This window comes from Monodelphis domestica, chromosome 3 (genome assembly GCF_027887165.1).
Source record: "Monodelphis domestica isolate mMonDom1 chromosome 3, mMonDom1.pri, whole genome shotgun sequence".
Lineage (NCBI taxonomy): Eukaryota > Metazoa > Chordata > Mammalia > Didelphimorphia > Didelphidae > Monodelphis > Monodelphis domestica.
Genome location: NC_077229.1, coordinates 6,602,088 through 6,746,266, shown reverse-complemented (window position 1 = coordinate 6,746,266; position 144,179 = coordinate 6,602,088). Strand labels below are relative to the sequence as shown.

Here is a 144,179-nt window from a genome sequence, read left to right as displayed (position 1 = left end):
CTCTCTTAGTTGTGTTTTGAGTTCTTCAACAGCCTGTATCCAATTCGCGGAGGAGGAGTCAAGATGGCAGCCTAGAAGGAGCAGAAATTCAGACCTCTGAAAACCCTTCCTTACCAATCACAAACTGAATGCTCCTAGGGGACTGAAAATCAAACTTAAAGACAAGACAGAGCCAAGGAACCCTCCTGCTGGCCTTAATTCAAAAGGTATGCCCCCCAAATAGCCGGAGTCCAAGAACACTCGGGTTTAAGGGGAAGAAAGAAAGAAGGAAGGTCCAAGGACCCCCCCCTCCCACCCAGAGTGCTGAGATTCCAGTGGCAGCAGGAACTTCTGGGCGGGCACAGGTGCTAGTATGAAGGGCAAAGCTTGCAAACAGGACTGTGCCAAGTTCAGAGCATCCAACACAGACAGCGGGGAAGGAGCTAGAGAGGGAGCATAGACCTGGCAGCCTGGCCAGAGCTGTGGAGATCCTCCATATTTGATTCAGCCTTCCAGGAAGTTTTGGACTCAGAGCACACCCAGGGCAACTAAGCTGAACTTAATCCCATCAAGTCTCCAGAACTCAGGGAAGCCCAGGCTCCACACCCATCCTCATTGACTGCTGGACTTTAATCCAATCAAAAGCCTCCAGAGGACAGGGAAATTCAAACGCCAACAACCCCCCACCAGAGACTACACTGAGAGATCTCCTTTTAAAGCTCAAAGAGGGGAGACTGACAGAAGCCCCCAAAACCAAATAAATGAGAGGAGCAAGTGCACAGACAAATACGGGGAGTAAAGAAGGGGTGAATTTGAGCAAACAACAGAAAAAAAGAAAGAAACTACAATAGACAGCTTCTATTCGGCAAACGGAACAGAGGGGGGGAGATCAGCAAACATAAGTTTATTTGACCAGATTCCCCTCTGCCACATAGAATGTCAACTTCCAGTCTGCCATTTGAATCCTTGGTTGTTCTTTCAGTTACTAAGACTTCCATTCCATTCTTCTTTTCAAATTCAACGTTCATGTCACCTCCATTACTTTGAATAGGATTATTATTTTCAAATGTAATGTCAGCTTCATTTTCAGTAAATTTTGTATTATCTAAATCAGTCATTGCTGGATGGAAAGTTTCAGCTTCAGGATTCAAAGTAGATGTTATTTCTAAGGGTATCTGTGCCATATAGCTCTTGGAAGAATCAACTGAGTTTGGTGGGATGTCATGCAATTCTGTGAAGGATTTCAAAGTATTTACTTCTTTAGTAACAATAACCTGTGGGGAATTGAAATTTTGTTTCTCTGTATCTTTCACTAACTCTTCCTGAGTTCTTGTGACTTTGTCTCTCTTTTCCTTTTGCACAATTCAATCCCAGTGCCCAATCTACATTGAAAGAAATTCTCCAATAATGTTTTGATTTGATTTGCTCTTTTCTCCTGTGTCGTTACTATACAACTTTTCTCTAAGTCTATTGTGTCAGTTCCTATTTGAGACATGATGTCTTTAACATCTACATCTAGTTGTTTTATTTGTCTCTGCCTGTCTCTTCATTTATTGCATGTGCTATCACTCACAGATTCAGTTTCCTGTACTAATTTTTCATTTTTTCTCATCTTTTTCATCCTAATTTTAACATCAGCCTCTTTTTTCACTATTTCTTCTATCTCCATGTACCAAACTACATACATTTGTTACAAGGGAATCACTTTAAAAGACTGATATATATTAATTTAAGGTCACCAAGGAATTCAGCTATGTAATTCCTAAATGAAAACTCAAGTTTGCAGTCAATCTTTTATGGAGTTTAATTACAATAGGAGGAAGAAAGGAATTAGAGATAGAGAGAGAGAAAAAGGGAGAGAAAGGAATAGGGCTTAAATACCCCTTCTGTTTAGGCTGGGCCAAAAGGCCCAAGCCCTTAGATAGCTGGGGCAAAGAAAGGAGATCAGTCCCTATTACTCACATGACCAAAATGGAGAAACAGTCTCAGAGGCCCCCACCTTCAGCTTCCTTCAGAGCAAGCTTCTCAGAGTACACTGCCACCACTCCGATCAACTCCTCAACCCCCCCTAACCCTCGACTCTTCAGACCCCCCTGATCTTTAAGGAAACCATCCAAGTTGCCTCCCCTCAGTTCTCACATCTACCAATCACTGTCCATCAATTTCCCTGTGCCAATGGTGGCTCTAGCTTAACCCAGGACCGCCCAGAGGCTTTGCACATGTCTGTTGAAGGTCATATTTTCAAATGATTAAATCTTTGCTCCTTTGCTACAGCCCTTTCTAAATCCTGTTAACCTCAGTAGGGTAGAGATTGGAATAATTAAATTTTGATCTAGGCTGCAGCCCTTACTCAATCCTGTTAGGACTGAATAGGGTGGAGATTGATTCCAAGTATCTCCATTGTATCAATTCTAAAATCAATCATGATTAAAAGAAATTCCTGTTCTATGCTTAAGCATAGGTCAAAGTCCTTTCCATTGTTCAGCAAAAGGTTTCTGTCCTAAAGTAATCTTAAGAAGGGAAGGAGAAGGAACCTCCCATGCCAATGGGATTCACATTCCAATAGTCAAGACCCACTATCAATAGGAAATTTTTCAAGTATGAAATTTCCCAATGGTGAAATTTCCAACATTTATAAGTCTAAGAAATTTTGAGGTTTACACATTATAGGCCTGGCTTCATAATTCTCTCCTAACCATGTCAGAATATTTAGGTTTGGCTCCTGATTTAATAGCCTGTTGCATCTCCTGTAAATCAGTTGCCTGTTGTGTGGATTTTAGCTTACAATGAGAACAGCAAGTGGAATTTTGCTTTCTGTATCTAGCATGTGTGGTTTTGTTGTTTACTTCATATCTCTTTTTCAGAAAACAGTCCTTAATCAAGTGCCCTTTCTTCTGGCAGAAAAAGCATTGCCTAGTCTCCCTCTGTACTGTTTTTGGTTTGTAAGTAGGTTTTGTGTAAGTCCTAACAGTGTTTATTTTCTTGATTTCCTCAATCTCCTTGACTCTTAAATTTTTCTCTGTCATCTCTAATTTTTCTTTTAAATCTTGCATTTGTTTATGTTGTTCTGAATGATTTTCATGGAGGTAATTAGAGGTTTCAAGTAATTCAATCAGACTTACAGCATCATATTTTGGGAAGTAATGTTTAAAAAAATTCTTCAAGTGATGAGTCCATCCCTTCAAAAACTGTCTTCTCACGTGATTAGTAGATTCCTCACTATTTGCCTCTAAATCCATAATTGATTCAGCCATTTCAGAGAGACGATCTATAAATGTGGCTGGATGTCACCCTTCATTTTGCATGAGTTTATCAAATCTTGCCCATGCATTAGGCTTCGAGAAACAGAGCTTAATAGCTTGGATCAAGTCTTCCCTACATTTCCTTAAGTAGGTCATGCTTGTGGGATTTGCAAAATCTAGGTCTTCCTTTTGCTCTTCTGTGTGCCAACTAGTCAGGTTGTCTTCTGACCTGGTCCTCTCAATGAATTGGTGATGCTCATGGGGACTGAACAGTTCAGACAAAAGAAATTCTACATCTTGGAAGTCTGGATCAAAAATCCTGAAAGCATGTTTCAGTCCTTTCTGTTTCTTAAAGGGCTGATTGATAAATTTTGGAAACCTTTTCTTCAGGGATTCAAGTTCTTGGGATGTAAACTGTCTATTGTGAATCTTATAACTGCTCAAACTGTACCTTAGAAGATTTGGTTAAGCAAATTCCCCTATTGTAACAATATGAGAACTTTTAAAATTACTCCACCCTGCTCAGACAGTGCCTTAGGGCAAGATAAAGTTGCAAATTCCTGATGGAACAATGAAAAGTCCCCAACTCATACTTATAGTGAAGCAAAAACCTTAAGCTAGGTTGTCTATTTCTAGATCTAATACAAAAAGGTACTAAGTACCAATAAAGGTTAAATTAATCACTAAAAGGTTACGCAACTTACAAAAAGCAAGCTTAACAAAAGAGGTGTGAAGTTTTATTCTACCCAGAGAAGGTGAGAACTAAAGAGTCGTGAGAACTAAGAATGGGAAGTCCTGGGGAAAAGCATCTATTATGATTGGTAGATGTGAAAATTTAGGGGAGGTGACACAAGAGAAAATTTCTTTAAAAGGAAGGGACTTGAAGGGAATTGAAATTGTGGTAGTTGGAGTTCACTGAGGAATGGGAGTTTGGACTTAGTTGGAGGAGCTGGGTCTCTGAACTCAGTTCAGGAGTAAAGGATTTCAATGAAGGACTAGAATTTTGCTTGGGACAATCTTGTGGTGAGTGATAAAAGACTGACTAGTCTCTCTTAAGGCTTCATACTATTTTCTCTTATTCTTTCTTAATATTTCTCTTATTCCCTTTCCTTAATTCCTTCATTTGTATTAATTAAAATCTACATAAAACCCAACTGACTTGGGTATTTTCCTATTTGGGAATTTTTCCCATGGCAACCACTTATTTTTTATTTAAATCAAGACACTAAAAATTATCTTTACAGTTTTGGCAATTCACAGTATTGAAACCCACATTTTCGAAGTTACACTATGCATTTTTGATTGTAATACACCAGCTGTACTTGATAACTTAGTGACCTCCTTTAGTGGAAAATTTTTTTCAGGTTCACTATTATACTTAGTGTCCTTGTGACTGTCCTTTCCCTGTTCATTGACCTTTTATTTCTTTGCCTTTCTCTCTTTTTCTTTGGATATACTATCTGCCTGGCCATTGTTCTTGTCCTTAATCTGGTATAGCCTTTTAGCCTTCATAAATTCCTCAAACAAGTTCTTAATAACATTTTCCAAGTTAGTATCCACCACCATTATCTGTGCTACCTTTTGGGGGATTACAAATGTATAGATATTCTTCAAATAGGTTAGAGTCTGTAAAGCTACCATAAAATGATGTAAACGTGAGTCAAAATAGCAACTGGAGTATGAACATGGTGGTGTTGCCAATGTAATCCAGAGAATCAAAAATCATGCTGGTCATTTTGCTATAGAGAATGTTATAGACCCAAAATCCAATAATGGCTGCCAGCCCAACATCTCCACAGAGAAGTTGTTTGAACATTTTTTTTCTTTTCTGCTGTTTCTTAAGGATTGTAGAGTTCAGTCTTTTAGGGTTGCCAATCTGTAATAGATGATATTTTGAGTGTATATGTGATGGTATACTAGATATAGATAGGTAAATCTTCTATTTGCCTAACCTCCTCCCTTTTGTACCTCCCTCTTCAGAAGCCTTTCAGCTTCCCCTCCTCCCTTCTTCAGTCTCCTTCAAAGTTACTCAGTGTGAGCTGTGAGGTTTCAGTGAAATAGTTCTTAATCTTCTTTGTCAAAGAAGGGGTTTATTTGGGGAAGACAGGACAAGGTTGAAGAAGGGAGGCAAGAGGGGTGGGATATCCCTATTCTCTACAATGAGTGTTCGGTTGGAGGATATTGAGAGAAATGGCAATTCAGTCACTAGCATGAAACAGAGGCAGTCAGAGAGAGAGATATAAGAACTATTGTCCTTCTTCTTCTGCCTTCAAATCAGTCAGGTCACCTCCAATTTGATTATACCAAGTCCCAGAGATAAAACCAGCTTCTCCTTCAGTCAGCCAACATCAGCACCTCGAATCCAGGTCCAGCAGTTGGCTCTTGCCTCCAACTGTTTCCCAGTCACATTCCAAATGGAATCTGCTTAAGAAATAGACTGGTGGATCAGTGGGATAGATTAGCTACATAATAGAAATTATCATTATAATTTACCATTTGATAAATCTAAGGTCCAAGTTTTCTAGGCAAGAAATCACTATTGAACAGAAACTATTGAGAAAAATATGGCAGAGGCTAGGTATAGTCTAACATCTTCTACCATATACGAAGATAAGGCCAAAATAAGAACATAATTTAGACATAAATGGTACTACCCTGAGCAGATTAGGGGAGCAAAGGAATGCTTTAGCTGCCAAATCTATGGATAAAGGAAGAATTTATAAGAAAAAAATAGAGTATTATAAGGTAATTTTGATTATTCTAAATTTAAAAAGTTTTGCACAAACAAAGCTAATACAATCAAGACTCAAAAAAGAGGGAGAAATTACAGCAAAAAATTCTGATAAAGGCCACTTTCTGAAATAGAGAACTGTGTCAAATTTATAAGAATCCAAATTGTTCTCAAATTGATAAGTGGTCAAAATCTATGGATAGGCAGTTTTCAGATGAAGATATCAAAACCATTACATTAATAAATGAAACTAAGTTGGTTATATAAGAAAAAAACACCCAAATAGATAAAAAATTGATTAATGTTTTTTTAAAAAAAGAAGTAAACCAAATCACTACCATCAAAAATGAAAAGGGTGAACTTAGCACTATTGAAGATGAAATCAAAGCAATTATTGGGATTTTTACCCAACCACATGCCAACAAATGTAATAATTGAAGAAATGGAATAATACTTACAAAAATTTAAATTGCCTACACTGAGGAGGAAATAGAATATCTAAATAAACATATTTAGAAAAAGAAATTGGGCAAACCATAAATGAACCATCTAAGAAAAAACATCAGGACTAGATGAATTGTGAATTTTATCAAACATTCCAAGATCATCTAATTGTAATATTAAATAAATTATTTAGAACAATGGGTTGTTAGCAGTCAATGGATTGCCCTCTGGTGGATTTAGGGGGAAACTGCAGTGAGTGTTTGGGGAGAGCCCTGCCCCCTGTAGTACCATCACCCTGCAGGTGGGTTTCAGCTCCTTCTGACCAGCAGAGAGAACTGAAATCTGTAATATGCAGAGGAGTGTGTAGCAGGCTGAGAGCTTAGAGAGCAGGGAGACAGAGATATGCAGAGCCTAACAGACATAACTGAGTCAAGGATTATGGAAACTAAGGGGGCTGTGAATGGGTCACAGATTCTGATTTATTGAGGTTGTAGATACAGTATTTATATAGTCTCATCACCCTAAGATCAAAGGAAAATGATATCTCAAGAAGAAGATAACAGGTCAGAAATACACATTCTTCAGTGCCAATTACAGTACACAGTATACAGGTGTCAGCTGCATAAAGGAGTACATACATTCATCAACAGCAATTTTCCAAGTCCTCTTTGGTCTGCTATCCCTGACATAAGGATTTCTTAGAAGTACTAAGTACCAGGTTAGAGCTGGTATGCAGAAGGCCATTTTGTCCCTGAGAGGAGGTCTGTGATTAGCTCATCAGGATGTTCTGAGGCAATTAAGGAGGCCAGGTGTTCTTAGGTATGATTTGTAGACCTACAGGGTCAAGACTGGTCCTTGCCAGGGTCTGAGGCAGATCTGCAAATGTGTCTTTTCTGGTCACTTTTGCTTCAATGGGCCTAGAATGTCCTTATGGACTTGTCAATTGGTTAAAAAGGCCAGATTCCTTTTATGAAACAAATAAAATGTTGATACCCAAATCAGGAAGAGAAAAACAGAGCAAGAAAACTATAGACCAATTTCACTAATGAACATAGATGCAAAATTCCTAAATAATATATTAGTCAGGGGACTGCAACAAAATTTCACAAAAAATATACATTATAACTGAACTGCATTTATATCAGGCATGCAGGGATTGTTTAATATAACTGAGACCATTACTATAATCAGTTTCCTTAATAACAAAAGTAAGAAAAATCATATGATTCTATCAAGAGATGAAGAAAAAGCTTTTCACAAAATACAACACCTATTTCTACTAAAAAAAATACACTTGAAAGCATTTCTCCTTAGAATGATGAGAAATGTTTACCTAAAGCCATCAGCAAAATTATCTATGATGGGGATAAATTAGAAGCCTTCTCGATACAATCAGGAGTTAAGACAGGATGCCCATTATTACCAAATATTATTTAATATTGCATAAGAAATAGTAGTAATATAACAAAAAGAAAAGAAAAAGAATGGAAGGAATCAGAATGGGCAAAGAGGTATAGAAACATCTTTTTTCATAGATAATATGAGCATATATGGGAAATATATGGATTCAATTAAAAATTAGTGAAAACAATCAATAATTTTAGCAAAGTAGCAGGACATAAAATAAACCCACATCAGTCATCAGCATTTATATATATATATATTATTTATATATATATGTATATATATATATATATATCACCAAGTCTTATAAGAAAAGATAGTAGGGATAACTCATTTTAAATAACTGAAGATAGAATAAAATATCTAGGAGTACAAAGAACTACATCAACCTAATTGTAAAACACTTTTAATACAAATGAAGTTAAATTTAAGTAATTGGAAAAATATTAATTGTTCATGGGTGGAAAAAGCCTACATAATTAAAATGACAATCCTACCTACTGTATTTATTTAATGGCATTCCAATTAAATCAACAAAAATTGTTTTATTGAACTAGAAAAAATAACAAAATTAAATTGGAAGAATACAAAGCAATGAAAACAGAAACAAGGAAGACACAATTGTGTGTGTGTGTGTGTATGCGTGAAATGATGCCTACTTTAGTGTGAGGAGGAGAGGAAGACATGGAGGAAATTATGAAGGAATTTTAATTTGAGAAACATAAATGAATTAAAAACAAAAAGGGAAAATAACTTTTTCCACAAAAATTTTGATAACTCTTCCTGTAGCAGGAATGAATTGGAAACTGCAGGGTTGTCCATCCATTAGGGAATGATTGAATGAGTTGTGGTCTCTGATTGTAATGGAATATGATTGTGCTCTGAGAAATGATAAAAACAAGTATTTCAGAAAAGCCTGGAAGGGCTTAGAAGAACCTTGTAAAATGGAGTAGAACCAGGAGAAGACTGTACACAGGAACAGCAGTGCTGTGTGAGGATCAACTGTGAATGACTGAGAATCTCAGCAAGTCAGTGATGGAAGTCAATCCCCGAGGACTCAGGAGGGAAAATGCCATCTGATTCCAGACAAGGAACTGATGGGGGCTGAAGACAGATGAAAAAGAACAGTGCTTCACTTTCTGCATTTCTTCTGGGTCAATTGCTCTTCCACACAATGACTAATATGGAAAAATGGTTTGCATTATTGGACATGTGAAATCTATGAGAAAATTCTTGTTGTCTCAGGGGAAGGGGAGGAAAGGAAGGAAGTCAGGGGAGAATTTGACTCAAAATTGTTTAAAATGGAGCTGAAAATTGTTTTGACTTCTAATTGAGAAAACAGATATTATTTTAAAAAATAATAAAATGTGATGGAAGATTTCTTTTAAAAGTCTGCACTGGGAACTCAGTTAAAAACAAAAACAAAACAAAACAGTAACAACAAATTACAAGGAGAAGATTCCTTGGCTTGGTTTTTTTCTACCTTGGTGCCTTCACCATTAAGGTCAGTACTTGATGGCCAGCAGGAGGCAGTGAGGAGCTGCTCTATGGGCTCACCAGTCCCCAGCAGCCACCCTCAGCGCTTTACTCACCCTTGAAAGCAGCCCCTGCACCAGCCTCTGGGTGATGTCTGACTGTGGGCCACCAGGGGGCAGTGTGGGGTGTGGTTTGGGGACTCCTGGGTTTTCTCTCCTTCTCCAAGGAGCCCCCAAGTCTCTGCCATTGGGTCACTGGGCTAGAATGGGGATCAGCAGCTGCTTCCTTCCCAGCCTTCCCAGGGGGACACAGTCAGAGTATCTGCCCTGTCATCCCCTCCTCCTCCCACACTCACCCCCTCATTCTGATATCAGAGCAGGTACAATGACTGGGTGGGAGACCAGAGCAGATTTGCAAAGATGGCTGGAGGGGGTATGAGAGAGATCAGAGACACTTGGCAGAGTCCAGCCCCATCTGAGAGGTCTCAGGGGGCAGAGCTCTGGGGAGTCTCCACCACGGCCTACTCTCCTCTTCCTCCTCTTCACTCTGTGCCAAGGTGTCCCCCTTCATGTGCTCTTCTTTTTCCTTCTAGTGACCTCCATTCTGCAGCCTACCAGACCACCCAGCCCTGCCCTGGTGTCCCTTTCTTCCCTCTCTACATTTAATCAATTCATCTCACAGTCTGTTCTTCTCTCAAAGCCCTCAGTACTTCTCCAGTCATCATGCCTCTCCTAACCTCAGTCCTAAATGATTCCCACCATCTCCCTTCTCTTCTGCTTCCACTGCTGGAGGAGGTCACACAGCTGAGGTTCATGTGGGGTTTTCTAATTGTTTGTGAGTTTATGTATGTTTTGTAATGTTTAGCTCCTGTAACATTGTCTGCAATAGTAACCTTACTCCGTGTTTTCCTATAGTCATTTTGTTGTAGGGAATTGAAATTTTGTTTCACTGTTTCTTTCAACAACTCCTGATCATGTTTATGAGAGTTTTTATGAATCCTTTTTGTCCTAAATTCAATCCCTGTATCCAGTTTGCAGGGATAAACATTTCTAAATATGTTTTTATTTCTTTTCTGCTTTTTCCATGACTGGTTACTACACCCCTGCTGTCTGAGTCTCCTATCTCAGCTGATATCTGTGCAATGAGATTTTTAATCTCTTTTATCTAACTCATGTACTTGTCTCTGCTTTGCACTCAATATTTCATTTGATTTGTCACTATCATTTCTCACAGACCCAATAAATTCAGTTGTCTATTTCACCTTGGTATTTCCTTTTTTTAGTATTTGCTTGTTTCACTCCAGCAAGTCCCTCATTGCTTGACACATACTGCAATACCTTTTTTCTATCCCCTTGTACAATACTAAGTGTCGTATGGTCCTGGCTTCATTAATTCTTTCTTCCATGAGATACATCTGCATCCTTATGTTTAGCCCCTGAATTTATAGCTAAATGCATGGCTTGAACGTCTGAAGTCTGTCTTTAGACTGCAATTTGATACATATATTTTTTCCTGTGTGCCTTTATTATTTGTCTCATACTTCTTTAAATAACAGTCCTTTATCAGGTGACCAACTTTGTGGCGCACGAAACACTTTCTGGTTTCTCTTTCTCACCTACTCTATTGATATGAGGGTCTAGAGTATGTCTTAATAGTATGCAAGTTCTTAATGTCTTCTATTTCATTTTGTTTCAATGATTCCTCTGTGCTTTTCAGTTTTTGTTTCAATTCTGTCATTTCTTTTTGTTGATCATTATGATTATCCAATAAGTAAGATGCAGCTTTGCAAAGTTCAGACAGATTCACCGTGTCATACTTAGGGAAATAGTTTTTAAAGAAGTTTTTTAGATGTGAGGTGCAGCTCCTAAGGAATTGTCTCCTCATGTGAGCCACAGACTCTTCTGAATCTTTCTTAATAACCAGGATGGACTCAGCTGTTTCTGAGAGATGATCAATAAAGCTAGCAGAATGTTCTGAACTCACTTGAAGTAGCTTACCAACTTTCCTCATACATTGGGCTTTGAACAGAACAACTTTATAGCCTGGAGAAGATCCTCCCTGCAGTTTCTTAGATATGTCATGCATGCAGAATTTGAAAAATCAAAATCTTCTCTCTGTTCCTCAGTAGGCTAGCTTGTTAGGGTGCTATCATTCCTCGTCCTCCCACTAAATTACCTGTACTTGTGGGGGCTAAATAATTCAGAGAGGAGAAATTCTGCCTCTTCAAAACTAGGCTCAAAGATTTAAAATGCCCTCTTCAATTCCTTTTGAGCACAGTGGGGCTCTCTGACAAATTTTGGGAATCTACGGCATATGGAATCGAGTTCCTGTGTTGAAAACTGTTCATGCACTTTGGAATGAAGCACTCTTGTATTGTCTGATATCTTAGCAATGTCTCTTAATGGAAAATTTTTTCAGCCTCATTGTTGCAATCCTTGCCCTTTTCTTGAGCTCCGGTCTTATTTTTTCCCTTTGCTTTCTTGTCTTTTCCTTTGTCATTTTTGTCCTTCAGCCCAGGAGCTTCCTGCCCACTTCCAACCTTAGCCTGGTCTAATCCCTGTTTTGTTTTGTTTTGTTTTGTTTTGTTTTGTTTTCAGAAATTCCTCACATATTTTTCACTAGTTGTTCCAGGTTTGTATCAATAACCATGATCTGAGCTGCCTTCTTTGGTGTTATGAACTTTAAGATATTTCTTAGATAAGTGAAGATCTGTATAGCAGCCATGGTGAAAACATACATCTGGGTGAGGATTTGCCATATCACCTTGTCAGTGGTGAAAAGAATGTTAATTATAAATAAAGTAGAATTGGATATTGTGACCGAGAAAATATGGGTTTCAAGACTATGAAGTGCCCAAACTCTAAAGATAATTTTTAGTGTCTTGATTGTGTATCAAAAATAAGTGGTCGCCATGGGGAAAATTTCCAAATATGAAATACCCAAGTCAGCTGGGTTTTATGGAGATTTTAATTAATAGAAATGAAGGAATTAAAGAAAGGGAGAGAGACAGAGTAAGAGGAAATAGTAGGAAACAGCTAGGGCCTAGGCCAAAATGGCCTAGGCCTTTCTCTTTAAGAGAGAAAAACTAAGTCAGTCTTTAATAACTCACAAGGTCATTCCAAGCAAAACTCCAGTGTTCAGAGAGACCCAGCAGCCTCCTCTGGCTCTTGACCTCCAATTCAGCTACCAAAGCTGAACTAATTTGAACTACTCTTGAACTGGTTCAGATAGCTCCTTTTAAAGAGAAATTTCTCTTGTGTCATGTTACATTTAAAAGAGTGGGAGCCATAAACTGTGATAATTAAAATGGTTGGGTGTCATAAACTGTAGTGATTAAAATAGTGGAAGACTTAAATTGTGATAGATATAAGAGTGGGTGAGTAAATTGTGACTGCAGAAAATATATTTTCACTACAGTGTCTTGTTTTTAAATCAAATATAAGGTGGTCACCAGGGAAATATACCCAATTATGAAATATACCCAAGTCAACTGGGTTTTATAGAGATTTTAATTAATTAATACAATGAGGAATTAAAGAAAGAGAGAAAAAGAGGGAATAATGAGAAAAGTATAAGCTGGCCCTGGTCAGTCCTGGCCAACCCAGGCCTAAGCCCTAAGAGAAAAGATCAGTCAGTCCTTAATCACTCACCACAAGATCTGTCCAAGCAAGGATTCTAGTGACACCAGGCCAGCTCCATCTCAGCTGACTTCACCAGCTCAATCCCTCAATCTGAAATGTCCCCAAGAGAGTCTTGAGAGAGACCCTTCAAGGCAGCCTTTCCCAGCTGACTGTCTTCTAGAGAGAGCTTTTCGTCTCCTTTTAAAGGGCATTTTCTCCTATGTCACCTCCTCTAAGTCCTTACATCTACCAATCACAGTAGACGTTTTTCAAAGGACAGATCATTCTTAGTCCACACTAAGAAGTTGTGGATTTTTGAGTAATTCATACCAGGAAAGCTCTGAGTAAGTTTCTCAGCTCTTTGTTCCTTGTAAATTCACAAGTTGTCTGACCTTTACAGGTACTTAGCTTAAGGGCTTTTGCCTCACAATAAGTATGAGGTAAGTACTTTTTCATTGTTCAGTAAGGAGTTTACAACTTTATCTTCCCCTAAAGTATGCTTAAGTATGTGTGGAATAAGGTCAGAGTTCTCACATTCCTGATCAAGTACCTTCATTGTTTAAAATGGGGAATGGTCTTAACCAAATGTTCTAAGGTAGAGTCTGAGAATCTTTTAACATTCACAAGTCTGAGAAATTTTAAGGTTTACAGTCACTTCCCCTAAATTTTTATGTCTACCAATCACAGTAGATGCTTTTCTTAGGACAGCCCATTCTTAGTTTTTAGATCTCACCTTCTCTGGGTATATTATATCTTCTGAGTACTTCTCACCTCTTTGCTAAGCTTGCCCCTTGTAAGTTGCCTGACCTTTTAGTGATTAGTTTGACCTTCATAGGTACTTATGACCCTTTTGTATTAGATCTAAAAATAGACCTAGCTTAAGGGCTTGGCCTCACTATAAGTATGGGTTGGGGACTTTTTCTCATTGTTACATCAGGAGTTTACAACTTTATCTTCCCCTAAAGTATGCCTAAGTATGGGTGGAGTAATGTGAAGTTCTCACATACATTCCTGACTAAGTACCTCCACTGTTTAAAATGGAGAATAGCCTTAACCAAATGTTCTAAGGTAGAGTCTGAGAAGTTTTAAGATTCACAATATGAGTCCTAGAGTATCCATCACGATGTTAGTCACTGAACTGTACATAATATTGCAAATCCAGTAGCAGGTAAAGACATAAAATATCACCATGCCACAAACTACTTGTAGAAACATCTTTTTCCTATTTAGTCTTCACTGTTTAGTGAGAGGGTAAGATCTTTTTCAGGTGCTAAATTGTATTAGGTGGTTCCTTAGCTAGGTTGTTTATGGTAATTGGTGGTGCTGGGCAAACACTGTGAGCAATAAGGTAATGAGAAGTCAGAATTCTTTCTCCCTTCTCCCTCCCCCACAAACTTCTATTATCCCTTCAGTTGGGAAATAAGCTGGGATTCAGAATGGGTAAGTTGAATAAAATTTTAACAGATAACTCACTCTCTAAATATTAGAAACAGGGGCTTATTTTAAAAGAAGGAGGAGTAAGGGAATTTGGATAGGAGAGAGGGAGTTTAGGATTTCCCTAATTTATTGCTAATATTAAAATGAATAAGTAAAATTAGATAGTCTTTAAGAGGGATATTCACGGGTCTTCAAAGCCAGGCTCCAAATAAATACAGGGAGAAACCAATAACCAGAAAAGACAGAGAAATCTCCTTTAGCTCTTTCTCCCCAAAGGTCCAAGGAAAAAGAAGCAGTAAGAAGCAGTTTTCCTGTTCAACTGCCTTCTCCAGGTCAAATTCTTCCCTGGAACTTTCCTTGATGGACAGATCTTCAAACTTCCAGCCATTGCATCTGCTTTGCAGGGTTTTCTGTAGCCTTAATCTCTTACAGCTGGGACTGTCAGTTTTACTCCTAAAGATGCAGCTCCATTCACTCATCTAAATTAAAACTTGGGGAATGCCAAGGAGAGAAGGAAGCAGAATTAACAAATATGGGATGGAGGAAAGTCCAAGCATTTAAAGGCTGACTACCCTCTGGTGACCAGTGGGAATACCACAGAATTTGGAGATGGCTAGCCCAAAGGAGCCCCAGGGCAGCTCTGAAGGAACCCACTTGCCTTGGGTTTGTAGCATCCCATTCCCTGAAGGACAGTTCAGCTATTGATCTCCCTCTGAGGAACACCGGTGGCATTCTGCTTACTTGGGAGCTGAGGAAAGCCATCCTCAAACCACAGTGACCTCCTGAGCCTACAGGGTCTCCAGAGGGACACAATAAGGGACTTGTATCTCATAAACATGCATCAGACTGATAGTTTTCTGTTATAAATTCTGCAGTCAAGCCAAAATGAACCCATCTATCTAGAACCCTCCCAACACACCCAGGTCCTGTTCTGCCTGAAATGTTCCTCATCTGAAAAAATGTACCTGACATCCCTATTCAGTCAGTCTGTTCCTTCCCCAACATCAATCATTCTATGAAAGAAGAATCCAGTTCTAGAAATGACAAGCACCAGAGACATGACACCAAAAACTAAAGTATGATTTTGACAGCAAAGTTGTCAAAGATGGTGAAGTCTAGCCCCAACCAGCTGTGTGTCCTGCTGCCATCTTGTTAGAGCAAACCTCTGAATGAGTACAGGCCTAGAGAAAAGGATGGAGTTCACATTTGTGCCCTAACCTAGAAACTGCAAGGGGAGGCTGAACTGGGGGTAACCAGGAATGCACCACTAAGTGTAATATTGGGATAATCTCAGAGGGATGCTCTATGTATTTTTATCACTGTTCCAAGCTCAGTCTGCCATCCCAAATGGGGAAGAGGAAGATCTTGAGCAGTGTCTCTCTCCACTCTAGATTCCTTATAATGAATTATTCCCAAAGGAACCAGAATTCAGATGGCTTCAGTGTGGGGAATGGGCATCTGAGAAGAGGAAGGGCAAACCAGACCTCCATTTACCTCTGGCTCCATTGCTGCCTCTCAATTCCCACTTCCTCACACAGGAATCTTCTACCCTGTCCAGCTCCCTCTGTAGACTTTTTCCTCCAGTAGAAGGTAAACTCCTGGATGGAAGAGATTGTTTCTTTTGGCTTGTATGTGTATTCTCAGGGCTTAGCATAGTGCCTGGCACGTAGCAAGCACTGAGTAGTGTGAACCTTAAAAATTTTCAGACCCTACTTAATAAGGTTGGATTGTGAACCTTAAAAATTCCCAGACCCTACTTCATAAGGTTGGGTTAAGACCATTCCCCATTTAAACAATGAAGGAACTTAGATCAGGAATATGAGACCTCTACTTAGATCAGGAATGTGAAGAACTCTACTCCACCATACTTAAGCATGCCTTAGGGGAAGATAAAGTTGTAAACTCCTTGCTGAACAATGAAAAGTACTTAAACCCATACTTATAGTAAGACAATAAGTTCTTAATCTGTGCCTATTTTTAGAACTAATACAAAAGGGTGCTAAGTACCTATAAAGGTCAGGCAACTTGTGACTTCACAAGGAGCAAAGAGGTGAGACCTTACTCAGAGATTCTAGGCTACTCAGGTGTGAATTACTCAAAAGATTATTCTACTCAGGTGTGAACTAAGAATGGTCTGTCCTTTGAAAAACGCCTACTGTGATTGGTAGATGTTAAGAACTTAGGGAGGAGACATAGGAGAAAGTTCCCTTTAAAAAGAGAAGAGAAACTGAGAACAGACAGTCTCTGGCTGGAACTCCCTCTGAGGAGACTCTGTCTCTCTTGGATCTCTCTCAGGACAGTCAGAAGAATCTCTTTCTGGAGATGGTTGGCTGGCTGAACTGGTGTCTATATTCTTGCTTGGAACAGATCTTGTGGTGAGTGAATAAAGGACTGACTGATCTTCCTCTTAGGGCTAAGGCCTGGTTTGGCCAGGGCTGGCTTATCCTTTTCTCATTATTCCCTTTTTTCTCTTTTTCTCTCTCCTTTTCTTTAATTCCTCATTTGTATTAATTAAAATCTCTATAAAACCCAGTTGACTTGGGTATATTTAATAATTGGGAATTTTTCCCTGGCAACCACCTTATATTTGATTTAAAAACAAGACACTGTCTTGAATCACAATTTCTGTGGTCACAAATTTAAGGCTCCAACTCTTTTATCTGCCACAATTTATGTCTTCCATTATTTTAATCACTACAGTAGGTGCTTGTTGACCTGAAGCTCAGAGAGTAGCGAAGGCAGAGTAGGGAGGAGACAGCTATGCACTTGGAACTCAATAAATCCTCTAGGTCAACCTAGAAGGGACGTTACAAATGGACTGAGGACAAACTTGCTCTGGGGAACCTTTGCCACCAGGAATGAGCCTCTCACATGAGCAGCCACTGCCACCACGAGGCCTCAGGAGTTCCCTGATCATGAGAATATACATGATTATGAGGGTATACAAACATCCGGGTCATTCACAAATGCAGTCAAAATCTCAAGCTCCAGGCAGGGGACTTTGGAGTGGAGGGACCACTGGCAACACTATGAAAAGAGGAAATGCCTGAGCTCCAATGAATTGAATAAACATGAACTAGGCATCTGGCATGTGCTATATATATGGCACTATGCCAGGCACAGGAGATAAAAACAAAGAGTAGATGGTTCCCTCCCTCCAAAGGCTTCCATTCTACTGGAGGAAACAAATACTTACCCAGGCAAATAAACAAATAAACAGTGATCATTGCTGGGAAACAAGAGAGGCTGTCACTTCACTGAGCTGACTGGGGCTGGAAGGACAACTCACCTGGACTAGGCCATAGTCTCTGTGAAGGCCAGGACAGGAGATGGGATGTGGTCCCCAAGGGGGCCAGATTACTCAGATGTGTTCTCAAAGGGGAGGGCAGCAAGGTCAAGGCTGCCTAGAAATGCCTGGTCCCTAATAGAGCAGGGCCACATCTCAGGAGAGGAGATCCCTGGCTATGGCCATGGAGGAGGAACCTGCACACAGACAATGAATGAGCCTGTGGGTATAACAGACGTCCAGCGGCTGTTATAAAAAAGAAATTTCCTTAGTGGGTTTGGGATCGAGAAGGAGCAAGGAGTCTGAGAAAATGGGTGATAAATAAAGAGACAGAGACAAATGAATTTTTAGTAAGGGATGGCGTTGGTCCCTGATAACATTCTCCTTAGAAAGAGTCTTAAAGGAAAATGAGAGAGGTAATGGAACACGTGGAACCAAGAGTTCCTATATAGAAAATAGGATAAAAGTATCAAGTGTGAGAATGAAAAATCCAAGAGAGAAAATCAGCGGACTGCCTCCCATATTTATTTCAGTGTGGATTGGGAGGTGCTCAATGAATACGTAACAAAGCATAGTTAATTCACATTAGATGGGATGAAAATGATGACACCTTCTGGGTGTGTTGACTTCAACCCAAGCTTTTGTAAGTGAATTTGACTCTGCTCCATATGTTAATGAGTTTGCCTTGACCAAAGGCAGCATGGCTAGGTCAAGAGTCCACCCACAAATATCAGAGTTTAACCCTGTGTCTGATGACACAATATCCATACATCATTTATATTTCTTAGATGTGAACATGCTTGGAATGCTACATATCCCCCTTTTTGTTTAAAAATTAAAATCAAGGGTATGTGATATAAAAATATAACAAAGAATTGTAACTAAAATTAAAAAACACAAATCATGGAGCATAATCAAATGCTAATTCAAATGATTCAAAATTGAAATCCAAATCATATTGTAAAAATTAAGTGTGATTGTCAATAGAAGTAAAAATGTCTTTCAACTTATTAATAATTTTGTAAAAATAAAAATGATCTTTATATCTAGTAATCAAAGATAAAAGTCTCATTTAAGATAAAAAATAATAGGAAAATAATCTTCACTCTAATGATCCTGAATTAATGTGATAGTAGTCCCATAGTTCATAGGACAGATGCATTAGCAGATTTTATTGCCCACGTACAGTCAGGATTATAAGAAGTTGCCAGATCTTTCATAGCGAAAGAAAAAGATGAGTATATCTGGAAATGAAGGGGAATTTCTTTTCTCTCCCTAGTACTGATCATGCATTTTAGGGATTTACAAACCAAGATGCCTGCCACATAGAAATATGGTTTGAAGTTTGATACCAGGGCGACCTGTGAATGAGGGTGTCAAAACACCGCGTCCTAGTACCTCCACCCTTAGCAGCCAACATATATCCATCTCGTATGGAATATATGTCTGTGTGTGGCTTTGGCTGTCTGGCCAAGTGTGAGGTATACATTGCATTCCCTTTTTACGCAATCAGACATAATCTCCCAAGATAGTCACCTTCAATTTAACAAATGCTGTCATGTTCTTATAATCTCATACTGTTGGGTGCATATAAAGACAAAAAGTGCACCTACATTGCTCAGGATCAGAGCATTAATAATACTTGCAATGTACTTCAAATACCACCGAAATGTATGAAAGGGAAAACAACATTGAATAATCAAAAATATTCAGTGAAAATAGAGTAAACGAGCATCAAATCAAAATTGCTCGATTAAAATAAGAATAGCATAATGATCTCCTTAAAAATACTTTCTCCCTCTCTTTTTTAATAGCATACCAAAAATATTAGCATCTTTTACATTTCTCAAACAGTAGTGCAAACATCAATTCAAGTCTTAAAAAGCATTATCACTCTTGTACATTACATTCTGATTGATTGTAGTTCAACATCATCATGTAATAAAAGTGTGAGAATGATGAGATAGGGCCACATCTGCCTGCATATTCTGATATAAGCCCTATTTATATAACCTTTTCTGCAAAGTATTATTAAACCAATAATCAAAACTATGAAGATTATGATAGAGCCAATGCTAGTTAAGTTAATTCTGCCAAACCAATTTCTAGAATACATGGAAGCTAAAGTTGCTTCCCATTTGGATGCAATTTTTACAGCTTCCTGTTCATATACAATTTGGTCTAATTTATTAATTTCTTGTTGTAGCAGTATACCTAACATGCTGTTGTGATGTCCCCAAGCTCCTTTAATATGCTCCACTACAGTTTGCCAACCATAGGAAACATCATCATATGGTAAGGATGTAATACAATAACTAGTTTGATTAAAATGACATGGATAAGTAATTCTAGTATGTAAAGCTTCCACTTCTTTTCCTAACCAAAATACAGCATCTTTCAAAGTTTCTAGTTCATCTTTAAATGCTAAGTCAATACTTTGCTGAGTATGCCATAATTCAGATGAATTAGATACAATTTCTTGTATAAACCCTTGCTCCTAAATAGAGGTAGTTAATGCAATAGTTGCTGTGGTCAGTGCCATTATCATAGCAATGATGGACACTACTGCACCTATGAGCGTTAATACCATCCACTTGGTGTGATGTGTAGTCAAGGCAGAGCCGTAATGGTTAAAGACTCCTCTTCTCCCTGCTTGGACTGCATAGTCAAGGTCGTGGGTTGAACTGTGTACGACCTGCTCAGCTGCATGCTCAAGGTTGGAGTAGTCAGCAGAGGGAGGATTGATAAGGTTTGTGAGAAATTGTGAGAGACTGTGGGAAACTTGTTTGTCTGCCTTTGTTTGGAATCCTCTCGGTTCTTCCTTGTGCCTGGCAGGTAACGTCATGAATTCCTATGAATCTGCCCAATTATTAGTTCCTGCTGTTGCTGGGCGGTAACATCATATCTTCCTGTGTGTCTTAACCTATATATGCTTTGTGTGAACCTAATAAAGCTTTGTCGTTATACATTTCATATAGTGTCCTTTCGTCACTCTTCATGTTCATTACTCCAGGCAAGGTCACACAAGGTTGGCCACCTTGGCGCTGAGCCTTGCAGCAATGCATAATGATATTAAATGCTTTCTGCACAATATATAGTAGGAGTAGATGCCCATGTCTCTGTAAGATTCACTGGTAACCACACCAATGGTGGTTGGTACATAACAGTTATATATGTATCATCATGTGTAGAATCTATACATTGATGTAGGTGACCGTTCATGCACCGAATCTCATATAGCCCTTCCTGATTTATGGAGATGTTAAGACTATTGCCCACTAACATTACATAAGGAGAAAATACACATGCAGTGACCTTGATGTGAGTGGCATCTTCAAAATCAATACCTGAATTTATTATATTGACCTTAAACTTATGACTTTAAATTTATGGCTGGGTGGCAGCCACTATCTTCCATTGTGTATTTTGAATGGGACCTGCCTCAATAGCAAGTCTAGGACCCGCTATATCAACTTGTATCAAGTCTTCAATCTTATGTGGTTTATTGCATGTCATGTGCCATTTCTCATATGCACTATTTCTATTCAAACGTTTCAATAGATTATAACATCCACATTGTAATCTGGGTCCCCAATTGTAGACCAGAAAGTTTACTTTTCCTGGCATCTTAACCTTTCTAGGAGATTGTACAGAACAATCTGCCCATGATAACTCCCTTTGTAATGTTCCTATCTGATTTGGACATAATTTCTTGTGAATTGGATATGGTAGCCAGTTAGAATCATTAACATATAAAAGTGGGGGCTCTTTTTCCACAGTAAAGGCAGGTTATTGATTTATCTATGGATTCCTGCAAAGGGGGTAGTCTCTCAATGACTTTTTAGTTTTCTTTTTAACATCTTAATTTCTTTCTCTAAGTCTTCCACTGACTTACTGTCCCCCCTCTCCTGCCCCCCCCATCTTTCTGTATGGCCCTTATGAACATAGACTGCTACTTTCCTCAATTCTTTGAGGTCTATAGAGTCCCAGTTTGGGCGTCTTGTTTTAGTCTTTTCCTACTAAACAACAATTCTTAACCAATTGTCTACATAGTTGTCTAATGTCCCTTTCTCTGGATAGTTCAAAGTCCATATATATGTTGCCCACAACAATAAGTCTGGCAATAAACTGGGAGGGAGTCTCATCTATTTCTTGTTTGGTGCTTTCAAATTTAGACCATGAATCTGGTCTTTTAGAGCAAGCTCTCGTGGCTGTCAATGCTTCTCTGGCCTGGAATATTTTTCCAGGATCTTATTTTGTTGTAATTTTTTTTTTCTTTTGGCTAGGCGTTTGGGTGCAATTCTATTCACAGCCTTAACCCAATCAATTCTTCTGGGTGAAAAGGGAGATGAAAACAAAGCCTTTTGCCTGAGGCTCTTCTTAAAGGCTAAGTTTGGGAGGGATCACAAACTTCTCCCTTTACCCCTGGGGCTAAAACTGCCAGGACCATGTGCTTTCCTTTTTAAGCAAAGCCCATTTAAAAGTTAAAAACTAGTGAGGCTGGAAAACAGGAAAGTACACTTTAATACAATCACTCTCTCTTGCAGGGCTTTCTCCAGGTTTTCCTCACCGATAGTTAAGAGCAATTCAGCCAGTTAGCATTGTAAGTGAGGATTGGACAATTGGGTTGTTTGTTCCCTAGGGCAAGAGAGAATTTGAAACACCTTCCCCAGCTAGGACCCAGTTGCTAAGATTAAAATGGCTGTGTTCTATCTAATTTAAGGAAAAAAGAAAAAATTGAATTTACCTCTATAGCTGATCAAAATAAGCTATTAAAATGTGACTTAGGTTGTCACAACAGTAAGGAAAAGTTTAGGAAAGCTAAGAATATTGAAGGTATTTTTTCACAACCGACAACGGATGAGTTGAATATTTAACTGGTCACCAGGGATTTAATTTCTAAATCCCCAAAATGAATTACTAATGTCAAATTGAATTTATGGTAGTTTATTTTACAATCAAGGGAAGATATCATGGAAGAGAGAAGGGAAGACACAGAGAGCGAGAGAGATCTTGCTTCCTCTGACCCTCGTAGCAATTCTAAGGCCCCAGCCAGGGGAAAGGAGTCTCAAGATGATGGGCCATGACTGGGGACTCATGCCTCCAGAAAGGGCAAGGAAAGAAGTCAGTATTTACACTCACTATGGTGTCAGTTCAAACAGCAGATTCTTTTATAAGCCTCAACTTTAGCAGGCCCCATTCCAAGTGTCTCATTCAAACTCCCAGACCAACCACTAAAAATTCCCAGAAAACCAACTTCCCTCAGGCCCCTGTCTTTCTTTTAAATATTTTTTTTGCTTCACTTCCCCTAATTCCACATCTACCAATCACACACACGTGGGTCACAGACATCCCACTTAATGATTAAGTGGGAGATTTACAACCTTGTTGATCAGATCTAATATGGGCACATCTTCACACTCAACTTCAATTACTGTATTTACATTCCTGGAGATTAAATCAACAGACAGGGGATTACAATTCAACATTCAAAATCAAGGAACCAATAAATAACTTCATTGTTACAACCAGTGGATAGCCAAATCCAATATTCACAAGTTCTGTGTTGGTATGATAAATAGATCTTGCATAGACCATAATGTGAAATAGGCATAAAACTTCATATGCAAGTGATCGGTTTAAAAATTGTAGAAATAAGTGATTGTATCAGTTGTTACATTAACCTGTGAGTGCAATCAGTATAGGGTATAAAGCTATTAGATGCATGGTGATTTTCTATATTAGACAATTCTGATAATGCAATCAACTGATGTTGGAATGCCAATAATTTCACATTTGAAATTGACATCATTTGTTATATTTTGATTACTGCTGCCCCAGAAAGGGAAAAAGGGGAATTTCCTTCACACAATAGCAAGACTGGATTTGCATTGTGAACATCTTTCCTCATTTCTTACATTCATACTTTCTCCCTAGTGTGAATAATCTGGTGTCGAGAAAGATGGGAGTTACGACTGAATGTCTCGTCACACTGCGTACATTCATAAGGTTTCTCCCCAGTGTGCCTTTTCTGATGTTGAGCAAGATTGCATCTAAGACTGAATGTCTTTCCACACTGCTTACATTCATAAGGTTTCTCCCCAGTGTGTACTCTGATGTTGAGCAATACAGGAGTTCTTAATGAAAGTCTTTCCACACTGCTTACATTCATAAGTTTTCTCCCCAGTGTGTATTCTCTGATGTTGTGCAAGACTGAATCTGTGACTGAATGCCTTTCCACACTGCTTACATTCATAAGGTTTCTCCCCAGTGTGCCTTTTCTGATGTTGAGCAAGATTGCATCTAAGACTGAATGTCTTACCACACTGCTTACATTCATAAGGTTTCTCCCCAGTGTGTACTCTGATGTTCAGCAAGACTGTGGACATGACTGAATGTCTTTCAACACTGCTTACACTCATAAGGTTTCTCCCCAGTGTGTATTCTCTGATGTTGTGCAAGACTGAATCTGTGACTGAATGCCTTTCCACACTGCTTACATTCATAAGGTTTCTCCCCAGTATGAGTTCTCTGATGCTTAACAAGATGGCATCTCTGACTGAATGTCTTTCCACACTGCTTACATTCATAAGGTTTCTCCCCAGTGTGTATTCTCTGATGTTGAGCAAGATGGCATCTCTGATTGAATGTCTTTCCACACTGCTTACATACATAAGGTTTCTCCCCAGTGTGTATTCTCTGATGTAAAGCAAGACTGTAACTACGACTGAATGTCTTTCCACAATGCTTACATTCATAAGGTTTCTCCCCAGTGTGAATTCTTTGATGTTGAGCAAGACTGTGGCCATGACTGAATGTCTTTCCACACTGCTTACATTCATAAGGTTTCTCCCCAGTGTGCCTTCTCTGATGTTGAGCAAGACAGTGGCCAGGACTACATGTCTTTTCACACTGCTTACATTCATAAGGTTTCTCCCTAGTGTGTATTCTCTGATGTTGAGCAAGACTGTGGCCACGACTGAATGTCTTTCCACACTGCTTACATTCATAAGGTTTCTCCCCAGTGTGTATTCTCTGATGTTGAGCAAGATTGCATCTAAGACTGAATGTCTTTCCACACTGCTTACATTCATAAGGTTTCTCCCCAGTGTGAATTCTCTGATGTTGAGCAAGACTGTGGCCATGACTGAATGCCTTTCCACACTGCTTACATTCATAAGGTTTCTCCCCAGTGTGAATTCTCTGATGTTCAGCAAGACTGTGGCCATGACTGAATGCCTTTCCACACTGCTTACATTCATAAGGTTTCTCCCCAGTGTGTATTCTCTGATGTTTAGCAAGATTGCATCTAAGACTGAATGTCTTTCCACACTGCTTACATTCATAAGGTTTCTCCCCAGTGTGAATTCTCTGATGTTCAGCAAGACTGTGGCCATGACTGAATGTCTTTCCACACTGCTTACATTCATAAGGTTTCTCCCCAGTGTGTATTCTCTGATGTTTAGCAAGATGGCATCTCTGATTGAATGTCTTTCCACACTGCTTGCATTCATAAGGTTTCTCCCCAGTGTGTATTCTCTGATGTTGAGCAAGATGGCCTCTCTGACTGAATGTCTTTCCACACTGCTTACATTCATAAGGTTTCTCCCTAGTGTGTATTCTCTGATGTAAAGCAAGACTGTCGCCACGACTGAATGTCTTTTCACAATGCTTACATTCATAAGGTTTCTTCCCAGTGTGTATTCTCTGATGTTGAGCAAGATGGCCTCTCTGACTGAATGTCTTTCCACACTGCTTACATTCATAAGGTTTTTCCCTAGTGTGTATTCTCTGATGTTGAGCAAGACTGTGGCCACGACTGAATGTCTTTCCACACTGCTTACATTCATAAGGTTTCTCCCCAGTGTGTATTTTCTGATGTTGAGCAAGATTGCATCTAAGACTGAATGTCTTTCCACACTGCTTACATTCATAAGGTTTCTTCCCAGTGTGTATTTTCTGATGTTGAGCAAGACCGGACCTCTGATTGAATGTCTTACCACACTGCTTACATTCATAAGTTTTCTCCCCAGTGTGCCTACTCTGATGTTCAGCAAGACTGTGGCCATGACTGAATGTCTTTCCACACTGCTTACATACATAAGGTTTCTCCCCAGTGTGAATACTGTGATGTCGAGCAAGACTGGCTCGTTGCATAAAATACTTTCCACACTGATTACTTTCACTAGATTGTTCTTCAGTGTGCATTCTTTGATATTCAATATAGGATGAATTTTGAGAAGCAACACAGACTTCTCTGGAATCAAAGTTATTGGGACTAACACTCGTGAATCTTTGTAGGTCCATTTCTTCCACAGGAGGGCTCATCTCTGTTGGATTCACCTCCATTTCAGGTATGATCTCTCCTAAAAGAAATCAACATGGTTGCAGTATAGAAGCAGGACTCTCTCTCTTCATGACCTATGTTAAATTTAATTGTGATTTGACTCTGAATATATAGGTAGTCACCAGGGATTTAATTTCTAAATCTCAAAATGAATTACTAAAGTAAATGGAATTTATGATAGTCTATTTATAATAGGGGGAAGATTCTAAGGAAGAGAGAAGAGGGGAGGGAAGGAAGCAGAGAGGGAGAGAGGAGGGAGGGAGGGAAGGAGGGAGAGAGAGGGGGGGCGGGGTCTGGCTTCCTCTGAGCTCTGATACCAGTTAGAAATTCTAAGCCCCAGCCAGGGGAAAAAAAAGTCTCAAGATAAGGGGCCTTTCCTGGAGGCTTTAGGCCTCCAGAAAGGCAGGGTCACTATGTCAACCTTTCACTCACCAATTGTGTCCCTGGGACCCCGGGTCCTCACTAATTTAAACCAGCAGTTTAAATTAACTTTTTCCTCTCTCTCTCTCTCCCCCTCATCCTTAATTTCTTTCTCCTATTGTAAATAAGTCACCATAAAATTCCATTCTGAGTTGAGTGCTTCATTGGGATTTAGAAATTAAATCCCTGGCCATCAACTACATTTATATTAAGTCTCAAGCCAAAAATTGACCCTTTACTTGGAGCCCCTTGCTCCATTTTCAACGGGGTAGGTAACTGGAGGGGCCTAGGAGGGCAAGCTGAGAGGGAGAGGTTGTGTGCCCCGAGTGCCAGAAGGATGAGAGGTAGGAGCAGTAAGGGAAATGAGTTGGGCAGGGTAGGAAGGAAAAAGGGGTGGGAACTGAGGGGGGGAGGAGGCAGAGAAGTTGGGGACAGGAGGAATGGGGAGGGGCTAGGGAAGAGGGGATAGAGCAGATAGCATGGAAAAGGAGGGGTTAGGTAAGAGGGGGAGGGGCAGTCAGCATGGGTGGGATGAATGGGTTGGATCGCTATGAGAGATGTGAATCTTGAAATTTCTCAGACTTGTGAATGTTAAAAATTTCCCCAATGGGGAATTCTCAATTGGAACAATTCCTTGCTGGGAACATTCCCCATTTGGAATGTGAGAACTCTACTTGGATCAGAAATGGGAGGACCTCTACTCCACCCGTACTAAGGACTGCTTTAGGGGAGAAAACTCCTTGCTGAACAATGAAAGTACTTAAACCCATACTTATAATGAGGCAAAAAGTTCTTTAAGTCATGCCTAGTCATTTTTAGAAGTAATACAAAGGGGTGCTAAGTACCTATTAAAGGTCAGGCAACTTGTAAACTTGCCAGGAGCAAAGAGGTGAAAACTTATTCAGAAGTTTTTTTCTGGTTCAAACTTATTAAAAGGGATTAATCTACTCAGCTGTGAATTCAGAATGGGCTGTCCTTTGGAAAACGTCTACTGTGATTGGTAGATGTAAGGACTTAGGAGAGGTGACATAGGAGAAATTGCCCTTTAAATAAGAGCTCAGATAAGAGCTCAAAGGACTCATAGTCAAGGGATTACAATTTAATCTTCACAATCAAGGAAGAGCTAATTCCCTTCAGTGTTACAGTCAGGGGAGAGCCATATCCAATGTTCACTGCACCTAGAAGCCTCTCGTTAGCCCGACTCTCCCACACCTCTTTTCCCCTCCCTCACCTGGGCAGAAGCACCTCAGGCCTTCTTGCTCCAGCATCCACGGGGCTTCCCTCTGCTCCAAATAAGATAGAATGTCTTCTGAGGGTACTGGAAGCCCTGAGCAAGGAAGATGGAGAAACTTGTCACTGAGTTCTCTTTAGGGAAAGTTTGGGGAGTCCAGTGACTCCACTCAGAAACTGTCCATGAGGTTCCCAAAGGAGTCTGACCTCACCCATCAGTGTCTATAATGCAGGATCCCAGGGTAGGATGTTCCTATTACCCTTCTGGGGAGACCTCAAATGAGCAACAGCCCTGTGCCCTCATCCTGTGCTGGTCCATACTGGCAAAAACTCCTAAACTCCCAAACTTGGTCTGAGGGTCATTATTTTGTGTCAGTCTAAAGCCCCAGACATGGGGACCTTTGTAAAAATAGAGATTTGAACCCTGGACTTCAATCCCCAGAAGGCCTTGGAACTTGCCAGATTGCCCTATGATCTCCCTGAGTTTCACTTGAGTGCGAGATCACAAATTATTATTTAAAGGGGCTTTCCACCTACTCTCCCTCTCCTTTTCCCCTTCCAAGCACACCCATCTCTCAAGATGTAGAGTAAGTGAAGTTAAATGGGCCTTTCAGCCCTCTAGGCATGTGCTTTCTTATTTTGTATTTTCTTCATTTCTTAATCTTTAATAAACCACATAAAATACACTTTTAGCAGAGAAACTAATTTTAATCTTAACAGTTATGGCGACCACTAGATTGGATGAGAACTTCTCAATGATTTCTAAGCTACGTTTCTCCAAGATGCTTTTTTAGAAAACCATCTTGATCAGCTCCTGCCTGCAGCCATCTACCTCGGTCTTTCTTGATTCAATACTGCTCACCTGGTCCCAGCCCTTCCCTACAGCCCGGCTTGGCCCGGCCCGGCTCGGCTTGGCTCCTGCTGCCTGCTTCTGCCTGCAATCCGGACCTGATTGATTCAGATCGCTCCTGCTCCGGCTCTTGCTCCTGGCCTCTCTCTCGCTCACCTGGCCCAGCTGATCCTGGCCCAGCAACTCTGGCCTCAGAGCAGATCGTTCATCTCCCCAGGCCCAAGACTCACTTCTATTTGGTAAAAAACGGGGGTGTTTTTTCTTTCCTTAGGCTACAATTAGCCTCCACATGGACTGGGGGCAGGGGATCACAGAGAGGGAGAAAGAAAGAAGAGACTTTCCCAATAAGGAACTTAAAGCATGGCTACTTTAAAAGAATATCTTTTCACTACACTGATCCTTTTATTTACTTCACCTGAGTGCAAGGGGAAAAATTCAGCTCCCTGCAACTCTTTAGCTAAATTTGAGATTCCTAAAATTCACCCTTACTATGGGAAGGCAGTTTAGTGGCTCAGTGAATTGAGAGCCAGGCCTAGAGACAGAAGGTTCTTAGTTCTGGCCTCAGACATGCAATATACTATTTCAGTTTTTTTATCTCCTTTTTATATACGAAACACATGTCAACCATCATTAAGATTTCCTTTAACCTTTTGATTTAACAGTAATATAAGTTTAAAATACATTTGCTAATGCATGCCCCAGAAGCTTGAGAGTGTAATAATGATGCCACTAATTGTTTAAAAAAATTATGGGATGTTCCTTGATGATTCTGTCTGATTCCAGTACAAGATATACAAAAGAACCATTACACAGGGCCAAAGATGCACTTCCAAGCCAATACAAAGGACTTGAACCTAGTGTGAAAGCTCAAGGTTGTGATGCTTAGCATATGTGAAGACATAGGCCTTCCTTGTATCCACACTCACTCTGAAAATGCTTACATATGAGTATCCCAAACTTGGCTCCTACTTGGGTTCTATAATCTAGTCCCTTTTCTGTCCTTCATAGTGTGGCAAACTTTCTGTTGTCCTGGCTACTGACTGGGTAAATGCATCGTTGCTTAGATCATTTTAATTGGGCCCTGATTCAAGGACCTGTTATAAATTTCCTTTTCCTTTTCTTGCAATTTTTTACACATAAGACTTTGATCGTCTATATTTTCATTCAGAAATTATCTATTTTTATTTGGATTTTTCTGATGTCTTTTTAATTTCTCTTGCCAATAGATTCATATACCTCATAATTCAGCCATGCATCCCTAAGTGATACTGTGTTTTTCAATCACTCTCTTCAGGGGAAAATGTAAAAATATTATTATTTTTTAAATTGCAAAGTTCAAAGTCTTTTTAAGAATAATTTTAGGTTAAGAAACATGATACCTCTCTGAATCCATGAACTGAACTGTATGGAGAAGACACCATGAAGATACCTCCAGACCACAAGCAGCAGAAGAAGATCAAGAATTAACTTTGGGGTGATTGATAGATCATTTATTTGTATGTATACTTTCATGCCAAAGGGGATTGCCCCCTAACTGGCTATTTGTCAATGCGTCTAGCAATTATTGGTTTTGTTCTTTTTTTCCTCTTATCCTCAAATTATTGTAATATTTAAGTAGATTATGTTTTCATGATCCTTTTGGGGAAAATCTTTCCCAACAAGGATCACACAGAGAAATGTAAGAATGGAGATGTGAATCCCGGATTTCAATCCCCAGAAGTCCTTGGAACTTCCCAGATTGCTCTATAATCTCCCTGAATCTCACCTGAGTGCGAGATCACAAATTATTATTTAAAGGGGCTCTCCGCCTACTCTCGGTCCCTGCTTCCGCTTTCAAGCACAGGCATCTCTCAAGATGGAGAGTAAGTGAAATTGAATGGGTCTTTCGGCCCGCCTAGGCACGTGCTTTCTTATTTTGTAATTTCTTTATTTCTTAATCTTTAATAAACCTCATAAAGTATAATACTTTTAGCAGAGAAGCTAATTTTAATCTTAACACCTTGAGGGATCAGCTTTTCTCCCATCACCCTGCCTGCTTCTCCCTCCCTGACACCTCTCTGAGCCTTGTGGACTCTTCTCTCAGGGAGTCTCTCCCTGCTCCCCTGGGGAATTCAACAATCCCTGTTAGGTCCAAGGCTGTCTCTCAGGCCATTTATCTTGACAATAATAGATGAGGGCAAGCAGGGCCTGCAGCTTACAGAGCCTCCTGGAGGAAGAATCTCCACAGCATAGAGGGTGGTAAGAGGAGTGGAAAGAAATTCAAGGAACTAATCTGGAACCTTAATGGTAGGTTCTGTGCATTTTTTTCAGAGAAGGCTGGCCTCAGTCCATAGTGTTCCATTATCTGGAAATAATAGTAAGTAAGAAGGGCAGAAGGCAAGGGCCTGGGATTAGAGGCAGGAAGGCCTCAAGTATGCATTTTGACAAATAGCTCTTATGTGGGTGACTCAGAACAAGCCACTTGATTTGAGTCTATTTTCTCGACTGTAAAATGGGGATAATTGTATCACTGAATTAGGAAGATGAAGGTGAGGAAAAAGTGCCATAACAGAAAAACACTCAGCAGAGCCCTGGGCCAGGAGCAGGTCTTTATAAATGCTTAATCCCTTTATTCCCTTCCTTACAGGCTCTGTTGGGAGGCTTACTGCAATAGTAAAGAAGACTAATGACAAACCATCACTCTTGGGGACATCTAGGAACTATGAGTTTATGCAGGTTAAAGAGAAAAAGATTCCCAATAATATATACACCCTAGAGGGGAGGGGGGTGGAAGGAAAACCCTCCTGAATAGTTTTCCTAAAGGGGTTTGGGAGAAACAATTCCGTGCCAGGGAGAGGTGAGACAGAATCAGCTCTGATATTACTTCAACGTCTTGAGATTCTCCAACACACATTTGATCTTAGACCAAAGCACCAAAGGGAGCCTCTAAGGTCCCATTACACAATGCAAAGGCCTTTTACAGGAGAACGAGGCAGAAGGAGGGCCCTGGCTCTGGGACTTGGCATACCAATCCTCCACCCTTCCTCCTGACTGAAAACTGCTCCCAACCCTGCCTGCTTCTGAGAGTCATACTCCCTTGGATGGCAGACTTAAGGGGCAGAGAGAGGGCTTCTTACCCATAGAGAGCAGATTCCGGGCATTCTCCAGCATTACTTCCTTGTACAGCTCCTTCTGGGGAGGGGACAAGAGGCGCCACTCCCCCCTCGTGAACTCCACAGCCACATCCTTGAACGTCACCACCTAGAGCAGGCCAAGGCAGAGCACAGAGTGTTGAGAGCCAAATGACAACAAAGAGCCCACCTCTGTTCAGTTAAAGGAGGAAACTGATCCACAGAGAAAGGAGGGGCCCAAAGGTACTGCCCATTGTCAGTCTCAGAACCAGCCCTAGAAGCTGAGTCTTTTAAGAGCCCAATGGAGCCTTGAGAAAAGCAGCTCATGGATGCTCTGGAAGGAAGCCAAGGAGTTTCTAGTGTGCGAAAGGAAATCTCTAGGGGACCTCCAGTGCAGCCTGGATCTCAAGGGCCCCTGTGGTGGAATGTAGGAATCAGTCATGTGTCTGTTGCCCTGTTGCTGTGTCTGAGAATCACCAAAGTACCAGAGCCCAAGCCACGGAGTGGGTAGCTGGGTGGAAGGTAAAATGCAGGAGAGGGATGGAGAGGGGGCTTTTATACCTTCCCCAGAACTAACTGGCTGTCTGGGCTGGGGGTTTCTCTCTGACCTTTTCTGATCTCTGGCAACCCCAGCCTGAGCAAGCTGAAATGAGGAGCTCTACAAAGGCTGAGACCTCTTTCTCTTTCTACTAATAAATGCTCATCATTCTGGTAACAACTGTGAATTTCAAAACTACTCCACCCTATTCAGACCATTCTTTAGAAGTTCTGATTTAGCTAATTTCCTGATCAATAACAATAGAGATACTTGGAATAACAGAATCAGGTCTTGTTTGAGGCTAGTGCTTGGAGCTGGAGGAGCGCCACGAACTATTTTTCCTTTAGATTGGTCACGTGAGTGATAAAGATTGATCTCTTTCCTTGCCTTGGCTATCCAGGGCCTTAAAGCACACTTTGGCTCAGCCTGAGCTGAGTGGGTATTTAAAACCTCTTTTCTTCTCTCTCTCTCTCTCTCTCTCTCTCTCTCTAATAATTTCTTCTTCCTATTTGTAATTAAAACACCATAAAAAAAGTTGGCAGCTGACTTGAGTGTTTCATTTAGGAATTACATAGCTGAATTCCTTGGCAACCTTAAATTAATATATATCAGTCTTTTAAAGTGATTTCAATATCACAGTCTGGCTGACCACAAAAGTCTAAGAGTTCCCTCGATAAATTTCCTGAATTTTCTTACCTATTACTCTACTTTCTTCTCACTCACTCGGTCCTTTTTAACAGATAACTCTGCTTAAAGACACAGCTGCTAGAAGAGGTGAGTATAAAACACTACTTCTCTCTTCTTTTTTCTCCTTAAGTTAAATTGAAACCAGAAGTTTGTTTTTTTTTTCTCTCTCCTTTTAATCTTAAAGGGCAGCTGGGTGGCTCAGTGGATTGAGAGCCAGGCCTAGAGACCAAAGGTCCTAGGTTCAAATCTGACCTCAGATACTTCCCAGCTGTGTGACTCATATCTAGCTAGATAGCTAAATATAGTTGGTTGACCCTTGTTGATTAGCAGCGGGAAACTCTGGAAAACAGAGCCCTTGATTCGATCTCTTGCAACAAAAGCAGCAGGACCACCAGAGTACAAAGCCCATTTTCCTGCTTTCGGGCTTCTCTCCTTAAATTAGACAGAACACAGCTGTTTAAAATCTTAGCAACAGGGCCCTGAGGTCTTGGCTGGGAGAGCTAAATCTAGATTAGGAGTTAAAAAAAAAACCTGTAGAAACTTTTGGCTTTGTCCTGCTCTCCACATGTTTTTTGAAGAACATTAGAAAAATAATTACAAAACATATATACATATATATATTTATGAATACTACATTCTTCGACATTTATATGCTGGTTGAAGAATTAGGGGCATTGAGGAATACAGCATACCTCCAATTTTTTATATTAATAGGTAATGTCATTTTTGTACTCCTCAGCACTGTGTTTAGAGATGCTAACATAAAAAAATGAATTGAAGCTGAAAAAAAAGATGCAAGAGAAAAAGATGCAAGCCCAGTTTGAAAACTGAAAATGTTTCTTACAGGATCAATTGGCAAACATCCATCCTACCAGAAACAGACCTGTTTCAGAACCTTTAAATGAGGAATTTTCCTTCTCTGAAATAGAGATGGAAAACACCTTCCCTATAGCTCAGTTAACAGACTGCTTCTCGTGTAGTGCAAATTTTGACTGAATTTAATCCCCAAAACCCTTCCCCTGCAATCCCAGTTTCTGATGTTCCCTCTCCTACAGAAAACCAAATTCCAGGCCAAAGGAGATCTCGTTCTCCTAGAGAAACTTGTCCTAGTCAAACTGACTCACAGGTACAAAATTCCACCAGAGGCCTCTTTCCTCTAAGAGTACCTGAAATAGGATGGAATGGGGATGTGGTGACTTTAACACACAGGATACCTTTACTCCCCAAGAAATAAATGAATTTACATGAAATATCCCTACATATGAACAAGATCCCTTTCTAGTATCAAAAAAGATGGGAGACATTTTCTCAGTATAATCTGTCTTACAAGGACATTGAGAACTTGCTACAGGCTTTTTTAACTGAACGTGAGAAAAATAAAATAATTGCTCATGTTAACAAAACCTGGGGGCATAATGCAGTACATTGGCCATCTCAGTATCCCGAACGGACTATAACAACCCTGAGGATTATTGTAGAGAGGCCATCCTTACAGCAATGAGGGAATGTGCAGACAGTACAGATAAGTGGATGGAACTTGAAAAAATTAAGCAAAAGGAGGACGAAACACCCTCCAGATTCATAGATAGAATAATCGAGTTTCGGAACAGATACCTGGATTGGGACCTAACTAAAGAGAATAGCTTAAGACAAGTTAGAAGGATCTTTGTCAATAACTCTTGCAAAGAGATTAAGAATTATTTTAGAACACAATGTCCAAGATGGTCAGATATAGACCTTGAAGAATTACGAAAAACAGCTATATATGTTTTAAAGGGAAACAAAGAAAAGGAGGAAGAAAAATAATGACATGGAGGAAATGAAGAAATGAGATGTGTAAAAGATAAGATAGCTAAATTAGAAAGTGGCCATGATAATGAACCAATGACACCTGCCCCACTCCAGAAATCTAATTATCAATCCATTACCTGCCACTTCTGTGGGGGAAAAGGGCCACAATATGGTAAGTGTAGAGCTTTTCTCAAGATTATAGGAAGGAATACTCAGTTTAATAAAACTACAGAAGTGATAATTGTAGAAATACACATAATTATTGTAAAAAATAGACTCGAATACAGGACTACAATCCCCATGAGCCTTTGCTCCACTTCCCCAGAATGCCTTGTAATCTCACCTGGGCCGAGATCGAGAAGGGATTTAAACTGAGGAAAAGGCTTTTGAGGGTCTTTTGGACGGCCATTTTGCAGCAGGAGCGTCTCTTGCGTGATGTGATTTTATTTTGCCTAGGCCTCTGGCCTAGGCACATGTTTCTTACTTGTATATTTTTAATCTTTAACCTTTAATAAACCTCTAAAAAATATAATACTCCTTGCAGAGAGAAACTAATTTCTACCTGCCTCAGTCTCCCCATCTCCCCTAAATTTTAATCTTTACAGATGGCGACCTAATGGGAAAAAAAACCTCAATCTTCTGATTTCTTTTCTGATCTTAAATTCAGTTTTAATAGCTAGTACCTAGAAATTTTTTTTTTGAGCCATATCTCTCTGGCCAAAGTTTTCTACCCTCGCAAAGCTGCTACAGGCTCCGGACCTGCTGCTCACCCCACCTGGTTTGGCCCCGCCGCTTCCTGCCTCAGCCTGCAGCCCTGATTGTCCTCACCTGGTACCTGGTCCCGGCCTTGCCCACCCCGCAGCCGCTCCAGCTCCAGCTCCTGGCCTCTCACTGGCCCGCTGCCTGCCTATTTCTGCACCCCAGACCCATGAGCGTGACACCAAACCGGCTCATCCCCCAGATCCTTGGAGCAGATCGCTCAGGACTCATTGCGACCATCTGGTAACAGTATTGGCCACGTGGGTGGAGGGGAGAGACCAGAGGGAAAGGAGACCGGGCAATTTTCCCTTAGGCTAAGCCTCCACGTGGCTGGGGGTACTGGCCACAGGGTGATCAGAGGGGAAAGAGAGAAAAGACTAGAGAGAAGAAACAGACTTTTCAAACAGAAACCTAAAAAGCAATGGGTTTAAAAGGATTTTTGACTCTTCTGGCAATTTCATTAATTTTGCCTGCCTGTCTGGGAGCAGACTCAGCCCAAAGATTCAACTTTAACTTTGGGGAGGAAAATGGGTGGCCCAGCGAACTGGAAGCCAGGCCCAGAGACGGGAGGTCTCTAGCTAAAATCTGGCCTCAGATGCTTCCCTTGAATCCCATAGCCTAGCCGTTACTACTCTACCTTCGGACAATAGACATTTAAATGGATAATTAAAAACAAACAAACAAAAATAAAACCCCAAGGAACTTTGAAGAGACTAAAGGCTACATTCTAAGGCATTTCAGACTCCAATGGTTTATAAACATCTCTGTATTCTATTGCATTTTTTGTTTAAGGTATAACTTTGTGATTTTAAGTTCATATATTACTGGATTGAATATTATTCTGTGAACTGAAGGTTGATTGAATTTATTTTGAATGTACTGAGTTTTGAAATTCTGTTGTTTTTCCCCTATAACTGTTGAACAAATATTGTTGTGAATAAGCCCATATATGAAAAAACAGCTTTTTTTTTATTTTGCTGAGGATAGATGGACTTCAGAACTGGTTATAATTGCATTAACAACCTTTGGAATTTTAATGTGCTAAATACCTCAAATGATTTGATTTTAAGGGATTTTTAAGTATGATTTTTGGAATTTTTTTTTTAACAATCTGGTTATTTTTGCCTGCCCCTACCACGAGGTAAGGCCAATAGTAGCTGAAGTGAAATACATTTTATAAACCCCCAACCTTCCCACATGTGAATGGAAGTTGGGCAGTTAATCTCTGGGCATTTGTATCCCTATAAGCCTCCAAGAAAAAGGAGCACCCCTTTATTTATGCTCTTCAGCTCACTATTTTACTTGCACCAGAATGATATCTAGATTTCTTGATTATGTTCTTAACCCAAGATGAGTTTTACTTTGTTTAAAAAATATGTTTAAATACCAAGGTTGAAAGCTTGCTACATTTGTAAAAATTGTGACAAATGTCCATCAATTCATAGGTTTTAAAAATGTCATACAGCAACTTATGTGAAATGTGAAAGTGTGTTTGTTTGCTATTGTAATTAATTGGGCTATTGAGAATTTTGGGGATATTGATACCTACATATTTGTACTACTGTATTTTTAAGGATGAAAAAATCGTTAACCTTGTTCAATTCATTTGCCTTCTACTCACAGTGATCATGGCCAGATACAAAGAGGAAATGGATCTCATTTTTTGGTGAGAAAGCCTTGCATTTTATATTTTCTTAACTGACACAGAGTGTCAATGGTTATAAGCTATATTTTTGAATTTTTTAAAGCTCTTTTATTATTATATTTTTCTTGCATGTGCAATACACTTTTTCAGTTTTTTTATTATTTTTTCTCTCCTTTTTATATTTGAAGCACATGTCACCAGTATTAAGATTTTCTTTAACCTTTTGATTTTTAAGTTTAAGATACATTTGCTAATACATGCCCTAAAAGGCTTGTGGCTATAAAAATGATGCCACTCATTATTTAAATAAATTATGGGACTTTGCTTAATGATTCTGTCTGATTCCAGGACAAGAGATACACACAAGAGCCATTTCATAGAGCCAAAGAAAGGCCAATCTAGGATGGACTGATGCACTTCTAGGCCAATACAAAGGTCTTGAACCTAGTGTGAAGACTCGAGGTTACTATGTTTAACATGTGTTAAGTCATAGGCTTTCCTTGTATCCACACTCACCCTAAAGATACTCACAGACGAGTATCCCTGAAACCTTGGCTCCTACTTGGCTTCTATAATCTGGTCCCTTTCTTTTCTGCCTCTCATACTGTGGTACCTTTCTGTAGTCCTGGCACTGACTGGGTAAATGCATCATTACTTAGATCATTTTGATTGGGCCCTGATTGAAGGACCTGTTATAGATTTATTTTTCTTCTACTTGGAATTTTTACATATAAGACTTTGATAGTCTATATTTCCATCCAGAAATTTTTCTTTTCTTTTGGATTTTCTGATGTCTTTTTAATATCTCTTGCCAATTGATTCATATACCTCATACCTCAGCCATGCATCCCTAACTGATTCTGAATCTTTCAATCACCCACAACACGGGGGAATGTAAAAAAAAAAATCATTATTTAAATTGCAAAGTTTAAATTCTTTTTGAGAAGAATTTTAGGTAAAGAAGATGCTACCTCTCTGAATCCAGAACTGAACTGTTGGAGAAGCCACCATGAAGAAGCCTCCAGACCACAAGTTGCACAAAATTGAACTTTGGGTGTGGTTGATTGAACATTTATTTGTATGTATACTTTTATGCCAAAGGGGACTGCCCCCTAATGGCTTTTTGTCAATGTGTTCAGCAATTATTGGTTTTATTCTTTTTTCTCTTATCCTCACACTATTGCAATCTTTTAAGTTTATTATGTTTTTATGATCCTTTTGGGGAAAAATTAATTTTTCCAAAATGATCACACGAGGGAATGTAAAAAATAGACTCGAATACAGGACTACAATCCCCATGAGCCTTTGCTCCACTTCCCCAGAATGCCTTGTAATCTCACCTGGGCCGAGATCGAGAAGGGATTTAAACTGAGGAAAAGGCTTTTGAGGGTCTTTTGGACGGCCGTTTTGCAGCAGGAGCGTCTCTTGCGTGATGTGATTTTATTTTGCCTAGGCCTCTGGCCTAGGCACATGTTTCTTACTTGTATATTTTTAATCTTTAACCTTTAATAAACCTCTAAAAAATATAATACTCCTTGCAGAGAGAAACTAATTTCTACCTGCCTCAGTCTCCCCATCTCCCCTAAATTTTAATCTTTACATTATGACAATGAAAGCTACAACTTTAGAAATTATGACTATTGGAATAGATACTGGGAAAATGATAACTCACAAATAATTCCACAATATATAAAAAATGGTGCTCGTCCAAAAATACTCGAGGTGCTAATGCCCCACAAGGGGGTGCCCAAGAAACTTCCCAAACATGAAGGTGTCCAGGGGTGGGGGTGGGGAGGCTGGGGCACAGGAATCAGAGGACACAACATTTGATTTTCCAGACCCTATTGTCCTACTACCCGTTGTCCCTATCCACTGCCCCCCCATACTAATGAACCCCATGTTACTTTAAAGGTGAGTAATACCTATTATGATTGTCTATTAGACACTGGAGTTTCCTGGTGTCTATGAAAGAGAACTCCTGATTTACAATGTTATTCTGTTGCCTCAGAGAATATAATGGGAGTATCAGGAATAAGCCAAAGAGTTAAAAGACTTCCCCCTAGAATGGTGTCTGTAGGACCCCTAGAAGTACAACATTCCTTCCTTTTGATGCCTGACTCCTCCTTAAATTTGCTGGGGAGGGACCTTCTATGCAAACTCAGAGCCACAATAACTTGTTCCCCAGATGGTTCCTTATCATTGAAAGTACCAGACTAATCTTTAAATTTACTCCCTGTAATTCTCTCAGAGAGTCAGGAGGAAAGAGCATTCCACCTTTGCAATACCTGAAGATATACCGGAGTCTCTTTGGGCCACATCTTCTTCCAATGTAGGCTTAAGTCGGCTGTTCCTGTGCTGATAAAAACTAAATCTAGCGCACCTCCTTCCATTCCTCAGTATCCCCTCTCAAAAGAAGCAATTGAGGGAATTACTCCAGTAATTAACTCATTAATTGCACAGGGAATAATAATCCCTTGTAAATCTGAATACAACATGCCCATCCTGCCCATTAAAAAACCAAAAAGAGTGCCCGATGGTAAACACCTCTATAGATTTGTGCAGGATTTGAGGGCAGTGAACAATCACGTTATAAAGAAACACTCCGTAGTTTCCAATATCAATACTATTATTTCTTTATTTCTTCTATTCCTAACACAGTTACATACTTTACAGTAGTAGACTTGCTCTCAGTCTTCTTTTCCATACCCATACATGAGAACTCCAGGCATATCTTTGCTTTCACCTGGAAGGGCCCTTAATACTCCTGGAGTTGTTTGCCACAAGGTTTCGTAGATAGCCCGAGCTTATTTGCGCAAATTTTGAGCCAAAATACAGACAATATAAAATTTAAAAACAGCAAATTAATCAAGTACGTAGATGATCTACTCTTGGCTTCAACAGATGCGAAAACATGTCAGGAAGATAGCAAACACTTTCTTTTGGAATTGCACAAAAGAGGGTATAAGATCTCGAAGGATAAAGTTCAGTGGTGCCTCCCTAAAGTAGAATATTTGGGATTCATCCTGACTGCAGGTGCTTGCTGTATTTCTCCAAAATGAATTGAGAATATTCAAAATTCAAGTGCTCTTACCACTAAGAAACAGTTGAGAGCAATTTTGGGGGCAACAGAGTTTTGTAGACAATGGATTCCTTGCTATGGGGAAATTACTAAACCCCTTATAGCACTAAGAAGGGATTCGGTCCGTGAACCCCTCAAATTAGAACCAGAACACCTATCACCTCTATCAGCTCTAAAAAAGGCTATACTGTCTGCCCCCGCTGTAGACATCCCAGATTACAACAAGCCATTTACTTTGTATGTACATGAGTGAAGAGGGGTAGCTTCAGGTGTTTTAACATAGACTTTGGGACCTTCTCAGCGCCCAATTGCTTATTATTCTGCCCAACTGGACCCAGTAGCATCAGGAGCACAACCATGTCTTAGAGTAGTAGCTGCTACAGCCTTACTAGTGACAAAAACTGTTGATCTAATATTGGGATTCCCATTAACAATTGTGTCCCCACATGAGGTAGAAACAGTGTTGCTAAGACACAGAATACAGGCATTTTCTGATCAGCGAATTACAAGGTATGAAATAACCTTGTTAAACAATGAAAACATTAACTCGAAGAGCTGTTCAACTCTTAATCCTGCCACCTTGCTTCCAGATTTACCAACTTCAGGAGAACAATTACACAGTTGTGAAACATTAGTGTCCATGGCAGAAAAGCCTCGAGATGATCTTTTGGACACTCCCTTAAACAACTCAGATCTGGTCTTATTTACTGATGGTTCTTCTTTTATGAGAGATGGCATACGCTACACTGGAGGTGCTGTAGTCACAGAATTTGCCACTGAGTGGTCAGCTTCGCTGCCCTCTAATATTAGCCCTCAAAGAGCAGAACTCATAGCTCTGAAACATGCCTGAATAATTGCCAATGGTAAAAAGACAACAATTTATACGGATTATAGATATGCTTTTGGCATTTGTCACTCAGTTGGGATGCCATGGCTCAGGCCAGGCTAGAGTAGATCTTTACTTCATTCTATTGTGAATAAACCACCATAAAATTTCATTCTCACTTGAGTATTTCATTGGGATTTAGAATTTAAATCCCTGGAGACCACTAAAAGTCTCAACCCAAAAATTGACCGTAACACCTCCCTAACCTTATTTCCAAAGAAAACTCCCAGGCTTTCCAGAAACTTGCCCCTTTCTCTCCAGCTTGTACAACAAGGAAAGAACTAGATCAGTGAGGAAGTCTACTGAACAAAGAAGGAATGTACCCACCTGCTTCTCAGGTACAAACACCTCTGTTCAGGAACACTTGCAGACTTGTACAAGAACATTCATAGCAAAGCAGTTTGAGATGTCAAAAATTTGGAAAGTGAAGGGATGCCTTTCAATTGGGAATGGCTGAACAAATTGTGGTATAAGCTGGTGAAGGAATTCTATTTTGCTCAAAATAATAATAAAGTGGAGGAATTCCATGTCATGAGGAATGACCTCTAGGAATTGATGCAGAGTGAAAGGAGCAGAACCAGGAGTACATTGTAAACAGAGAATGATACATTGTGGCATAATCAGATGTAATCGACTTGTCTACTAGTAGCAATGCAATGATCCAGAACTATTCGGAGGGACTTACAAGAAAGAACACTATCCACATCCAGAGGAAGAACTGTGGGAAAAGAAACACAGAAGAAAAACAACTGCTTGATGACATGGGTCAGTGGGGATATAGACTCTAAATTGATCACCCTAGTGCAAATATTAATAGGGAAATGGATCTTGACCGATGGCACATGTTTTGTTTTGTTTTTTAATTTATTTATTTAGTCAATTTAGAACATTATTCTTTGGTTACAAGAATCATTATTTCCATCTCTCCCCTCCCCCCTTCCCGTAACCAACACTCAATTTCACTGGGTATTACATGTGTCCTTGATCAGAACCCATTTCCATGTTGTTGGTGTTTGCATTAAGATGTTCATTTAGAGTCTACATTCCCAACCATATCCCCTCAACCCATGTATTCAAGCAGTTGTTTATCTTCTGTATTTCTACTCCCACAATTTTTCCTCTGAATGTGGATAGTGTTTTTTCTCATAGATCCCTCCAGGTTGTTCGGGATCACTTCACTGCCACTAATGTAGAAGTCCATTACATTCAATTGTGCCACTGTGTATTGGTCGCTGTGTACAATGTTCTCCTGGTTCTGCTCCTTTAGCTCTGCATCACTTCCTGGAAGTTCTTCCAGTTTACCTGGAATTCCTCCACTTCATTATTCCTTTGAGCACAATAGTATTCCATCACCAACATATACCACAATTTGTTCAGTCAGTCCCCAATTGAAGGCCATCCCCTCATTTTCCAGTTTTTTGCCACCACAAAGAGTACAGCTATGAATATTCTCGTACAAGTCTTTTCCCTTATTATCTCTTTGTAGTACAAACCCAGCAGTGCTATGGCTGGATCAAAGGGCAGACAGTCTTTTAGTGCCCTTTGGACATAGTTCCCAATTGCCCTCCAGAATGGTTGCATTAATTCACAAATCCATCAGCAGTGCGTTAATGTCTCGACTTTGCAACATTTCCCCCAACAGCAGAAGGCTGTCTGTTTCCCTACAAGGAATGTTCTCCCTCCTGACTCTGGCCTTGGAGCTTGTGAATTTCAAAACTACTCCACCCTATTCAGACCATTCTTTAGAAGATTGATTTAGCTAATTCCTGATCAATAACAATATAGATACTTTGAATAACAGAATCAGGTCTTGGAAACTACATTCTCCACCCTACTCAGTGTAACAAGATTAGGAAGGGCTGCAGCAAACTCAAGATTTAATTATTTGAGAATATGGCCTTCAACAGACATGTGCAAAAAAAGGACAGACTACTGGGCAGTCCTAGGTCAAGTTGGAGCCACCATTGGCACATGTGAGAAGCAGGAAGTGAGGTAGAGAACAGACTCTGCAGTTTTGGGGACTTCCTGTAAGGAGGGCCAGAGTTCAGTTCGAGCCTAGAGCTTGAGGTGGACGAGCCCCCCAGGCAGCTTTCCTTCAGATCGGTCATGTGAATAAAGGGCTGATTCCCTTCTCTGCCTTGGCCTTCCAAGGCCGAAACTCCCTCTGGCTCTGCCAGAAGGTTGAGTTAACCTCTTTCCTTGTCCCCTTCTTTCCTTCCCTCCCTCTCCTTCTTTCTTAGTCCCGTTGTAATTAAACTGCCATAAACCTCCATTCTCATATGAGGGTTTCATTTAGGAATTTCATAAGTGAATTCCTTGGTGACTTTAAATTAATATATATCAGTCTTTTCATGTGATTTCAATATCACAAGCTTCCTCTGAGTCCCAGCTGAATCTTCCACTTGGCAACCAATGATCTCCCCTTAAGAGTCTTCCCTCCCACAATGCCTCCCTCCATTGTACCCAACCAGAGTTTGTTTGGACATGGCTGCTGAGGGGTCTCCTTAGTCAGTCCCTACCTTTGTGCTGAGCAGTACCAGGCACAAACAGGGTCTTCCTCCACCCCAGCTGACTTGGGCTAAGAAATGGGAAAGAGGAAGACTCGAGGACTTGAGGCAGAAGCCAGTGAGCAGCACCAGGGAACAAAGTCGGAACCTGAGGATGGCATAGACCAGGGGACACCCTCAGGCTCTTCTCCAGAACAGACTCAAGAGGGAACAGGTGAAAAAAGGCAGAGGAAGAGGGTGTGAGTGTCGCCAGGTAAGCAGAGAGAGCAAGGATACAATCCCTAGACAGGGAAGAAGAAAGAATCAATGGTTATACTTGGCGCTCATTTGTGATGGGGAGAAATCTGATATGGGAGCCAGTGCCTAGGGTCAGCTCATGGGGTCTGAGCTACCCAAGGGCCAAGGAATCACTCCCAAAGCCAAGATGAGAGCCAAGAAATGCTGTTCCTCCTGCCTAAGATGTGAGGACCAAAATGGCCCAGTAGGTAGGAGGGAGCAGCTTCCCAGCCCATCTTCTGTCAGAGCCAGAGAAAGGCCTCATTGCCTGATGGGTGTAAAACTGGAGATTTGAACCCCAGACTTCAATCCCCAGAAGTCCTTGCTCTGGTTCCCAGGATGCCCTCTAATCTCACTGAGATCTCCTGGGCGAGATCTAAATTTCTATTTAAACTGGCTGTAAGCCTACCGGCTCTCTTCCTGCTTCTGCTTCCAAGCAGACGCAACTCTCATGATGTAAGTGAAATTGAATGGGCCTCGGCCCTCCTAGGCACATGCTTTCTTATTTTGTATTTTCTTTATTCCTAATCTTTAATAAACCTCAAAAATATAACACTTATAGCAGAGAAACTAATTTTAACTGCTACATGGGGCTCCCATCTGGGGCGGGAATGCACTGACCTGGGCTGGGAGTCTGTCCCTCTCAAAGGCCATCCATGAGACTCCAGGCTCTCTGTGGAAGCAGCAATGTAGCCCCAGTGAATCCATCAGGTGAAGAGCCTCCATCTTATCCCAGCCTTGACTCTAATGGTTAAATTAGGAGTTTTGACAAAATAAGAGAGCAGCTTTTAATCATTTAAGTTTTCTGAGAATCGAGTTGTAAATTAATATTATCCCTTTAAGTCACAGAAAAGAAAACTTCTAGCAGCTTTTAACAATTAACAATTAAATTAAAATACAGATAGAAAAAGAATATAGTAAAAATGAATATAGTAAAGGAGAAAAACATAAGAGGTAGACAAAGAAAATATCCCAATTTTTATACTAATTATCCAATAACTACCTATAACTACCTAAACTGACTATATCTACCTATAACTGCCTCAAACTACCACTAATACCAATCAGCTCACAAAATTCCAGCCCAATCAAAACCAACTCAATCAGTATTTAATCCAACCCCAATTAGGTCTGTCAATGAAGACCAGCCACCTTTCAAAAAGTTCACAAAAGAAAAAAAATCTAACAGCCCAAACCCAAACCCCAAAACCCTGTAAAGGCTAGAGTCAAAAAGCCCTCTCAGTAAGCTGAGACCTGTCTTTACATTTCAGCAACTAATCACTGTCAGAAAAAAAATCTAATAGCCCAAACCCAAACCCTGTAAAGGCTAAACACAAAAAGCCTTCTCAGTAAGCTAAGACCTGTCTTTACATTTCAGCAACTAATCGCTGACAGAATGACTAACTGATGCTGGTCCACTTTAATACCCCTTTCCTACCTCACTTCCTGTCTCTATGGTTTCTACTTCCTGTAACTGTGAGCTGGTTAATCCTATACATCTCTATGGTAAGAGGACCTCCAGGTTCCCAGTTAAATTAAAAAGGGAATGAAAAATTACTTTTTAGACCACCTCACTCAGGGTCTGGAGTCTCCCATTCTTCCCTGCCCCCCCCCCTCAACTTTCTGGCTCCCCAAATGGAGCTCCAGCCAAAGCTCTTCCCAACAGGCCTCCCTTAGCCTAGGCAACATCTGACTGCTCAACCATACTGAGCAGCTGGAGCTGACCTGGTACACCACTCCCAAGGCACTCCCTCTCCTCTTACACCCTGTGTATAAAAAAAGTCTATCTTCCTCACTGCCTTTGAGCTCACTCTGGGCCAATTGCTCTTGGTGGAATTTGAGAAGAAAGCTGCCCTGATCTCCATCCGAGCTTGGATCTGGCTCAGCCCCATCCCTCCTGGGGCCAGGCCCTGGGATTTTGCACACTGAGATGGGGAGAAGGGACCCTGAAGGGCAGAGGTTTTCCCTGCTTTTCCCAGATCCTAGGCTGCCCCACAGGGATCTACAGGGAGTGAGATGCTACAGGAATCACCAAGGGCCAGGCTTGGCTTCAGGGGAGAGCCTGCTACCAGCAGAGGGCAGCTTGGGAAGAGAAGACAATCTGAAGAAGCAGATGAACACTCTGTTCCTCCTCTGCTGCCCCCTCCTTTCTCTCATCCTGCCAAACCCCCAAGAGGCAGCAGGGCTTTGGGATCCCACATAGAATGGGCCCAGGCTATAGGGCCCAGAACCTCCAGGGCTAGGGATGGGAGCCCAAACCCCTTTTGCAGGGAAGGGGCTTAAGGGTTCTGCCAGATGGCAGAGGAGGGAAGCATGGGGAAGGAGAGCCAAGAGTGGAGCTGGTAAGTCACATGGTCCAACAGAGCTCCTACCAAGGAAGTGTAGGAATGAGACTGGAACAAAGAGGGACCATTTAGAATGTTGGAAGCAGGGATAGGAGTGACAGTTGGAAGCAACAAGGAGGCACGTGGGAAAGAGAACTAAGAAGGGGGTATTATGCTGTCTGGACACTGAGGGAGATGGGAAGGGAGCACCTGGGCTCAGTACTCAAAACTGAGATACCTGAGATTTGCCTCAATTTCCCCTTGCCCTGAATAAATAGAATGATTACTCAAATCATTGGAGCACCTACCAAAGGAGCAGAGATACCATCATCAGCTGCTGAGGGGCTTGACCTGAAACCTCGTGGAGTCACCCTGAAGACCTGTCCCAACCTATACTTACCCAAGGAGGACACTAGTGGCCTGGTGCAGTGTAGTCTAATAGATAGTTTAGGGAGAAGGAGGAAAAACCCACAGAAGCCCTAGCCGTTTGGCTCAGCTGAGCAGAGAAGTCACAAACTGCTGGGGTGTCTCTTAAGGTTTCCTCATCCCTCCTTCCTAACCCTCCCTTGTTCACTAACATAATAAAGCACCCCTTTCTGAGTAAATTACAGTTAGATCAAAGTTGTCTTCTAGAGGATAAGAAAGAAGGAGAAAAGGAGAGAGAGAACTGGGGAAGGCTGGTCAAGGAAATCCAGAGTAGAAGCCATTCAGCCTTTCCCTTCAGGATCATGTACAGAGAGGAGGTTTTCTTGGGTCCCAGGTTCCAGCAAAGGCCTGGGAAAAAGTTGGTTTCTCAAGTCACTGAAGACTCTTGTTTGGGCAATGGTCTCTGTCCATCCTTGCTCAAACATCACCTCAGGGATACCCGTCTTGAGTCCTTTAGTGAGAGGGAGGAGAACCAAATGGCGTCTAACTCATCTCTGATCATCTCTCACTCACACACACACACAGTCTCTCTGTCTCCATCCCTTTGTTCCCTTCTCCTTCATCTATTATAAGTGTAACGGAGGGCAGAGACCCTGGAAAGACTCAAGTGCTCCTGGGGGTGGCTGATCCTGGAGAAACAGGATGACAGGGTGCTGGGGTCTCCTTAAGAGATGCAATAAGCCCAAGGGCCAGGGGACCAAATGAAGGGGCCAGGAAAGGGCTTTGGCTCCTGGGCAGCCCCAGGGAAAGAAGGCAGAGTTCAGGGATCCTCACAGAGGGCTGGGTCTGAGGGCAATACAGAAGAATCTTTAAGTAGGAGCTGGGAAACAGGACACCTGGGTCAGGAATCCTTATACCCCTGGAATGGCTCTGCTCTCCTCCCAGACTCCACCCCAGGGTTGGGATTCCCCCTGGGCCACCACCACCAGGCTGGGCAGGAGAGAATTCCCTTCCCCCAGCATCCAGCCCCTCTTTCCCTCCCCCATCATTCATCAGAACGCACCCCATGCCCTCCCCTCCTCCACAACTGTCTGGATAAAACCAGAGGAATGTTGGGGCAGGAGAGAGCTCCTGGGTGAGAACAGGGCTCATGGGGTGTAGGGGGGGGGCTGAGGGAATGTGAGGCCCACAAAGAGGGGCCATCTGGGAGTTCTGAGGTGGTGGGGTTTGAGACATCTCAGGAGAATCAGGCAGGTGAAGGAGAGGAGTCAGTGGGGAGGAGGGGGAGGAAAAATGGGAGAATCAGAACCAGAACCAGGAACAGGGCCTGGATGTGGCCAAGAGACCAAGGGAGGCCCAATCTGACCAGAAACTGACCCAAAGCCCAAGCCCTGCTCTCAGGGAATGGGGGAGGGGCTGCAGGAGTAGAACCTGGTCTCTCCCATGCCAGAAGTCCTCAAGTGCCTGCTGAAGGCCCCTTTGGGCTGGGGGATGATCATGGGGGGGATAGGGCCTTCTAATGCTGGGGGAGAGGGGCTCAGTCAGCCTCCAGGGGGAGATCCTCCAGCCAGTTCAGGGTTCAAAGACAAAAGGGGGGAGCCCACAGGAGCATAGAAAGGATCTGAGGCCAGATTGGAACCCAGGCCCTATCCACTGGGCTCCCTTTGCCATTGAGCTGTCCTCCCTGTGAGGAAGACGCTCCTCCTTCCTCAGCCCCGACTGAAGGGCCTTCCTGAGGCTCTGCTGGCCTCCTGGGCTCTCTTCCCTCTTCCTGCCAGCCTCCATTCAGGGGGCCCTATCCCCCTCCTCCCTGCCACCCCCTCTGCCCAGGACACACCAGCCTCCAGAGGAGTCCATGAACAGCACCTCCAGCTCCTGGCCAGGAGTCCCTTCTCTCACTGTCCCCCAGGGGCGGCTCACAGGCTCTCTCTCCCCAGCTCGGACCACTGCCCTCCCTGGCTTCCCTACAGTCCAAACGATAATTTCGCCTCCTCCGGGAAGCCCTCCTGAGCTCCCCTTCACTCTCCGCCCTCTCTCTGTGCATTATTGCCTGTGTAGCCAAAATAGAGCCTGCTTGGGGTGACTGAAGCAGAAGCTGCCCAAGGGGGACAGGAGCAGGAGCTCGGGGGTCTGAGGCCCAGAGGCTGGGAGGCAGGACTCCTGGGTCCTTACAGGGTGCACTAAAACTGCATCTGGTACTTCCTCACCGCTCCCCGGACACCCCCTCCAGGAAGGACGTTTCCCCAGAAAAGAAGATCCTGAAGAGGAATCCAGAGGTCACAGCCGACCCCTGACAGACACCAGAACAGCCCCAGGATACATCGTACCCCGCAAGAAACTCACACCCAGGCGCTCGCTGCCACTCCCGCTCTGCCTCAGGGCCAGTCAGCCCTGCTCAGCTGCAGAGTCCCAGTACTGGGGTGGAGAGAGGGAAGGGGAGTGGTTCGCGGCTTAGGGGGGATCCAGGAATTGAGCTACAGGAGGCACAAGCGGGAGGTGTCTGCCCCAGAGAGACTAGTAAAAGGGAGGATTCGAACTCAATCCAGCTCTCCGCTTCCCGCCGTCCCCCAGGCCCCTCCCCCTCGGCCCCCGCCAGCACTTCATAATTACCGAGGCTGCAGGCGCCGGGCGGAGGAAGTTCCACTGCAGGTTAAGGAGCGAGGCGGGAAGAGCTCTGGGAGAGGAGGAGGAGGTGGAGGAGGAACTGGTACGACCTTCACTTCGGTGCAGTCTCGGGGCTTCCGGGAGGAAAGAAAAGCGTCCCGGGGCCTCAGGCGTGCGGAGTTCCAGGCTCTTCTGGGTCCTAAGACAGTGTGGGGGCCTCAGGGAGATTCTCCCCCCGCGCTGGCGGCTGAGAAATGGGAACGGGCTGGGCGATTCGGTCCTCGTGCACGGAAGGAGCTCCCCAGGGGGGCGGGGCTCTGGGCAGCCTCGGTCTCGGGCACCAATGAAGACCCCAAGAAGGGCGCGTTTCCGGCCACGGGAAGTTCCCAGCCAGATAGCAGAAGTTTAGTAACGGGAGAGCTCGCGTGCCTGGGAAGAGGAGGCGGCGACCCCCGGGGATGGAGGGAGGCTCCGGCGGCCTTGGTGCTGGGATCAAGCGCGTGGGGAGCGCCTGTAGGACGAAGAAGGCCAGCTGAGGGGATGTCCTGCGACTCTGCGGGCCTTCCTGACCGAGGGACGCATGCGCGGGTCGGCCTTGCAGCCCCTCACCATCCTGGAGAGGAGTATGCTCTTAGTGGCCTTGCAGAGCCCCGCAGTGGGACCGAGAGGGAGAGAAGTCTCCCTGCAGTTAGAGGAAGCCCGCGAGGCTGTCAAGGCACAGGAAGGGAGTCTGAGAGCTCCTCAAGACGGCGGACCTGGGGACAGTTTCACTATATTAACCGGGACCGGCAGCTGGGGAGCTCCCTGAGGGCAAGGAATGTCCGCCACAGCCCTGGATGTCCCCCATAGCTTATAGCCTATGACTGGGCACAGAGCGAGCCCTCATACATGCTTCTGGGTACTAAAGAGCTCCAAGGGGATAAGCTCAGCCCTTCTGGCACCTGCGTGAGACTTCTAGGCCCTTCAGTCCTAGGCAGGGACTTGGTACAGAGTCACAGAGCGATCCCCTGAAGGGAGCTGATAGGAAATGGAGTCCAGCAGCCTCAACTTACATCTGGGGAAACTGAGGCCCACAACAAGGGGCCATCAGGGGGGTTCTGGTTGGGCTTTGAACCATCTCCCAGTGCTAGGCCTGAGGGGAGGAGGGTATGTAATTAGAATCTTGTACCCTAAAAACTACATTTCCCAGAATCCCTTTCCTTTCGTCCGCACCTTAAGTCCTTAGGTTTTGTAGATAAAAGTCTGTGTAACCTCAACCCCTCTCTCTGTTCTGCCATTAAGGTCTGGGCAAGCTTCTCTTTACTGTTTGTTTTCATCTGTTTCCTCTACTTCAAGTGACTATTAATAAATCTTATACTTGGAGTTATTGGATATTAATTTTAATCTTACAAGGGGGAGGGGGTACAAGTAAGGCTGCTCTTTTCCATAAGGATAGAACAAAGACCAGAAGTTGGCCAGTGGAGGAAACAACAGCATTGGTGGAAGGGCTTGCTGTCAGCTTCCTGGCTTCTGCATGGCTGCCAGCTGGTGGCCAGCCTCTTTCCAGCAATGTTCACTTGGATCTCTCAGGAAGAGCCCCTGGGAGATGAGTCTGGTTGGCTTGCACCCACACCGCTAGAAACAAAACATGTCCAAGAGTGGCCTTATGTTAGCTCATAGAGATGAGGCTGGATGCTCACGACCAGAACTGTGTAACAATTAAAATAGTGTTTGGCATAAACTATGACCGCAGAAATATGGTTTCAAGACAGTGTCTTGAGTTAAATCAAATATATAGTGGTCACCAGGGGAAAATTCCCAAATATTAAATATACCCAAGTCAGCTGGGTTTTATAGAACTTTTAATTAATACAAATTAAGGAATTAATGAAAGGGAGTGAGAGAATAAGAGGAAATAATGAGAAAAGGGCTAGGCCAGTCTAGGCCAGCCTAGGCTTTAAGTCCTAAGAGAGAGATCAGTCAGTCTTTAATCACTCACCACAAGATAGTCAGCTGCCAAATTTTTTATGGTGTTTTAATTACAACAGGAGGAAGAAAGTATTAGAGGGAGAAAGAGAGAGACACAGAGAGAGAGAGAGAAAAGAAGTTTAACTCAGACCCACTCTGGCTCAGGCTGAGCCAAAGCCTTGGATAGCCAAGGCAGGGAAAGGGATCACTCCTTATTACTCGCATGACCAATCTGAAGGAAAGCAGTCTGCAGAGGTCCTCCAACCCCAAGTGACAGCCTCGAACAGACTCTATCTCTCCTCACAGAAAGTCCCAAGAACTCCAGAGGCTGTTCTCTCCCTCACTTCCTACATCTCTCATGTGCCAATGGTGGCTCTCTCTTGACCTAGGACTACCCAAAGGTCTGTCCTTTATTGCACGTGTCTGTTGAAATCCATATTCTCAAATAATTAAATCTTGAATTTGCTGCAGCCCTTCCTAATCTTGTTACACTGAGTAGGGTGGAAAATGTAGTTTCCAAGACCTGATTCTGTTATTCCAAGTATCTCTGTTGTTATTGATCAGAAAATAGCTAAATAAAATCTTCTAAAAAAATGGTCTGAATAGGGTGGAGTAGTTTTGAAATTCACAGAAAGTAGTATGTCAATTAGACTTTGCCATAAGTTTCATAGAATGAGCCCTTTCAGAGAGACAAAGAATTCTATATTTACAAGTTTGGTCATAGAGCTGATGAGCCAGCTGTTAAGTAAGTTGAAGACCAATGCTTGTACTGTAAAAAGAACAATGTATTTACTGAAAAGACAGTTGTTAACTAAGTTGTGGGCTGGCTGTAACCTCATATTTCTAAAGTAAACACGTGGGGAGCAGGACAAGGCCAAAAGCTATTCCCAGGTAATTCTTAATCCTAATTTAGACAGTTGTTCCCTAAAGGAAAGGATATTTAGAAACAGCTCTCCTAGCTAGGACCTTAGGACCCTGTTGCTAAGATTGAAAACAACTGTGTTCTATTTGAGAAGAAATCAAAATGTTTTTTACTCACCCACTCTTGCAGCTGTTTTTTGAAGCTGAATTAGCACATTTAAAAAGACAGACTGACAGAGCAAGTAATAAAGAGAGAAAGGAAAGATTTCACAGAAATTTTTTTTGAGGGTTTTCATCACAACCTTCCTGGTCTGCCATAAACAGTAACAGCGAAAATGTGGGTTTCAAGATTGTGAATTGCCAAAACTGTAAAGATAATTTTTAGTGTCTTGATTTAAATAAAAAATAAGTGGTCGCCATGGAAAAAATTCCCAAATATGAAAATACCCAAGTCAGCTGGGTTTTTTGGAGATTTTAATTAATACAAATGAAGGAATTAAGGAATGAAGAAAGAGAATAAGAGAAAATAGTATGAAGGGCCTTGGCCTAGGCCTGAGCCTTAAGAGAGACTAGTCAGTCTTTAATCACTCACCACAAAATCGTTCCAAGCAAGCTCTTAGTGTTTGAAGAGACCCTCCAATTCAGCCTCCAAACTCAACTAGCCTCAATTTCGAACTCCCCTTCTTTTAAAGAAATTTTCTCTTCTGTCACCTCCCCTAAATTTTCACATCTACCAATCATAGTACACGCTTTTTCCCAGGATAGCCCATTCTTAGTTCTCACCACTCTTTAGCTCTCACCTTCTCTGGGTAGACTAAAACTTCACACCTCTTTTGTTAAGCTTGCCTTTTGTAAGTTGCTTGACCTTTTAGTGATTAATTTAACCTTTATAGGTAGTTAACACCTTTTTGTTTTAGATCTAAAAATAGATATAGCTTAAGGTTCTAGCTTTACTACAAGGCATGAGTTAAGTACCTTCATTGTTCAATGAGGAGTTTACAACTTTATCTTCCCCTAAAGTATGCCTAAGTATGGGTGGAGTAATGTAAAGTTCCCAATACATTCCTGATCAAGTACCTTCATTTGTTCCAATAAGGGTAAATAGCCTTAACCAAATGTTCTAAGGTAGAGTCTGAACAGTTTTAAGATTCACACACCCCTCAATCTGTTTGAGGACCTAAGAATTTTCAAAACCTCCTTTGCAACCTATTTTTTAATCTTAATTACCTTGTCAATTCTACTATTACAACTCCCAGTCTTATTGGGAAGGCTTCTAACTTGTCCCCACTGCAGATGATACTTGCTGATGTTTTTAAATATATACTGTTTATTATTTTGAGGAAAGGCTCTTCTACTGCTATACTTTCTAGTGTTTTCAACAGGAATGAGGGTTGTATTTTTTCAAATGCTTTTTCTGCATCTGTTGAGATAATCATGAGATTTCTGTTGGTTTGATTATTGTTATGGTCAATTATGTGGATGGTTTTCTAATATTAAACCATCATTGCACTCCTGGCATAAATCCCACCTGATCATAGAGAATAATCCTCATGATCACTTGCTGGAGTCTTTTTGCCAGTGTTTTATTTAAGATTTTTGTATCTCTATTCATTAAGGAGATTGGTCTGTAGTTTTCTTTCTTCGTTTTTGGTCTGCCTGGCTTTGAAATCAGTACCATATTTGTGTCATGAAAGGAATTTTGTAAAACTCCTTCCTAAGAAAAAATCCCCGGGGTCAGATGGATTCACAAATGAATTCTATCAAACATTTAAAGAACAACTAATCCCAAATACTATACAAATTATTTCACAAAATAAAGAAAGAAGTTTTTTTCCTTTCTACTTTTCACTGTTTGTCTCTGGGTCTTACTAAAATGGTTGCTGCCACCTTCTGAATACCAATCTTGATCTTTCCTACGGAGGATCAAAAGAATGTGACAGGTCCAGCCCATTTCAGAAATTATGAATTCACAGTGGTCTGTGATGGAGGCAGTATCACCAAACCTCTAACCAAGGGCTGAGGGAAGGGATATGCCATTAAGCTGGTATAGGTGGTGTGAGAAGGGAAAGTGTGACTCAATGGTCAAATTGGGGTTGGTGCCCTGTGGGTTTGGGGATGTGAATGAGTGTTGATGGCCAGTAGCTAGTTCTAGGATAGAACCATGTTCTAGACTGCCTCAAAAGATGCTCAGCATGAGGTAAGAAGTGGAGAATGAGGCTCAAAGGAAAGGGGAGCCAGCTGAAATCTGAATGCTTCTGGGTTTCTGGCCCAGACTTACTTGAGACCTGCACCTGAAAAGTTGGTTTCCAAAAGGCAGAGTGATCTCAGCTCTTAAGGGTCTTGCTTACATCCATCCCACTCCAAGTGGGTCTTCCCACACCTAAGAGCCCCACTCTGCCCAGCCTCTGAAGTCCTTTCCTGTAAAGATACCCTGGGTCAGCACCTCAAGATTCTATCAGCCTCTACTTGCCAAGCCCTGCCCTTCATAAAGAATTCCCCAAACCCCTTTCCAGACATTTTATCCTTCACTCTGATATGGGCTCATAGCAGATATTGAGGGGTAGTGGGGAAAGGAACCCTCAGACTCTGAAATCTGGCATTTCTCAGTTAAAACTGGTTAAACATCAACTACAAAAACTGTCATTTCAGCATCAAACATGAATCGCAGATAGTTGTTACCAATTCTGTGTGCAGGATCTCTAATATTCTGTCCTGGGCATCAGTTTGGTGCCTAATTGGATTTATTAAGTGCTCTCATTGTTCTTAGAACTGTAACATCATCAACCCATGTTCTCATTCCAGAAGGACAGGGAGATCTCTCCCACAATGACCAAATGATGACAAGATGGACAATATAGAAAAAGGGACCTGCTCACTGGGGCTCTGGCATTCCACAGGAATGCCCCAAATTTGTACATGCTCTTTATACCCTATGACATTACACCCTAAAACACCCCTGGACCTGAATTTGGCCTTGCCCCTATTCTTAAGGGTTTTCAGGAAAGGTGAAGATTTCTCTGGAATGGGAGATGACATGCTCCCTGACTCTAATAAATATGACAACCCTAATTTACAGAGCTAGGAAGCTTCTATTCTACAGTTATGGCTCCTACTCCATACATGAAGCTGCCACTGTAAAACAGAGCTGCTACTCTATACAATCAGCAGCAAAGAGGCTACTCTACTAGCCCTTGGACTTGTCCATCAGTCCTGAAGTTACATGATTAGCCTCCACACTATTCCACCAGTTATACAACCATAAACTACTTCTTCAAATAAAATCATTTTCGTATAAATTGAATGGAATTAGAGTCTCCCATACTTGGACTGAGATTCTTCAGCAAACTTCAGTGTGTTTCTCCAACAAGAACTCCTCTCTACTCAGTCTCTGACCCAGTAACACTGACCTCCTGGACAATTCTTGGTTAAGATGCTCCATCTTCTAACTACCTTTCCCTTAGTTTTCTACATGGCTTGGAATATATCTAACCTGCTCACCTTGACCTCTCAGATTTAGTTTTCTCAAGTAGCATCTCAATTTCTTTTTTCTTAATTAAAAAAAAACACTTACCTTCTGTCTTAGAATCAATACTAGGTATTGGTTCCAAGGCAGAAGTATGGTAAGAGCTAGGCAATAGGGATTAAGTGACTTGCACATGGTTACACTGTAGTGTGATATTGAAATCACTTTAAAAGATTGATATATATTAATTTAAGGTCGCCAAGGAATCCAGCTATGTAATTCATAAATGAAACATGCAAGTCAGCTGCCAACCTTTTTATGGTGTTTTAATTACAAACAGGAGGAAGAAAGTATGAGAGAGAGAGAGAGGGAGAGAGAGAGAGAGAGAGAGAGAGAGAGAGAGAGAGAGAGAGAGAGAGAAGGAAAGAGGGTTTTTAAATATGCTCAGGCTGAGCCAAAGCGGGCTTAAGGCCCTGGATGGGCAAGACAAGGAAAGAGATCAGTCCTTATAACTCACGTGACCAAACTGGAGAAAAGCCGTCCTAGGGCTCCTCCAACTCCAAGCACCAGCCTCCAACTACCTCTAGCCCTCCTCACAGGAAATCACAAGAACTCCAGAGGCTGTCCTCTACCTCACTTCCTGCGTCTCACATGTGCCAATGGTGACTCTAGCTTGACCTAGGACAGCCCAGAGATCTGTCTTTTTTGCACATGTCTGTTGAAGGCCATATTCTCAAATAATTATCTTGAGTTATGCTGCAGCCCTTCCTAATCTTGTTACCCTGAGTAGGGTGGAGACTGAAGTTTCCAAGACCTGATTCTGTTATTCCAAGTATCTCTATTGTTATTGATCAGGAAATAGCTAAATCCCATCTTTTAAAGAATGGTCTGAATAGGGTTTAGTAGTTTTGAAATTCACAGTAGGGAGTGTCTGAGACTAGATTTGAACACAGGATCTCCTATCTCTGGGTCTGGCTCTCAATCCACTGAGCCACCCAGCTGCCCCCAGCATCTAAATTTTGGAGAAGTTTTTCTTGGTGTGAATCTTAAAAACTGAAAAACCAGAAGATTTGGTTGAGCTTTTCCCCTATTGTAACAATGGAGGTACTTAATCAGAAATGAATTGAGAACTTTTAAAATTGCTCCACCCTGCTCAGACAGTGCCTTAGGGGAAGATAAAGTTGCAAATTCCTGATTGAACAATGAAAAGTCCCCAACTCATACTTATAGTGAAGCAAAAACCCTAACCTAGGTGGCTATTTTTAGATCTAATGCAAAAGGGTGCTAAGTACCTATAAAAGTTAAATTAATCACTAAAATGTCAAGCAACTTACAAAAGGTAAGCTTAGCAAAAGAGATGTGAAATACTCAGAGGATATAATATACCCAGAGAAGGTGAGAACTAAAGAGTGATGAGAACTAAGAGTGGGCAGTCCTGGGGAAAAATGTCTACTATGATTGGTAGATGTGAAAATTTAGGGGATGTAACATAAGAGAAAATTCTCTTTAAAAGAACCTCTCTGAACTCAGCTCAGGATTTCAGAAATTCAGAGGAGGATCTCTGAACTCAGTTCAAGAGTTGAGGATTTCAGTGAAGGACTAGAGCATGCTTGGGACAATCTTGTGGTGAGTAATAAAGACTGACTCTCTCTCCCTTAAGGATCAGGCCTAGGCCCTTTCTACTATTTTCTCTTTCTCTCTCTCTCTCTTCCCTTAATTCCTTAATTTATATTAATTAAAATCCCCATAAAACCCAGCTGACTTGGGTATTTTCATGTTTGGGAATTTTCCCATGGCAAACACTTATTTTTTTTAATTTTTTTTTTATATTTTATTTGATCATTTCCAAGCATTATTCATTAAAGACATAGATCATTTTCTTTTCCTCCCCCCCACCCCCCATAGCCGACGTGTAAATCCACTAGGCATTACATGTGTTCTTGATTTGAACCCATTGCTATGTTAATAATATTTGCATTAGAGTGTTCATTTAGAGTCTCTCCTCTGTCATGTCCCCTCAACCGCTGTATTCAGGCAGTTGCTTTTCCTCGGTGTTTCCACTCCCATAGTTTATCCTTTGCTTATGAATAGTGTTTTTTTCTCCTAGATCCCTGCAAATTGTTCAGGGACATTACACCACCACTAATAGAGAAGTCCATTACGTTCGATTATACCACAATGTATTAGTCTCTGTGTACAATGTTCTCCTGGTTCTGCTCCTCTCACTTTGCATCACTTCCTGGAGGTTGTTCCAGTCTCCATGGAACTCCTCCACTTTATTATTCCTTTTAGCACAATAGTATTCCATCACCAACATATACCACAATTTGCTCAACCATTCCCCAATTGATGGGCATTCCCTCGTTTTCCAGTTTTTGGCCACCACAAAGAGCGCAGCTATGAATATTTTTATACAAGTCTTTTTGTCCATGATGTCTTTGGGGTACAGACCCAGCAGTGCTATGGCTGGATCAAAGGGTAGATATTCTTTTGTTGCCCTTTGGGCATAGTTCCAAATTGCCCTCCAGAATGGTTGGATCAGTTCACAACTCCACCAGCAATGAATTAATGTCCCTACTTTGCCACATCCCCTCCAGCATTCATTACTTTCCTTTGCTGTTATGTTAGCCAATCTGCTGGGTGTGAGGTGATACCTCAGAGTTGTTTTGATTTGCATCTCTCTGATTATAAGAGATTTAGAACACTTCTTCATGTGCTTATTAATAGTTTTGATTTCTTTATCTGAGAACTGCCTATCCATGTCCCTTGCCTATTTATCAATTGGAGAATGGCTTCATTTTTTGTACAGTTGATTTAGCTCTTTATAAATTTGAGTAATTAAACCTTTGTCAGAAGTTTCTATGAAGATTTTTCCCAGTTTGTTGTTTCCCTTCTGATTTTAGTTACATTGGTTTTGTTTGTGCAAAAGCTTTTTAATTTGATGTAGTCAAAATTATTTATTTTACATTTTGTGATTCTTTCTATGTCTTGCTTGGTTTTAAAGTCTTTCCCCTCCCAAAGATCTGACATGTATACTATTCTGTGTTTACCCAATTTACTTATGGTTTCCTTCTTTATGTTTAAGTCACTCACCCATTTTGAATTTATTTTGGTGTAGGGTGTGAGGTGTTGATCTATTCCTAGTCTCTCCCACACTGTCTTCCAATTTTCCCAGCAGTTTTTATCAAATAGTGGATTTTTGTCCCAAAAGCTGGGATCTTTGGGTTTATTGTATACTGTCTTGCTGAGGTCGCTTTCCCCCAGTCTATTCTACTGATCTTCCTTTCTGTTTCTTAGCCAGTACCAAATTGTTTTGATGACTGCTGCTTTGTAATATAGTTTAAGGTCAGGGACTGCAAGGCCCCCATCATATGTGTTTTTTTTTTTTATTATTTCCTCGTTCCAAATTAATTTTGTTATGTTTTTTTCTAAATCAGTGAAGAAGTATTTTGGTAGTTCAATGAGTTTGGCACTAAATAGATAAATAAGTTTGGGTAGGATGGTCATTTTTATTATATTGGCTCGTCCTATCCATGAGCGGTTAATGTTTTTCCAATTGCTCAAGTCTAGTTTTATTTGTGTGGAGAGTGTTTTGTAGTTGTGTTCATATAGTTCCTGTGTTTGTCTCGGGAGGTAGATTCCTAGGTATTTTATTTTGTCTAAGGTGATTTTGAATGGGATTTCTCTTTCTAGTTCTTGCTGCTGAGCTGTGTTGGAGATATATAGAAAAGCTGATGATTTGGGTGGGTTTATTTTGTATCCTGCAACTTTGCTAAAGTTGTTGATTATTTCAATTAGCTTTTTGGTTGAATCTCTAGGATTCTTTAAGTAGACCATCATGTTATCTGCAAAGAGTGATAACTTGGTCCCCTCCTTGCCTATTTTGATGCCTTCACTTTCTTTTTCGTCTCTAATTGCTACTGCTAGTGTTTCTAGTACAATGTCACATAGTAGAGGTGATAATGGGCATCCTTGTTTCACTCCTGATCTTATTGGGAATGCATCTAGTTTATCCCCATTGCAGATGATATTAGCTGTTGGTTTTAGATATATACTGTTTATTATTTTTAGGAATGACCCTTCTATTCCTATGCTTTCTAGTGTTTTTAATAGGAATGGGTGTTGTATTTTATCAAATGCTTTTTCTGTGTCTATTGAGATAATCATGTGGTTCTTGCTGGTTTGCTTGTTGATGTGGTCAATTATGTGGATAGTTTTCCTAATGTTGAACCAGCCCTGCATCCCTGGTATAAATCCTACTTGATCATGGTGGATGACCCTTCTAATCACTTGCTGGAGTCTTTTTGCTAGTATCCTATTTAAGATTTTTGCCTCTATATTCATTAGGGAGATTGGTTTTCTTTCTCTGTTTTTGACCTGCCTGGTTTTGGAATCAGTACCATGTTTGTGTCATAAAAGGAGTTTGGTAGAACTCCCTCTTTGCTTATTATGTCAAATAGTTTGTATAGTATTGGGATTAACTGTTCTCTGAATGTTTGATAGAATTCACTGGTGAATTCATAAGGCCCTGGGGATTTTTTCTTAGGAAGTTCTTTGATAGCTTGTTGGATTTCATTTTCTGATATAGGATTATTTAAGAATTCTATTTCCTCTTCTGTTAGTCTAGGCAGTTTGTATTTTTGTATATATTCATCCATATCCCCTAAATTGGTGTATTTATTGCCATATAATTGGGCAAAGTAATTTCTAATGATTGCCTTAATTTCCTCTTCATTGGAGGTGCTGTCCCCCTTTTCATCTTTTTTTTTTTTTAAACCCTTACCTTCTGTCTTGGAGTCAATACTGTGTATTGGCTCCAAGGCAGAAGAGTGGTAAGGGCTAGGCAATGGGGGTCAAGTGACTTGCCCAGGGTCACACAGCTGGGAAGTGGCTGAGGCCAGATTTGAACCTAGGACCTCCCATCTCTAGGGCTGACTCTTAATCCACTGAGCTACCCAGCTGCCCCCCCCTTTTCATCTTTAATGCTGTTAATTTGCTTTTATTCCTTTTTTAAATTAGATTGACCAATACTTTGTCTATTTTGTTTGTTTTTTCAAAGTACCAGCTTCTTGTCTTATTTATTAAATCAATAGTTCTATCACTTTCGATTTTATTAATTTCTCCCTTAATTTTTAGGATTTCTAATTTGGTTTTCTGCTGGGGGGTTTTAATTTGATTGCTTTCGAGTTTTTTCATTTGCATTTCCAATTGATTGATCTCTGCTCTCTCTAGTTTGTTAATATAAGCATTCAGGGATATGAATTTACCTCTGATTACCGCTTTGGCTGCATCCCAAAAGGTTTGAAAGGATGTCTCGCCATTGTCATTTTCCTCGATGAAATTATTAATTGTTTCTATGATTTCTTCTTTAACTAAATGATTTTGGAGTATCATATTGTTTAATTTCCAATTGGTTTTAGATTTGGTTTTCCATGTACCATTACAAATCATTATTTTTATTGCCTTGTGATCTGAGAAGGCTGCATTCATTATCTCTGCTTTTCTGCATTTGTGTGCTATGTTTCTGTGACCTAATGTATGGTCAATTTTTGTGAATGTGCCATGTGGTGCTGAGAAGAAGGTGTATTCCTTTTTATCCCTATTTATTTTTCTCCATATGTCTATTAATTCTAATTTTTCTAAGATTTCATTCACTTCTTTTACCTCTTTCTTATTTATTTTTTGATTTGATTTATCTAAATTTGATAATGGTTGGTTTAAGTCTCCCACTAATATGGTTTTACTGTCTATTTCTTCCTTCATTTCTCCTAGTTTCTCCATTAGAAATTTGGGTGCTATATTATTTGGTGCATACATGTTGATTAATGATATTTCCTCATTGTCTAAAGTCCCTTTTAACAAAATATAATTACCTTCCCTATCCGTTTTGATCAGGTCTATTTTTGCTTTGGCTTTATCAGATATCATGATTACCACTCCTGCCTTCTTTCTGTCAGTTGAGGCCCAGAAGGTCTTACTCCATCCTTTAATTCTGACCTTGTGGGTGTCAACCCGCCTCATGTGTGTTTCTTGAAGACAACATATGGTAGGGTTTTGGATTCTAATCCATTTTGCTATTCGTCTATGTTTTATGGGTGAGTTCATCCCATTCACGTTCAAAGTTATGATTGTCATTTGTGGACTCCCTGGCATTTTGATTGCCTTCCCTAATTCTAACCTTTTCTTCTTCGGCTCTACCTTTTAGTCCAGTGATTTACTTTGAATCAGTCCCCCTTGTCCCCTCCCTTGATGTTTCCCTTTTTAGTCCCTCCCTTTTTGTTCCCTCCCACTCCCCCCTCTCTTTCCCTCCCTTTTTGTTTTCCCTCTCCCCCTCCTCCCTTGGTTTTCCCTTCTCCCTACCCTTGTTGGGTAAGATAGACTTCAAGATCCCAATGGATCTGGATGTTTTTCCCTCTCAGAGTTGATTTCCCTGAGATTAAGGTTTAAGTAAAAAACCGTCTCTTCCTCTCCTTCTTATAGGAGTTTTCTTCCCCTCCCCTTCCCATGTGAATCTTTGTGTGAGAAAGATTATTCTATTTGGTCTTTCTTTACCCCCTATTTATACATTACATTTTCCCCACATGTTGGTATACATAGATTGATATAAATGTAGTCCTTATAGAAGAGAGTTTGAGTAAAAGAAGAAGATAACATTTTTCCCCTTTCCTTAATATTTACCTTTTCAGGTATTCCTTGCTCTTTGTTTTTCGGTATCAAACTTTCCACAGAGCTCTGGTCTTTTCTTTGCAAAAAGTTGGAAGTCTTCTATTTTGTTGAATGCCCATACTTTCCCTTGGAAGTATATAGTCAGTTTTGCTGGGTAGCTGATTCTTGGTTGAAGACCCAGCTCTCTTGCCTTTCTGAGGATCATGTTCCATGCCTTACGATCATTCAGAGTAGAACTTGCAAGGTCTTGTGTGACCCTGATTGGCATTCCTTTATATCTAAATTGTCTTTTTCTGGCTTCCTGTAGGATTTTTTCTTTTGTTTGATAGCTTTGGAATTTGGCAATTACATTCCTGGGAGTTGTCTTTTGGGGGTTTAGTGTAGAAGGTGTTCTGTGAGCTCTGTCAGTGGCTTTATTGCCCCCTTGTTCTAGAATCTCTGGGCAATTTTCTTTGATTATATCTTGTATCACGATGTTGAGTTTGGTGTTTATTTCTGGCTTTTCTGGGAGTCCAGTTATTCTTAAATTATCCCTTCTCCCTCTATTTTCCAGATCTGTCACCTTGTCGGTGAGATATTTTATGTTCTCTTCTAATTTCTTGGTATTTTGGCTTTGCTTTATTAATTCTTGCTCTTTTACACGATTGTTGTCTTCCAGTTGCCTGATTCTGGCCTTTAAAGCCTGGTTTTCCTTTTCAGTTTGGTCACACTGGTTTTGTAGATGCGTGAATTTCTTTTGCATTATTTCCCACTTTTCCTCCCAGAAGGCTTCCATCTTTTTGGTCATTTCTGATTCAAATTCTTCATGGGTTTGTGGAGAGTTTCCATTTCCTTTGGAAGTTTTTGGAGCATTTTCTTGTGTATCGTATTCTATCTCCTCTGTATTTTGTATTTTGGCTCCGTAGAATGTGTCCAAAGTTGCCCCTTTCTTCTTATTTTTCTTGGGATTTTGGGGCTTCTGTGCTTCTGTGGAGTTTGCCATCTCTGAATGGGGAGGATTAGCTTTTCTTATCTCTGTCTGGTGTTCAGAGGCTTTAGTCCTGGGCAGATTGTCGGTTCTATGAGCTTTCCCTGGGTTAAACTGAGTATGCCTTAAGGCAATGACTTTCACTGGAACTGGAATGGAAGGGTCGGACCAGGGGGCCACACTCTTCCCCCAGTTCTCTATGTTTCCCTGCTGCTAAGGTGCCCCCTCGACTGGGTCGGGTTCCTTTCCAGAAGTTGCCTTCAGAATAGCTGGCTGTGAGGCTGTTTTGTCGGCCCTGAGGGTTGCTGTTGTTTCAGAGGACCCTGCTCTCTGCTGGGGAAGGGGCCGTGGCTTCCCAGAGCTCTGAGGGCAGTGACTTTCACTGAGACTTGGATAGCAGGATCCAGCTAGTGAGGCTGTCTTTCCCGCCCTGAGGGTTGCTGTTGTTTCAGACGACCCTGCTCTCTGAGGGGGGTGGGGCTGCAGCTTCCCGGAGCCTTGGACTCTGTGCTCCTACTCCTTAGGTCCGAGTGATCTCGGGTTCTGGCTTTTGAGGGGGGCCGTACCTTTTGATCCAGGTCCAGATCCAGGAGGAGGATTCCCAGGGTCTATGCTGTTGATCATTTTGAATTTCAGCCTTAGGAGCTTATAGTTTGAGATCAGTCGGGAAGGGTTTTCCAGAGATCTGAACTTTAGCTTTCTCTAAGCCGCCATCTTGACCGGAAGTCAAAACACTTATTTTTAATATAAATCAAGACACTAAAAATTATCTTTACAGTTTGGCCTAAGCTTTTATAGTTTTGGTAATTCAGTCTTGGAAACCCACATTTTCACAGTTACATTGGTCACAAACTCTTCAGAGCATTCCTCTGAGGTTCCTAGATACTATTCTTCCTCAGGTCTTTAATTCTCCCTGGGCTACCACCCATGCTCATATCTGGGGCTCCATTTTCCCCATCTTTTCAACATCTTCCTCTTTCCCTCCTTCATGTCCAGCTCAGACTGTCCTACTGAGTAGTGTAAAGGATAATTTTAGGGCTGTGACCTAAACTAAATTAATTTGGTCACCAAGGAATATCCCAAATAAAATACCCAAGTCAGTTTGGAAATTTCCGGTGCTTTTATTAATATAGAGGAAAGGAATTAAGGAGAAGTGAGGAGAGAGTGTAGGATTTCCCACCTGGCCTGTGCCAGGGGAAGTTCAAAATCCTCTGCCACAAGGTCTCTGAAGAAAATTAGAGACTTTCTAAGAGGATGATGTTTGGAAGAAACATCCAGTTAGGCTCAGGATGCATGGTTGAGTTATGGGGGATTATGAGTTAAGTATCAAAAGGAGAGAAAAACAACCAAAAACATAAAGAAGAAAAAATGGAAGAAAGTTAAACTTCTGGGAAAAAGAAAAATTCAAAATCAGAATCAAAATATCAAAATCTATGTATATAAAATGTTGAGTAAGCAAGAATAAATTCATAATACACCCTTGTACAAGTCCAATTTAAAGTAATTTCTATCCCACAAGTCTGTAGGACAGAATGAAGTATTATTTCACTTACCCATTTGCTGCCAAGACTACAGGAAGTTGCCATAGTATGAGAAAATAAAGAACTAGAATTTTATTTTGATAGGGAAGTGTCATTTCCTGGTCTGATTTTTTTGTCATTATCAGTCATATGAGGAGCCAGGATGATACTAAAACTTTGGTACTTGTCTGAGTACTTCACAAAGAATGTAGATACAAGGAAGTCCTGCGATTTAACATATGTCAAGCTTTGCAACCTCGAGTCTCACACTAGTTTTTTTTTTTGTGTGTGTGCTCTTTTTGGCACTATTCAGGTTAAGTCTGTGCTGCCTGTTTTTATCCATTTTCCTAGAATCAGACAAAAAACATTAATCAGAGTCCCATAACATTTTATCAATAAATGGAAGGTTCCCAGTTTAAAGCTTTTAGGTATGCATTGATATTATAGCAAGTATATATATATATAACTTATATTACTGAAAAAATATTAACTATCTTTGGTATAAGAAATGAGAAAAAGGGGAAAAATCAAATATTCTAATCAAAAGAAATAATAAAAATAAGGGGAAAATCAGGAATTCAATGTGTTATCAAAAAACAGCATCCACTTGTTGATGGATTATTATATCCAAAGCATGTGATAGGATATAGTCAATCAGTGTCAACAGAAAATGCTCTCTTTACATGTGAGCAATGAATCCAAGAGTCCTTCTCTCCAATCTTTATAGATGTTGAAGTAGTTAATATTTGGAATGGTCCTTCCCAGGAAGGCCGAGTTACTCCAGTACACTGGAAATTCTTAATATATACCATGTCTCCTGGGTTCAGGTCATGAAGTGAAAAGTCTAGTGGTCTGGCTTGTACTGCACCTCTGGATTCATGGAGTTCATGCAGTTTGTGCTGTAATCCCTGTGTATAGGAAGGAATAGTAGTATCTCCCCCTAATACTGATGTATATGCAGGGAAGAAAGGCTTAGCCTGTATAGGTGGATGTCCAAAAAGCATCTCAAATGGTGAGATGTGTAGGTCTCCTCTAGGACTGCTTCTAAGATAAAATGGGTCCAGAGGGAGAATTTCAGGCCATTTTAAATGGGTATCAGTGCATAATTTTCCAATTATAGTTTTAAGTTCTTTATTCATCCTTTCAACTTGGCCTGAGCTCTGGGGATGATATGGTACATGAAATTTGGGCATTATCACCAAGCAAGATACATCTGATTTATAACAGAATCAGTAAAATTACTTCCTCTGTCTGAATTAATACATGCTGGCAGGCCAAAGTGAGGAATAATCTCTTTTAAAAGCACCTTAGCAATAAAAGCCACTGTTGCTCAGCTACATGAAATGCTTCCGGCCATCTGGTCAGTTGATCTACTATGACTAGACAAAATTTATAATGTCCAGCCTTTAGCATTTTTATGAAATCTATCTATAGGTGCTCAAAAGGTGTGTAAGCCAGAGGACACCCACCAAAGACTGCCATGAAATGCATGTTGGTTATACGCTTGACAGGTAGAACAGGTTGTACACACTTTAGAGGCTATAGTAGTTATACCAGGGACTATCCATACTCTCTTAATAGAGTCCACGATGCCCTGGGTACCAAAGTGAACATTTTTATGAATAGATTGCCAAATTTGGTGATAGAAACTTCTAGAGAGCAGGGGTTTTCCTTCAGATGATACTCATACTCCATTAATGTCTTTTGCTTTGAATTTTTGCTTCCATTTTTCCACATCCTTTTCATTATACAAAAGTGATAAATTTAAGTCATCAGTGGTTGTTAATGTTAAAATTAACGTAGGTCCTTCTATGGCTGCTAGCTTTGCAACAGCATCTGTTCAATCATTTCCCCTAGAGACAAGGTCAGTGCCACTTGTACGAGCAGAGCAATGAACTAGGGCTTCAGGTAGCTGGAGAGCAGAAAGAACTTCATTAATAATTTCTGCATTAGCTATAGATATTCCAGCTGAGGTTAAAAATCCTCTCTGGAGCCATAGCATCCCGACTGAGTGACAAATGTTAAAAGCATATCTAGAATCCATATAAATTGTTGCCTTTTTATCCTTGACAATTATACAGGCGTGTTTCAGAGCTATGAGTTCTGCCCCTTGAGAGCTAATATTAGAGGGCAGTGAAGCTGACCACTCATGACTACAGCAGATCCAGTGTAGCATATGCCATCCCTCAAAAGAGGAACCATCAGTAAATAAAACCAGATCTGAATTGTCTAAGGGAGTGTCCAAGAGATTATCTCAAGGCCTTTCTGCATTGGACATTAGTGTTTCACAACTGTATAATGATTAGTTCTCCTAAAGTTGGTAAATCTGGAAGCAAGGTGGCAGGGTTATCGGTTGTACAGTGTTTTAAGGTAATGTCTTCGCTGTTTAACAATGCTTTTTCATACCTTGCAATTGACTGATCTGAGAATGTGGGTGTTCTTTGGCTTGGCAACAATCTTTCTACCTCATGTGGGCACATAATTGTTAATGGGAATCCCAATACTAGATCAACAGTTTTTGTCACTAGTAAGGCTGTAGCAGCTACTCCTCTAACACATGGTGGTGCTCCTGATGCTACTGGGTCCAGTTGGGCAAAATAATAAGTAATTGGGCACTGTAAAGGTCCCAGAGTCTGAGTTAAAACACCTGAAGCTTCCCCTCTTCTCTCATGTACATACAAATAAATGGCTTGCTGTAATCTGGAATGCCTATAGTAGGGGCAGACAGGATAGCCTGTTTTAGATCTGATAGAGGTAACAGGTGTTCTGGCTCCAATTTAAGCGGCTCAGGGACCGAATCACTTGTTAATGCTATAAGGGGTTTAGTAATTTCCCCAAAGCAAGGAATTCATTGACTACAAAACCCTGTTGCATCCAGAATTGGTCTCAACTGTTTCTTAGTGGTAGGAGCATTTAAATTTTTAAATATTTTCAATTAGTTTGGGAGAAATAGAGTGGGCACCCACAGTCAGGATGAACCCCAAATATTCTACTTTACCACTGAACCTTAACCTTTGTGATCTTATGCCCTCTTATGTGCAATTCCAATGTTATATTATCTGTGTCTTAGCTCAAAATTTGTGCAAATAAACTCAGGCTTTCCACGAATCCTTGTGGCAAATGACTCCATGTAAATTGAGAGCCCTTCCAGGTGAAAGCAAAGATATGCCTTGAGTTCTCATGTATGGGTGTGGAAAAAAAGCCAAGCACAAGTCCACTACTGTAGAGTATGTAGCTGTGCTCAAAATAGAAGAAATAATCATATTTATGTTGGAAACTATGGAGTCTCTATAAAGTGGTTGTTCACAGCCCTCACATGCTGTATATGTAGGTGCTTGCCATTGGGCCCTATTTTTGGTTTTTTAATGGGCAGGATGGGCGAATTGTATTCAGATTTACAAGGGATTCTTATTCCCTGGACAATTAATAAGTTTATTACTGGGGTAATAACCTCAATTGTCTCTTTTGAGAGGGGGTACTGAGGAATAGAAGGTGGGCTAGATTTAGTTATTATTTGAACAGGAACAAACGACTTAAGTCTACATTGGAAGATGTGGCTCAAAGAGACTCTAGTATATCTGCAGGAATTACTATGGTGGGATGCTCTTTCCCCTCCTGATTTTCTGAGAGAAGTACAGGGAGAAATTTTAAAGATTCCGCAGGCACTTCCAAGGACATAGAGTCATCTGGTGTAAAAATTATTGTGGCTTGTAGTTTTCATAATAAATCCCGCCCCAGCAAATTTGTGGGAGATCTAGGCATTAAAAGAATGTTCAACAGTTAGGGGTCCCACGCATACCATTCGAGGAGAACGTTTTGGGACTTTTGAAGGTGTTACTGATAAATCTACATTTAGAGCCAATAATCACATTTTGTATCTGGTTTGCTTACCAAAAATGTCCTAGATGACCCAGTGTCTAAAACACAATCATAGTATGAATTTTCCAACTTTAAAGTGACATGAGTTTCCTTACTATGTGTGTGGGGGGGTGGGGGGACATGTATAGGGATTACTGGCATTAAAATTTCAGGGTCTGGAAAATCAAAGGTTTCACTGTTCGATTCCAAGGCACTCAATCCCCCACCCCCATCACACTTTCATAAAGATGCTTAGGTAGTTTTCTGGGATCCCCTAAGCTGATTGGGATTTTCACCCAGAGAATAGTGTGGACAATCTCCATTTTAAATATATTGTTGTTGGGCATTGTGTGGAGTATTATCATTTTCCTCATTTGGAGCACTGTCAATATTTTGATTAGCATTATGATTCCTATAGTTATTATTTCTAAAGTTATCATTTCTTTTTTTCCCATAGCCAGCTCCTGCAGATCATCATTACATGCATGGCCTCTCTTCCCACAGTAAAGGCATGTTAATGATTTATCTGTGGATTCCTGAAAAGGTATCTCCCTGACTTTTCCTTTGTCCTTTAAACATTTCAATTTCTTTAAGTCTTCCACTGATGTATTGTTCCTCACGTCTTTCTGCACAACCCTTATGAACATAGGCTGCTACTCTCCTCAATTATTTGAGGCCCATAGAGTTCCAATTAGGACAGCTAATTTTAAAGTAGTCTTTTACCACTGAACAATTCCCAATGAATTGCCTACGTATTTGTCTAATGTCCCTTTCTCTGGACAAATCAAGGTCCATATATGTATTTCCTATTTCAATAACCCTGTCAATAAACTGGGAGGTCTCATCAATTTCTTGAAAGGTTCTTTCAAATTTAGGCCATTTTTCAGGTCTATCAGAGCAAGCTTTCATGGCTGTCAATAATTCTTCTCTGGTCTGGTTTAGTTTTGTATAATCTAGTTCATCATTCGGGTTCCAATGTAGATCTTCAGTTGGCCAATAATTTCCTCTTACCTTGCTTCTGATTAGCCAGAAATGACATTTTTCTGTCAGAAATTTTTCTAATAAATTTTCAATATCCATCCAAGTGGGGTCAAAAGTTCTGAATGTTCTCCAATCTTTTTATAATTAATGTTGGTTCTTCCTCAAACGAGGGAAGGTCTTCCTTGAATTTATTTAAATCTTCAGGGTTAAGAGGTGTATGGTGTCTTATAGATACCAAGTTCCCATTTTTTATTGAAAGTTAGAACTTCCCTTAACGGAAATGAACTATCTGAATTATATGGTGTTTCTAGGCTTCTTGCTCAGTTCTCAACGGGGTAGGTATGAGAAAGGGAAGGGTTCGGCATACTGAGGGGGAGGGTTTGCTTTTGTTCCAGGTTCCAGAAGGATAAGATGTAAGAATGGTATGGGAAATGAATTGGGCAAGGTGGGAAGGAGGGGCAAAGGAAGATGGGTCAGTATCTAGGGGAAAGGATGCCGAGGGGTTAGGGTAGGAAGCGTGGGCAGGGTGTGAACTTAGGGTGGAGGGTTTGTGGTAGGAGGCATGGGCAGGTTGTGAAGTTAGGGTGGAGGTGGTGGGGTGGTCAGTATGGGTGGGGGGTGGAATGGGATAGGTAGTAGTATGTTGGGTGTGGGAGAACTAGGAGCTATATTTTCCAGAGCAGGGTGGGACAGAAATCCTGATAATGAGGAAGTATTCTGAGATAAGTCACTCCTATTCCAGAATGTTATTAAATCCCTTGTAGTGCTTTTTATAGAAGCTATGAGCTCCCCCAAACTTCCCTCTACAAGCTCAAGCCAAGTATTTAGTTCTGCATACTGTTGACGAGTAGAAGGAACAATTGTTTGGTTTGGCTGGGAAACATGTTTTGCAGGGGAAGTGTGAGATTAAAATTGGTGAAGCCAGGGAAAGGGAAAACAATTATGAATATGCCCAAGTCAACTGGGTTTTATAGAGATTTTAATTAATACAAATGTGGAATTAAAGAAAAGAAAGAGAGAAAAAGGAAATAAGTATGAAGGGCCTTAAGCCAACATGGCCTAGACCTGAGTCTTAAGAGAGAGATCAATCAGTCTTTTAACACTCACCACAAGGTCTGCCTAAGCAAGGATTCTAGTGACACCAGGCCAGCATCATCTCAGCTGCTTTTACCAGCTCCCTCCTCCATCTGAATGTTTCAGAATCAGTCCTTCCTCAATCTGAATGTTTCAGAATGACTCCCCCTCAATCTGAATGTTTCAGAATGACCTCCAGCTCTTCTCTGAGCTCTTATTTTTAAGGGCAAAATCTCCTATGTCACCTCCCCTAAGTTCTTCCATCTACCAATCACTGTAGATGTTTTCCAAAAGACAGCCCATTTTGAATTCACAGCTGAGTAGGTTAATCTCTTTAGTAAGTCAGAAAAAAAAAATGCTGCTGTGTTGACTAATTTCATTAAGAGAAAACCTCTGAGTAAGTTTTCACCTTTTAGGTCTAAGTAGTTTACAAGTTGCCCCACCTTTATAGGTACCTAGCATCCCATTGTATCAATTCCAAAAACAGGCATGGCTCAAAGAACGCCTTTCCTTTATAAGTATGGTTTTCAAGTATTTTCATTGTTTAGCAAGGAGTTTTCTGCCCTAAAGCAGTCTTAAGTACGGGTGGAATCGAGGTCCTCCCATAGCAAGGAGTTTTCTCCCCTAAAGCAGTCTTAAGTAGGGGTGGAGTAGGGATACTCCCATAGCAAGTAGTTTTCACATTCAAGTAGAGTTCTCACTATCTGGTAGGGAATTATTTCAAGTAGGGAATTGGAGGATTCCTCAATGTGGAGTAAAAATTTTAACATTCATAAGTCTGTGAAGTTTTAAGGTTTACCGAAGACTGACATAATCCTCCTATTTGATTTTCTATCTTATGCATGGTATCTTCCAGGGATCTCTTAGAGAAAATTAGATACAACATTACAGCTCCCACAATAAAGTCTCAAAGAGGAGTAGCACAGTGATTAGACATAGCCATAAGTCCTCTGGGTTGAGCCATGTCAGAAAGACAAGGAATAATATATTTACAAATTTGGTCATGGAGCTGATAAGCCAGTTGTTAAGTTGTGAACTGGCTGTAAGCACATATTCCTAAATTCAAACATTAAATTGCCTTTAACTTTGCCTTTTGTCAGTAGATCGCTCTACTGCCAAGGATCTTATTTTGCTATAAATTTTCCTAGAGGGCCTCACAAGTTTGTTTTTTTACTTCTCACTTAACTATAAAACTAGACACACATGGGGAGGACAAGGCCAAAACTTCCTCCACATTTCCCTCCCTGCTAATTAAGCGTAATCTAGGCAGTATTGTCAGTGGGTTAATTGGGTTGTTTGTTCCCTAAAGGAAAGAGTATTCATACGTAAACAGCTTCCCCAGTCCAGCCGATTTTAGGACCTGGAAAAAAAAAACAACTGTGTTCAATTCAAATTGAGGAGAAAAGAGAGGGAAAAAATGTTTTATAATAATCTGCTCTAGCAGCTGAGTCTAGAAGCCGAGGTAATTGTTTAAAAGAGTGACTGACTTGAGGAATAAAGACAGGAAAGAGATTTCACAGAAATTTGAGGGTTCTGGTCATCCCTTTGTGATTGCCAGACTGTAAAGGATAATTTTAGGGTTGTGACCTAAACTAAAATAATTTGGACACCAAGGAATATCCCAAATAAAATACCCAAATCAGTTTGGAAATTTCAGGTGGTTTAATTAATACACAGGAAAGGAATTATGGAGGAGAGGGAGAGAGTGTAAGATTTCTCTCACCAGGCCTGTGCCACCTCTCTGCCGTCCAAGAGGCCAGAGAGAAGTAGGCGGTTTTTACATCACGTTCCTGCAACTCACTTGTACCAATGGTAGCTAAAGCTTGCCTTAGGACAGACCAGGGGTCTGTCAGGTGTTTGATTTGTCATTTGCTAGCCATAGGCCATCCTCCTAAATAGTCAATCTTCAAGTATGGGTGTAGACATTCCTGTTTTTGTTAGACTAAGTAGGATGGAGTAATCCAAAGTTCACAGTAGGTAGATATTCATAAACCCTGGGCAGTAGACTAATCTGAAAGTTGAGGTACCACTCATTTGAGGTGCTAACAGAGAATGTCTCGAGAAAAAATTCTGCAAGGATAAAAGGATGAATTTAGACTTGATGGGACTGTCTTAAAATCAATTATAATGTAATAGCACTTCAATTCACATCTATTTTCCTATAAAGATAATTCTATCTGGTCTTATATGTGTGAGTGTGAAAGCCCCTGCCATGTTTTATGATTAAAATAGCATTAGCCTTCATGATTATTCTTATAACACATTAGATTCGAGTTCATAGTTACATAATATGTTTGCTTTACACAAACTACAAACATTAATGAAGAAAATTTGTTTAGGTTGCTATCAAATCTTGTTTACATCCTAACCATAAGCCTATAACCCAGGAATTTCCATAAATCCTACCATGCCCCTCTTGGGTGCATAACAAAATGGTGAGACAAAAAGAGGAAGGATGGTTTTGTTTGTAGAAGAAAAGTCACACAGGAGTTGGAGGGCTACTCTCCTTTTCACATATCAGTTAACCAAAAATACAGAACCCTATTATTACACCATAATCATCAGTAAAAACACCAAGATCTTGAGTGCTTCAAAATTACCAGTGATTATTTTTACACTGACCAGATTAATAAGTACTTGTGTCATTAATTAAGATGTCCATGTGAATGATTTTGCACCCACTTCATTTTAATTATGACTACTTTCTGCCACTGCATCATCAGGTTTTTTGGCATAAAAAAGGCTATCTCCTAAGGCTCCGGGTCTCTTATCTAGATTTGGCCAAAGTCTGGTATCACTGAAAGTCTGGCCTCCTCCAAATAAGCCTATTTAACTTAGCATTCTGTACTGGTGTGATAAATGTTTGCCACATAGATAGCATGGACATTAATGCAAAATGGGCATAACATTTGATATGCAAGTGAAGGGTTTACAAATTGTAGAAATAAGTGTGATTGTATCAGATATTACACTGGCCTCTGGATGCAATCAGTTCAGTATCAAGCTGACAGATATATTGTCATTTTCTATTAAGACAATTATTCTGATAATGCTTTTGAGTAAAGTTATTGGAACATCAATAATTTTATTTCATATTTGAAATACACATCCTTTGTTATCTTTTGATTTCTGTTGCTTTAGAAAGGGGTAGGGCAAATTACCTTCACACAATAGTAAGACTGGAACTGCAGTGTGAATATCTTTCCACGTTTCTTAACATTCATAATGTTTCTCCGACGTGTGAATTCTCTGATGTACGGTAAGATTAGAATACAGACTGAATGTCTTTCCACATTGCTTGCATTACAAGGTTTCTCCTCAGTGTGGGTTTTATGTCTAGCAAGACTAGCACTCAAACGAATTTCTTACCACATTATTTGCATTCATAAGGTTTCTCCCCAGTGTGGATTCTCTGATGTACAACAAGATCGGAGCTCAGACTGAATGTGTTTCCACACTGTTAGCATTGATAAGGTTTCTCACCAATGTGGATTCTCTGATGTCGAGAAAGATGGGAGCTCAGACTGAATGTCTTTCCACATTGTTTACATTCATAAGGTTTCTCCCCAGTGTGCATTCTCTGATGTGCAGCAAGATTGGAACTCTGACTAAATGTCTTTCCACATTGTTGGCATTCATAAGGTTTCTCCCCAGTGTGGGTTCTCTGATGTCGAGCAAGATCAGAGCTCTGACTGAATGTCTTTCCACATTGTTTGCATTCACAAGGTTTCTCCCAAGTGTGGGTTTTCTGATGTCTAGCAAGACTACCACTCCAACCGAATTTCTTTCCACATTGCTTACATGCATAAGGTTTCTTCCCAGTGTGGATTCTCTGATGTACAGCAAGATAGGACCTTAGAGTGAATGTCTTTCCACACTGCTTGCATTCATAAGGTTTCTCTCCAGTGTGGAATTTCTGATGTCTAGTGAGGTCAGAGCTCACACTGAATGTCTTTCCACATTGCTTACATTCACAAGGTTTCTCCCCAGTATGGGTTTTCTGATGTCTAACAAGATTAGCACTCCAACCAAATCTCTTTTCACATTGTTTACATGCATAAGGTTTCTCCCCAGTGTGTGTTCTCTGATGTAAAGCAAGATTGGTACTCTGATTAAATGTCTTTCCACATTGCTTGCATTCATAAGGTTTCTCCCCAGTGTGCCTTCTCTGATGTGCAGCAAGATTGGATCTCTGACTAAATGTCTTTCCACATTGTTGGCATTCATAAGGTTTCTCCCCAGTGTGCCTTCTCTGATGTACAGCAAGATCAAAGTTCAGTCTGAATGTCTTTCCACATTGTTGGCATTCATAAGGTTTCTCCCCAGTGTGCCTTCTTTGATGTCTAGCAAGAGAACCACTCCAACCATACATCTTTCCACATTGCTTGCATTCATAAGGTTTCTCCCCAGTGTGGATTCTCTGATGTACAGCAAGATCAGAGCTCAGACTAAATGTCTTTCCACATTGCTGGCATTCATAAGGTTTCTCCCCAGTGTGGATTCTCTGATGTCTAGCAAGAGAACTACTCCAACCAAACATCTTTCCACATTGCCTGCATTCATAAGGTTTCTCCCCAGTGTGGGTTCTCTGATGTACAGCAAGATTGGAGCTCTTACTAAATGTCTTTCCACATTGCTTACATTTATAAGGTTTCTCCCCAGTGTGGATTCTCTGATGTATAGCAAGATTGGAACTCTGAGTAAATGTCTTTCCACATTCCTGGCATTTGTAAGGTTTCTCCCCAGTCCGCCTTCTTTGATGTTCAATACGGTATAAATTTTGAGACACAACAGAGAATTCTCTGGAAGTAAAGTTATTAGGACCATCACTCATGAATCTTTGTAAGATCATTTCTTTCATAGGAGGGCTCACCTTTGTTGGATTCAACTTCATTTCAGGTATGATATCTCCTAAAATAAACAAACAGAAGGAACTTCCAGAATAACATGAATGCAGTGTAGAAGCAGGACTCTCTCCTCACCACCTACCATTATAGACTACTTCAAAAGGCCAAAAAAAAAATTCATATGAATGAAGGGACTCCATAGTAGGGCATAGCATTGAAGGTACGTGGGATTTGGGCATTTCCACACTATAGAGGGGGAAAATAGCTTCAACCAAAACGCAAGCTGATCAACCCCCCCCTCCACACCCCACCTACAGAGACACATATTCAGAGCCAACGTGCTAGAATCAACAAGTGAGGGACACCTCTAGGTCCTTGGCAGCTGACTAAGACCACAAGGGATCTACACCTGAGAGCTACTAGACGAGCCCCCAACATGCTGAAGACTGTGGACCTTATAATCAAAAGATTTTAACAGAAAACCAGTCTTTAAAGATCAGAATTGGGCAATTGGAAGCCAGTGATCTCACAAAAGTGATAGTATAAGTAATATCATCAAAAGACTGACAAAATAGAAAAAAACATGAAGTATCTCACTGACAAGATGACTGACACGAAAACCGGTCTTGAAGAGAAGATTTGAGAATCATTTGGTCTACCAGACAACCGAGAAAAAAAACACAAAACTTGACATCATAATACAAGAAATTATCTTAGAAAACAACCCTGATGTTCTTGAACAGGAGGGCAAAATAGAAATTTAAAGTCTTCTACACTAAATCCTCAAAAAACAACCTGCAGGAATGGAAAAAAAATAAACTAGACAAAGTGTAAAAATGGAGATTTGAACCCTGGACTTCAGTCACCAGAAGTCCTTGCTCTAGTTCCCAAGATGCCCTCTAATCTCACTGAGATCCCCACCTGGGCAAGATCAAAATTGCTACTTAAACTGGATGTAAAGCCTACTGAAGCTCTCTTCCTGTACTCGGAGATTGCAAGGATGCAGTACGTGAAACTGAATGGGCCTTTCGGCCCTCCTAGCCATGTGCTTTCTTATTTTGTATTTTCTTTATTTCTTAATCTTTAATAAACCTCATAAAAATATAATACTTCTAACAGAGAAACTAATTTTTAATTGCTACAAAAGTACTGGTCAATCCAATAAAAAAAGGAAAGAAAATCAAATTAACAACATCAAAGATGAAAAGGGAGACCTCACCTCTAATGAAGAGGAAATTAAGGCAATCATTAAAAACTATTTTGCCCAATTATATGACAATATGGCAATCTAAGTGATATGGATGAATATTTACCAAAATATAAATTGCCTAGATTAACAGAAGAAATTGAATTCTTAAATAATCTTATATCAGAAAAACAAATTGAATAAGCCATCAAAAAACTCCTGAAGAAAAAATCCCCAGAGCCTGATGGATACAAAAGTGAATTCTATCAAACATTCAAAGAACAACTAATCCCAATACCATACCACGTATTTGCCAGAATAAGCAAAGAAGGGGTTCTATCAAATTCCTTTTATGACACAAATATGGTACTGATTCCAAAGACAGGAAGGTCAAAAACAGAGAAAGAAAACTATAGACCAATCTCCATAATGAACATAGATGCAAAAATCTTAAATAGAATACTCACAAAAAGACTCCAGCAAGTGATCATGAGAGTTATTCATTATGATCAGGTGGGATTTATACCATGAATGCAAGGATGGTTCAATATTAGGAAAACCATCTACATAATTGACCATATCAACAAGGAAACCAACAAAAATCATGATTATCTCAATAGATGCAGAAAAAGCCTTTTAAAAAATACAACACTCATTCCTATTGAAAACACTAGAAAGAATAGGAATAGAAGGATCTTTTCTAAAAATAATAAACAGTATATATCTAAAACCATCAGCAAGTATCATCTGTAATGGGATAAATTAGAAGCATTCCCAATAAGATCAGGAGTGAAACAAGGATGCCCATTATCACCTCTATTATTTAATATTGTATTAGAAAAACTAGCAGTAGCAATTAGAGAAGAAAAAAGTTAGTTATTAAAATAGGTAATGAGGAGACCAGGCTATCACTCTTTGGGAATGATATGATGGTCTAGTTAAAGAATTCTAGGGAATCAACTAAAAAGCTAGTGGAAATAATCAACAACTTTAGCAAAGTTGCAGGATACAAAAGACCCACAAAAGTCATCAGCCTTTCTATATATTTCCAACACATCTCAGCAACAAGAGTTAGAACGAGAAATTCCATTTAAAAATCTTCCTAGACAATATAAAAGACTTAGGAATCTATCTGCCAAGACAAACACAGGAGCTATTTGAACACAACTACAAAACGCTTTCCACACAATTAAAACTCGATCTAAATAATAGGAAAAACATTAATTACTCAAGGGTAGGACGAGCTAACATAATAAAAATGAAATTCATACCCCAAAATTTTACTTTTTTAGTGCCATACCCATCAAACTACTAAGAAACTTTTTTATTGCATTAGAAAAAAAATAACAAAGTTCATTTGGAAAAACAAAAGATCAAGAATATCAAAGGAAATAATGAAAAAAGTGAAGGAAGGTGGCCTAGCAGTACCAACTCTTAAACTTTAAAGCAGTGGTCATCGAAACTATATGGTACTGGTATTACGGGTAAAAATAGGGGGTTTTGACTGAATGTACTATATTAGTGATTGCCAGGGATTAAAAGTCAATCCCAATGAAATACTCAAGTCAGTTTGGGATTTTTAATTACAATATAAGGAAGAAATTAAGAAGAAGGAGAAGAGGGTAAAGGTAGATTTTCTCCTGCCTGGAGTAAGTCAAAGGGAGTTCAGAGGCCTCAGCCAAGGGACCTTCTCAGAAGATTAAATCTAGCTCGGCTTTCAGCTACGAGGCTTCCTCCAAAATGAGGGGCCTCCTAGGAGGGTAGTGCCTTTCAGAAGGTCAAGGAAAGGAGGAATCAGCATAACCACTCACCAAGATCAATCAGGGAAGACGCCTCACCTAAACTACACTACAGAGCCAAACACCATAAGTATGCCAAAATGCCCCCAGGAGCAGCCAATGCTGCCAAGACCCAATGCCACTGAGAGTCTGATCACAGGAAGTGATGCGAAATATATAGGCAGTTCTTTACATCACATCCTATGTTTCACAAGTATCAATGGTAGCTTAAGCTTGGTTTAGGACAGCCCACGGGTCCAGTCAGTTGTTTCTGATTTGTCACTTGCTAACACATGTTGGTCATAGGCCTTCCTCCACCATACATAATCCTTAAGTGGGGGTATATACATTTCTTCTTGTTAGAATTCTAAAAACTAAGGAGGATGGAATAAAACTTGTAGCTCTCTCTGAGGGGTGAGAGAAGCCACAAGGTAGGAAGATAGAGACAGGATAGAAGTTTTGATACCACGAGGGAAGTGACGGAGTCCTAATAGAGATATGAGGTGTTCAGGATGAGTCTTTATTAATTATCAATGAGCCACAGCTAAGCTCTGATCAAAGGACCAATTCAGTAGGCTATTCCAGTCCTGAGATCCATACCACGCAGGTCAGAGAGGTGAATAGAGAAAGATTAAAGATGGAGCTTGGCCAGAGGCCAAGCTCCTGCAAGGACAGCCATCAGGTAGCCTGAAAGAGAAGGAGCGAGCAGAGAGCAGAGGGCAGAGAGCAGAGAGAGAGAAGGCGGAGCCAGCTGGGCTAGATATAGTTTTTGATATGCAAATATACACAGTACATAGGGATGACCCTCATTGGTCAATGACAAGGCGCAGGTGTGGTTTCTCTTAACCAGGTGAGAACAAAGAAACCTGTTTTCCCGCCTAACCTGGGAGAAGCTGGGGTCAAGGGTCAGAGGCCTTCCTAGCCATGAGCACTACTGAGCATGCCCAAGACTGAGCAATCTGCACATACTGTTTCCCCCTTGCCCCTAGTTAGGAGTGGACTGCTACATCTCCCCCTTTTTGTTTTACACACAAATGAATAGTGTAATATCAAAATGTAGCAACATTACAGCATTAACAAATACAAACACTCTGGTGCATAATCATATTCTGATACAGAGATGAAAAACCCATCCTGATTGTATAACTTAGATATCCCAATCAAGAATGAACATCAGCATAAACTGATTCAGTGATCAATCTTAAAAATTCCCAAACTGATCTTTCTATCTGCCTGTCTGCATTTCAAGATCAATGCAACAGTCTTAGTAGATATAAAAATGTTAAGAAAATAATTTCCACGCTACTGATCCTGGTCTAATGAGGTAGAACTCTATGGCTCACATGACAGGTGCAACAACCAAACATGCCACCATTCACAGTCTGGACTATCAGAAGTTGTCAGCCTTTTCAACAGTTAGCAAAATACTATCCCTGGAGATGAAGGATAAGTCCTTCCTTTCTCTCGTCCTGATACTGCATCTTGGGGATCTTTCTGTGCTCACTGCCAGATGCCTGCCACATAGGAAACTGGTTGGTAGCTCGATGCCAGGACATCCAGCGACTGAGGGTGTCAGTACGCCATGTCTCTGCATTTCCCAACCTCAAACATCCATTTCACATGGAAAATGTAACCGTGGCTGAGGCTGTCTGGTCCATAATGAAAGATTCATTATGATTCCCCTTACATGCAATCAGACATCACTCTCCAGTATGGTCATCTGAAAATTAACAATTGCTGTCATGTTCTCATGTTCACCGACTGTTAGGTGACTGCAATTCTAGAAATCTTTGCACCTTCATAATTCTGGATCAGAGCATTAACAATACTTTCCTTGTACTCAAAGTTCTGGCCTTAATAGTGTAAAAGAAAAAAATCAAGGTTGATCAATCAAGAGTGACTTTAAAAAGTGTCCTCTAAAAATATAAATACTGATCTCTATAAGATTCCTCTCCCTTTTCTTTTTGTTTGTGTGTTGGGAGAGATCCCTTCAAAGAAAAACATCCTCTCTAAACATTTCTGGAGGATCATGTTATCACATGTCAAATGATCTCAGAAAATTGATCCTGGGAACCTGATCCCAAAATTAATACAAGATTCTCTTGGCTCTTGGCTCACAGTCTATGTGGTATCTTTGAAACTGAGCCAATGTAAAATATCAGAACTTATATTCCCAATGATTTCTAATTCCTGATCTAAATAGATCAAAATTCGCCTTGTATATGAACATAATTTTGCACCAATACAGGCTTTGCAAAAACATCAATACATCAATCACAGTGCAATTTTTAACAAATACCAATATTCCCATCCATTTTACATTCTCAATTGTAACTTAAATAACCATGATGGTGATAATGAAGTAACATTTCAAGTTCTGACTGCATATTCCTAATGTCTTCCTTATTTTAAATCTCTGCTTGTATAAATAAACCCATCAATATGGTAACCAAGCCTATACCATTACCAATATTTGCAAGATTCATTCCACCAAACCAATGTTTGGGTAAATAGAAGCTTAAGTTGTTTCCCATGTAGAAACAATTTCTACAGTTTCTTGTACCTACAGCATTTGACATAGCTTTTTCATTCCTAGTTGTCAGTGTATAATATTCAATGTGCTTTTTCTGCAAGCTTATCTGTGCCTATTGTGTCATGTTTTTAATCCATACTCCAAAACAGTAAAACTTAGATTATACTTTGTCCTTGCTCCATGTTTTTGTGCAATAATAATTTTTTCCACCTAGGAGAGACAATGACTGCGCGTCCACAGAAATTGTCAAACCTAGAGCCCTCAGTTTTTCATGAGGTCTTACTTCCATATACCAGAACGTCTTCCAGTATATGAAAGGGAAGCCAATAGATCCCGAATCCAGCGGCCGTCTGAATTCCGGGATTGTTGGAGGAGAGCAAGACATTTTTCCTATTAAGAAATTACCCACAAAGTCAGGGTATCAGGAGTAATGGTTAACAATGGTATTAACACTTAACTACATCTCTGGTAGTCAGCCCTTAATGTCCATCCTGGTATTGTCAGGAACATAATCTTTGCCTGGATGTCAATGATCTCTTACAATAACTCAAGTTCCTGATTAAAGATTTCCTAATGTCTTTTTCCTGATCTCTCATTCTTTCTCGAGAGTAACATCAGTGTCATCTGTCCATTAAACCTGTCTGTGCAGCATTTTCTGCTTAGCACTTCATTTTTGATGTCAGAGGTATCAGATCTATGCTATGAAAGTTTTCTATCTCCTACTCTTTGGAGAGTCATACCAAGGTCTATACCCTTGTTGATAACAGCATTTCTTACAATACAAGTGGTAGCTTTACAATGCATACAATTCATAATGCATACAAAATTCCCTTTGACAGTATCATATACAAAATACAAGGTATACATTAGTAGCTAGACAATTTGTAGCTATTTCATCTCAATCCCATCGCAAAGTCTTTGGAATGTGGGATGTATCTGGTGTCTTGTACAGACACAAGTGTGATTTAGTCCTTCTGAATTAGCATACTTGATGTTGCTCTGGGTACCCCATCTCAATGGATGTCAGCATGACAAGTGTCCGTCAGTGGCCTAATAGCCAATGTCTCTAATAGTGTAATGTCATTGTTCTAGAGTGATATTAGTCACCAAAGAAGTGTCCTTCCAGCGAGTCTGGATTGTGGCTGGCATGTAGATAGCTGATGCCATCACCTTCCGTCTGCTTCTCTTCCTGGTCTGTATCAGCTGGTATGAAGCATGACGTGGGAGACCAGATGTTTTCATTATCTGTGAACATATAAACAAGACCTCGACCCAACATTATCATCCCCTTGGGTCCCTTACAGTCTTAATATCTTGATGATTTTTAACCCAATTCAGGTATCTCACACAATGTGATCTTTATCATTACATTCAATATTGATTGTTACAAAGCTTTAACATATTCTTTCTGGGGTGTAGAAGAGATAGATGATTAGTGATATCATATCCACCTCTTTCTTTATGAAAGTGGAACAGTCACAGCTTAACAAAATTGACTTCTAGATAAGTCTGATTCTAATAAAAACATATTGTTCGCAAATATAATGTACCCTTTAAGATCATAATCATCATTACATTTTGGATAGTAATACCCATTTGTGCTGCAAGTGGACAGCATTCCTTATACTGTCATAACATTCCCAATTATACCCTTTTGATATTTGATCAAATTTAGCTAACATGGAACAATTCCAATAATATCATTTCAAGTTACACATTGTACCAGTGCCATTCAAAATTTTCAGGCATGTAATAAAGTTAGATCTTTTACCAAATACCCATATATTCCTAGAACAGAATATCTGTTAGTGACTTAATGATACTCTTCTGCATGTACGTTGTTTCTCATACAATTACATGTGTGTGCGTAGTGTGTTAAACCTGCCTATAGGGCAGTCTTTACAGTCCATGTGCTGCTTTTCTGGTGTCCTGTGCCAGACACCTCTGCCTTCTGTCCTTCTTCCGGGCAGATTTTCTTGCCATCAGATGCTCTTAATCATCTTCCATGGACTCCATGTATCTGAGAAGGACCAATTCAGTAGGCTATTCCAGTCCTGAGATCCATACCACGCAGGTCAGAGAGGTGAATAGAGAAAGATTAAAGATGGAGCTTGGCCAGAGGCCAAGCTCCTGCAAGGACAGCCATCAGGTAGCCTGAAAGAGAAGGAGCGAGCAGAGAGCAGAGGGCAGAGAGCAGAGAGAGAGAAGGCGGAGCCAGCTGGGCTAGATATAGTTTTTGATATGCAAATATACACAGTACATAGGGATGACCCTCATTGGTCAATGACAAGGCGCAGGTGTGGTTTCTCTTAACCAGGTGAGAACAAAGAAACCTGTTTTCCCGCCTAACCTGGGAGAAGCTGGGGTCAAGGGTCAGAGGCCTTCCTAGCCATGAGCACTACTGAGCATGCCCAAGACTGAGCAATCTGCACATACTGTTTCCCCCTTGCCCCTAGTTAGGAGTGGACTGCTACAAAACTAAAATTCACACTGGGTAAAAGACAGAAACGAGGATCAGTGGAATAGACTTGGGGTAAGTGACCTCAGCAAGACAGTTTATGATAAACCCAAAGATCCCAGTCTTTGGGACAAAAATCCACTATTTGACAAAAACTACTGGGAAAATTGGAAAACAATATGGGAGAGATTAGATTTAGATCAACATCTCACACCCTACACCAAGATGAACTAAGAATGGGTTAATTACTTAAATATAAAGAAGGGAACTATAAGTAAATTCGGTGAACACAGATACATGTCAGATCCTCGAAAAGTAAAGATTTTAAGAGAAACAAGAATTAGAAAAAAATACAAAATGTAAAATAAGTAATTTTCATTACATTAACTTAAAAAGGTTTTGTACAAACAAAGCTAATGCAACCAAAATTAGAAGGGAAGCAACAAATAGGAAAAAAAATCTTCATAACAAAAAAACTCTGACAAAGGTCTAATTACTCAAATGTATGAGGAGCTAAATCTGTTGTACAAAAATCAAATCATGGGCAAGGGACACGAATGGGTTATTTTCAGATAAAAAAAACCAAAACTATTAATAAACACATGAAAAAGTGTTCTAAATCTTTTATAATCAGAGAAATGCAAATCAAAGCAACTCTGAGGTGCCACCTCATACCTCGCAGATTGACTAACATGATAGTAAAGGAAAGTAATAAATGTTGGAGAGGATGTGGCAAAATTGGGACATTAATACTTTGTTGGTGGAGTTGCAAATTGATCCAGCCATTCTGGATGGCAATTTAGAAGCATGTGAACTGGAACGACCTCCACGAATTGATGGAGAGTGAAAGGAGAAGAACCAGGAGAACCTTATACACAGAGACTGATACACTATGGTACAATCAAATGTAATGGACTTCTCTAGTAGCAGCAATACACTGTTCCAGGACAATTCTGAGAGACCTATAAGAAAGAACACTATCTACATATCTACAGGAAGAACTATAGGAATAGAAACACAGAAGAAAAACAATCACTTGATTACAAGGGTCAGTGGGGATATAATTGGGGATATAGACTAAATGATCACCCTAGTGAAAATATCAATAATATGGAAATAGGTCTTGATCAAGGACACATGTAAAACACAGAAGAATTACACCTCAGTTAAGGGAGGGGGGTTCGTTGGGGGAGGGCAGGGAAAGAATATAAATCTTGTAACCATGGGAAAATATTCTTAATTAACTAATTAATTGAAAAAAGCAAAGAAAAAACAGTAAAATACACCCATATAGTGACATACAGATATAAAACATTATCTCCTTTCCTCCACTGTCAAAACATAAACTGCTTTATATCCTATTTCCTCATATAAGTAAAGTCTTCCAACTTAAATGGGCACAAACTATCCTTTGAAAATGCCATTACCTCAAACCTAAAGAACAATTTAAATAATAAAGAGTCTCCCATGTGATCTCATTTGATCTTCATACCAAATCTGGGATTTCGGACAGGCTAGCTTTATTACATTCCTAACTTAGACCATGACCACAGAAAGGCTGGATAAGTGACTTGACCCAAAATTCTAGCAGCTGAGTCCAAATTTTATGATTCATAATGCTGTCCACAGTACAAGACCATTCACTTTCAATCTTTTTGCTTTCCTTTTCATTGTCTATACATTCAATCCTCTCTCCATAGGTAAGACATCACTGGGTATATGTAGACTAAATAATCCTATTATTTCATCATCTAGCTTTTCTGTAAGCATTATGTAATTCCCTTCATGACTGCTTAGATCTACTTTTTCTTATAGTATCTGAGATCAGATGAAGAAATTCTGTTCCCTACTCCTTGAGAGTAGCCATTACTTTTCTTTAAATGTCTCTTTTCACTAAAATAAAATCCTTCAACTAAATACAATTTAAACAAAAACATGGCATCTCCCATGTTTAAAAATTTGTGTCATACAATAAGTTGAGTCCATGATCCTTTTATAAGGAAATGGGCAAGAAAGCTAATACAACTCTCTTCCTATTATCTCCCTGATAAAGGTACTGACTTTTTCACGATATTCTTCTTAAAAATCCCAATAGAGGTGGTGGTGCGTTCTCATTGTACCTCAGAAACTTGCCAGGACTTTTAAGCCTGGGCAAGTCACAGGAGCTCTCTTGGTCTCAGGCCCCTCATAATAATATCAAGTGACTCCTAGGGGTCCAATGAGGATCTAATGAGATAATATTTATCAAGCGTATAATATATACTAGAGGCCATATGCAAATGGTGATGTTTATTTTTATCATTAGAATTTGGATGATTTCCTCCTTGCATTGCTTTTCTCCTTAAACTATCATTCTCTTCACTCCTCTAGTTCCTGATTTATTTTCCCATACAATTAAATGCATTTCCATTCCCAACACTCCTTTCTCCCTGGATCATCTCAGAGTGAGATTCAGGATCTGTTCCTTCTTTCTAAACCACCCCTATGTTTGGGTTCTAGATTGTGACCTCCAGGATGGTCCAGACTGCTGTTTACCTTCCTCAGTAGGCTCCTTACATTCTGGTCTCTCTCCTGGAAGGCAAATGCAAGCTCTGGCCTGTCGTGTTTCTGTCTCTCCCTTGCAATTATTGCTCAGCAGTCAATAATAACTCCATTGGAACTAAAACAGACCCAATCCTGAAGATCCCAGAAACTTCTCTGTAGGCTCTCATCTCCCTAAAGTTTAGTGCTGTGGTCACCTGATTGTCTAAGAACAGGATAAAGACTGAGCCCCAGAGACCAGGAAAGGGCCTGGAGCTGATGATTGAGGGAAAGCTTAGCTCTGCATCACTTCCAAGTAAGGCAGCAGCCTTAACTCCTGCTCATGGGCTGCAGGTCAATGGAGTGAAGGAAAATCAGGAAACCAGCTGCCTGGCTCCACTCAACATTGAGGCTCCCTGACCTCAGCTATGTCCTTACCATGGCCAGGCAATCCTATGATGTCTCCCTCATGGTTTCCTTTTGCCACCCAGCACGGCAGTCTTCCCAGTATTTCCCAGTCTCTACCTCTTCCTTATGGCATCCTCCCATCCCCTGCCTCACCTTCTCAGCTGAGAAGTTGGTTTCATATTCCACTTAACAAAAGCTGGACCTCTCTGCAGAGCTCTCTTATCTTGAACATCTCACCCAGCTCAGCTGCCTCCTTTTCCTCTTGGGCCTCAGGATCAGAGGAAAAAGTTCATTCTTCTACTAGCTAAAGAAAATCTCTTTCCATGCACAAAGAAGCCCATCCCATCCCTCATGTAAACCCATCTACTCCTCCCTGCAGTGCCCCCATTGTTCTTTCCTCTTCAGCCTTTCCCACACTAAAGAGCTAATGACTCTCTTCCTATAAGAACCAATACAACATTTCTGCCCAATGCTCCAAACACTCTCACTTGATCTCTTCCTCCCCCTGAGATACTGTCAAACATCTGTCCTCAGGTTCAGGGCTAAACTGCTAGAGATGACCACGTGCAGTGAGTTGTGCCACTGCCTTTCCCTTGATTTCTCTGCTATCATTTCCCTGAGAATCCTCAGTCTGGCTCTCCTGAAGCTTGTAAGAATTAATATTTCTACCCAGATATATACTTAATAAAGTTTATTAAAAAGCATAGTTTTAAATTTGTATTAATTTTTATTATTAATTTTATTTATATTATTTTACTATATTTTATTATATATATATAATTTTATTATAGTTAAAATTTTATAATTCCTCTAAGTAATCTGAACACGAGTTCCCTAGCCCGCCAGTTCCTTCCTCTTCCCCCTTCCCTGCCTGCTCTAGAGGTTCCCTCCTTTGTTCAAAGCCAAAAGCCTAGAAAAGACCTGCCCCTTTCCTTTTATTGACATACAGCATGTTGCCGGATGCAAAACCTGGCATAACTGTTATGTGAGGAATGCTGAGGGACAGGTCAGGCTACTCAGAAGGAGGAGGGAATGAACTTTCTTGACAGGAGCTCCAGGCCACTTCCCCCCATTAGATCTCTAGTGCTTCTTTCCTTCAGAGCCTTCCCTCTCTGACTAACTACTCTGGAGGTGGGATCTAGAGGTCTTCTACAGAACTGTTGGCATGCTGCTACCTGCTTCAGCATAAAGTGAGCTCCATGAGGGCAGGGGATTGTCCACTACAGCCCTTCATGCCCCCTATAACTTAGCAAAGGACCAGGCACAGAGCAAGCCCTCATACGTGTTTCTGAATACTAAAGAGCTTAGAGGGGATAAGCTCGGCCCTTCTGGCATCTGCAAGAGACTTTCAGGCCCTTCAGTCCCAAACACTAACTTCTTAGAGGGTCCCAGACCCATGAAAGGAGCTTATAGAAAATGGAGTACAACAGCTTCATCTTATAGATAGGGAAACTGAGGCTGAGGGGTTCAGTAACTTGCCCAGGGAGTTCCTGCTAAAACCTCTGAAAAAGAATTCCAAGTCGGATCCTCCTGCCCCCAAATCTAGCCTTGGCTTCACCAGAGAACATAGAAGCCTCTGGTCACCCAAGCTCTCCAACACCTCTTTCCCATCCCCTCACCTGGGCAGAAGCTCTTCAGTCCTTCTTGCTCCAGCATCCATGGGGCTTCCCTCTGCTCCAAATAAGAGAACCCATCTTCTGGGGAAGCTGGAAGCCCTGAACAAGGGAGAATTAGTCAAGGAGGAGGATGGAGAAGCATATCATTGATTTCTCATTAGGGAAAGGTTGGGGAGTCCAGTCCCTCCACTCACTCTACCTATGGGGTTCCCACAGGAATCCTCAGTGTCTGTAATGCAGGATCCTAGGGTAGGATGTGCTTGTTACCTCAAATGAGCAATAACCCTGGTGCCCCATCCTGTGCTGGTCCATTTTGGCAGAAACTCCTAAACTCCCAAACTCGGTCTGAGGGTCATTCTGAGTCAGTCTGGGACCTCGAGGGATCGCCTTTTGCCCCATTAGCCTGCCTGCTTCTCCCTCCCTGACACCTCTCTGAGCCTTGTGGACTCTTCTCTCACAGAGTCTCTACCTCCTCCCCTGGGGAACACAACAATCCTCCATGGGCCCAAGGCTGTCTCTCAGCCAGTCCATTCATCTTGACAATGATGGGGGAGGGCAAGAAAGGGCTGCGGGAGGTTTTATGGGGCCTCCTGGGGGAGTCTTCTCAGCATATAGGGTGGTAAGAGGAGTGAGGAGAAGTTGGGGAACTAATCTGGAACCAGAATCTTAGGTTCTGGGTATTTTCTTCAGAGAAGGCTGGACTCAGTCCATAGTTATCCATTATCTGGAAATGAGAGGTAGCTAGAAGGGGAGGAGTTAAAGGCCTGGGATTAGAGGCAGAAAGGGCTCATTTTACATTTTGACAAACAGCTCTCATGTGGGTGATTCAAAACAAGTCACTTAATCGATTCTCTTTTCTTGTCTGTAAAATGGGAAAAACTGTGTCACTGAATTAAGAAAATGAAGGTTAGGAAGAAGTGCCATAACATAACAGAAAAAACTGTCAGCAGAGCCCCGGGCCAAGAGCAGGTCATTATAAACTCTTCATTCCTTCATTCCCTTCCTCATAGGCTCTGTTGGAGTCTTAGGACAATAGGAAGGAAGACTAAGCACAAACCATTTCTCCAGGGGACACCTAGTAGCTGTGGCCTATGAGTTTATGCTGATTACAGAGAAAAAGATCCCCAATAGTAGATCCACCCTAGAGGGGAAGAGGGTGGGAAGAAAACCCTCCTGAACAGTTTTCCTAAAGGGGTTTGAAAGAAACAAGTCCATGACAGGGAGAGGCGAGACGATATCAGCTCTGAAATTACATCTACGTCTGAAATCCTCCAACGTGCATTTGTTCTCAGATTTCAGGAATACCAAAGGGAGCCCCCAAGGTCCCACTGCATGATGCAAAGTCATTTTACAGGACAATGAGGCAGCAGGAGGGCCTGGTTCTGGGACTCAGCACACCAGCTGTCGTACCTTCCTCATGAATAAAAATTGCTCCTAATCCTGCCTGCTGCTGAGGGGGATAATCCCTTGGATGGCTGATTTGGGCAGCAGGGAGAGGCTCCTTACCCACAGAGAGCAGGTTCCGGGCATTCTCCAGCATCACCTCCTTGTACAGCTCCTTCTGAGGAGGGGACAGGAGGCGCCACTCCTCCCAAGTGAAGTCCACAGCCACATCCTTGAATGTCAGCACCTCCTAGAGCAGCCCAGGTCAGAACACAAAGGGCTGAAAGCCACATCACAATGAAGCCCCCACCTCTGGTCAGTTGCAGAAGGAAATTGACCCACAGAGAAGGGAGGGGCCCAAAGCCAGAGGGGGTGTGTGTGTGTAAATGGCTGACTTGGGCTAAGAAATGAAAAAGAGGAAGGACCTGGAGAGACCTGGGAAGACTCAAGGACTTGAGGCAGAAACAAGTAAGTAGCACCAGGGGACAAAGTCTTCCCTGAGGACCTCATTGACCAGAGGACACTCTCAGGCTCTGCTCCAGACCAGATTCAAGAGGGAACAGGTGAAAAGAAGCAGAGGAAGAGGGTATGAATGTCACCAGGCAAATAGAGAGAGCAATGACACAATCCCTAGACAGGGAAGAAGAGTCAATGGTCATACTTGACACTTACTTGTGATGGGGAGAAATCTGATATGGGAGCCAGTGCCTGGGGTCAGCTCTTGGGGCCTGAGATACCCAAGGGCCAAGGAATCACTCACAAAGCTAAGATGAGAGCCCAGAAGTGCTGTTCCTCCTGCCTGGGATGTGAGGGCAGAAATGGCTCAGCAGGAAGGAGGCAGCAGCTTCCAGTCCATCTTGTGTCAAGAGCCAGGGAAGGACCTCATTGGCTGATGGGATTGAAATGCACTGACCTGGGCTGGGAGTCTGTTCCTCTCAAAGGCCATCCCTGAGACTCCAGGCTCCCTATTGAGGCAGCAAAGTAGCCCCAGTGAATCCATCTGGTGAAGCTTCTCCATGTTTTCCCTGCCTTGTCTCTGTAAGGGTTAAAGTAAGAGTTTTGACGAAATAAGAGAGCAGCTTTTAATCATTTAAGTTTTAATGAGAATAGTTATAAATTAATATTATCCCTTTAAGCCAAAGGAAAGAAAACTTCTACACCTTTTAACAATTAACAATTTAGTTAAATTAAAATACAGATAGTAAAAGAATATAGTAAAATGAATATAGTAAAGGAGAGAAAAATTAGAGGTAGAGAAAGAAAATTTCCTAATGTTTATACTAGTTATCCAATATAACTATATTGGATATATATATCCAATCCAATATATATATAAATCCAACTATATATATAACCAATATAACTATAACTACCTATATTTACTACCTAAAACTGCCTATATCTACCTATAACTACCGTAACAACAATCACCCCACAAATTATCAACCCAATCATCAAAAAGCCCCATCAAAACCAACTCAATCAGGGATTAATCCAACCCCAATTAGGTCTGTCAATGAAGACCAGCCACCTTCTAAAAAGTTCACAAAAGAAAAAACACCTAACAGCCCATACCCAAACCCCCAAAACATCTACAGGCTAAAGCCAAAAAGCCCTCTCAGTAACCTCAGGCCTGCCTTTACATTCCAGCAACTAACCCGCCAGCCACAAAACTTCCCCCCAACTGCCAGACCTAACTGTAAGCAACTGATGGACTGACCAAATGATGTTGGTCCCCTTTTATGCCCTTTTCCTACAGCACTTCTTGTCTCTAGGGTTCCTGCTTCCTATCTCTATGGTTTATACTTCCTATAACTGAGCTGGTTAATCCCTACACATCTCTTTGGTAAGAGGACCTCCAGGGCCCTTGTTAAATTAAAAAGGGAATAAAAAATTCCTTTTTACATCTCCCCCCTCAGGATCTTGACCCTCCCCGCCCTACTTTCTGAACCAGCCGAATGGAGTTCCAGCCAAAGCTTTTCCCAACAGGCCTCCCTTGGCCCAGGGAACATCTGACTTCTCTATCCTTCTGAGCAGCAGGAGTTGGCCTGGAGCCCCCCCTCTAGGGCACTCCCTCCCCGGACATTCTCTCCCCTCTTTCCCCCTGTGTAAAAAAAAAGTCCAGCTTCCTCACTGCCTTTGGGCTCATTCCCCAGGACAATTGCTCTTGGTGGGGCTTGAGAAGAAAGTTACCCTGATCTCCCTCCTAGCTTGGGGTCTGGTTCAGGCCTACCCCTCCTAGGGCCAGGTCCTGGGCTTCTGCACCCTTAGCTGGGGGAGAAGGGACTCAGAGGGGCAGAGGTTTTCTCTTCTCTTCCCAGGCCTGAGGCTTGCCCTCAGGGGAGAGCCAGCTACCTGCAGAGGGGGCGGGGCAGCTTGGGAAGAAGAGAGGATGATCTGAAGGGTTAGATGAGCCCCCTCCCTCTGATCCTCTGCTTCTGCCCCCTCTTTTCTCCCATCCTACCAGACCCCCAAGAGACAGCAAGGCTTTGGGATCTTACATAGGATGTGCCCAGGCAGAACCTCCAGGGCTAGGGATGGGAGCCCAAGTCCCTCTTGTATAAAAGGGGCTTAAGGGCTCTGCCAGAAGGTGGAGAAGGGAAGCATGGGGAAGGGGAGCCAAGAGAAGGGCTGGAAAGGTACACAGTCCAACAGAGCTCCTAGCAAGGAGGTATAGGAATGACACTGGAACAAAGAGAACAATTAGAATGTTGGAAGCAATGACAGGAGTGACAGTTGGAAGCAACAAGGAGGCTTGTGGGAAAGAGAACTAAGGAGGGGGTCTTTTGCTCTCTGGAGACTAGAACAGAGGACTTGGGCTCAGGACTAAAAACTGAGGTACCTGAGATTTGCCTCAAGTTCCCCTTGCCCTGAAGAAACAGAAAGATTCCTCAAATCATTGGAGCACCTACCAAAGGAGCAGAGATACCATCATCAGCTGCTACGGGGCTTTTAACCCTGAATGCTCACAGGGGTCACCCCAAAGACCTGTCCCAATCTGTGCCTACCCAGAGAGGACACTAGTGACCTGCTATAATGTAGTCTAATAGATAGCTTAGGGAGAAGGAAGAACATAGCAGTTTGGCTCAGCTGAGCAGAGAAGACACCAACTGCTGGGGTTTCTCTTAGGGTTTCCTAATCCCTTCTTCCTAATCCTCCCTTGTTCCCAGACCTAATAAACCACCACTTTCTGAGTAAATCACAGTCAGATCAAAGTTGTCTTTTAGAGGATGAGAAAGGAGAAAAGGAGAGAGAGAGGGAACTGGGGAAGACTGTCTACCTAGCTTTGGTCAAGGAAGTCCAGGGTAGAAGCCATTCAGCCTTTCCCTTCAGGATCGTGTAGGTTAGAGGATAGAGGTTTTCTTGGGTCCCAGGTTCCAGCAAAGCCCTGTGAAAAAGTCGGTTCCTCAAGCCACCGAATACTCTTGTTTGGGCAATGGTCTCTGTCCATCCTTGCAATGAAGGGCAGAGACCCTGGAAAGACTCAAGTGTTCCTGGGGGTGGCTGAGCCTGGGGAAACAGGATGAAAGGGTGCTGGGGTCTCCCTAGGAGATGGGGAGGGTACCTTGGACCCTCTGGCACAGCTGAGACTGGGAATCCCAAAGGGAACTAGAGCCAGGAAGCCCAAGGCCTGGGCTCTGATGGGGACCAGCCCAAGGGCTAGGGGGCCAGGAAAGGGCTTTGGCTCCTGGGGAACCCTGAAGGCAAGAAGGCAGAGCTCAGGAAGGCTGGGTCTGAGGGCAGCACAAAGGAATCTCTAAGCAGGAGCTGGGGGTCAGGACACCTGGGTCAGAAATCCCTGGGCCCCTGGAATGTCTCCTCTCTCCTCCTAGACTCCACCACTGGGTTGGCATTCCCCATGGGCCACCACCACCACCAGGCTGAGCAGGAGAAAGTTCCCCTCCCCCAACATCCAGCCACTCCTCCCCTCCCCACAACTGCCTAGATATAGCCGGAGGAATGTGGGAGCAGCAGAGAGCTCCTGGGTGAGAGTAGGGCTCCATGGAGTGGGGATGGGGGCACTAAGGGAATGTGATAGCCACACAGGGGCCATCTGGGAGTTCTCGGATGGCACAGTTTGAGCCATCTCAGGAGAATCAGGCAGGGGAAGGAGGGGGGTCAGTGTGGGAGAGGGGAGGAGAAAAAAATGGGAGAACCAGAACCAGGAACAGGGCCTAGATGTGGCCAAGAGTCCAAGGGAGACCCAAACTGACAAGAAACTGGCCCAAAGCCAAAGTCCTGCTCTCTGGGGTGGCGGAGTGGCAGGAGAACCACCTGGTCTCTCTCATCCCAGAAGTCCTCAAGTGCCTGCTGGAGGCCCCCTTGGGCTGGGGGAGGATCATGGAGAAGGGGGGGCTTCCCAGTGCTGCAAGGGGGCCCAGCCAGCCTGCAGGGGGAAGATTCTCCAGCCAGGAAGCCCTTCCAGGGGGCCAGGCCAGGCTCAGGGTTCAAAGACAAAAGGTGGAGCTGCCTAAAGAGTACAGGAAGGGTCTGAGGCCAGATTGGAACCCAAGCCCACGCCATTGCATGGCTGGCACTCTCCCCTAGGTTTCCCAGCCACCCAGGTGGGGCTCCCTTTGCCAGAGGGCAGTCCTCCCTGTGGGGAAGACCCTCCTCCTCCCTCAGCCCTGACTGCAGAGCCTTCCTGGGCTCTCTTCCCCCTTCCCTGCCAGCCTCCATTCAGCCCCTCAGGTGACTTTCCTTGGGTCTAGCCTACCCTGCATCAAATCCCCCATGATGCCCTTCAGCCCTCCTAGCCCTAATGGCCCCATCCCCCTACTTCCTGCCACCCCCTCTGCCCAGGACACACCAGCCTCCAGAGGAGTCCATGAACAGCACCCCCAGCGCCTGGCCAGGAGTCCCTTCTCTGGCTGTCCCCCAGTGGTGGCTCACAGGCTCTCCCTCCCCAGCTCGAACCACTGCCCTCCCCACCTTCCCTACAGCTGAAAGGACAATTTCGCCTCCTCCTGGAAGCCCTCCTGAACTCCACTTCACTCTCTACCCTCTCTCTGCGCATTATTGCCTGTTTAGCCTGAATAGAGCCTGCTTGGGGTGACTGAAGCAGAGGCTGCCCAAGGGGGGTAGGGAACAGGACCTCGGGAGGGGGTGGGGGTCTGAGGCCGAGGCTGGGAGGCAGGACTCCTGGGTCCTTACAGGATGCAGTAAAACTGCATTTGGTACTGCCTCCCCTCTCCCCGGACACCCCCCAAGGCATGATGTTTTAGCAGAAAAGAAGATCCCGAAGAGGAAGCCGGAGGCCACAGCCGACCCCTGTCAGACACCAGAGGAGCCCCGGGACATACTGTACTCCGCAGGAAACTCGCACCCAGGCGCTGCCCGTCGCGCTCCGCTCCGGGGCCAACCAACCCCGCCCAGCTGCCAAGTCCAGGACCTGGGGGGAGGGGCTGGGCTCGGGGCTATGAGGGGCTATGAGGGGCTCCCGGCGGCACAGGCGGGAGGTGTCTGCCCCAGAGGCTAGTAAAAGGGAGGATTCGAACTCAGTCCAGCTCTCCGCTTCCCGCCCTCCCTCAGGCACCTCCCCCTCGGCCCCCCTTTCCCTCAGTCCCGGCCAGCACTTCATAATTACCGAGGCTGCAGGCGCGGGGCGGAGGAAGTTTCACAGCAGGTTAAGGAGCGAGGCGGGAAGAGCTCTGGCAGAGGAGGAGGAGGTGGAGGAGGAACTGGTACGACCTTCACTTCGCTGCAGTCTCGGGGCTTCCGGGAGGAAAGAAAAGCGTCCCGGGGCCTCAGGCGTGCGGAGTTCCAGGCTCTTCTGGGTCCTAAGACAGTGTGGGGGCCTCAGGGAGATTCTCCCCACGCGCTGGCGGCAGAGAAATGAAGACGGGCTGGGCGATTCGGTCCTCGTGCGCGGAAGGAGCTCCCCAGGGGGGCGGAGCTTTGGGCAGCCTCGGTCTCGTGCACCAATGAAGGCCCGAAGAAGGGCGCGTTTCCGCCGCGAGAAGTTCCCAGCCAGGTAGCAGAAGTTTAGTAACGGGAGAGCTCGCGAGCCTGGGAAAAGGAGGCGGCGACCTCCGGGCATGGAGGGAGGCTCCCCCGGCGGGCGAGGAAGGCCGGCTGAGGGGATGTCCCGGGCGGGCCTTCCCAGACAGTAATTCAGAATTTATTCATATGTTTACTCTTGTGTTTGCCTCAGCGCAAATCCTACCATAACGCTAGGAGACCTCCGAGCCCTCTGCCAGGCCTTAAGCTTATGGTTGGACTGAATATTGAATTGGTCACCACAGATTTGATTTCTAAATGCCGAATGGAGGGGGGATAATGGGGGAGGGGGAGAGACAGAGAGGAAGAGAGACAGAGAGAGGGCGGGAGTACAATGTAGTACAATTAGTTCTTTTAGAAACTGCTAGATTTAAAGTTATCTTGAGAGACTGATTGGGTGTAAGAATATAAGTTTATTGATGATGTCAGGTTTATTGGTTAGGCCAGCATCAAAACCAAGAAAGCTCTCATGGCTCTCTTGTACCAGGGACACCTGAGCTGGGTCAGGCAGCTTAATAAATACACTTTTAGAAGCTCGTTATTCAGCCCCTCTCTTGACCATCCCAAGACATCTTAAACTGGTGATAGTTAATAAGAGGTGGTCTATTCTAACTAAGTTCTGAACTGGCTGTAACTCCATATTTCTAAAGTAAACACATGGGAAGCAGGACAAGGCCAAAACTTTTCCCAGGTTTCCCTTAATTCTAATTTAGGCAGTTGTTCCCTAAAGGAAAGGATATTTGGAAATAGCTCTTCTAGCCAGGACCTTAGTGCCCTGTTGCTAAAATTTAAAACAGCTGTATTCTATTTAATTTAAGGAGAAATCAAAATGTTTTTTTACTCACCCACTCTTGCAGCTGTTCTGAAGCCGAGTTAGCATGTTTTAAAAGACTGACTGATAGAGCAAGTAATAAAGAGAGAAAGGAAAGAGATTTCACAGAAAAAAAATTTTTTAAACCCTTACCTTCTGTCTTGGAGTCAATACTGTGTATTGGCTCCAAGGCAGAAGAGTGGTAAGGGCTAGGCAATGGGGGTCAAGTGACTTGCCCAGGGTCACACAGCTAGGAAGTGGCTGAGGCCAGATTTGAACCTAGGACCTCCTGTCTCTAGGCCTGGTTCTCAATCCACTGAGCTACCCAGCTGCCCCCTCACAGAAATTTTTGAGGGTTTTTTTCACCAACTTCATGGTCAGACATAAACTGTAACAGTTAAAAGAGTGGTTGCCTTAAACTGTGACCACAAAAATGTGGTTTCAAGACAGTGTTTTGATTTTATATTAAAAATAAAGTGGTCGCCATGGGAGAATTCCCAAATATTAAATATACCCAAGTCAGCTGGGTTTTATAGAGATTTTAATTAATACAAATTAAGGAATTAATGAAAGGGAGAGAGAGAGTAAGAGGAAATAATGAGAAAAGGGCTAGGCCAGCCTAGGCTTAAGCCTTAAGAGAGAGATTAGTCTTTAATTCACTCACCACAAGATTTGTCCCAAGCAAGATTCTAGTGTTCAGAGAGACCCTCCAGTTCAGCTCCACAGCTCAACTAAGTTCAGCCACCGAGCCCTCAAATTCAGCTTTTGCAAGTTGAACTTTCCTTCAGAGGCCTAAACCTCTTCCTTTTAAAGAGAATTTTCTCCTATGTCACCTCCCCTAAGTTCTCACATCTACCAATCACAGTAGACGTTTTCACAGGACTGACCATTCTTAATTAACATCTTCTTTAGTTCTCAACTTCTCTGGGTAGACTAAAACTTCTGAGTAAGTTCACACCTCTTTGCCCCTTGCAAGTTGCCTGATGTTTTAGTGATTAATTTGACCTTCATAGGTACTTAGCACCCTTTTGTATTAGATCTAAAAATAGACTGAACTTAAGGTTTTTTTAGCTTTACTTTAAGTACGGGTTCAGTACTTTTCATTGTTCAGTAAAGAGTTTACAACTTTATCTTCCCCTAAAGTATGCTTAAGTATGGGTGGAGTAGAGTTCTCACATTCCTGATCAAGTACCTTCATTGTTTAAAATGGGGAATAGTCTTAACCAAATCTTCTGAAGTAGGATCTGAGAATTTTAAAGATTCACACCATGATGCTGTTGGAAGCAGTAGGGGTACAGGCCAATGGTGGCTGTCCCCTGTTAGATTTAAATTAGTTTTTTAGCGTTAAATAGTTGTAGATAAGAGAGTGGGAGCCATAAAATGTGATAATTAAAATGTTTGGGAGCAAGGGAAATATATAACAATTATGACCACTGAAATATGTTTTCTCCTGTGTCTTGGTTTTATATAAATATATGATGGTTGCCAGGGAATATATTCCCAATTTATGAATATGCCCAAGCCAACTGGGTTTTATAGAGAAATTTAATTTATAATACACTGATTAATCAATAGAAAAAGAGAGAAAGTAAGAAAGGAATAAGAATGAAGGGCCTCAAGCCAATAAGGCCTAGACCTCAGTCCTAAGAGATAAATCAGTCAGTTAGTTTTATCACTCACCCATGATCTCTCTAGGTAAGGCTTCTCATGCCAACCTCAGGCTCCACCTTCAAGAGAACCTCCTTTCAAGAAATGTTTCCAGAGAATTCTCCTCCTGACTCCTCCTGAGTTCTCCTTCCACAGCCTCCTTCAAGACCTCTCCAGGAGCTCTCCCTCCAGGACTTCTCTCCTCTCAGACCTCCTTCAGAGCATCCTCCTGAGCATCTCTCAGTCCTCAGACCCCGCTATCTTTAAGCCAAAAATCTAAGTCCCCTCCCCTCAGTTCTCACCATCTACCAATCACTGTCGATCTCTCCCCTGTGCCAATGGTGGCTCTAGCTTAACCCAGGACCGCCCAGAGGTCTGCCCCCTTTGCACATGTCTGTTGAAGGTCATATTCTCAAATAATTAAATCTTGATCTTTGCTGCAGCCCTTCCTAAATCCTGTTACTCTGAGTAGGGTGGAGATTGTAGTTTCCAAGACCTGGTTCTGTCATTCCAAGTATCTCTATTGTATCAATTCTAAAATCAATCATGACTCAAAGAACTTCCTGTTCTATGCTTAAGCATAGGTCAAAGCCCTTTCCATTGTTTAGCAAAAAGGTTTCTGTCCTAAAGTAGTCTTAAGAAGGGAGGAGAAGGATCCTCCCATGCCAAGGAGTTTCACATTCCAATAGAGTTCTTACTATCAGTAGGAAATTTTTCAAGTATGAAATTTCCCAATGGGGAAATTTCCAACATTCATAAGTCTAAGAAATTTTAAGGTTTACACCCCATGCTGGAGCTGCAGGTCAGGGTGATGGTTTCTCCTGGGATCATAATCAGAGATGGCTCCTGGGTCACCACCACCTGAGAAGTGACCCCTGAAAAGAACAGGGCAGACATATATCAGGTACAGAGACATGAGGAACATTGCCAAAGCTCCCCAGCTCCACATCCAGATTTTCCCTTTTTCTTTCCCAAGATCCCAGGGAGTCAGACCCCTATCACCTTTGCAGAGAGTAAGCAAGAGGAAGAGAAGAGTCAAGGCCATGGTGTAGAGGCTCTCTCTGCTTCCTGAGGCACCAGACATTGGGTCCTATCAATTCCTCTTATACTCCCACCCTACTCCATGTGGGGAGACTGGAGCATTCCTTCATGCAAAAATGCCTTGAAATGGCAGTTATTGGAACAGAGTTGGGGCCTCTCCTGGGTCTAAGGTTATATTGAGATGGGGAAGGGGCTGAGTATGGGTTGGCCCTGGGTTTAGCTTACTGGGCATAGTTTTAAAAATGGAGATTTTGAACCCTAGATTTCAATCCCCAGAAGTCCTTGGTATTTCCCAGAATTTTATATAATATCACCTGAGTTTCCACATTGGCGAGATCACAATTGGTATTTAACTGGAAGTAATGCCTCCCACATTCTCTTCTCTGCCATTACAATGATATAGGATGTTAGTGGTCAGCTAAGCACAGGGATTTTGAATTAGCTAATCAGCCATGGGCACGTGGTTTTTATTTTGTATCCTCTTGATTTCTAGTGTTTCTTAATAAACCTCATAAAATAATAATATTTTAAAAATTAGTATATAATTTAATTTCTACAGTTTATGGCAACCACAAAATTGGATGAGAACTTCTCAATTTTTTTTAAAGATAGTCTAGATAATTTTTTAAAGCTATGTTTCTCCAGCCAAGGCTTTTTGCCTACCCTCCCAAAGCTTCTGATTCAGCTTGCTCCTGCTGCCTGCTTCTGCACTCCATTCACTCTTGCCTCTAGCTCTGGACCTGCTTAACCCAGATTGCTCTCCTGGTCCTGACCTGCCCTGGCCCAGCCTCAGCTAATCTCCAACTTCCAAGTCAGATCTCCCCAGGACCCAGGCTGCTGGTAGCTGCTCCTGTGTCATCAGAATCACAAACCAGCTGGTAAGAACTAGGGTGGTCTTTTCTTAGGCAACAATTAGCCTCCATGTGGCAGGGGACCTGGGGTGGGGTGTCAGGGAACAAGGAGAACTTTTCCAAACAGGAAGTTGATTACAAGCATGGCATATTTCAAAGGATATTTTTTTTTTCAGTACACTGATCTTTTTACTTATCTCGCCTGAGAGTCAGGGGAGAAATTCATCTCCCTGCAACTCTATGCCATTAGGGCCTGCCCAATTTGAGATTCCTAAAACCCATTTTCTCCACTATGGGGAATTCCACAGTACTGACAAAAGGAATCTCAATGGATTAAAAAACAACAACAACAACAACACAAAACCGAACTTTAAAGAGACTGTCAGTTACATTTTTAAGGCTTTTCAGACTCCAATGTTTTATAAACATCTCTGTATTTTATTGCATTTTGCTGATTGTTTTATTTAAGATTTAATTTTGTTGGTTTTAAGTTCATATATTAATGTATTCAATACTATTCTGTTAGACTGAATCATTTTAATATACTGGGTTTTAACTACTGTTATATTCTGTTGCTTTCTCCCTATAACTATACTGAATAAATATTGAATAAGCCCATATATAAAAACAGCCTTTTTTCTATTTTGACTTTGTAAATTGTCACATAAAGGATGGATAGACTTCATCAAAACTGGTTACAATTGTATAACAACCTTTGGAACATTTAATGAACTAAATATCTCAAATTAATTTTAAGGCATTTTTAGACATGATTTTTATATTTTTTCAACAACTCTGATCATTTTGCCTGCCTCTAACAGGAGGTAAGGTCCATTTTAGTAGCTGAAGTGAAATACAATTATAATCCCCACCTCCCACATTTGTAAAAATGTGAACAGATGGGACATCCCAGTCCCATACCAAAGGAGCTGGGAAGTTAATCCCAGGGCATATTACCCCTGGAGGGCTCCCAAAAGAACAGAATCTCTCATTTATAACTCTTCAGCTCACTTTACTTCCACCAGAATGATCTCTATATTTCTTGATGATGACCTTGACCCAAATAAGTTTTACTTTGATTAAAAATATGTTTGCCAAGGTTGAAACATTGCTACACCTGAAAAACTTGTGACAAGTATCCATTTTCTTTAAATGTCATACAGCAAACTCATATGAAATATGATAGTGGGTTTATTTGCCATCGTAATTAAATGGTCTATTATAATTTTGGGGATATTGATACTTTTTGAATGTGCATTACCTGTTGTACTACTGTTCTTTATAAAATAACTGTTACTTTGTGAAATTCATTTGCTTGTACTCACAGTGGATCATGGCCAGGTATGAAAAGGAAATGGATCTCATTTTTGCTGAGAAACATTGTATTCTACATTTCCTTAGCTGACACAGTATGTCAATGATTATAAGCTATATTTTTGAATTTTAAAACTCTTTTATTGTTATATTTTTCTTGCATGTGCAATATACTATTTCAGTTTTTTATTTTTTCTCTCCTTTTTATATTTGAAGCACCAGCATTAAGATTTTCTTTAACTTTTTTTATTTTGCAGTAATATAAGTTTAAAATACATCTACTATAATGTCAATGCATACCCAAAAATCTTAAGACTATAAAAATGATGCCATTGATTGTTTTTTAAAAATTATGGAATTTCGCTTAATGGTTCTGTCTGATTCCAGGACAAGAGAATACAAAAAGAGCCATTGCACAGTGCCAAAGAAGCACAAAGCTAAACTGCACAGTGCCAATCAAGCTTAAGGTCAAAGAGACCAACCAAGCCTGGTGGGATTGATGTAATTTTGAGCCAAGACAAAGAGGACTTGAACATATTTGTGGTTCGAGTTTGCAGCTGTTTAACATGTGTTAAAAGCAGGTCTTCCTTGTTCCACATTCTACCAAGTATCTCAAATTTGGCTCCTACCTGGCTTCTATAATCTAGTCCCTATTCTGTCTTTCAAAATGTGGCAACTTTCTTTGGACCTGGCTACTGATTGGGTAAATGCTTAAATGCTTATATCATTTTAATTGGGCTCTGATTCAAGGACCTGTTATAGATTTATTTTTCCTTTACTTAGAATTTTTACACATAAAATTTTGATAATTTATATTTCATCCAGAAATTATCTTTTTTATTTTGGATTTTTTTGATGTTTTTTATTTCTCTTGCCAATTGATTCATATGCCTCATAACTCAGCCATGCATCCCTAAATTATCCCTGTGTTTTTCAATCACCCTCTTCAGGGAGGAATGTATAATTATTATTATTTTAAGTTACAAAGTTTAAATTCCTTTTGAGAGTAATTTTAGGTTAAGAAATATGCTACCTCTCCAAATCCAGAAAGTGAACTGTTTGGAGAAGACACCATGAAGATGCCTCCACAGACCACAACCTGCACCAGAAGATCCAGAGTGAACTTTAGGATGTGGTGATTTGAACTGTGTGGGGTCTGAATGCATTGTTTTGTTTTGTATACTCTTATGCCAAAGGGGACTACCCCCTAACTGGCTTTTTGTCAATGTGCCTAGCAATTATTGGTTTTATTCTCTTTTCCTCATCCTCAAATTATTGTAATTTCATAGCTGGTATGTTTACAAGACCCATTGGAGAGACTAGTCTTCCTTGGGCCTCAAGAGTAATATAAAAATGGAGATTTTAACCCTAGACTTCAATCCCCAAAAGTCCTTGGTATTTCCCAGAATTCTCTATAATCTCACCTGAGTCTCCACATTGACGAGATCACAATTGGTATTTAACTGGCAGTAATACCTCCCATGCTCTCTTCTCTGCCATTGCAATGATGTAGGAAGTTAGTGGTGAGCTCAGTGCAGAGATTCTGAATTGGCTGGGTCATGGGCACATGGTTTCTATTTTGTATCTTCTTTATTCCTTGATTTCTAATAATCCTTAATAAACCTCATAAAATAATATTTTTATTATTAGTATATAATTTAATTTTTACATAACCAGGAAGCAGTTGTAAGGTGTAGTAAGGGATTTTAGCAGGAGCAAGCTGAAAACAAGAGATCCTGCAATCAACATTTCAGAACTCTCAGGAGCTGAGAAATTGAACCCACGAACAGCTTCTGGGAGCAGTTGGTTGACTTCTCTAGAAGAGGGAGAGGTTGTTGCTTTTCCCTAGCGGTCAGTAGAGCGGAGAGGGTTTCTGTCTGGTATTTCTGGGGTGGACCCAGAGAGCCAGTGATTCACTCTTCTTTGGCCTTCCTTGATATTCTGCCTGTCCCTGCTGTTGCTGCTACTAACGAGTGGATTTCAACAGAACTGTTGCTGGTGTCTTCCTACTGGGACAACTGTTTGACTCAAAGAGGACTCCTTTTTTGTGAGATTCTTTGGCCCTTTGACCTTGTTCCTACCAAACGCTCCCTAACCTTAATTAATACTTTAAAAAATTAGTTTCCAATAATTATAGGAAGTTATAAGGATTTTAATCTCTGTTTTGGGTTAGAAGTTAGTTATTCCCTGATCCCCTTTCCCTTCAGCTAAATGTTATTTTATATATATAGTTAGTTTTGAACCCTTCTTTTAACCCACCTATTACAAAGGGGTGCAAGCTTTCACAAACACATGATGCCAACTCTGGCTGTGTTTTCATGATTTTCTTGCTGTGGCCAAAACCCACCCTGGTGCTCCATAATGGTAGTCCCACAGGGTCTCCTGCTGAAGTCAAGCTCCAAAACCATCTATTATCAATGAGAAAACATGAAGGACATATAATCTGAAGCAGGTTTTATAGTCCCATCTGTAATAAGCAGAGAAAAGACTGAATTCGATTGACAGGGACATGTGACACAGAATCACATGACAGCCTAGGTCAAGATTCCAAGAGGGTGTGGTCCCAATGGAAAACAGTTTTCTGGCTGAAGATTTTGAAGGTAGCTGAAATTTCCACCTATCTACAAGATATCTGGCCCTATGTGAGATACCAGCTTGAGGAGAGAGATTCTTGTACAGGCTGCTGGCAGCTAGATTGAAGACCAAGGAAAGAACCATCAAATCTCTACTAGACCTAATTTGGATTTTACCTCTGGGATTTTGGCCCATATATGGACTCTCTTTGTGAGGTTCTGTTTTGGGGAAACTTATTTAGCATAGATAAGTTAGCCAATAGGATAGTCTTAAGAGGAATTAGTTTTGGGGATAAGATTAAGAAATTTCCCCCTTCTCCTTTGTTACCCTCATTCCCATTAATAAAATAAAACTATTTATATGTTAACCTCTTATCTCTTCCCCTTAAAAATCCCATAATAACACACCTCAATAGGCTATGTCCCTCGGATCCCATCCTCCTCCTCTGTAGTCAGTCCTCAAGAACAGCCCACCCAGATGGCTGAGCAGAGTTACAAACTCTGTCACTTCCATGGCAACTATAAATTATTTTCATAATAACAGCAATCATAGATATTGTGAACATTTCTACCCTACTTTAAGGTTTGCAAAATGTTTTACAGTTACGATCTCATTTGATACCTGGAAGGTAGACATCATTGAGTTCAGGGACTTTGGTGATGCCCTAATGAGGGAGGCATTGTAATAGATAATATTGAGGGGATATATTTGATAGGTAAATGAGAACTAATAAATCAGGTAGTTATCTTCTACCTACCCTCCTGCCTCTATACCTCCCTTCCTCCCTCTTCCAGCCTCCTCCTTCTCCCCTCTTCTTCCCTTCAGCTTCCCCTTCCCCTGTTTTTCTCCTGGTTTCTAAATCAGTCAGGGTGAGTTAATGATGTTTCAAATGAAAATACTCTCTATCTTTTATCTTAAGTAAGGGTTTATTTGGGGAAGACAGGAAAGATGGAGGATGGAGGTAAGTGGGTTGGGGTTTCCCTAACTCTATAATTAACCTTAGGTTGGAGGATATTGAGAGAAATGGTTGATAGGTCTAGTATTTCAGTCACTATCACCAACAGAGCAAGTCAGAGAGATATGTGGACTATTGTCCTCCTTCTTCTGCCTTCAAAGTCACCAGGCCACTTCCAGCTTGATTATCCCAAGTCCCAGAGATAAATCCAGCTTCTTCCTTCCCTGATTCAAAGGTAACCAGGAAATCAGTCAGGACCCTGATTCAAAGACAACCACCATCAGCCAAGCCCAGAATTTAGCCACAGTTGGTTTGACTCCAAACTGCCTTTCCCAGTAACATTGCAAATCAGAATCTTCATTTGATTGACAATCAAGTCACCACTCAGCCACTACTTCTGTCTTTTTGCATGCCTAATAATTTCTCCCTTTTCCACAGCATGAATATTTTCCCCAGGACTTTGGGGAGCATCATTGTTATTTCCTTTCACATAATGCCTTAATTCTTCTGGGGCTTTTTCGTCAACCCATTCATTCTTTAGGATTCTCTTATTTATGTTCTACATTGAAGAGTGAATCTGACATTTAAATTTCTTGTTCATTTTACTTCATATTAAATTGTGAGAAGATGTTTAATGTTTCTGCTTTTGTGTATTTGTGTATGAATTTTTTATGCACTAGCACATGCTCAGACATTGGAAAGTTAACATCCCAAGATGGGAAATGAAAATACTTCTGTGTTTTCCATTCACTAATTGAGAGAAGTCTTTTTGTTATTGCTAGTTAGGCATTTTCAGGTGTGGTTGATTCTTTGTGACCCCTTGGCAAAGACAATGGTGTGGTTTACCATTTCCTTCTCCAGGTTATTTGACTATAAAATGTCTGAAGCTGGATTTAAATTCAGGTCTTCAAAACTGTAGGCCTGGCACTCTGCACTGTATCAACTAGTTGCCCTAATAGAAACTTATTGTACATTTTTCTTCTAAAACTCCATTCAGGTCTTTACCATATTGATTGTTTATATCTCTGTTAAATTTGTCTATGTTTCAAAAGGGCTCATTAAAATCCTCTACAATTATTGTTTTATTGCCTCATCAATGTAGTACAATAAATTCTTCTTTTAGAAACTGTTAAAGTTATCTTGAGAGACTAATTGGGAGGTAAGAATCTAAGTTTATTGATGATGTCAGGTTTATTGGTTAGGCCAGCATCAAAACCAAGAAAGCTCTTATGGCTCTCTTGTACCAGGGACACCTGAGTTGGGTCAGGCAGCTTAATAAATACCCTTTTAGAAGCTCATTATTCAGCCCCTCTCTTGACCATCCCAAGACATCTTAAATTGGTGATAGTTAATAAGAGGTGGTCTATTCACCTACCCCTCTCCCCATCCCCACAGAAGAACCCTTGTCTCCTTCATTTATTAACCAAATTCTGTTTAGAAGTAAGACATTGTTTGGGATTCCCAATGTTAACTTGGTAATAACACAGAATTACCAAGTAATCAATAAAACCCACTCTTTAATGAGGAATAGGGATGCAGTTCAAATATTTGGTTACTATACAAAGTCAGGCATTAAACACCTTACAAAACCAAAGGCCTTGAGACTCAGGGAAGCACATCCCTGGGAGGAGGCACCACACTAGATGCTCTCTCCTAGGAGAAGACATCATACTAGATGCCAACTCTACCCAAGGAGAAGACACACTAGATATATTCTCTGAAAAGAAAAGGAAATTGGGAGTCCTTATATCCTCTGGATAATTAAGTATCACATACAGGTTTGTAAACTTCTTTGCAGTCACCAACTAGGGCATTAAGAAGCATTAGCTGTAACAAATCAAAAGCAAAAGTCAAACTAAGAAACTGGGCTTCATGAGAGGAAAACTTTCATCCAATAGGGAAGCCTTCAAAGCAAAAAGGTGCTTAACATTCAAACCAAAATAGGGATACTTGGCACTGATGTTTCTCAAAAGCAAGGGGAAACTGAGTCACCCAGAAATCCTCGTTGACACCAAGGACAAAGAAAATGTCAAGAATAGCAGACTAGATGAAATCTCTGACTCAGATCCCAGATACAGGAATACACAGTCATTCAATCTTATATATTGGAATTAATCACTATATGAAAAACAAATTGTCACTGTACTAAGATACTATATCACTTGATGCATCTCTATTCAGTCTTGATATTATTTCATTATATATGATGCATTTACATATAATAGATGAATTATTTTTCTTTTACATTGGGTTTTCTTGATGCCTCTTTTTTTTTTTTAAACCCTTACCTTCAGTCTTAGAATCAATACTCTATTGGATCTAAGGCAGAAGAGTGGCAAGGGCTAGACAATGGGGGTTAAATGACTTGGCCAGGGTCACACAGCTAGGAAGTATCTGAGGCCAGATTTGAACCTAAGACCTCCCATCTCTAGGCCTGTCTATCCACTGAGCTACCTAGCTGACCCCTCCTGATGCCTTTTCATTCTTTTTCTTTTTTAATTTTTATTTAGAATAATTTCCATGGTTATGATTCATGATTCCTCCCCTTCTCCTCCCCCCCCCCCCAAAGCCAACAAGCAGTTCCACTGGGTTATCAATATATCATTGTTCAAAACTGATTTCCATGTTATTCATATTTGCAGTAAAACAATCTTTTAATATCAGAGTTGATTGATTAGAGTTAGAGTTTTCTGAGGCCAAGGGGGCAGGGGGAGGGGTGGGTTCGTTAAGAGGGTTATTGTCCATGGCAGGGTGGGACAGAAATTCTGATATTGTTCTTAACTCTCTGTTAATGCTTCTTATAAAAATTACAATCTCTCCCTGACCTTCCTCTATAAGGTCCTGTCTAGTATTTAGTTTTTCCATTTGTTGAATATGAGAGGGAACAATTGGTTGGTTTGACTGAGAATTGAGTTCTTCAAGGAAATACAATATTAAAATTACAACAATCAAAAACTCAAGGGAAAGTAGTATGTTGATTAGATTTTGCCATAAGTTCCATGTGTTGAGCCCTTTCAGAGAGACAAGGAATTCTGTATTTATAAGATTGGTCATGGGGCTGATGAGCCAGCTGCTAAGTAAGCTGCAGACCAATGCTTGTACTAAGAAAAGAACAAAGTATTTACTGAAACTCCAGTTGTTAACTAAGTTCTGAACTGTCTGTGACTCCATATTTCTAAAGTAAAAACGTGGGAAACAGGACAAGGCCAAAAAGTTTTCCCAGGTTTTTCTAATCCTAATTTAGGCAATTGCTAGCCAGGACCTTAGGGCCCTGTTGCTAAGATCTAAAACAGCTTAATTTAAGGAGAATCAAAAAGGTTTTTTATTCACCCGTTCTTGCAGCTGTAATTTTGAAGTCAAATTAAAACAGAAAACAAAACTGACTGATAGACAAGTAATAAGGCAAAGAGATAAAGGAAAGAGATTTCACAGAAGTCTTTTGAGGGTTTCTCACCAACTTCATAAGGTCGCCATAAACTGTGAGATTTAAAATGGCTGAGGTCTTAAACTCTAGTGATTAAAATAGTGGAAGATATAAATTGTGATAGATATAAGAGAGGGTGAGTAAATTTGACCACAGAAATATGTTTCACTACAGTGTCTTGGGTTTTTAAATCAAATATAAGGTGGTCGTCAGGGAAATATTCCCAATTATTCAAATACCCAAGTCAATTGGGTTTTTATAGAGATTTCAATTAACAATACAATGAATAATCAAAGAAAGAGAGCGAGAATAAGAAAGGAATAAGTATGAAGGGCCTCAAGCCAATATGGCCTAGACCTGAGTCTTAAAAATCAGTCAGTTTTTTAACACTTATCACAAGATCTGTCTAAGTAAGGATTTCTAATGACACCAGGCCAGCAGCATCTCAGCTGCTTTCACCAGCTCCCTCCTCCATCTGAATGTTTCAGAATCAGTCTCCTCAGAATGAGTCTCTCCAATCTGAATGTTTCAGAATGACTTTTCAGCTCTTCCCTGAGCTCTTATTTTTAAAGGCAAAATTTCCTCTGTCACCTCCCCTAAGTCCTTACATCTACCAATCACTGTAGATGTTTCTAAAGGACCGCCCATTCTTAGTCCACACCTAAGAAGGTGTGGATTTTTGAGTAATTCACACCAGGAAAGCTCTGAGTAAGTTTTCCAGTTCTTTGTTCCTTGTAAATTCACAAGTTGCTTGACCTTTATAGGTACTTAGCTTAAGAAAAGTATGGGTTTAAGTACTTTTCATTATTCAGAAAAGAGTTTACAACTTTATCTTCCCCTAGGGCAGACCCAAGTAGGTAAAGTAGAATTCTCACATTCCTGCTTTAAGTAGAGTTCACTGCCCAAATGGGGAATGGTCTTAATCCAATCTTATAAAGTAGGGTCTGAGAAATTTTAAGAATTACAGGCAGCTGTATCTTTAAGCCAAGTTAGGTGGTAAAAAGGACTGAGTGAGGAGGAAGTGGGGTGAAAAGGCAAGAAAATTCAGAAAATTTATTGAGGGAACTTGATAACCCTTTGAGGTCTGTCAAACTGTTATGATGAAATCACCTTAAAGACTGTTATAATATTAATGTATGGTCGCCAAGGAATTTACTTATAAAATTCCTAAAACGAAATACTCTAAGTCAGAATGGAGTTATGGTGGTTTAATCACAACCGGAGTAAGAAAAAGGAGAGGGAGGGGAGAAAGGGGAAAAGGTTAACTCAACCTTCTGGCAGAGCCAGAGGGAGTTTTAGGCCCCAAAAGGCCAAGTTAGAGAAGAGAATCAGTCCTTGACTCACATGACCGATCTGAAGGAAAGCTGTCTGGGGGCCTCCTCTCTGGTCGAGCTCCTAGCACCAACTGCCGCCTAGCCCCATCCACAGGAAGTGAGCAAAAATCAGAGGCTGTTCCCTACCTCACTTCCTGTGCCTCACAAGTGCCAATGGTGGCTCAAGCTTGGCTTAGGACAGCCCAGGTGGGCAGTCAGTTATTTATGATTTGTCATTGACAAGCTGTGAATCTTGAAATTTCTCAGACTTGTAAACTTACAAGGAGCAAAGAGGAAAAAACTTACATGGGACTATTCCCCATTTTAAACAATGAAGCTACTTACATGGGACTATTCCCCATTTTAAACAGTGAAGCTACTTAGACCTAAAATGTGAGAACTCTACTTAAGATCAGAAAAGGGATTAGTCGACCCAACAGTGTTTTCTCTGGTTCAAACTTACTAAAAAGGATTAATCTACTCAGCTGTGAATTCAGAATGGGTTGTCCTTTGGAAAACGTCTACTGTGATTGGTAGATGTAAGGACTTAGGGGAGGTGACATAGGAGAAATTGCCCTTTAAATAAGAGCTAAGATAGGAGCTCAAGAACTCATTCTGAAACATTCAGATTGAGGGAGCTGGTGAAAGCAGCTGAGATGATGCTGGCCTGGTGCACTAGAATCCTTGCTTAGACAGATCTTGTGAGTGATAAAAAACTGACTGATTTCTCTCTTAAGACTTAGGTCTAGGGGGCAGCTGGGTAGCTCAGTGGATTGAGAGCTAGCCCTAGAGACGGGAGGTCCTAGGTTCAAATCTGGCCTCAGACACTTCCCAGCTGTGTGACCCTGGGCAAGTCACTTGACCCCCATTGCCTAGCCCTTACCACTCTTCTGCCTTGGAGCCAATACACAGTATTGACTCCAAGACGGAAGGTAAGGGTTTGTTTTTTTTTTAAATATATTTTATTTGATCATTTCCAAGCATTATTCGTTAAAGACATAGATCATTTTCTTTTCCTCCCCCCCACCCCCCATAGGTAAGGGTTTTTTATAAAAAAAAAAAAGACTCAGGTCTAGGCCATATTGGCTTGAGGCCCTTCATACTTATTCCTTTCTTACTCTCGCTCTCTTTCTTTGATTACTCATTGTATTGTTAATTAAAATCTCTATAAAAACCCAGTTGACTTAGGTATATTAATAATTGGGAATAATTCCCTGGCAACCACCTTGTATTTGATTTAAAACAAGACACTGTAGTGAAAACATTTTCCGAGGTCACAATTTACTCACCCACTCTTATATCTATCATAATTTATATCTTCCACCATTTTAACTCACTACAGTTTACAATATCAACAATTTTAATGATAACAGTTTATGGGTCCCACTCTTTTAACTGCCACAGTTTATGGCAGACAACCATTTAAAATCTTACACAAGCACATGCCCATTTAGTGTGGGTGTGCACAATCCTGGGTGATAGACCAAGCAAGATGGAGATTTTAAAATTCACATTGCTAAAATTAAAATGGCCATGTTCTATCTAAATTAAGGGGGGAGGGGAAATGAACTTACCTCTACAGCTGATCAAAATAAGCTATTAAAAGGTGACTTAGGTAGTCAAAACAGTAAAGGAAAAGTTTAAAAAATTAATTAGATTGAAGGTATTTTGTAACAACTGACATGATCAGCCAGATTGTTAGATTTTAATGGATGGACTGAATATTTAATTGGTCACCAGGGATTGAAATTATAAATCCCAAAAAATGAATTACTAAAGTGAAATGGAATTCATGGTTGCTTATTTTACAATATAGGGATTATGGAAGAGAGAAAAGGGGAGAGAGCGAACTCCTGCTTCTTCTGACCCAGGTAGCAATTCTAAGGCCCCAGCCAGGGGAAGAGTCTTAAGATGATGGGCCTATCTTGAAGGCTCATGCCTCTAGAAAGGGAAAGGAAGGAAGTCAGCATTTACAGTCACCATGGTGTCAGTTTAATTAGCAGATTCTTTTATCAGCCTCAACTCCAGCAGGCTCCATTCCAAGTATCCAACCACTAAACCAACCACTAAAAAATCCCAGATCAACTTCCCTCAGGCCCTTGTCTTTCTTTTAAATATTTTTCCTTGCATCACTTCCCCTAATTCCACATCTACCAATCAAACACACATGGGTCATAGACCTCCCACTTAGTGATTAAGTGGGAGATTTACAACCTTGTTGATCAGATCTAACATGGGCACATCTTCCCACTCAACTTCAAGTACTGTGTTTAAATTCCTGGAGATTAAATCGACAGGGGATTACAATTTAATCTTCACAATAAAGGCAGAGCTAAATACCTTCATTGTTACAATCAGGGGAGAGCCAAATCCAATCTTCGCAAGTTCTGTGCTGGTGTGATAAATTTTGACCACATATCTAGCATAGACCTTAATGTAAAATAGGCATAAGACTTGATATGCAAGTGATGGGCTTAGAAATTGTAGAAATCAGTGTGATTGTATCAGTTGCTACATTGGCCTCTGGGTGTAATCAGTACAGGGTGTAAAGCTAATAGATGCATGGAGATTTTCCATGTAAGGCAATTATTCTGATAATGCAATCAACTGATGCTGTTGGAATACCAATAATTTTATTTCATATTTGAAGTTGACAACATCATTTGTTATCTTTTGATTACTGCTGCCTCTGAAAGGGAGAAAGGGGAATTTCCTTCACACAATAGCAAGACTGGAGCTTCAATGTGAACATCTTTCCACATTTCTTACATTCATAGCTTCTCCCCAGTATGAATAATATGGTGTCGAGCAAGATTGGAACTACTACAGAATGACTTTCCGCATTGCTTGCATTTGTAAGGTTTCTCCCCAGTGTGCCTTCTCTGATGTAAAGCAAGACTGGAGATATGACTGAATGTCTTCCCACATTGCCTGCATTCATAAGGTTTCTCCCCAGTGTGCCTTTTCTGATGTTCAGCAAGATGGGAGCTACGACTGAATGTCTTTCCACATTGCTTGCATTCATAAGGTTTCTCCCCAGTGTGAATACTGTGATGTCGAGCAAGACTGGAGCTATAACAGAATATTTTTCCACACTGCTTACATTCATAAGGTTTCTCCCCAGTGTGCCTTCTCTGATGTAAAGCAAGACTGTAGCCATGACTGAATGCCTTTCCACACTGCTTGCATTCATAAGGTTTCTCCCCAGTGTGTATTCTCTGATGTTCAGCAAGATTGGAGCTACGACTGAATGTCTTTCCACATTGCTTGCATTCGTAAGGTTTCTCCCCAGTGTGAATACTGTGATGTCGAGCAAGACTGGAGCTATAACTGAATGTTTTTCCACACTGCTTACATTCATAAGGTTTTTCCTCCGTATGCCTTCTTTGATGTTCAGCAAGACTGGAGCTCTGACTGAATGTCTTTCCACACTGCTTGCTTTCAAAAGATTTATCCCCAGTGTGCTTTCTCTGATGCTGAGCAAGATGGTATCTCTGACTGAATGTCGTTCCACACTGCTTACATTCATAAGGTTTCTCCCCAGTGTGCTTTCTCTGATGCTGAGCAAGACTGGAGCTCTGACTGAATGTCTTTGCACAATAGTTACATTCATAAGGTTTCTCCCCAGTGTGAATACTGTGATGTCGAGCAAGACTGGAGCTCTGACTGAATGTTTTTCCACACTGCTTACATTCATAAGGCTTCTCCCCAGTGTGTATTCTCTGATGTTCAGCAAGACTGGAGCTCTGACTGAATGTTTTTCCACACTGCTTACATTCATAAGGTTTCTCCCCAGTGTGCCTTCGCTGATGGTAAGCAAGACCGGAGCTCTGAATGAATGTCTTTCCACACTGCTTGCATTCGTAAGGTTTCTCCCCAGTGTGCCTTCTCTGATGTTGAGCAAGATGGTATCTCTGACTGAATGTCTTTCCACATTGTTTGCATTTGTAAGGTTTCTCCCCAGTGTGCCTTCTCTGATGTTTAACAAGACTGCAGCTCTGACTGAATGTCTTTCCACATTGCTTGCATTCGTAAGGTTTCTCCCCAGTGTGAATTCTCTGATGTCGAGCAAGAGGGTATCTCTGAATGAATGTCTTTCCACATTGTTTGCATTCATAAGGTTTCTCCCCAGTGTGCCTTCTCTGATGTTGAGCAAGATGGTATCTCTGACTGAATGTCTTTCCACATTGTTTGCATTTGTAAGGTTTCTCCCCAGTGTGCCTTCTCTGATGTTTAACAAGACTGCAGCTCTGACTGAATGTCTTTCCACATTGCTTGCATTCGTAAGGTTTCTCCCCAGTGTGAATTCTCTGATGTCGAGCAAGAGGGTATCTCTGAATGAATGTCTTTCCACATTGTTTGCATTCATAAGGTTTCTCCCCAGTGTGGATTCTCTGATGTTGAGCAAGATTGGAGCTCCGACTGAATGTCTTTCCACACTGCTTGCATTCAAAAGATTTCTTCCCAGTGTGCCTTCTCTGATTTTGAGCAAGACTGGCCTTGTGCATAGAATTCTTTCCACACTGATTACTTTCACTAAATTGTTCTTCAGTGTGCATTCTTTGATGTTTAATACAGGGTGAATTTTGAGAAGCAACACAGAATTCTCTGGATGCAAAGTTATTGGGTCTAACACTCATGAATCTTTGTGGGTCCATTTCTACAGGAGGGTTCACCTCTCTTGGATTCACCTTCATTTCAGGTATGATCTCTCCTAAAAGAAACAAACAGAAGGAACTTCCAGGTTAACATGGTTGCCATGTAGAAGCAGGACTCTTTTTCTCTTCATGAGCTATGTTAAAATTTAATTGTGGGAATATTTATATAGGTGTTCGCCAGGGATTTAATTTCTAAACCTCAAAATGAATTACTAAAGTAAATGGCATTTATGGTAGTCTATTTACAATAGAGGGAAGATATTAAGAAAGAGAGAAGAGGGGCTGAGGGACAGGAACAGGGACAGGGAGAGAGGGAGAGGGAGGGAACAAGGGAGAGAGGGAGAGAGGGAGAAAGAGAAATTCTAAACTCCAGCCAGAGGAAATAAAGTCTCAAGATAACAGGCTTTATGCCTCCAGAAAGGCAGGGTCACTAAGTCAGCCTTTCACTTCACCAATTCTGACCTAAAAGGTCTAAAAGGAAAGCAGTTTGAGGTCTCTCCAGGAGTTCCTCCAGGGGTCCAGTTCCACCAGTCCAACTCAGAGTCAGAGATCTCCCCTCGAATTCAAGCTCAAGAGACCGATTCTCCAGTCCATCTCCAAGTCAGAGATCTCCTCAATCCCTTCCATGGTCCTCTTTTTAAGGATCGTTTTCTCTTGTGTCACCTCCCCTAAGTTTCATATCTACCAATCACAGCAGATGCTCTGCTCTTAGGACTGCTCAGAAGGCAACTGGTCAATTCTAATTTGTTACACACTATCACACACACATGGGTCACAGATCTCCAAACTCATGATTAAGTGGGAGATTTACACTACTGGTGATCACATGTAACATGAGCAGATCTTCCCACTCAAGTTCAAGTATTGTGCTTACATTTCTGGGAATTAAATCAACAAATAGAGGATTACAGTTCAATCTTCACAATCAAGGAAGAGCTAACTACCTTCATTGTTACAATTAGAGGAGAGCTATCTTCACACCTACCCATATAGACTACCTCAAAAGCCCCCACCAAAAATAAACAAATTCAAGGGACTCCACAGTAGGGTGCAGCATTGAAGGTACATGGGAGGTGGGCATTTCCACACTATAAGGGGTGAAATAGCTTCAACCAAAATGAGAGCTGATCAACCATGCCACACCTACCTATGGAGCCACATATTCAGAGCCAGTGTGCTACAATCAGCAAGCAAGCAAGGGGCACCACTAGGTTCTTGGCAGCTAAGACCACCAGGGACTTACCCCTGAGAGCAGCTAGACTTGAGACCCCACAGGCTAAATAGTGAGGACCCTGGGTGCAGAGATAGCACAGAGAAGGGTGTCACACAGTAGAAGTCTTGGAGACTCAAGAGGTGGCCTCAGCCAAAAATCATGTTCTCTAGCTCCATACAGAGTCTACCCTCCTCACTCAGACTTCTAACTGGAAAGCGAAGGAAAAACCAGCATAGTGATGGCAAGAAATGCCCAGGAAATATAACTTCCAAACACCAAGAAGAACAAGGCATTGATCCTGGATAATTTTTATGGAGAAAAAAATCCAAACCACAGAGGAAACAGCAGAAGATGACAAACAAGTAAATGCATGCAAACTCCGACCCCCCCCCCCCCAAATGGAAATTGGCCACAAACTCTTGAAGAATATAAATCAGAGCTTATGAGAAAGATGGAAGAGTTTTGGCAAGAAAAGTAAGAAATAGTTCAAAAAGAAAATGATATTTAAAAGATGGGAACTCTGAATTGGAGACCAAAATTAAACAGTGAGAAGCCATAAAAAGCAGGATGGGCCAAACGCAAACAGAAATAAAATATATATATATATATATATATATATATATATATATATATATATATATATATATATATATATAGCAGAAAACCAGTCTTTAAAGACCAGAATAGAGCAATTGAAAGACAATGATCTCACAAGAATTAAAGTCAAAAGACTGACAAAATATAAACATAAAATATCTCACTGAAAAGATGACTGACTACAAAAACCAGTCTAGAAAATTTGAGAATCTTTTCTTGTATTTCTGACTCTGGGCTCTGTGAATTTTAGATTTTCTCCATTTTGCTTAGTCTATCACCCAGGAATGTATACACCCACACTACACTGGCATGTGCTAGCAAGCGACAAATCAGAAACAACTCACTGTCCCCTGGGCTGTCCTAAGCCAACCTTGAGTCACTACTGGTACAAGTGAGATACAGGAAGTGATGTAGGGAATTGCCTTTGGAGTTCGCAGCACTTCCTATGTGGACTGCCTGGGCGCCAGTTGACCCTTGAACTTGAGCCTGGAGGAGCTCTTCAAACAGCTTCCTTGAGACTGTCATGTGGTGAGTGATAAGACTGAGTCCCCTTTCCCTTGACCAACTAAATTTATATTCAGTCTCAACCCCAAAATTTACCCTTTACAGCTCCTTGCTCCATTTTCAATGGGGTAAGTAACAGGAAGAGCCTGGGTGGTGTAACAGTTAAAATTTAGGGAAACTGAAGCAGGGTAGAAATTAGTTTCTCTCTGCAAGGAGTATTATATATTTTGAGGCTTATTTAATATTAATAACTTAAGAATATACAAGTAAGAAAAGCAGGTGTCTAGGCCAGAGAGAGGCCTAGACAACCTCACCTACATCATGAAAGACCCGTCTGCTTGAAAGCGGAAACAGGAAAGAAAAGAGAGCCCCAGAAGCCTTTCCAATCAGGTTAAATACCCCATCTCGATCTCGGCCGAGGTGAGAATTCAGTGATATTAGAAAGCATTCTGGGGAAGTGGAGCAAGGACTTCTGGGGATTGAAGTCCTGGATTCAAGTCTCCATTTTTACCGTGGGCAAGCTGAGAGGGAGAGGTTGTAGGCCCAGAAGGTGCCAGAAGTATGAGAGGTAGGAGCAGTAAGGGAAATGAATTGGGTAGGGTGGGAAGGAAGAAGGGGTAGGGACTGGGAAGAAGGAGCCAGAGAAGGTGGGGTAGGAGACATGGGGAGGGGCTAGGGAAGAAGGGGTAGAGCAGACAGCATGGAAGGGGAGGGGTTAGGGCAGGAGGCATGGGCAGGGTAGGGGGTTAGGGCAGAGGGGGAGGGGCAGTCAGCATGGGTGGGAGGGGGAGTGGGTTGAGTAGTTATGAGAGGGAATGGTTTGAGAACTAGGAGTCATATTGTGTAGAGCAGGGTGGGACAAAGATTCTCATAATGAGGAGATATGGAGAGATAACTCACTCCTATTTTGGTGGTTTTAAATTTATTTCAATACTTTTTATGAAAGCCACAATTTCCCCCAAACTCTCCTCCACGATTTCCAGTTGACTTGAGTTATACTCAAGCTGAGCTTTTAGTTCTCCATTTTGTTGAGTAGGAGGAGGAACAAATGTTCAGTTTGAATAGGAAATGTACTTTACAAGGGGAGTCTGATCTGAATCTCTTATTTGATTTTTTAGCATATTTATGGTACTTTCCATGTCTCTCCTAGAGAAAAAAAGGTAAAACACTGTACCGATAATTACAATTACACCCAGGAACACTGCAGAGCACAGCCATTGCCATACATTCTCTGGGATTATGAAATAGAAAAAGAACAATGTTTGTCCATTTTTGGTTATTTTACCAAGAAGCCAGTTGTTAATTTGGCTGTATACTGGCTCTAATCACATTTTTTAGGTGTTTGGGAGTGGTCCTTTTTAAAGTTTTAATCCAATTAACTCTTCTGGGTGTAAAGACAGAGCTGGACAAAGCTAAAACTTTAATACAATGACTCTCTAGCAGGGCTCCATTTTCCAGGTTTTTCTCACAGCTATTTAAGAACACTCCAGTCAGTTAGTATTGCGAGCTAGGGTCACCTAATTGGGTAGACTGTTCTCTAGGACAAGGGAGAATTGGAAAAAGCAAACTTACCTCTTCAGCTGATTTAGGTAGATTCAAAATAAGCTATTAAAAGTTGACTTAGGGATAGTCACAAGAGTAAAGGAAAAGTTTAAGAAAGTTAAGAAGATTGAGGGTATTTCATCACAACTGACTTCATCAGCCAGATTGTTAAATTTATAATTGGATTAAATATATTTAATTGGTCACCAAGGATTTAATTATTAAATGCCAAAAATGAATTACAAAGTCAGCCTTTACACTCACCATGTGTCAATTCAATCAGCAGATTCCCTATCAGACTCAACTCCAGTAAAACTGCTTCTTACAGGAGGTTCCACTCCAAGTGTCTCTCTTCAATCCAAGAATGTCTATGTGTGTCGATGTTTCCACTTTTAAAGACCTTTTTCTCTTGCATCACTTCACCTAAATTTTTACATCTACCAATCACAAATGATGCTCTTTCACACATGGGTGACAGACTTCTTACTCAATGTATGAAATGGGTGTTCACACCTTTTTGTGGATAAAATCCAAAATGGGTAGATTTCCATACTCAATTTTGAATACTGTGCTTACATTTTTGGGGATTAAAATCTAAAAATAGTCAGGAAATTACAATTTAATCTTCACAATCAAGGAAGAGCTAATTCCCTTCATTGTTACAGTCAGGGGAGAGCCAAATGCAATCTTCACAGCACCTAGAAGCCTCTTGTCACCCCAACTCTCCCACATTTCTTTTCCCCTCCCTCACCTGGGCAGCAGCTCCTCAGGCCTTCTTGCTCCAGCATCCACAGGGCTTCCCTCCCCTCCAAATAAGATAGGATGTCTTCTGAGGGCGCTGGAAGCCCTGAGCAAGGGAGAATGAGCCAAGAAGGAGGATGAAGAAACTTGTCACTAAGTTCTCTTTAGAGAAAGTTTGGGTAGTCCAGTGACTCCACTCAGAAACTCTGCCCATGGGGTTCTCAAAGGAGTCTGATCTCACCCATCAGTGTCTGTAATGCAGGATCCCAGGGCAGGATATTGCTGTTACTCTTCTGGGGGGACCTCAAATGAGCAACAGCCCTGGTGCCCTATCCTGTGCTGGTTCATTCTGGTAGAAACTCTTAAACTCCCAAACTCAGTCTTGAGGGTCATTATTCTGGGTCAGTTTGAAACCCCAGACACAGGGACCTTGAGGGATCAGCTTTTATCCCATCACCCTGCCTGCTTCTCCCTCCTTGACACCCCTCTGAGCCTTGTGGACTCTTCTCTCAGGGAGTCAATGCCTCCTCTCCTGGGGAACACAACAATTCTCCTTGGGCCCAAAGTTGTCTCTCAGCCAGTCCATTCATCTTCACAATGATGGGGGAGGGCAAGCAGGGCCTTCAAGAGGCTTAAGGAGCCTCCTGGGGGAGAGTCACCACAGCATATAGGGTGGTGAGAGGAGTGGGGAAAATTCAGGGAACTAATCTGGAACCAGGATGTTAAGTTCTGAGCATTTTCTCCAGAGAAGGCTGGACTTAGTCCATAGTTTTCCATTATCTGGAAATGAGAGGCAGCAAGAAGGGCAGAAGGCAAGGGCCTGGGATTAGAGGCAGGAAGGCCTCAACTTTACATTTTGACAAACAGCTCTTATTTGGGTGACTCAGAACAAGCCACTTCATCGAATCTATTTTCTTGTCTGTAAAATGGGGATAATTGTGTCACTGAATTAGGAAGATGAAGGTGAGGAAAAAGTGTCATAACAACAAAAAAAAAACCCTCAGCAGAGTCCCGGGCCAGGAGCAGGTCATTATAAATGCTTAATCCCTTTACTGCCTTCCTTATAGGCTCTGCTGGAGGCTTAGAGCAATAGGAAAGAAGACTAAGGACAAACCATCTCTTCTGGGGACACAAAGGAGCTGTGAGCTATGAGTTTATGCCGGTTACAGAGAAAAAGGTCCCCAATACTTGATCCACCCTAGAGGGGAAGAGGGTGGGAGGAAAACCCTCCTGAACAGTTTTCCTAAAGGGGTTTGGCAGAAACAATTCCATGACAGGAAGAGGTGAGAAGGAATCAGCTCTGATATTACTTCAACGTCTGAGATTCTCCAACACACATTTGATCTTAGACTTCAGGAGCACCAAAGGGAGCCCCCAAGGTCCCGTTACACAATGCAAAGGTCTTTTACAGTAGAACCAGGTAGAAGGAGGGCCCTGGCACTGGTATTTGGCATACCAGTCCTCGAACCTTCCTCTTGACTGAAAACTGCTCCCAACCCTGCCTGCTTCTGAGAGTCATACTCCCTTGGATGGCAGACTTGGGCGGCAGAGAGAGGGCTTCTTACCAATAGAGAGCAGGTTCTGGGCATTCTCCAGCATCACTTCCTTGTACAGCAACTTCTGAGGAGGGGACAAGAGGCACCACTCCTCCTTTGTGAACTCCACAGCCACATCCTTGAATGTCACCACCTAGAGCAGGCCAAGGCAGAGCACAGAAGGCTGAGAGCCAAATGACAATGAAGATAACACCTCTGTTCAGTTAAAGGAGGAAACTGACCCACAGAGAAAGGAGGGGCCCAAAGGTACTTCCCATTGTCGGTCTCAGAACCAGCCCTAGAAGCTGAGTCTTTTAAGAGCCCAATGGAGGCTTGAGAAAAGCAGCTCTTGGATGCTCTGGAAGGAAGCCAAGGAGTTTCTAGTGTGTGAAAGGAAATCTCTAGGGGACCTCCAGTGCAGCCTGGATCCCAAGGGCCCCTGTGGTGGGATGTAGGAGTCAGTCATGTGTCTGTTGCCCTGTTGCTGTGTCTGAGAATCACCAACATGCCAGAGACCAAGCCATGGAGAGGGAAGCTGGGGAAGGTAAAAGGCAGGTGAGGGAAGGAAAGGGGGCTTTTATACCTCCCCCAGAACTAACTGGCTGTCTGGGCTGGAGGTTTCTCTCTGAACTTTCCTGATCTCTGGCAAGCCCAGCCTGAGCAACCTGAAATGAGAAGGATATCTAGAAAGGCTGAGACCTCTCTTTCTCTCTACTAATAAATGCTCATAAATCTGGTAATGAATCCCCAGAAAAATGTTTACTTATAAAATTCTGGAAGGCATGAGAAAGAAGAGAATGTGTTGCAGAGAGCTCAGGGACTCAGGATGCAGCCCGGATGACCAATTTTCTGAGGAGGCTGAGCTGATCTCTTGATTATTTCCTTACTGATCCTATTTACCTATTTGCCTGAGTCCTGCTTCTCTGCCTCCTGCCTCCTGCTCCACATTCAACCAGGTGGTAATAGGGGAAGTGCAGAATCCAGCTCTTGGCCACTTCATCACTGTTTTAGCCTCATTTCAAGACATTCACTGGCCTTAGAAGATTCAGATGAGTCCCAGGGAGTCAGTTCTAGTCTTTCTACATCCCCCAACCCTTCTCAGAGATGTCTGGGTTGCTGCCCAAAGTTGGGGCCCTGACTTGCACTGGACCTAAACAAGGATCTCTTCTTAGTGTGAGGAGAGTGGAAGGGCTGGGGTATTGCTTATTTACTGATTAATCCAGTCAGTGACAGTATCCATGATTATCCCTGCTCTACAACTACTGGTGACCCTCCACCCTATGAAAGACATCACTTACCCTGACTGTTCTTTGTTCTGTGTTCCCCCAAATCTTTCAATGAGATCTAGTCCTCTCCTTAGGGTTTGGAGCATTAACAGAGGAAAGCCCCTGACCCCTTTTATTGACAGGCAGCATTCCCCTGCTTGACTTCCTTGGAAAGCTGCCGTAGTTTACCCTCTGGTTAAATTTCACTCCCTACACCTGCAAATATGAGCTCCACAATGAAGAGGAGTGTGCAGTATTTTTAGGAACAGACCCCAAAGGGAAGACATCATTTGCTTCTTGAACAACCTGAGCTGCAGAAATGCAGGAGTGAATAACTAAAGACAGTAGTAGTAGCAGAAGCACATCAGAGAGAGCAGAAAGAGGCTTCTTTGAAAAACTACATTCAAGGAGAACGGGAGGATGGAGGAAACCCAGCAAGGCTAAAAGTGAAGGTGAAGACAGAGGGGATCATGGGAAGAATCTTGTGGTGTCCCATCTGCTCCAGGAGAATGCTTCTTGTGTTGGATTGCAGGACCACAGGGGAGAAGAGAAGGCAGATACAGAGAATATGGGGATACACAAAGGACTTCTCAAAGACCAGAAACTTTCATTTCCATTCCCTCTACATTTAGCACCTGTTCGGCCCTTCTGGGGATTCCCCAAGAGGCAAAAGACAGTCCTTGCCCTACAGGAGTTCACAGCCCAGTGGTGGAGGGAGACAATATGGAGACATTTACACAAAGCAAGCTCTGTCTAGGAGAAATAGGGAAGAATGGAAAGAATGAAGGCACTCTAAGAGGGATGAGGGAAGGTTTCCTGTAGAAAGATTTTACCCTTTAGTTGGGACTTACAGGAAGTTTAAAGGGGTCAGTGATCTCAAATGTGAAGGGAAAATATTCCAGACATCAGGTAAAGCCACGGAAAATGCCTGAACTAGACACAGCCAGATCACATGGTGGATAGAGTGCCAGATCTGGGGTCAGGAAGACCTGGGTTCAAATGTGACCTCAGTCACTTCCTAGCTGTGTGATCCTGGAAAAGTCACTTAACTCTGCCTAGTCCTCATCACTTATCTATCTTAGAACTGACCCTGAGATGAAAGGTAAGGGATAAAAAAAAAAAACTTTTCTATTTTGGAGACTCTGTGAATAGAGAACTAGAAATAAGAGATAGAAGATCCTGGGTTCTAATATGACCAATAACACTTCCTACCTATGTGACCCTGAGTAATCCACTTACCTCCACTTGCCTTCCTCTTAGCCATCTTCTGCCTCACAACAGATGCTTACCATCAATTCTAAGATAGAAAGTAAAGGATTTTTTTTTTAAGTCTGCAGGTGAAGAAATCCAGGAGACCAGGTTCCCTGGATCTAAGAATATAGACTAGGGAATAATGAATAAGAAAATGGGAAAGAGGACTTAGAACACCAAACAGAATGTTTTGTATTTGATCTTGGAGGGAATAGAGTCACTGGGGTTTATGGAGTAGGGGAGTAACATGATCAGAACTGAGCTGTAGGAAAATCACTCTGGTAGAAGAAAAAAGTAGACCTTGAAGTGTGAAGAGCCTTGTGGGAGACAGACCCAGGAGCAGGTTGTCTCAATAGTCCAGGAAAGGGGTGATATGGGGCTCCACCAGGAGGACAGCAGTGACACAGGACAGAAGGCGTCCATTTAGAGAAATACTATAGAAAGTAACAGGTCCTGGCACCATGTTGGATATGTGGGCAAGGGACAGTGAGGAGTCAAGGGGGGATGCCTTGGTTTTGAGCCCAAGAAGCAAGAAGGATACAGCTATCAAGAAGGTGGGGGGTTCTGTCTAGGTGAGAGAGAACAATGTATTTGGGACACACTGAGCTCAACATGCCTACTGGTCACCTAATGTGAAATCCCTGTAAGAAAATATGAGATGAAAGACTAGGTAAGCACAGAGATTGGGCCAGAAAATATAGATTTGAGATTCATCAGCAGAGATGGTGCTTGCATCCCTGGTAGCTGATGAGATCACCAAGTAAAGAAGTCCAGAGGGAGAACAGTAGAGAGCCAAAGACAGGACTAGAACTCCCTCACCCTAATCCCACTGTTACAAGGTCTAGAGGAGGAGCAGCAGAGAAGACAGAGAATCACAGGTCAGAGGTAGGAGCTAAACCAGGAGAGAAAGAGAGCCATTTCCTAAAACTCTAGAGAAGAGAATCTCAAGGAAGAGAGAGTGGGCCAAAAGCAACAAGGCGTTGCAGATAGGGCTGAGAGAAGGACTGAGGAAGAGGTCTCTATTGTCTCAGAAAGAATAGAGCATACAGGGGAGGAGGTACAGAGGAGAAGGCAAAACCTGAGAAGATGGAAAAAGGATAGAGGCCCTACCTTGACGTGGAAGGGGGTTCCACTGATGAATGTTCTCATGGGAAAAGGGAGATGAGGACTCACACTGAGGCCAGAGAGACTTGGTGCCTGCAATATACTTGTCCTGGGGGGAGTGGGAGAGGCTGCAACTTGTAGTTGGGGTAGAGCTTAGGGTTAGGGTTACTCCAGTGTGGCACTTGGAGGACAAGGAGAGCTTTGACCCAGGGACCAGATTTCCAGGCAAATGTAGAAGAAAATAAAGAGGTCAACTGTGACAAGTGAAAGATGAAATGCCTGAGGAATCAAAGCTCTGCTCTTCTGAGCACATCAATTTATTAAAGCAATGTATGCCAACTGCCCAAACAATAAGGACCAGGTCCTTTCCTGGGCTTAGTGCTGGACCTCAAAATCAGAGGGGAAAGAGACTTATCTACCTTAAAAGAGATGAATTAAATAAAACCAGTGAATGCAAAGGAAACAATGCAATGTTGTGTCATCTGCTTTCTAACTAGAGGAAAAATTAGGGACTTGCCAAATCAGGATGGGGAAGAGGGACAGAGGAAGTTCCCTGAAAAGGGGTCCCACTCCTTCCCAAAATCTGTAAGCAATCAAAAGAACAAAGAAGCAATAAGTGATTGATCAATATGGACCCAGTTTGCAGATAAGACCCACTGAATGCCTGAGATATACAATGAGAAAACTCCTCCCATCAGTCTCAGAATCTGACTGCATTTCTGGTCAACCTAAGCTCACACTTTAGCCAAGGGTCTCTAAACAGCACGTACAGGCAGTCCAGTTTCCAAGTCAGGCAGGAAGAGGTTCAAATAATGTAACTTGGCTTTCTCCCAATTTTCCTGATTGAATAAACTTTCCTCACCAGACAGAATTTGGACAAGGCCACAAATGAACAGAAGGGAACTGAGCCAGCTCCAACAGTGAGTCACAAGATAAAGAATGGTTCCACAATTCACTCCTCATGCCCCAAACCCTCCCTTACTTCCCAAGAGGGAATCAGCTCAGTAGATGGCACAAGGTCAGCTTGTCCCAGCTTCTTCACACGTCCTATAGGTAATGCTGACACCATGCTTTATGGGAATACAGAGAATGGATTTTCTGGAAACAGCAGCCAGATCAGCCTCAACATCTCTCCTCAGAGAGGGGGAACTCCACACTTTAGTCCACACAAATTTCTCTAATGAAACCTCACAGAAGCTGCTTCAGATTAAACAGAATTTTCATAGTTTCAAATCCAAAAATATAATCCAGGAAAAAAAATGTAATTTCACCCCTCATGCCATGAGCAAGAGGGTATCTGACAGGACTGGATAAAATCATAACAAAATCCATTTGGGAAAAACAAAAGATCAACCATATCAAAGAAAATGATGAAAAGAAGACAGGATAACTGGGGAACATCACTGCCAGAGCTCAGACCAGATCAAAAGTCAGCAGTCATCCTAAACCTGGGGTAGAGGTAAAATAAGAAGATAAAGCAATGGAACAGAATAAGAAAATACCTCCTGTCAAGTGGCATGAGAGGGTGCCTCAGTGATGTTTTACCTTCCAGTTCAAGGACATAAATGCTTAGCTGAACTCAAGATAGAGGCAACTACCATAAAAAAGGAAAAGCTTAATTACTTAAAACAGAAAAATTTCTGTATATAACCTCTGTTTACCTCAGTTTCTTCAACTGTGAAATGATGAGAATAAGAACATTTATCCCAAAGGGTTATTACACAGATTGCTGAAAGTAGATTTTTAGAACATAAAGCACCTCAGTCTGTCTGTATCCCTTTCTTTGCCATTGAGCTGGATTTCTTTGTGAGAAGGGGAGGATGTCTCCCTCAGGACCTCTGTGAATTTTAGATTTACTCCACCCTGCTTAGTCTTTAGAATTTTTGCAACTAGGAATGTATACAACCCACTTAAGGATTAAGTGTGGGGGAGGATGGTCTGTGACCTGTGTGTGTGCTAGCAAGTGACAAATCAGGAACAACTGACTGACCCCCTGGGCTGTCCTAAGCCAACTTTAAGCCACCATTGGTACATATTAGTCACAGGAAGTGATGTAAAGAACGGTCATTATATTTTGCGTCACTTCCTATGAGGGGTCTTTTCTTGGGTTTGGCCGACTTTGGAGGTGGAGCTTGTTGGAGGAGCTAGAAACATGGATCCTGAAACTGCTTCCCTTAGGCAGCCACCTGGTGAGTGATAAGGCTGACTCCCCTTTCCCTTGACCCTTCTGAAGGCACCAGCCTCCTAGGTGGAAGCTGAGCTAGATATATCTTCCTGGGAAGGCCCCTTGGCTGAGAGCCTCTGAACTCCCCCTGGCTCAGGCCAGACATCTTTACTTCCTTCTATTGTAAATAAACCACCGCAAAATTCCATTCTCACTTGAGTATTTCATTGGGATTTAGAATTTAAATCCCTGGAGACCACTAAATAATATATATTCAGTCTCAACCCCAAAATTCACCTTAACACCTCCCTAACCTTATTTCCAAAGAAAACTCCCAGGCTTTCCAGAAACTGGCCCCTTTCTCTCTAGCTTGTCCAACAAGGGAAGGACTAGATCAGAGAGGAAGTCTACTGAACAGAGAAGGAATGTACCCACCTGCTGGCATAGGCACAAACACCTCTGTTCAAGAACACTTGCAGATTTGTACAAGACTATTCATAGCAATGCAGTTTGAGATGGCAAAAAATTGGAAAATGAGGGGATGCCCTCCAATTGGGAATGGCTGAACAAATTGTAGCATAAGCTGGTGAAGGAATTCTATTGTGCTCAAAGGAATAATAAAGAGGAGGAATTCCATGTGATCTGGAATGACCTCCAGGAATTGATGCAGAGTGAGAGGAGCAGAACCAGGAGAACATTATCATTATACACAGAGACTGATACACTATGGCACAATCAGATGTAATGGACTTCTCTACTAGAGGCAATGCAATGATCCAGAACTATTCGGAGGGACTTACGAGAAAGAACACTATTCACATCCAGAGGAAGAACTGTGGGAAAAGAAATACAGAAGAAAAACAACCGCTTGATGACATGGGTCAGTGGGGATATGATTGGGGATGTAGACTCTAAAAGATCACCCTAGTGCAAATATTAATAATAAGGAAATGGGTCTTGATCGATGACACATGTTTTGTTTTGTTTTTTAATTTATTTAGTCAAATTAGAACATTATTCTTTGGTTACAAGAATCATATTATTTCCATCCCTGCCCTCCCCCCAACCCTTCCCATAGGCGACGCACAATTTCACTGGGTATTACATGTGTCCTTGATCAGAACCCATTTCCGTGTTGTTGGTGTTGCATTAAGATGTTCATTTAGAGTCTACATCCCCAGTCATATCCCCTCGACCCATGTATTCAAGCAGTTGTTTTTCTTCTGTGTTTCTACTCCCACAGTTTTTCCTCTGAATGTGGATAGTGTTTTTTCTTGTAGATCCCTCCAAGTTGTTCAGGATCACTTGACTGCCACTAATGTAGAAGTCCATTACATTCGACTGTGCCACACTGTATTGGTCTCTGTCTATAATGTTCTCCTGGTTCTGCTCCTTTCGCTCTGCATCACTTCCTGGAAGTTGTTCCAGTTCACCTGGAATTCCTCCAGTTCATTATTCCTTTGAGCACAATAGTATTCCATCACCAACATATACCACAATTTGTTCAGCCATTGTCCAATTGAAGGGCACCCCCTCATTTTCCAATTTTTTGCCACCACAAAGAGCACAGATATGAATATTTTTGTACATGTCTTTTTCCTTATTATCTCTTTGAGGTACAAACCCAGCAGTGCTATGGCTGGATCAAAGGGCAGACAGTCTTTTAGTGCCCTTTGGGCATAGTTCCAAATTGCCCTCCAGAATGGTTGGATTAATTCACAACTCCACCAGCAGTACATTAATGTCCTGACTTTGCAACATTATCCCCAACAGCAGAAGGCTGTCTGTTTCCCTACAAGGAATGTTCTCCCTCCTGTCTCTGGCCTTTGAGGTTCCTTTGAGTCCCAGCTGAATCTTCCCCTTGGGAACCAATGATCTCCCCTTAGAGTCTTCCCTCCCACAATGCCTCCTTCCATCGTACTCGAACAGAGCTTGTTTGGACATGGCTCCTGAGGGGTCTTCTTAGTCAGGCTGGGTAGCCTGGAGGGTGGCCAATGCCTTCTCTCTACCTCTGTGCTGAGCAGTACCAGGTACAAACCAGGGTCTTCCTCCACCCCGGCTGACTTGGGCTAAGAAATGCGAAAGAGGAAGACTTGAGCACTTGAGGCAGAAGCCAGTGAGCAGCACCAGGGAACAAAGTCTTCCCTGAGGATGGCATAGACCAGGGGACACCCTCAGGCTCTGCTCTAGATCAGACTCAAGAGGGAACAGGTGAAAAAAGGCAGAGGAAGAGGGTGTGAGTGTCGCCAGGCAAGCAGAGAGAGCAAGGATACAATCCCTAGACAGGGAAGAAGAAAGAGTCAATGGTTGTACTTGGCGCTCATTTGTGATGGGGAGAAATCTGATATGGGAGCCAGTTCCTGGGGTCAGCTCTTGGGTCTGAGATACCCAAGGGCCAAGGAATCACTCCCAAAGCCAAGATGAGAGCCAAGAAGTGCTGTTGTGAGTACCGAAATGGCCCAGTAGTTAGGAGGGAGCAGCTTCCCAGCCCATCTTGTGTCAGAGCCAGGGAAAGGCCTCATTGCCTGATGGGGTTCCCATCTGGAGCTGGACTGACCTGGGCTGTGAGTCTGTCCCTCTCAAAGGCCATCCATGAGACTCCAGGCTCTCTGTAGAAGCAGCAAAGTAGCCCCAGTGAATCCATTTGGTGAAGCTCCTCCATCTTTTCCCAGCCTTGACTCTATAACAATTAATTAGGAGTTTTGACAAAATAAGAGAGCAGCTTTTAATCATTTAAGATTTAATGAGAATAGAGTTGTAAATTAATATTTTCCCTTTAAGTCAGAGGAAAGAAAACTTCTAGCAGCTTTTAACAATTACCAATTTAGTTGAATTAAAATACAGATAGCAAAAGAATACAGTAAAATGAATATAGTAAAGGAGAGAAACATAAGAGGTAGAGAAAGAAAATATCCCAATTTTTATACTACTTTATCCAATAACTACCTATAACTACCTAAACTGTGTGAATCTTAAAAACTACTCAGACTATACTTTAGAAGATTTTATTTAGCTATTCCCTTATTGTAACAAAGGAGATACTTAGTTTACCAAGAATCAGGAATGTATTAGGAACTTTTAAAATTACTCCACCCTAATTAGACATACTTTAGGGGAAGATAAAAGGTGTAAACCCCTGTTTCAACAATGAAGGTACTTAACTCATACCTTATAGTGAAGCTAGAACCTTAAGATAGGTCTATTTTTAGATCTAAAACTGTAACTGTGAAAATATGGTTTGCCAAGACTGTGAATTGCCAAAACTATAAAAGTTTCAGGCAAACTGTAAAGATAATTTTTAGTGTCTTGATTTAAAACCTAAAATTAAGTGGTCGTCATGGGAAAATTCCCAAATATAAAAATACCCAAGTCAGCTGGGTTTTAAGGAGATTTTAATTAATACAATTGAAGGAATTAAGGGAAGAGAGAGAGAGAAAGAGAAAATAGTAGAAGGGGCCTAGGCTTGAGCCTAAGGGAGAGCGAGTCAGTCTTTATCACTCACCATAAGATCGTCTTCAAGCTGGGTTCTTCCACTCCGAACAGATATTAGCCTCCGAACTGAATTCAATTGCCCTGAACTTGTTCCCTCAATTCCTTTTAAAGAGATTTTTCTCTTATGTCACCTCCCCTAAAATTTCACATCTACCAATCACAGTAGACGCTTTTTCCCAGGACTGCCCATTCTTAGTTCTCACCACTCTTTAGTTCTCACCTTCTCTGGGTAGATTATATCTTCTGAGTACTTCACACCTCTTTTGATAAGCTTGCCTTTTGCAAACTGCTTGACCTTTCAGTGATTAATTTAGCCTTTATAGGTATTAAGCATCCTTTTGTATTAGATCTAAAAATAGACCACCTAGCTTAGGGTTTTTGCTTCACTATAAGTATGAGTTGGGGACTTTTCATTGTTCAATCAGGAATTTGCAACTTTATCTTCCCCTAAAGCACTGTCTGAGCAGGGTGCAGTAATTTTAAAAGTTCTCAATACATTCCTGATCAAGTACCTCCATTTGTTACAATAGGGGAATAGCTTAACTAGATCTCCTAAGGTACAGTCTGAGCAGTTTTTAAGATTCACAATACAAATTAAGTACCTGTAAAGGTTAAATTAATCACAAAAAGAACAAGTAATTTACAAAAGGCAAGCTTAACAAAGAGGTGTGAAGTACTCAGAAGATATAATCTAACCAGAGAAGGTGATAACTAAAGGTGAGAACTAAGAATGGGCAGTCCTGGAAAAAAGTGTCTACTGTGATTGGTAGACATGAAAATTTAAGGGAGGTGACATGAGAGAAAATTCTCTTATAAAAGGAGGCAGGTCCAAGTGGAATGAGATTCTGAACTCAGTTCAGGAAATTGAGTTGAGTGGGGCCTGGAACCCAGCTTGGAGACTGTCTTGTGGTGAGTTATAAGACTGACTCCTCTTTCCCTTAGGCTCAGGGAGGCCACTTTGGCAAAGTCCTTTAACTACTGCTTGCCTCAGCTTGAGTCAGAGCAATTTAAATTAATTCTCTCTCTCTCTCTCTTTCTCCTTCCTTTAATTCCTTCTCTCTTTATTAATTAAAATCTCCATAATCCCCAGCTAACTTGGGTATTTTCATATTTGGGAATTTCCGACGAGCACTTATTTAGATATTAAGTCAAAACACTAAAATTATCTTACACTGACTATATCCACCTATAACTGCCTCGAACTACCACTAATAACAATCAGCTCACAAAGTTCCAGTCCAATCAAAACCAACTCAATCACTATTTAATCCAACCCAAATTATATCTGTCAATAAAGACCAGCCACCTTCCAAAAAATTCACAAAAGAAAAAACATCTAACAGCCCAAATCCAAACCCAAAAACCCTGTAAAGGCTAAAGTCAAAAAGCCCTTTCAGTAAGCTGAGACCTGTCTTTACATTTCAGCAACTAATTGCCTTCAGCAACTGACAGAATGATCAACTGATGCTGTTTCCTTTTAATACCCTTTTTCCTACCTCACTTCTTGTCTCTATGGTTCCTCCTTCCTACCTCTATGGTTTCTACTTCCTGTAACTGTGAGCTGGTTAATCCCTACACATCTTTATGGTAAGAGGACCTCTAGGTCCCCCAATAAATTAAAAAGGGAATGAAAAATTACTTTTTACATCACCTCACTCAGGGTCTGGAGTCTCCCTTTCTCCCCCCATCCCCACCCCCTCCAGACTTTTTGGCTCCCCAAATGGAGCTCCAGCCAAAGCTATTCCCAATAGGCCTCCCTTGGCCTAGGGAACATCTGACTGCTCAACCCTTCTGAGCAGTAGGAGCTGACCTGGAACCCCACTCCCAGGGCACTCCCTCCCCTCTTTCACCTTGTGTAGAAAAAGTCCATCTTCTTCACTGCCTTTGGGCTCACTCTCTGGGCCAATTGCTCTTGGCAGGATTTGAGAAGAAAGCTGCCCTGATCTCCATTCCAGCTTGGGATCTGGATCAGCCCCATCCCTCCTGGGGCCAGGCCCTGGGCTTTTGCACCTTGAGATGGGGAGGAAGAAGGGACCCAGAGGGGCAGAGATTTTCCCTTCTCTTCCCAGATCCGAGGCTGCCCCACAGAGATCTACAGGGAGTGAGATGCTACAGGAGTCACCAAGGGCCAGGCTTGGCCTCAGGGGAAAGCCTGCTACCAGCAGAGGGGAAGGGGCAGCTTGGGAAGAGAAGAGGGTCTGAAGGGGCAGATGAGCACTCTGTTCCTCTTCTTCTGCCCCTTCCTTTCTCCCATCCTCCCAGACCCCCAAGAGGCAGCAGGGCTTTGGGGTCCCACATAGAATGGGCCCAGAACCTCCAGGGCTAGGAATGGGAGCCCAAGTCCCTCTTGTATAAAAGGGGCTTAAGGGCTCTGCCAGAAGGCGGAGAAGGGAAGCATGGGGAAGGAGAGCCAAGAGAGGGGCTAGGAAGGCACACAGTCGAAGAGAGCTCCTAGCAAGGAGGTATAGGAATGAGACTGGAACAAAGAGAGACCATTTAGAATGTTGGAAGCAGGGAGAGGAGTGACAGTTGGAAGCAACAAGGAGGCTTGTGGGAAAGAGAACTCAGGAGGGGCCTTCTGTTCTCTGGAGATTCCAGCAGAAGACCTGGGCTCCCGACTCAAAACTGAGTACCTAAGATTGGCCTCAAGTTCCCCTTGCCCTGAAGAAACAGAAAGATTCCTCAAATCATTGGAGCACCTACCAAAGGAGCAGAGATACCACCTTCAGCTGCTGAGGGGCTTTTAATCCTGAAACCTCACAGGGTCACCTCAAAGACCTGTCCCAAACTTGTGTCTGTACTAAACACCAGATATGTCCCACACTCCAAAGACTTTGCTATGGGATTGAGATGAAATAGCTACAATTGTTTAGTGACTAATGTATACCTTGTATTTTGTATATGATACTGTCAAAAGGAATGTATATTGTATGCACTGTAAAGCTACCACTTGTATTGTAAGAAATGCTGTTATCAACAAGGGTACAGACCTTGGTATGACTCTCCAAAGAGTAGTAGGAGACAGACAACTCTCACTCATAGCATAGAGCTGATACCTCTGACAACAAACATGAGGTGCTAAGCAGAAGATGCTGCACAGACATGTTTAATGGACAGATGACACTGATGTTACTCTCAAGAAAGGATGAGAGATCAGGCAAAAGACACTATGAAATCTTTAATCAGGAACCTATCGTAAGAGATCATTGACATCCAGGCAGAGATTATGTTCCTGACAATACCAGGATGGACATTATGGTCTGACTACCATAGATGTAGTTAAGTGTTAATACCATTGTTAACCATTACTCCTGATACCCTGTCTTTGTGGGTAATATTCTTGATAGGAAAAATTTCTTGCTCTCTCCCAACAGTCCCAGAATTCAGACGGCCGCTGGATTCGGGATCTATTGGCTTCCCTTTCATATACTGGAAGACGTTCTGGTATACGGAAGTAAGACCTCAGGAGCAAACTGAGGGCTCTAGGTTTGACAATTGCTGTGGACATGCAGTCATTGTCTCTCCTAGGTGGAACAAATTATTACACAAATGCATGGAGCCAGGGCAAAGTATAATCTAAATTTTACTTTTTTGGAGTATGGATGGAAAACATGACACCAGGTACAGATAAGCTTGTAGAAGAAGCACTTTGAATATTATACACTGACAACTAGGAAAGAAAAGGCTATGTCAAATTCTACAGGTACAAGAAACTGTAGAAATTGTTTCTACGTAAAAAACAACTTAAGCTTCTATTTACCCAAACATTGGTTTGGTGGAATGAATTTTGCCAATCTTGGTAATGGTATAGGCTTTGTTATCATATTGATGGGTTTATCTATACAAGCAGAGATTTAAATAATGACATGAGAAATATGCAGTCAGAACTTGAAATATTGCTTCATTATCACCATCATGGTTATTTAAGCTACAAAGTAGAATGTAAAGTGTATGGGAATATTGGTATTTGTTAAAAATTGCACTGTGATTGATGTATTAATGTTTTTGCAAAGCCTGTAATGGTGCAAAATTATGTTCATATACAAGGCAAATTTTGATCTATTTAGATCAGGAATTAGGAATCATTGGGAATGTAAGTTCTGATATTACACATTGGCTCAGTTTCAAAGATAGCACATAGCCAGTGAGCCAAGAGCCAAGAGAATCTTGTATTAATTTTGGGATCGGGTTCCCAGGATCAATTTTCTACGATCATTTGACATGTGATAGCACGCTCCTCCAGAATTGTTCAGAGAGGATGTTTTTCTTTGAAGGGATTTCTCCCAACACAGAAACAAAAAGAAAAGGGAGAGGAATCTCATAGAGATCAGTATGTTCATTTCAGAGAACACTTTTGATTCATTTTCAAGTATTCAACTTTGATTTTTCTGTTGCACAATTATTGCCAAAATTTTAAGTACAAGGAAAGCACTGTTGATGCTCTGATCCAGAATGATGAAGGTGCAAAGATTTCTAGAATTACAGTCACCTGACAGTCGGTGAACACGAGAACATGACAGCATTTGTTAATTTTCAGATGAATATTCTGGAGAGTGATGTCTGATTGCGTGTCAGGGGAATCATAATGAAGCTTTCATCATGGACCAGACAGCCTCAGCCACGATTAGACAACTTTCCATATGAAATGGATGTTTGGGGTTGGGAAATGCAGAGACGTGGCGTACTGACACCCTCAGTCGCTGGATGTCCTGCCATCGGGCTACCAACCAGTTTCCTACGTGGCAGGCATCTGGCAGTGAGCACAGAGAGATCCCCAAGATGCAGTATCAGTACGAGAGAAAGGAAGGACTTATCCTTCGTCTCCAGAGATAGTATTTTGCTGACTGTTGGAAAGACTGACAACGTCTGATAGTCCAAACTGTGAATGGTGGCGTGTTTGGTTATTGCACCTGTCATGTGAGCCATAGAATTCTACCTCATTAGACCAGGATCAGTAGCGCAGAAATCATTTTCTTAACATTTTTATATCTACTAAGACTGTTGCATTGATTGTGAAATGCAGACAGGCAGAGAGAAAGGTCAGTTGGGGATGTTTAAGATTGATCACTGGATCAGTCTATGCTGAGGTTCACTCTTGATTGTTATATCTAAGTTATACAATCTGGTTTGGTTTTCATCTCTGTATCAGAATATGATTATGCACCAGAGTGTTTGTATTTGTTAATGCTGTGATGTTGCTACATTCTGATATTGCACTACTTATTTGTATGTCAAACAAAAAGGGGGAGATGTAGCAGTCCACACCTAGCTGTGGGCAAGGGAAACACTTGGTATGTACAGATTGCCTTAGAAGAGAGCATACTCAGTCTTGCAAGTGGCTGGGAAAGCCTCTGACCCTTAACCCCAGCTTCCCCCAGGTTAGGCGGGGACACAGGTTTCTTTGTGCTCACCTGGTTAAGAGAAACCACACCTATACCTTGTCATTAACCAATGATAATCATCCCTATGTACTGTGTATATTTGCATATCAAAGAGATTAAATATGGCCCAGCCAGCTCCACCTTTCTCTCTTCTGCTCTTCCTCCCTTCCAGCTCGCACTGATGCCTGTCCTTGCTCCATCTTTAATCTTTCTCTATCATCTCTCCAACCTGTGTGGTATTGAATCTGAATCTCTGGACTGGTAAAAGCTTTCGGAAGGGTCCTTTGATCAGAGCTTGGCTGTGGCTCATTGGTAATTAATAAAGACTCATTCCTGCCAAAAAAAAAAAAAGACCTGTCCCAACCTATACTTACCCAAGGAGGACACTAGTGGCCTGGTGTAGTGTAGTCTAATAGATAGTTTAGGGAGAAGGAGGAAAAACCCACAGAAGCCCTAGCCGTTTGGCTCAGCTGAGCAGAGAAGGCACAAACTGCTGGGGTGTCTCTTAAGGTTTCCTAATCCCTCCTTCCTAACCCTCCCTTGTTCCCTGACCTAATAAACCACCCCTTTCTGAGTAAATTACAGTCAGATCAAAGTTGTCTTTTAGAAGAAAGAAGGAGAAAAGGAAAGAAAGAGGGAACTGGGGAAGGCTGGTCAAGGAAATCCAGAGTAGAAGCCATTCAGCCTTTCCCTTCAGGATCATGTACAGAGAGGAGGTTTTCTTGGGTCCCAGGTTCCAGCAAAGCCCTGGGGAAAACTTGGTTCCTCAAGCCACCGAAGGCTCTTGTTTGGGCAATGCTCTCTGTCCATCTTTGCTCAAACATCACCTCAGGGATAACACCGGAAAGACTCAAGTGTTCCTGGGGGTGGCTGAGCCTGGAGAAACAGGATGAAACACTGCTGGGGTCTCCTTAGGAGATGGGGACAAGCCCAAGGGCCAGACAGCCAAATGAGGGGGCCTGGAAAGGGCTTTGGCTCCTGGGCTGTCCCAGGGGAAGAAGGCAGAGCTCAGGGATCCTCACAGAGGGCTATACAGAAGAATCTCTAAGCAGGAGCTGGGGAACAGGACACGTGGCTCAGGAATCCTTAAACCCCTGGAATGGCTCCTCTCTCCTCCTAGCCTCCACCCTAGGGTTGGAATTCCCCCTGTGCCACCACCACCAGTCTGGGCAGGAGAAAGTTCTCCTCCCCCAGCATCCAGCCACTCTTTCCCTCCCCCATCATTCTAGGGACCCAACCCTGCCCTCCCTTCCCCAACAACTGCCTAAATATAGCCTGAGGACTGTGGGAGCAGCAGAGAGCTCCTGGATAAGAGCAGAGCTCCATGGAGTGAGGATGGGGGCACTGAGGTAATGTGAGGCCCAGAAACAGGGGCCATCTGGGAGTTCTGGGGTGGTGGGGTTTGAGCCATCCCAGGAGAATCAGGCAGGTGAAGGAGAGGAGTCAGTGGGGGGAGGGGGAGGAAAAATGGGAGAACCAGAACCAGGAACAGGGCCTGGATGTGGCCAAGAGACCAAGGGAGGCCCAATCTGACCAGAAACTGGCTCAAAGCCACAGCAGTGTTCTCAGGGAATAGGGGAGGGGCTGCAGGAGGACCACCTGGTCTCTCCCATCCCAGAAGTCCTCAAGTGCCTGCTGGAGGCCCCCTTGGGCTGGGGGAAGATCATGGGGGAGGGGGAACTTCCTAGTGCTCCAGGGGGGCCCAGTCAGCCTCCAGGGGGAGATCCTTCAGCCAGGAAGCCCTTCCTGGGGGCCAGGCCAGTCTCAGGGTTCAAAGACAAAAGGGGGAGTCGCCAAGAGCACAGGAAGGGTCTGAGGCCAGACTGGAACCCAGGCCCACCCCACTGCAGGGCTAGCACTGTCTCCTAGGTTTCCCAGAGGTGGGGCTCACTTTGCCAGAGGGCTGTCCTCCCTGTGGGGAAGATACTCCTCCTCCCTCAGTCCTGACTGCAGGGCCTTCCTGGGGCTCTGCTGGCCTCCTGGGCTCTCTTCCCCTTCCCTGCCAGCCTCCATTCAGCCCCTCAGGTGACTTTCCTTGGGTCTAGCCTACCCTGCATCAAATCCCCCATGATGCTCTTCAGCCCTCCCAGCCCTGCTTCCTGCCACCCCCTCTGCCCAGGACACACCAGCCTCCTAGGGGTCGATGAACAACACCTCCAGCTCCTGGCCATGAGCCCCTTCTCGGGCTGTCCCTCAGGGGTGGCTCACAGGCTCTCCCTCCCCAGCCCGGACCACTGCCCTCCCTGGCTTCCCTACAGCCCAAAGGACAATCTCCCCTCCTCCGGGAAGCCCTCCTGAACTCCCTTCACTCTCTGCCCTCTCTCTGCTCATTATTGTCTGTTTAGCCAGAATAGAGCCTGCTTGGGGTGACTGAAGCAGAGGCTGCCCAAGGGGGTTGGGAGCAGGAACTCGGGGGTCCGGGGGGCCAGAGGCTGGGACGCAGGACTCCTGGGTCCAGACAGGGCGCAGTAAAACTGCATCTGGTACTGCTTCACCCCTCCCCGGACACCCCCTCCAGGCAGGACGTTTCCACAGAAAAGAAGATCCTGCAGAGGAATCCAGAGGTCACAGCCGACCCCTGTCAGACACCAGAGCAGCCCCGGGATGCATCGTACAACGCAGGAAACTCCCACCCAGGCGCTGCCCGTCCCGCTCCTCTCCGGGGCCAGCCAGTCAGCCCCGCTCAACTGCAGAGTCCCATGACCGTTGGGGGGGCAAGGAGGGATAGTGGGAAAAGGGGCTAGAGGGTCCCGGGTTAGGAGGGGATCCAGAACTGGACTCCCGGCGGCACAGGCGGGAAGTGTCTGCCCCAGAGAGAATCGTAAAAGGGAGGATTCGAACTCGGTCCAGCTCTCCGCTTCCCGCTCTCCCCCAGGCTGCTCTCCCTCTGGCCCCGCACCCTCGGCCCCCCTTTGCCTCAGTTCCCGCCACCACTTCAGAATTACCGAGGCTGCAGGCGCCGGGCGGAGGAAGTTCTACAACAGGTTAAGGAGCGAGGCGGGAAGAGCTCTGGGAGAGGAGGAGGAGGAGGAGGAGGTGGAGGAGGAACTGGTACGACCTTCACTTCGCTGCAGTCTCGGGGCTTCCGGGAGGGAAGAAAAGCGTCCCGGGGCCTCAGGCGTGCGGAGTTCCAGGCTCTTCTGGGCCCTAAGACAGTGTGGGGGCCTCAGGGAGATTCTCCCCACGCGCTGGCGGCAGAGAAATGGAGGCGGGCTGGGCAATTCGGTCCTCGTGCGCGGAAGGAGCTCCCCAGGGGGGCGGGGCTTTGGGCAGCCTCGGTCTCGGGCACCAATGAAGGCCTGGAGAAGGGCGCGTTTCCGCCGCGGGAAGTTCCCAGCCAGGTAGCAGAAGTTTAGTAGAGCACGGGAGCCTGGGAAGTGGAGATGGCGACCTCCGGGCATGGAGGGAGTCTCCCACGCGTGGGGAGCGCCTGTAGGACGAGGAAGGCAAGCTGAGGGGATGTCCCGGGCCACGTGGCTACGGGCCTTCCCAGACAGTAATTCAGAATTTATTCATATGTTTACTCTTGTGTTTGCCTCAGCGCAAATCCTACCATAACGCTAGGAGACCTCCGAGCCCTCTGCCAGGCCTTAAGCTTATGGTTGGACTGAATATTGAATTGGTCACCACAGATTTGATTTCTAAATGCCTAATGGAGGGGGGTAAGGGGGGAGACAGAGACAGAGTGAGAGGGAGAAAGAGACAGAGAGGAAGAGAGACAGAGAGAGGGCGGGAGTACAATGTAGTACAATTAGTTCTTTTAGAAACTGCTAGATTTAAAGTTATCTTGAGAGACTGATTAGGGGGTAAGAACTAAGTTTATTGATGATGTCAGGGTTATTGGTTAGGCCAGCATCAAAACCAAGAAAGCTCTCATGGCTCTTGTGATGATTAAAATAGTGGCAGTCATAAAATGTTACAGATAAAAGAGTGTTTGGCTTAAATTGTGACCTCAGAAAATATGGTTTCAAGACAGTGTCTTGTTTTAAATCAAATATAAGGTGGTCGCCAGGGGAAAATTCCCAAATATTAAATATACCCAAGTCAGCTGGGTTTTATGGAGATTTTAATTAATACAAATGAGGAATTAATGAAAGAGAGAGAGAGAGAGAGAGAGAGAGAGAGAGAGAGAGAGAGAGAGAGAGAGAAAGGAAATAATGAAAAAAAGGGCTAGACCAGCCTAGGCCACCATGAGCCAGCCTAGGCTGAAAACCCTATGAGAGATCAGTCAGTCTTTTATCCACTCACCACAAGATTTGTCTAAGCAAGATTCTTATGTTCAGAGAGACACCAGCTGCCTCCTCTAATTCATCTTTTCCCAGCTGAATCTCTGGAGACCTCCTTTTTGACCTCCTTTTAAAGGGAATTTTCTCCTATGTCACCTCCCCTAAGTTCTCACATCTACCAATCACAATAGCTGGTTTTCCAAAGGACAGACCATTCTTAATTGACACCTGAGTAGGCTTAAACTTTTGATTAAGTTCACACCTGAAAAAACCTCTGAGTAAGTTCTCACCTCTTTGCTCCTTGTAAATTCACAAGTTGCCTGACCTTTATAGGTACTTAGCACCCTTTTGTATTAGTTCTAAAAATAGGCACAGCTTAAAAACTTTTGCCTTACTGTAAGTATTATTAGTAGTAGTATAATACTATACTATTAAGTATTTTTCATTGTTCAGCAAGGAGTTTCTTCCCCTAAAGTATGCTTAAGTAGGGGTGGAGTAGAGGTCTCACATTCCTGATCTAAGTTCCTTCATTGTTTAAAATGGGGAATGGTCTTAACCAAATCTTATGAAGTAGGGGTCTGAGAATTTTTAAGATTCACAATCCCCCCTGATGATCATTGGGAGACTAGTCTCCCCATTGATCATTTAACATAATCATCTTGTAGTCCTAAATGCACTTCTAACTACAGATATATACAATATTCAATTTTCTAAGAGGAAATTAGAGTAGTGAGGGAGGAAATAGAAAAAGAAAGAAAGCAAAACCAATGTTTTGCTAGGTGCATTAACAGAAAGCCAAATTAGGGGCAGTCCCTTTTGGCATAAATGTACATTTACAAAAAATGTTCAATCAAAGTTCAGTTCAATCAACCATATCCAAAGTTCATTCTTGATCATCTTGATGTAGTGTGGATTTTCTGGCATCTTTCTGCAACAATTCATTCTCTGGATATAGAAATTACCAAGCTTCTTCCTTAAAGATATTTTCTCAAACACAATCAAAATCTTAGATTTTTATAAAAATACAATCACAAACCTAAGATAAAAAATCTTGGATTTTAAATTAAAATACAATCCCCCCTGAAGTAAGTGTTAAAAAATATCCAGTTCAGCTCAGAATGCAATGTTGAATTATGGGGGTGTATGAGTCAATTATCAAAAGAAGAGAAAAAACAACCAAAAACATAAGGGAAAAAAATTCAAAATGGGCCTTATATAGGTCCAATTTACAGTAATTTCTATCCCAGAAGTCTGTAGGACAAAATGCAGTACTATTTCACTTACCCATTTGTAGCCAAGACTATAGGAAGTTGCCAAATTTTAAGAAAGAAAAGTAGAATTCTACTTTAATAGGGAAGCTTCTAATTTTTGTCATTCTCAGGGATATAGGGAGCCAGCATAATAGTCAAACTTTGTACTTGTATGAGTACTTCACAAAGAGTGTAGATACAAGGAAGTCCTAAGACTTAACATATGCCAAGTGTCGCAACCTCGAGTCTCACATTATTATTTCCTGTGTGCTCTTTTTTGGCACTTTTCAGGTTAAGTCTGTGCTCCTTGTTTTTTATCCCTTTTTCTGGAATCATACATTAACATTAATCACAGTCTCATAACATTTTATCAATAAATGGCAGGTTCCCATAGTTTAAAGCTCTTGGGTATGCATTGACATTATGGTAGTAGTGTCTTGGTAACAGATAATGACATGTCTTTGTGCGTTTTCATAGTTGAGTGTGCACAAAGACCCTTGTGCGTGACGGAGATTTAAGTGGAAAAGTTGATGCACAGAGACAGTCCCACTCTCTCGGCGTTGGAAGCCTGGGTCCAATGGCACAAAAGGTCATTGGGAGACTTCCTCAGCTGCATTGGATGGCCGTGTTGTCTTTTGTGCTCCAACATGCCCTGAGCACTCCACAGTGCTTTGCTGTGTCGCCCTCTCAGCCGTTGAACCTTCTTATTGCTTTCTTCCGTCTGTTCGGCAGAAGCAGTCTTCATATGCTGGGTGAACAAAGCCCTGGTTCACCAGGGGTCTATGACCCGATGGCTACTCTCACAAGGTTTAGCCGGCCTGTCGAAGCCTTTGCCAGGGGTGTGGCCGCTGCCACATGTTAGCAGCTACTGGGAGCCACAAGTGAGAGCTGGGTGTCAGGTGGGGGTCAGAGGCTGGAGAGCTGCCCTAGGAGGGCACGACAAGCCCTCCATACCAAGGTGCTACCCCTTCCTGAGTACCCCATATACCCCATTGATATTATAGCAAGTATATATATATATATTAAACTTGTATTACTGCAAAAAATATTAATAATATGTACCTTTAGTACAAGAAATGAAAAAAAATCAAATATTCTAATCAAAATAAAAGAAAAGCAATAATAAAAATTAAGGAAAATTTAGTAATTCAATGTGTTCTCAAAAAACAGCATTCATTTGTCAATGGATTATTATTTCCAATGCATATGATAGGATACAGTCAATCAGTCTCAGCAGAAGATGCTTTCTTCATATGTGAGCAATGAATTCAAGAGTCCTTTTCTCCAACCTTTATAGATGTTGGAGTAGTTAACAATATTTGGAATGGTCCTTCCCATGAAGGCTGAGTTGCTCCAGTATGCTTGAAATTCTTAATATACACTTTGTCTCCTGGGTTCAGGTCATAAAGAGAAAAGTCTAGTGGTCTGGCTTATACTGCAGCTCTGGATTCATGAAGTTCACGTAGTTTATGCTGTAATTCCTGTATATAGGAAGCAATAGTAGTATCTCCCCCTAATAGTGATGTATATCCATGGAGAAAAGGTTTAGCCTGTATAGGTGGATGTCCAAAAAGCATCTCAAACGGTGAGATGTGTAGGTCTCCTCTAGACCTGCTTCTAAGATAAAATAGGGCCAGAGGGAGAATTTCAGGCCATTTTAAATGGGTCTCAGTGCGTAGTTTTCCAATCATAGTTTTAAGTTCTTTGTTCATCCTCTCAACTTGGCCTAAGCTCTGGGGATGATATGGAACATGGAATTTGGGAGTTATTCCCAAGCAAGAATATATCTGATTTAGAACAGAATCAGTAAAATGACTTCCTCTATCTGAATCAATACGTGCTGGTAGTCCAAAGCGAGGAATAATTTCCTTTAAAAGTCTCTTAGCAAGAAAAGCCACTGTGGCTCAGGTTGCAGGCAATGCTTCTGGCCATCTGGTTAGTTGATCTACTATGACTAGACAAAATTTATAATGTCCAGCCTTTGGCATTATTATGAAATCTGTCTATAGATGTTCAAAAGGTGTATAAGCCAGAGGACTTCCACCAAAGGTTTTGCCACAAAATGCATGCTGGTTATATGCTTAGCAGGTAGAGCAGGCTGAACATACTTTAGAGGCTATCGTAGTTATACCAGGGGCTATCCATACTCTCTTGACAGAGTCCATGATGCCCTGGGTGCCAAAGTGACCATTTTTGTGAATAGATTGGCAAATTTGGTGATAGAAACTTCTAGGGAGCAGGGGTTTTCCTTCAGATGACACCCATACTTCATTAATCTGTTTTACTTAAATTTTTGTTTCCACTTTTCCACTTCCTTTTCATTATAGGAAAGTGATAAATTTTAATCATCAGTGGTTGTTAATGTTAAAATTAACATAGGTCCTTCTATGGCTGCTAGCTTTGCAGTGGCATCTGCTCAATCATTTCCCTTAGAGACAGGGTCAGTGCTACCTGTATGGGCAGAGCAATGAACTACAGGTAGGGCTTCAGGAAGCTGGAGAGCAGAAAGAACTTCATTAATAATTTCTGCATTAGCTATAGATTTTCCATCTGAGGTTAAAAAATCCTCTCTGGAGCCATAGCATTCTGACTGAGTGACAAATGCCAAAAGCATATCTAGAATCCATATAAATTGTTGCCTTTTTATCCTTGGCAATTATACAAGCATGTTTCAGAGCTATGAGTTTTGCTCCTTGAGCGCTAATGTAAGAGGGTAATGAAGCTGGACCATTCAGTGGCAAATTCTGAGACTATGGCAGCTCCAGTGTAACATATGCCATCTCTCATAAAAGAGGAGCCATTGGTAAATAAAATAAGATCTGCATTGTCTAAGGGAGTGTCCAAGAGATTATCTCAAGGCTTTTCTGCTATGGACACTAATGTTTCACAATTGTGTAATGGTTCTCCTGAAGTTGGTAAATCTGGAAGCAAGGTGGCAGGATTAAGGATTGTACTGCTTTTTAAGGTAATGTTTTCGCTATTTAACAATGTTATTTCATACCTTGTAATTCTCTGATCTGAGAATGCCTGTGTTCTATGCTTTAGCAACAATGCTTCTACCTTATGTGGGAACATAATTGTTAATGGACATCCCAATACTAGATCAACAGTTTTTGTCACTAGTAAGGCTGTATGTAGCAGCTACTCCTCTAAGACATACTGGTGCTCCAGATGCTACTGGGTCCAGTCGAGCAGAATAATAAGCAATTGGGTGCTGAGAAGGTCCCAAAGTCTGATTTAAAACACCAGAAGCTACTCCTCTTCGCTCATGCACATACAAAGTAAATGGCTTGTTGTAATCTGGGATGCCTAGAGCAGGGGCAGACATGATAGCCTTTTTTAGATCTGATAGAGCTGACAAGTGTTCAGGCTCTAATTTGAGGGGTTCAGGAACTGAATCCTTTGTTAATGCTATAAGGTGTTTAGTAATTTCCCCAGAGCAAGGAATCCATTGTCTGCAAAACCCTGTTGCTCCTAAAATTGCTCTCAGCTGTTTCTTAGTAGTAGGAGAGCTTAAATTTTGAATATTTTCAATTCTTTTTGGAGAAATATAATGAGCACCTGCAGTCAGGATGAATCCCAAATATTCTACTTTAGGGTGACACCACTGAACCTTATCCTTCAAGATTTTATGTTCTCTTTTGTGCAATTCCAAAAGAAGGTGTTTACTATCTTCTTGACATGTTTCTACATCTGTTGAAGCCAAGAGTAGATCATCTACATATTTGATTAATTTGCTTTTTTTTAATGTTATATTATCTGTGTCTTGGCTCAAGATTTGCTCAAATAAACTCAGACTTTCCACATAACCCTGTGGCAGCCGACTCCATATATATTGTGAGCCCTTCCAGGTGAAACAAAACAATGCCTGGAGTTCTCATGTATATAGTATGGAAAAGAAAGCTGAACACAAGTCTACTACTGGAAAGTATGTAGCTGTGCTAGGAATAGAGGAAATAATAGTATTTATGTTAGAAACTATGCAGTGTCTCTTTATAACGTGATTATTCACTGCCCTCAGATCCTGTACGAATCTATAGAGGTGCTTGCCATCGGGCCCTCTTTTTGGTTTTTTAACTGGCAGGATGGGTGTGTTGTATTCTGATTTGCAAGGGGAGAGGGAAAGAGAGACGGGGAGGAGGAGAAGAGAGGGCGGGAGTACAATGTAATACAATGAATTATTCTTTTAGAAACTTAGATTTAAAGTTATCTTGAGAGACTG

General features: G+C 41.9%; 2 protein-coding genes, 1 long non-coding RNA gene and 1 pseudogene across 9 annotated transcripts; 1 reads left to right on the top strand and 3 right to left on the bottom strand.

The window, feature by feature from the left end:
- Positions 1-22,550: 22,550 nt before the first annotated feature.
- Positions 22,551-49,160, bottom strand: LOC100619204 (zinc finger protein 345-like). Its single transcript, XM_056820417.1, has 5 exons — positions 49,045-49,160; positions 44,366-44,488; positions 31,583-31,706; positions 27,618-27,713; positions 22,551-25,985 (listed from the first exon to the last, which is right to left on the bottom strand). Exons 2-5 carry the CDS (start codon positions 44,468-44,470, stop codon positions 24,022-24,024), a joined length of 2,289 nt encoding a protein of 762 aa, XP_056676395.1. The 5' UTR covers positions 44,471-44,488; positions 49,045-49,160; the 3' UTR covers positions 22,551-24,021.
- A 22,858-nt stretch (positions 49,161-72,018) lies between these two features.
- LOC103096599 (zinc finger protein 345-like) lies at positions 72,019-95,061 on the bottom strand (annotated as a pseudogene).
- LOC130457886 (uncharacterized) lies at positions 94,949-102,405 on the top strand. The gene is made up of 2 exons (XR_008917136.1): positions 94,949-95,078; positions 97,611-102,405. It is a non-coding gene; the product is annotated as an uncharacterized LOC130457886 (long non-coding RNA).
- A 9,243-nt stretch (positions 102,406-111,648) lies between these two features.
- LOC100010922 (zinc finger protein 420-like) lies at positions 111,649-137,949 on the bottom strand. 7 transcript variants are annotated; one of them, XM_016432979.2, is made up of 5 exons: positions 137,427-137,949; positions 128,166-128,288; positions 119,855-119,978; positions 118,300-118,395; positions 111,649-113,748 (listed from the first exon to the last, which is right to left on the bottom strand). In XM_016432979.2, exons 2-5 carry the CDS (start codon positions 128,268-128,270, stop codon positions 111,806-111,808), a joined length of 2,268 nt encoding a protein of 755 aa, XP_016288465.1. In that variant the 5' UTR covers positions 128,271-128,288; positions 137,427-137,949; the 3' UTR covers positions 111,649-111,805. The 7 variants fall into 7 exon arrangements, with proteins under 7 accessions (XP_016288465.1, XP_056676390.1, XP_056676391.1 ...); XM_056820412.1 differs by having other exon boundaries at positions 137,540-137,740; XM_056820413.1 differs by lacking the exon at positions 137,427-137,949 and adding an exon at positions 130,951-137,384.
- Between the last annotated feature and the right edge of the window lie 6,230 nt (positions 137,950-144,179).

Bases quoted from the DNA above. Each gene is read 5' to 3' on its own strand.
- LOC100619204 (XM_056820417.1), bottom strand. From the start codon at position 44,470: ATGGAGGCTCTTCACCTGATGGATTCACTGGGGCTACATTGCTGCTTC. The intron at 27,714-31,582 runs GTAAGAAGCCCT...TTCCTTGCTCAG, and splicing joins CCGGAATCTGCTCTCTATGG to GGCTTCCAGTACCCTCAGAA. The intron at 25,986-27,617 runs GTGAGGGAGGGG...GATTTCTTTTAG, and splicing joins CCTGAGGTGCTTCTGCCCAG to GAGAGATCATACCTGAAATG.
- LOC100010922 (XM_016432979.2), bottom strand. From the start codon at position 128,270: ATGGAGGAGCTTCACCAAATGGATTCACTGGGGCTACTTTGCTGCTTC. The intron at 119,979-128,165 runs GTCAGTCCAGCT...GGCCTGCTCTAG, and splicing joins GGGACAGACTCACAGCCCAG to GTGGTGACATTCAAGGATGT. The intron at 113,749-118,299 runs GTGAGGGAGGGG...TGTTTCTTTTAG, and splicing joins CCTGAGGAGCTGCTGCCCAG to GAGAGATCATACCTGAAATG.